This window comes from Sciurus vulgaris, assembly GCF_902686455.1.
Source record: "Sciurus vulgaris genome assembly, chromosome: 5".
NCBI lineage: Eukaryota > Metazoa > Chordata > Mammalia > Rodentia > Sciuridae > Sciurus > Sciurus vulgaris.
This window is the reverse complement of record NC_136465.1, coordinates 10845041-10989219: the sequence shown is the minus strand read 5'-3', so window position 1 is coordinate 10989219 and position 144179 is coordinate 10845041. Positions and strand designations below refer to the sequence as shown.

The following is a 144179-nucleotide window of genomic DNA, read 5'->3' as shown; positions in this document are numbered from 1 at the left end:
CCTGTTCTCTATGGATGGGCTTTGAATAATAGCAGTTGGTTCTTTCCCAAACTCCAAAAGCATGAGCAGCAGCTGCTCAGTGGGAATATAGCTCTTGTAAACCTTTTTTGAGTAGCACCCTGACTTTATAGTGGGTGATCTGTACTCAGGTATGTTCAACTCAGATGCCCTCCAGGTGCAGGATTCAGAGCCTGGCACGCACCCTTGATGGGGTGACTTTGTGACAGTCATGACACATGATACAGTCACTGTATCACATGATACAGTGACTGTATCATTAGGGAGGCAACACCGATGCTCATGTGACTTTGCAAACAAACCTGTACTTGTGCTCTGTAGTTCAGAGCCAATAAAAGAGGTATTAACAATTGGGTTTGGGGGATTTATGTGCTTTAGTTCTAGCGAGCTTCTTGGAATCCATTCTGAAATCTCACGACTAGAACCTTTGGAATGTGAATGGGATTGACAGTTTGCAGGCTTCCTCAAATGTCTGAAAACTCAATTGTGTGTTCATATCTAAACAGGAGGTAGTTGAAAAACTGTCCTGGAGCTTTGTAAGGGTGGATGTGACTGCTAGCTGGGCTGAGGCATCTGCCATTATCCAAGCGCCCTCAAAGTCTGTCATTGTCCTTGCTAGGCTGAAGATAAGACAGTGTGTTCAGTTTTTAAGAGTAGCTTCTTGTATCTGTTTTGTCCTTTGCCATGCAGTGTGTGTGGGCGGAGATCACGGACCCCATGTGACTCTCTTGCTTTGTGGTGGGGTGGTGACCTCTGGCATCCACATACAACATTCTGAGCCCCGTTCTCCTTGACTTCCCTGCAGTCTGAGCCCTAGCCTGCAGGCAGGCTGGTGGCTTCCATGGCTGAGTTCAGAGCATGCACACTCCTCTCCGTACCACTGACTACATATTACCTGTTGACCTTCTCCCGTTCTCTTCATTTAAGAATTTGGCTGTAAGCCTATAAGTAGCAGGATGGTGAGTTTCTAGGTAAGTTAAATGGGGGATTTATCATTTGCTGCATTTGGCTTTATGACTTCAAGGAATCCAGGCCAGCTATGCACTGCAAACATAGTGTCTTAGTCTGTTTTCTGTTTTATAACAAAATACATGAGACCAGGTAGTTTATAAAGAATAAAAGTGCATTTGGCTTACAGTACTGGAGGGCAGGAAGTCCAGGAGTGTGGTGCACTTGCAACTGTATGGCATCTAGAGGGAGCCTTCTTGCTGCATCGTGACATGGTGAAGGACATTGCATGGTGAGACAGAGCAACTGTGCTCACTCAAGTCTCTCCTTTTACATGGCTGTGGGTGCCATCATGGAGGCCCACCCTCATGGCCTAATCACCTCCCAAAGGCCCTGCCTCCAAATGCCATTAACATATGAATCTGGGGTTCCCAGTACATGAATTTCTGGAGAACACATTCAAAGGATAGCACAGTATTCATTCAAATCCATTAGCAACCTTGCCAAGGTTCAGGTGGAATGAAGAGGCTTGTGCACAGAGGTAACTCTTCCGGTGGGCATTTGTTTTGTTTCCGTGTCTTCCTGTGATAGCCTTCTGCTAGATGTGCGATGTAACGAAATCTTATTTTAAAAATTTCTATATGATATTGAGATGCTTCATGGGTGCTGTGTTTAAAAAAAAAAAGTAGATAGCCATTAGCAGAATTGGAAATTATGAAGTTCTTTGAAGAAAATGAATTACTGCCATCTGTTTGCTACGCTTAAAACCAATCTTTGAATTAATTACTATCACTGAATATGGGGGCCTAGCGGTTTAGAGATTTTGATTCTTTTTTTTTTTTTTAAATAAAAGTGGGTATCTGACCACCATTTCCTTTCATATGTTAAATTAACTTAAATATCTTTCAGTAAAGTCATAAGAAGGAACTGTAGATGGCTAAGAAACATGTTAAAATGTATTTAAGCTCATTAGTAGTAAAATGCATCTTAATAATAATGGGGTATTTTTTGTCTATGGAGTTAGCACTGATTTTACATATTAATAACACTGGCAAGGGAACAGACTGGGAGGAACAAAAACTGGGATGTGTCTATAGAGAAATTTGGCAATGAATGTCAAGAGACTTAATTATGCCTGTGACTTTATGAAACAATTTTGCTTTTAGAAGCTAATCCTAACCAAATAATTGTTTACCAAAAGTTGGGAGCAACCTAAATATCTAATGATAGGAAACTGATATAATCACTTACTATATATATAAATAGAAATCAATAAAACTAAAATAATGTAGAATATTTAGTAACTGGAAAATCCTCATAATATAGTTATAAAAAGATAAAATAATATTGATACTCTAATCCCATTTTATCCATTTAATCCTTCATTTATGCAAAAATATGGACAGTTATACTGGAAAAGACTATTGTCAGAAAGAAAACAATTTTTAATCAATAAACTTTTAAAAGAACAATTGTAGTGTATAGAAAGATGAGTTTCCATGTATGTCTGACTTAAGTGGTACTTTTGTTGTTACAACTGATGGGAAAATGTGGACTTTTTTAAAAAATATTTTTTAGTTGCAGATGGACACAATACCTTTATTTTATTTGTGTATTTTTATGTGGTGCTGGGGATGGAAACTAGTGCCTCAACCATGCTAGGCAACTGCTCTACCACTGAGCCACAACCCTAGCCCTGGATATGTTATTATTGAAGTCCTTAGTTTATGACAGGCTTTGTTCTTAGTGATGTACAGTCTGTGGGTTGGACAATATACAAGGACATGTATATAACCACAACAGTATCACGTGGAGTAGTTCACTGCCCTGGTAATACTCTGTGTGTTACCTATTTATCCTTCCCTTCATCTCTCAGAATCCCTGGCAACCTTGGATCTTTTGACTGTCCCAAAGTTCTGCCTTCTCCAGAATGTCATGAAGTTAAAATCAGGTGGTATATAACCTTTCAGACTGGTGTCTTTTTGCATTTAACAATACACACTTAAGTTTTCTTCATGTCTGCCCATGGCTTAATAGCTCATTTCTCTCAATTGCTGAACAACAGTTCAGCATTTAGATGGACGGCAGTTTGTTTATCCATTTACCTAGTGAAGGACATTTGGTTGCTTCCAAGTTTTGCAGTTTTGAGTGAAGCTGCTATAAACATTCGTGTACAGAGTTTCGTGTGGACATAAGTTTTCAACTCATTTGGGTAAATACCAACGGGTGCGATTGCTGGATCAGATGGTAAGAGTAGGTTTTGTAAGAAACTGCCAAACTGTCTTCCAAAGGGGCTGCACCATTTTTTATTTCCAATAGCAAAAAGTGAAATTTGTTGTTGCCCCACATCCTTGCCAGCATTGGGTGCGGTGGCATTTGGATTCGAGCCATTCTTGGGTGGGTAGTGCTCTCTGGTTTGCAGTTTCCCAGGGATGCATGGTGTTGAACATCTCTGCAAATGCTCATTTGCATGTGTATCTTCCTTGGCGAGGTATCTCTGCTTATATCTTTCTCCTATTTTAAAAATTTTGTGCTTGTTTACTTAGTGTTGAGTTTTAAGATTTGTCTCTTTAGGATACCAGTCCTTTATCACATGTGCATTTTGCGAGTGTTTTATCCAAGTCATTGGTTTGCATTTCATTCTCTGAAAATATCTTCTGTGGAGCAGAATTTTTAAATTTCAATAAAGTCTAATTTATCAATTTTTTTTCCTTTGTGGGTTATGTTTTTGTTGCTCTACCTAAAAAGTCATCACCATACCCCAAGGTCATCTAGACTTTTTTTCTGATCTTCTAGGATTTTTTTAGTTTTGCATTTTACATTTAGGTCTGCTATTCATCCTGAGGGATTTGTGTACGTGTGTGCAAAAGCATAAGGTCTATTTTTAGATTTATTTTGCTGCAGGTAGATGTCCAGCCATCCCAACACATTTTGTTGAAAAGACCACCTTTTCTCCATTGGATTCCTTTTGTTCCTTTGTCAAAGACAATCTAATGCCATCTGTGGGGTCTGCCTCTGCTCTTTGTTCTGCTCCTATGATCTGTTGTCCATTCTTCACCAATGCCACACTGTTTTGATTACTATAGCTTTAGAGTAAATCTTGAAGGTTAATGTCAGTTATTGTCAGTTGGTTCTCCTACTTTAGTATTGCATTGCCTAATCTGGGTCTTTTGTCCACACACAGAAATGCTAGAATTAGTTTGTTAATTAGTTAATTAATTAGTTTGTTAATTAATATCCACAAAATAGGGCTGGGCTTGCAGCTCAGTGGTGTCGTGCTTGCCTTGCATATATAAGCCACTGGGTTCAATCCTCAGCACCACATAAAAATAAATGAATTTAAAAATACAGATATTGTGTTCATCAACAACTAAAAACATTTTAAAAATCCACAAAATACCTTGCTGGGAATTTTGAGATTGTGTTAAATCTATAGATCAAATTGGGAAGAACCGACACCTTGGTAATGTTGAGTCTTCCTTTCCATGAACATGGGATATCTGTATCTCTGCATTTATTTAATCATTGATTGATTTTGCCAGAATTTTGTAGTTTCTTCTTATAGACCTTACTGTATAGTTAAAAAATTTGTATCTCATTAGTTTGTGCTAATGAAAATGTTATCATGTTTTTAATTTCAAATACCAATTGTTCATTGCTGGTAGTATGCTTACTTTTAACAGATTATAAGCATCTCAGAGGATAGGGTAAGATACCTTCTCTCTAACATATCAAGTTTTTGTTAAATACAAGTGTTTGACCATGTGTCAGAGCTATAATTTAGTCTTGCTGAAAAGGAAAATAATCAAACCCATCCTGGGAATTTACTTTTAGAAGACACAATTTATAGGCGAAGAGAATGGCCAGACAATCCTTGTTGAACTATATCCACTTGTCCCATGGATTTATTGTCTCGACTGGCACATGTTTGAGAGAGCAAGGGCACAGTGTTAATGATTACACACAGATGCACCTGCGCCTGTCCTCTGTACCCAGGGGTGTGTGCCCACTAACTAGACGCTTGACTGGCAGTCAATGTGGTGCATGGTTTCCCAGAACAAGTCTCTGTCCCATCAGAGTTTATCAGAAAGCTGCATCAGCACAGCATGAGAATACTATGTTCCTTTCACAGTGAGAGTTACATCATGCAGAAATGCTGTCCCAGGCTGGGCTTGGGACAGGTTTCCTTTTGCATTGCTTTTTGGTTCTTATGGAGTTGGCTGCCAACCTTTCCCTCCCTGGTGTCCCTTCTGTCCCCTCTTTCCTCTGTGTCTCTCTGCCTGCCTCCCACATTTCAGAGTCTTGAGGAGCCCATGGTTGTAACAGACATGATAACAGAGGATTCATGTAGAGAGACGAGCATATAACAGATGCGGTTCTGAATACACACATATATGAGCTGATTTAATTCCTACTAGAGCCCATTTGAAGTAGATTCTACACAAAATCGATTTACCTTAAAGAGACTGAGAGAGGTTAAGTAGCTTGTCTAATGTCACAGGGCTAAGGGGTGCCTTTGAACACCAAAAGCCCGGACGCCCTGCTATTACCACTCTGCTGTAGAGAGGAATGTCTGTCGGACAAATCTTTCTCTTCTTCGTATGGAACGCTTCTTACCTGGACAAGGTAAGTAAGAAAGATGGAAAATCATTGGCGCAGTTGAAACAATGCACCTGTATCATTCCACTTGGGTTGCTGTAAGAAAATACCAGGGACTGGGTGACTTGAACAACAAAAATTTATTTCCTATAATTCTAGAAACTGGAAATCCAAGCTCCAGGCCCGCTGATCAGGTCCCTGGTGGGGCTGCCTGCTCGCTGGCGGCTCACATCGCTCCTTCTGCTGAGGAAGGGGGAGGGCCCTCTGGTGTCTCCTTCTCCTCTTTAAGGGCACCAATCCCCTGTGAGGACTCCAATCTCCTCCTAAGGCCGCACAGCTAAGACCACCACACTGGGGCGCTGGGGACCACGGCGTTCAGTCGAGCACAGGTTCACGTAGAATGTTCCGGAGGAACATACAGGAACAAATTAACAGTGGTCATCTCTGCATCAGGGCAAGACGTGTAGGTTTGCCTATTTGTATTTTGTTTTCAGAAGAAATTTTACTTTTACATAAAGGAAGACCATTGAATAATTGCTTCCAAATGTGCTTCTCCTTCAGTTTTGTACCTAGGAATGAAACCTTCTCTGTGAATTCCCAGGCAAGGAATTCACAACGCCCAGCATCCTTTAAAATCGGTGACGTGACTCTGGTATTTAAACCCGGGCTGAGAGTCAGCTCTGGCCTTTATGGGAATTGCAAACCGTCGGAGCAGGAAGTCCCCTCTGCACGCAGGGAGGGTGATCAGCGATGCCCGTGCCATCTGTCATGTGCGGGTCCCTCCAGGGCGAAGCACAGATCATCCCCTGTCCTGTTAGGGAGCAAGCGGAAGGGCCATGGGGACTTGGCGACTGGGGGCAGCATAAATCAAACGGGAACTGCCCCAGCTTCAATCCTCCGCTCAGACATATTCCCACCTCCCATTTCCTCTGCCTTTTCTCGATTTCTCTTTTGTGTCGACTCAGGATCAGTTATGGAGGGATGCTTTAGCTTTCCTGTATGGATTCAATAAACTCAAAGAAAAAAGCCCTGGGTTCGGGGAGCCGTGGCGGAGTCCACACGGAGCCGGGGACACAGGAGCAGCGGGAGGCCCTCGCGGAGGGTCCTGGCACCAGGTGGCTCCAGCTGCGGCCCCACAGGTTCCCCAAGGGTGGCACCTGAGCGGCGGCGCCGCGGGCTACTGACTTTCCTAGGCCCTAGGACACGTGGCCGCGGAGCATGGACGGCGGAAGGGCCGCATTGGTGGTCCAGCCTGTCTGTGTCCAAGCGACCCTGTGACTCACTGGGAAAGAGAACTCAGCTCTGCGACCAAGCCCCGTGGAGCCAGTTCCGGGGTCTTCACCGCTTGTGTGGCGGGTTGAGCGGTTCCACGCGGGAACTCGGCTCCCAGGACACTGCGTGGAAATGAAGGCCCTGAGGACCGGACCCCAGGAGGACCGGTTCTGGCCTCCGCGACTCTGTTCAGGCCTCGGTAACAGCTGGTTTCTCCCTGCCCAACACCAAAACGGAGGGGGACTCCAATCTTTCACTTCCCTGCCAGCCGCTTGGGATGGGTGCGGACACGGAATCTGATGGAGTCACAGAGTGTCCTGCCTCCGCGAGGACGGGCACTGTCACCACGCCTGTCCCCAAGTGGGGTCTTCAGGCGAAGTCGACAAGATCAGGAAATAAGGCTCCCCTGCTCCACAGGCTTTGCTCTGGGACTTTCCCCCACTGTTCTGCAAGCCTTCCCTGTCCTTGTCCGTCTCCCTCGAGGTGACCGGAGGCCCGCCTGAGCTTCCCTACAGAAATCCTCTGTCCTTCGGAGCCAGCCCAGCCCCACCTTCTCCGGGACGTGTCCCTTCATGCGCCCTTATGACTCAGAACCACAGCAGAACGTCTTTGGAGGCTCATAGAAAAACATCCTTCATTTATTAACCAACTCCTTCATTCATTCCTAGGAAATCACTATTAGGCACCTACTGCATGCGGTCTGATCGAAAGTAGATGCAAGAACAAATGCCAGATCCTTGCCTGGAGGAGTGGAGGGTCTGGCTGAGGAAAGCCAGAAGGTCGATAGGTAGATGAGGGAAGGAGAATGCACCACGGGACTGTGAGAAGGAGACGGGAGCTTTCTGGATGGAGGAGGGGACGGCGGTTCAGTGGAAGAGGACGTGTTAATGGGGTCTGAGTCTTTTGTTGGGACCCCGGCTCTGTCTAGTGTGAGGTATGTCACTGAATATCACGTGTGAACTTCCCAGTGCTAGAAGGAAAACATTGATACGTGTATTATATTTTACAATAAAAGCAAAGAGTGCGTAGGTTTATGTGTGCAGATGTCCAAATCACTGAGCAAACATTTGCGGACTGACCACCAGGACAGGAAACGGAGCATTCCCAGCCGCCAGAGCTCCTGCATGGACTTCTAGATTGTGTGAGTCAGAGTTCTCCAGAGAGAACCAGAGTAGGACACACACACACACACACATACACACACACACATGCGCGCCCGCGTGCACACACGTGGAGTGAGAATTTTCAGAAATTGGCTGGCAAGTGTGAGTTGTGCAGGGCAGGTCTGTGGGCTGGAGGCCCAGGGAGGGCCTGAGGTTGCAGCTAGACTCTGAAGGCAGTGGAGGCAGAACTCTCTTTCTCCAGGGACCTCAGTCTTCTTCCTTTTGAGGCCTTCAACTGAGTAGATGAGGTCCACCCACACTGGAGGGTAAACTGCTTTACTCCAAAGTCTATTGATTTACATGTTAATCACATCTAAAAAATGCTTCCACAGTACTCCATGTTTGTATAAATATGTCACAATTGACTCTAGTGCCTGGGTACATAAAAAGCACAAATAAAAATATGTACACATTGCAGAAAAGTAGTTGGGACATCACATTTTTGTTATGTGTATCTTACCACATATAATACCACAAAGAATAACTTTTTTCATAAAATGGGAAAAATGCATTCACAGCAACATTTAGAGTCATATTTGACCAACTACCTGAGAAGTGTGGTCTAGGCAAGTTGTTACATAAAATTAACCATCATAAACATCAACTCCTTTGCTTCTTTCTTTGTTTTGCTTTGTGGTTTTGCCACTTATGCACGCATTCCTAATGTTAACTTAGTTTCTCCTGATTTTGAACGTTATATACATGAAACTGTTCAAAATGAATATTTCTGGGTCTGACCATTTTATGCAATGTTTTGTTTTTAAGATTCATCCATGTTGTTATGTGTACCTGCAATTCATTTCTTTTCATTGCTATATAGTATTCCATTGGATGACTATACCCCAACTTTTTTTTTTTTTCTGTTCTGGGCTATTACTGTGGTCAAACTGTGGGGGTACACAAGTGTGTATTTCTGTGGGGGTAAAGACTTAGTTATGGAATCGTTGGGTTGTTGGGTGTAGGCCTCTTACATTTTACTGGGTGATAAAAGCTTTCCTAGAGCAGTTGGATCAGTTGGCTTCTTCATCAGCAGTATGTGAGAGTTCCTCTTGCTCCCTCAAGCCAGGCTCCGTACTTCCTCATGTGGTTTGGATATCTCACATGTTGGAGATCGGTCCCTGGTGTGGTGGTGTGAGAGGCAGTGGGACTTCATCAGGCGGGCCAGGTAGGGGGTCTTCAGGTTACTGGGTGTGCTGGCATCAGTAGGGATTAAAGTAGCTTGCGTAGGCCCCGTGGTCAGTGTGAGAGGGTTGTTGTAAAAGGAGAAATCCTGGCTCTCCCCCTTACCTGTCTTACAAAGTGATGTCTTGCTTCCACACACTCCTGCCATGACACCATCTGCCCCTTCCAGAGGCTGAACCAACGGAGTTGCCTGATCTTGGACTTTCAGCGTCCAAAATAGAAGCTAAACAAACCTCGTTTCCTTATAAATTCATCCAGTCTCTAGTATTTTGTTATAATAACAACAAACAGACTCACACGATGCTTTACTTCATGTAATTGATAAGTGATGCTTTGATGGTAGATGGTCAGTAAATACAAGGCAAAACTGGTTCAGAGACTGAAACAGTGACTCAGCTGTTTCCGTCTCCATTAGGATGGTATTTTGAGGAAATGAGACATTGACATTGACATATCCAGTTTTCTGGGCGGATACAAACATTTTCAGACAGATTTTATCCAGCTTGAGGGTTGTCTAAGGGTATCACATGTGTGTGTCCGCGCTGCAGAGTGTGGCTCGTGTCTGCATATTGTGCCTGGGGCACCTAGGTGACAATGACAAGTGGCCGGTCCTGCCTCTTGCCTCCCAGCTCCACAGTTGCAGCAACCAGGCTTCTCTCTCCCCACCGGAGCCCGAATTCTTCCGTTTTCTAGAAAGGCCTGGACTCGCCTTTGCCCACTTAGGTCTCCTCCGTTCCTCCCGGAGCCTCCCCGCGGGAACTGATCTGCACTGATCCACGCGACGAGTGGTCAGGGTGGCGGGCGACCTCTCTTCAAACTCCTCGGCTTCGGACACGTGGCCGCAGGCGGGCCTCTGCGGGGGCGCTTGGTCTCCCCTTGTGAGGCTGCCTCCAGTCCGTTGCCCTGAGGAGCTGGCGCCGGGGCCTGGCCCCATCTCCTCCTGCGCTTGGGAAATCCTGGGAAGGGACAGAAACCGTGTGAGTCGGTGCCGCAGTCCCGGCCGCCGGGAGCTCCCTGGGGACCCCGAGGAGGGTGCCCCGCCGGGTTTCGGGAGGCGGCTCTGCCGCTCCGCAGGTGGGCAGGCGGCCGGTTCGGACCTGTGCGCAGTGCGGGCCCCGGGCGGGCCAGGCGCGCTGGCTGCAGGTGCGCCTCCTGCGAAGACCCCAGAGTCCCCGAGAAACGCTGCAGGAACGGCGACCTCCTGTGGCCGTGGATGGGGGCCTGTTAGTCGGCTGGTGGACTTGATCCCGGGCCTCCGCCGCTTTCCGCGTTTCTTCACTGTGTCAGGGCGGCGTCAGGATGGCGGGGGGACCTGGGTCTTGTGAGCCTCCTTTTTTTCTTCATAAGCAACCGAATAACAGAGGGCGGGAGCTGAGTGTCGGGGACCTTGCTCGGGAGGCCAGAGGGCTCCGCGCTCCATCCAGCCTGGTGCGACCCACTCTGCTTGCTTATTCCTGCTCTTCCGGCCTCTAGGCACACAGAATTGGGTTTATCATGATCCTGGATTCATGAATTTTATCACTGGTCTGTGGATGGTCGACTTTTATTTGTATAATTGGCTGTTTTTGCTTTTTGTTTTAATGTGATGAATACTCTAAACCTGTGACCCCAAACCAAGGCCAGGATCTGGTCGGTTCTTGACGGTTCTCACATCTCGTGGGATGGACTCTGCTTCAGTCTCTCTGGTTCCTCCCAACCAAGCCCCCATCCTCCTGGGGCCTGTTGTCCCTGACGGTCTTGTGTTCCTTTTGGCATCACGTTATTGCACCTGCATCTCTCCCTTCTCTCATTTTCACTTTATAAAAAAATACACAGTTATCTGTATCTCTTGAAACCCACTTTTTGCCTTGAATGTTATTTGGCTAAGCTTCATCCATCTCATTGTAGATTGCTGGAGATCACCCATTTTATCTGCTGTGTAATATTCCACAGCCTGACTTTATCATTTTATCTGTTCTCCAGTTGATGGACATTTGGGTGTTCTCCAGATCTGGTACGTGAGTAAATCTTTCCCTGTGTATCTTCCCAGGAGGGGAATTTCTGAGTGGGGTATGTAAGTAACACAGTTCTAGTGGATCATGCCAAACTGCATTTCAAAATGGTTGCACCAACTTTTATATCTGTGAACAGGCTATAGGAAATCTAATAGTTACACATGCTCCCCAACACCCGGTATTATATGACGTGTGCATTTTTTTTTTTTCCTCATCAAATAAGTGTAAAGTGGCAACACACTGTCCTCTTGATTCACAGTTGCCTGGACATCGTGAAGCTGAACATCCCCACGTGGTTATTGGCTCTGTGTATTTCTTCTTCTGTGAAGTGTGTCTTTAAAGGTGAGAAAACTTGGGCTCAAGAGGTGAAGTGCCTTGTCCGGGTTTCCCAGCCTCCTGTGCCCATCCCGACCTGGACTCCACCCTCGGCACTGCCCGAATAAGGCCCGTTGGTTTCCCCACCCCTGAAACGGCCTCCTTAGGGCACGTGCTGATTTTTAAAAATAAAAAAACATTTCAGAAATTATTCACCCAAGTGAGTGCTTCCTTCCAAGGACTCATTTTGGTGGTCTCTCTTTATTCCAAAAATGAGATCACTGAGCAATTTGTAGTTCCCCACGGTGGCTGCCATTTGAAACCATAATTCTTACAAGGAAAAAATAGCCTTAAGTTTTCTTGCCTTTTGATTTTTTTTTTTTTTTTTTTTGGTGAAATCTAAATGATGATCCCAGATTGTTCACTCACGTTAGGAAACAGACGCGTCAGGAAAAGAGTCGCTCGAAGTCACTTCATGAGCTGCCATTGGGTGCCCAAGCCCCTGGCCTCCTGGCCCTCGGCCTACTTGTGCACAGCAGTGTCCCTTAAGGAACTTGGCTGGCTGCTCCTTGGCTCTGTACCCCTCGCTGCCGCTCCAGGAGGGGACCTTGTTTTGCTCACCCCCAGGAAGAGGGACAAACAGCAAGCCTGCGTCTGTTCCTGCTGTTCTGCCTCTGCTCGCAGACGCCACAGGGAGAGGGCGGGGGCTGGGCTGGGTGCCAGGGCGCATCCATGGGGCCTGTACCACCCACCCCAGGCGCTCTGTGGGGGCCGTGGGGGGATGTAGTTCTGTGTGCTTCCTGTGCTCAGAGCAGCAGGGAGCCAGGTACTGGAAAAGAGTCCATCACGTCTTAGCTGAACACGATCTGTCGTGCTCAGGTGTCCTTGACACGGGCACCAGCCCAGCTGCATGTGTAGAAACGAAATTCAGCCGGTGCCCTTGGGGCGAGAACGCGGGCCAGGGCTCTGCGCACCTTGCGTGTCACCAGTGCTGAGTCTGGATGAGAGCTGCCCTTTGTGGACTGAGCCCGTGCAAAGCATCTCATCGTGGGGCTTATGAAATCCTTTTGCCAAAGAAAGGAAGGCTGAACCAAGCGGTGGCGGGGCTGGCAGACGCTTGAGGGGCCGTCTGCATCACAGCCTTCAGGAGGACATGGCCTCAAAGGGGCACCAGAGGCCTGCAGAGACACAGCCCAGGAGGCCCAGAGGTTGCTGGGCGAATAAGGGAGCCACTGCAGAGACACGGATGACGGCTGAGTCACACCCACACCGGGCGGCGAGCTGCAGGCCTGGTGGACCTGCTGAGGCGGGAGCACCGTGCCATCTCTCCTGAGCATGGGGATCTTCAACCAGGACCATGGGGGACTGGATGAGTGCCATCGAGGCTGGAATCGACCTCATATCCTCAAGGAGGAAGCGGAACAACTGAAAGGGGGTCAATGACCAGCCATCGACTGAACCAGCTCTCCGGGGTTGCTCCAAAGAGGACATAGTTATTACGCTCCAGGAAGAAGCAGTGACTTGTCCCCTCCCTCACCAGACTGCTCTCGTTCCTGGGGTGGTGGTTAAGAAGCAGCGTGAAGAAGTGAGGTCCATGTGCCGACCACCCTCCTGGAGCAGATGCATGAGAGACAAGAGGGGGACCCACCAGGTTCTCTCTGGGCTTCTAGAAAGGTTCAGGTCGGGGGCTTCTTGTTACCTTTGAAATGCTACAGCTTAGGCCTCTGCTTTGCTAGCGGCTGTGAATTGTCAGAAATCGGTCGAGGTGGTGGGGGGAGATGAGAGAGAGAAAGAGAAAGAGAGAGAGAAGAAGAGGAGGGGAGGGGAGGCCAAAGGAAAGAATTTATTATGGGGGACTGGTTCAAGCAGTTATGGAGGCCAGCAATCCCAAGGCCTGCAGGGCAAGCCTGCTTGCTGGGGGCCCAGGAGAAGTGTCCACTTGGCATCTGGAAGCAGGACAAAGCTGACGTCCCAGCTCTGACACAACCAGGTAGCTCCCTCTCCCTTCAGGCCTTCGACTCACATGGAGGAGGATACTGCTCTACTTAGCTGACTGCCTTAGTTGACTGCCTTGCTAGTTTCATAGGCACATCCAGAAGGACATTTGGGAGCCCCCGGTCCAGTGCAGTTGACACATCGAGGTGACCCTCACAGAACCTGTGCTCATTTCAATATGTGTTTTACCCTCTGTGGCAGGAGGTGGGGAACCAGAGTGATTCTGGAATAGTCCAGTGTCACGGTCTCTTCTGTGTCTCGCAGGACTATTTCTTGGCATGGGGCAGGGGCCCCAGAGACAGAAATCCACACTACCCCATGAGGAAAAGTGTCTTTCTGTCGAATCAAATGCCAAAATTGGCTCCGGCCCAGACAGTAGCAGGCGCATCCTGACTGACAGAATTTGCCTCTTGGAAATGGACCCTGAGCTGCTGACCAAATGACTTTCCATGTCAACTGTTATCCACTGGACTTGTATTTCTTAACCCACACTGTACCCTAGGAACCCTGGGGAGCTTCAAAAAGCAGGGCTGGCTCCCACCCAGGAATTCTGAATTAGCTAGACTAGATACAGCCTGGGCATCAGGATTTGCAATAAAATATACACAGAAGTGTTCCGTTTTATGAGTGAACATCTATGGATTTTAACACCTGCATGGATTATTGTTACATCACCACCAACAGGATACGGGATAATTCCAACGCCCCAGAGGTTCCGGGTGCTGAGCTTTGAGCATCTGTAGCATGTTCCCTCCACAAGCATGAGGGCTGCTGTCTTCACTGAACTAGAAGGGACCCAAGGACATCCCAATAGGAGATCCAGAAAGACAACCCCATGTGGAAAGAAGAGAAAAAAAATTTAAGGGAAAACAGGTGATGCAAATCATTGAAAATCCAGTCCAGATAGAAAATATCTTAAAATGAGATTGCTCTAAGAGCTTAAAAAATAGGGAACAGGACTTCCTTGGCAAAGAGCAGCCTCCGATGACATGCAAGGGCCTCTAATGCACCTAGAGAGGAAACAAGACACCATTCATTCAGTCCAGATGAGTTAGATTTTGATTGTTGCCAGATGTCCCCAGTCAAAAAACAGGGTTTCAAGCACACGAGGAAGGCTGTCTCTTTTTTGCAAGATCATTGGTCATTGCCTGCTAGCACTTGGAACAGTGAAATTCTAATAAGGTGTGGTCAACCACAGAGCCCATTCTCCACCGGGGAATCTCAGCAAGGGCTGAGGACACCACTTACAGGCCTTCCGAGCATTCCTCTGTGTCAGGGGATTAGGAAGAGTCCCTGAGGAAATGACGGCCTGGTCTCCTCTCAGGAGCTGATTTTGGAGGCAGGGTTTTCTTCCTTTCCTTGGATGTCTCCTGGCCTTCCTTGTCCTCAGTGGACAGTCCCCTCTTGCTAGCAAACCCCTGGGGCCACACAGGTGGAGAGCAGTGGTGAAGAAGGCCCGGGCTTGTCCCTGTCAAGGAGCCATAAACAAACGCATCTGGGGAAGAGGTTCAAAGTTGAGCATTTCCTAATGGCAGTAGAAGCCGCTCCGGGTAATGCTAGAAGGCCAGGAGTACAAAAAATAAGCTTCCTAATTTAATTTCACTGCCTCTTTGGGTTTGCAGAATCATCAGGAGATTCAGTGATATTACAGTTTTGGGTTCACCTAAAAATAGCCCGACTCCAGACCTGAGACTCCAGAAGTCTCCTTCCTGCAACCGAGACAGTGGTCTGTTGATGGGAAAGGCTGGGAACACTACTCCACTGAACTTTTGGGATGATTATTGTGGTTTTCACCAAGAGGCTTTGAGATCATGAGGCTGTTAACCCTGGAAAGGTCTTGGTTTCCTGTCCTGAGATTCTTCATCTGGGGTCAAAGGATTATGCTGTATTATTACTGCTCCATTAGGAAACACAATTTCTGCTCTCTGTGTGTCTCTTACTAGCCATGCTAAATAGTTCAGGTTGGATGATTTTGATTCATTTATCTTTCAGTTTTCATCATGGACAAGTGGTGGGCAAGGAGTCAGCGATTGGATTGGTTGGATCTTTTGTCCTGTTCTCACAAGAGCCAATCAAACGCTGCAGCAATGTCAGCAAGCTTCTCCGTGGCTTAGCCATTGAGGTCATCAGTATCAGGCTTGGCAGATGCAGATTCAGTTCAGCAGCCTGAGCCTTCAGTGTTGCTCCTGTCCTCTGAGATCTGTCTATTTGTATCAAAGAAGCATGTGGAGGCTGGGGTGGTGGCTCAGTGGTAGAGCACTTGCCTAGCATGTGTGAGGCACTGAGTTCTATCCTCATCACCACATAAAAATAAGTGAATAAAATAAAGGCATTGTGTCTATCTACAACTAAAAAAAAAAAAAAAAAAAAAAAAAGAAGAAGTATGTGATGTTACCAGCTATGATGTCCCAGCTTAGTAATAGTTTGGGACTAAGACAAAAAGCCTGAGCAGGAACGAATGGATCTGATGTTCTCAAACAGGCTTTGGAAACAAACTAACTAAAAAAAATAAAACAGGTTTTGGGTTTTCTTCATGCAAAGACTTTTGATGTCTTATGCTGGACTCTCCCAGGGATTGCAAGATACTAGAACATTTAGCTCCACCTGTGAAATGCCAGAAGCCCCTCCCAGTCATCTGACAGCTCAGATCTAACAAACCAAACACCTGTCTGGTCAATCCACCAGCCCATCAAAGCCTGCTCTCAGACATTCCCAAGATGCCTTGACGGAGATGTGCTCAGCAGTAGAGAGACTTTCTGGAAGGGATGACCCATAGGGAATGGCCAAAAGTGATCAAAGGCTCTGGAACTCTATCTTCTTATAAAGAGATTAGTCACTTTCCCAGATGAATGGATAAAGAAAATGTGGTGTAAATACACAATCGAGTTTTACTGAGTCATAGAGAAGAGTGATATTATGGCATTGGCTGGAGAGGGATGGAAATGGAGAACATCCTGCTAAGTGAGAAAAGCCAGACTCAGGAGAGCCAAGGTGGAAGGGTTTCTCTCTTATGTGAACGCTAGAGCAAAGTTAGGGGGAATGAGAGGGGGCGTCAGATGTCCTGAGGAAAGAGGAAAGATCAGTGGAGTAGGAGGAGATTGAGGGAGGGAGGAGGGACGGGAAAGGGGAGGCGACGCGGAATGAATCTGACAAAGCAGGCTAGGTGCATGTATGAGTATACCACAGTGAATTCCACCTTTATGCATATCTATGAAGCACCAAGTCAAGATACATAAGTAAATAGACACATAAATAAAAGGAAGACCAATAGAAGAAGGGGAGTAGAGGAGGGAGGAGGGGAGAGAAAGGGGTCCCTGGGGATTGAAGTGGAGCAAAGTCAATTCCATGCATGTATGATTATGTCAAAATGAACCCCACTGTGATGTATAATTATAATACACTAATAAAAAAGAAGTCGCAGAAGTTATATGTTCAGCATGAAAACTTAAGCAATGTAAGAGTGCAAAGAAGTAAAAAGAAAATATCCATGGTCCCCCTGATAAACTCGTTTGTGATTATAAAGTGTGTGTGTGTGTGTGTGTGTGTGTGTGTGTGTGTGTTTGCATACATTTTGGAGTCAGGAAAGAGAAGTAATGAATGGGAACTTTTTGGGTTTGAGATTGGATGGGGGAGCATGAAAGGCTGACTTCTGGACAGAAAAGCAGTAAAATTAATAATGACTTTCATTTTTTGCAATTAAAAATACATTTGGTGATACTGATTTTTGTTAAATAAATTTGGTCTTTTAAAATTATGTAATAACAGGAAAATGTATCTGCTATAAAGCAAAGTTGAACCTAAGTACTTAACAATAGATACCAATGACATTAATTAATTTAGAAACAATAGAACTTGATTCAATTAGAAACAATAAGCTGTGCATTTTTCCTGAGGTTCTTAAAAAAAGAAAATTTTTAAAAAGTTGAACTTTTTATTTTGAGATCATTGCAGATTCACTTTCCAGGGACACCTGAGCTGGTTTCCTCTGATGATCACTCTTGCAAGACTGTAGCACAATATTTCAACCAGAAAATTGATATTGATATGTGCGCTAATGTTATGCAGGTTCCCCAGGTTGTACTGTGCACCTTCGTATGGGTCTGATTCTTTGTGTAGATGTCTGCCTCCATTACCACAGTCAAGATGGAGGGTCCAGTCACTGCTAGGATCCCCTGTAGTCCTTGTATAACTGCACCACTAAAGCTCACAGCTGCTGGATTTGCAGAGGTCCTCCAATAGTGAATGGTTAAACAAACCCAGGTCCATCCATACAACGGAATACAGCTCAGCACCCACAAGCAACGAACTATTGCTGCTTGTCAAAGCTGGGATGAGCCTCTGGGCAATTAGGTGGAGTTACAAAAAAATACCAATCTCCAAAGTTTACATACCATGTCTTTCCATTTATATGACATTCTTTAAAAAAGCTTTTATTTATTTTTAATTGGAAAAATAATAATCAGACATATTTATGGAGTACAACGTGATATCTTATACATGAATACACTGTGCTATGTAACGCTCTTGAATGACAAAATGATAGCAGTGGAGAGAGATTCTGGATTGTCAGAGGTTAGCACCAGAGGAAGGAAGTGAGAAAAGAACTAAATGTAATGGAACTGTTTCTTAAGTATTTTTAAAATGAAAATTCATCATACATTATATAATACATTATAAGTATTTTATCATATTATATATATACAGCATCATATTATATATATATTCTCCTGTAGTTTTTTCCATTTTGTATGCATTGGATTCCTTTCATGACATTGGGATATTTCATTTTAAAAATTCTTTACACAGCATTTCATAGGATGGATGTATTATAATTTATTTTACCCATTCTCCAGTAGGTTATCCACGTTACTAAGTGCTGCCATGAGCATATTGGTAAATACAGTTTTGTGCATTAGTATGACTTTGTGCTTAGAATAAACGTGTAGAGGTGGAATTTGGAGGTCTGCAGGCTACAGCATTTTATTCTGGTATATATTTGCCAAATTGTTCTCCAAAGTAATTATACTCATTGCCATTCCAACCAATATTATAGACATGTCTGTTTCCTTGCATGGACAAGTTAATTTTAAAAGGATAATGCTGTGTTCATCGGCAGAAGTAGGAAAATCTGTTTAGAAGCAGGGGCACCAACAAGGTCATGTTCTGTTACACCAGCCCCATCCAGTCAGCAGGGCCTCCACCCAGCGTGATGGTCAAGGCCCATGAAGCTCACCTCCAACTTCAAGAATGATCCTATGTCTACACCTTCCTCTTCCTCTGCCTCCTCCTCCTCCTCCTCCTCTTCTTTTTCTTCGGACAAACTCAGGGAGTCTCACTCAACAGGAAGAAAGCAGTGCAGTGTGTCTCAGGACAACGGGTCTCGTCTCTAGGTCAACTAGACCCACACCTACTCTGCTTTTTGTCTGTTGCTCTTAGACTCAGCATGTCCACCTCCTTATCTCTAGGATCTTGATCTTGTCTCCACAGTGTTGCTTCATGAGATCAGTCCTTTTCTGGGAGCTGGTTTCTGTTGGTGACCACCATGGATGCCCCACACTTGGGTCATTAAAAGACAAAAAGCTCCCTCCATTTCCTACAGCCAGATTGTACCTGCACACAGTCTTGACCAAAGGCTGAGGGCTAATGGGAGTGTTGAGAAGAGTCTACAGTGTTGAACAGAGGCAGCTGCTCTCAGAACAAGGGGCAGACCCATGTCTTCAGCCTGTCCACAGCTCCAGCCCCAGGCTGCCACCTCCCTGACCCAGCGCCTCCTGAACTGCTACTGACCACCAGGGATCTGGGCCCTCAGAAGAACACCTTGCCCCTCACGCTCGTGGCTTGGACTAGGCAATGACACTAGAGATCCCTAAGCGTGGCTTGTGCAAGTTCCCAACAGTCCAGTTCAGTGTGCTCTGCACTGATTCCATTTGAGCCTTTTCATGATTTTCCCTCTGAAGAGACCAAGTCTACATTTTCTGCCTCCTCAGGAAGATGAGGCCTCAGATCCCCATGGCTGGTAAGGAAATGCCTAGACAAATCTCCCAGGAGCAAGTAAGCACCTCCAGGGACTGACAACTTGAAAGAAGAATTTGAGGAAAACCTTTTTGGATCTCACGGTTGCAATTAATTATGTTGCTGACTAGAAACTTAAGCAACAGCCGAAAACACCTGCAGATGATTTACTTCCTGAGGTTCAGAGCATCCACAGAAACATCTGCATGAGTGAACAGTCTCACCAGGCCTCTTCAAAGTCCACAAAGAGGAGCTTGCCTTGGAGATAACTTTATTTCTCACTGTGGAGTGCAGAAATGGCATGCACATTCCATGCCGGCTTTGGGGGCTTTAATAATTCAGAGTGTACTGTAGGAACCCATGATGACCAACTCTTTGGCTTCCTGTTGAAGCCAGAATTAAGGACAGGTAGTTAGTGTAGAAATAGGGGATCAGGTCAAATCGAGGAAATGAAGCCATGAAGCCATGAAGCCATCTGCCTCTGGAAGTTGGAGACCGTCCTGGGAGAATGGAATGTCAAGGATCTCCGGAGCCCATTGATTACCAGCTTTACCTGCCTTTATCAAGGACTGCAAGCCAGGAGCTGCTAATTAATGCCCCCTGGGCCCTTACCTGCCTGAATCACCTTGGCCCTCCCCCTGCCCATGGCTTTTCACTTAATGCAAAACCAGGCCTAGTCACGTAGGCAGGGAGGAGAGATAAGGGGGAGAGAGAACTGGAGAACAAAAGAGACTTTAACCTATAAAAGATGTAGGGTGCGCTCACTTCTGGGGACTTTAGAACATCAGCCATGGCCCCCTTCTTCCTGCCGGGAGAAGTCTGTATTATTACCTTTAAATAAAACCTGCTTCATATGCTTGCCTTGGCTGCTTCTCTAGTGTTCAATCTTCGACATTAGAAGGAGCAGAACTGGTAAACAGCGGTATCACCGTGAGGGAGGCAGGCTCAGGCAGTCATGTTGTTAGGGTCCCATTCCGACTAATCCCTGGAGAGTCAAAGCGAACACGCGGTAATGCAAATCACACAGCGAGGTTTTATTAAAGCAAGCTCCAGCCTGGACCACACCAGCCCCCAGACCCACACGATGGCTGGGGGAGGGAGCGGCGAGAAAGCGCTCTATTTAAGAGCTTTTTCCAGCATTCACACACAAGGACCTGTACATTATTGGTTAAAATTCACACAGCTAAATACTTGTCCTCTTTTGGTTTGGTCCCTCCACTTTCTTTGAATCTTATTGGGTCCCGCCAAAACTGAAAGGTCCTGGAGGGAGCAGGGAGGAGGGAAGGAGTGAATTATGAGGGAGAGGGGTCAGGGCTAGGTCCCCTGTCCTTGATAGATGGGGTCTCCGGACAGCTGCACATTCCTCAGGTAGATATCTCTGAACAGCCTTGATAAACCGTGGCTGCTGGCATCCTCCGTGCTTGCACGCCCTTTTCCTGGGGGTCTGGATCACAAAATAGCTTGTTTATAAAAGAGGGCTGCACGGATGGCACCCCGTTCTCAACAATGTCAGCTGTCCGGAGCCACCTGTACTTCCTGACCTCTCTAGCAATCCTGAAAGACGAGACAGTCAATAATTAGTTGCACTTCAAAGATGAGGAACTTGAAGTTGAAAGAAACTAAATGAAAGTGGCAAAGCAGCTTAGTGGGGGAATATGACTAGGTTCTAGACCTTCTGAGTCCCAATCTCAAAATTCACGTCAGATACTCTGACCCGGGCTAATGCTTGACCTCCAACGGGGTTTAGTAGGTACCATCTCTTTTTTGCCAGTCTGAATTCTGGATCAAAAAAAGGTAAGTCTAGGAATCTGTCAATCCCAAAGGGACTCATAGGTCAGTCCTAATTTAGCCAGGTTTGCTCTCATGGTCACAGGAGCATGGACAACAAGCCTCCACGTTGGGGCCCACTCTTGCAAACCAAAGGACATGAAAGACAAGGAGCAGCTGAACAGAAGCTCCAAAGAAGGGATAGAGAAAGGGGCTGAGCCTCAAATGCTCAGCTTCTTGGTCCAAGTTTACTAAATGCTCCTGTAGCCCATGGCTGGGAGCGGAGGAGGGAGGTGGCTGTGCTACTCTACGGGATATCCCCAAATGAGAGGAAAAAGGAGGTTCCTTCTGCCTGTCTCCCCCTAACAAAGACCTAATGACAGTGTCTCCCTTGCCCAGCTCATTTTGTCTATTAAGCTCAGATTAATCTTCCAGAAGCATCACTGTTTCTCAGTGGAGAATTTCTCTGAATACCCAAGGAACCTGCCTTTCACATCAAGCCCAAACCTCTGCTAGGCCTCCCCCCACCCCTCCAACAAGTTTGCTGTTGAATTCCATGGAAAGCACTCATTTTCTCTACCCCGCATGAACTGCCCCTCTCCCACCTGCCCTACCTAGCAGGGCCTTCTTATGTTCAGAGTCCTGAATGAGGACCAGGCTCGGCCATGAGACTGGCCAAGCTCGTACTAATCTCTCCCCCTTTCCATAATTTCTTTGGTCTTTTTACCTTGCTTTCTAGGACTAGGGACATAATTATTCCTTTTTTGTTCATGGGCACATGAGTTAAATTGATTTAGAGCAAGTTACATGTCATACTTAAAAAAAAAATCTATCTTCCCACAGAAACTCTTTGTCCTATTTGGCTATCCAGTGAGAAAATCAATGCCCTTCTTATTTGGGGGCAAACTCCATCGTGTGAGTCTTGGTGGAAGGTGGGGCCCCGCCAATGGAAGATGAAGGTCCAGAAATTGATTCTCCTTCCTTCCATGCCTGTCAGGTAGATATGGACACACAATCTAAGCTTAGCCGTCTTGGAACTTCGAGTTTGCAGAGTGCCCTGACAAATTGTTCAGTGGTGGAAGTGGTATTGCCAGTGTGGTCCAGGGATGGTTGACCACTGACAACGGCTGTTGGTGGCAGTGGAGAAATCAGAGTCCACAATGGGGGCCTCACTGAACTCTGTGGTGTGCTATGTTCCCCCCTGAATCCATTTGACGGACACTGCTTATTCTCGTAGCCTGGTTCTCCAGTCTTGCCAATTCTCGAGTTTTTGATAGCCTTTTAATACATTTCAAGCTAGCGAGAGTTGGTTTCTGTTGCTTGCAGTCAAAAATCACATCTGCTGCTCTTCACTTTGTCTGGCACATGCTGAGCTCAATTAGGACATATCGACTGTACTTGGACCTGCATCAGATGATCCGGCCCTCTAATGGGTTCTTGGATTGTCAGACTAAGTTGTCTGAACCACAGCTCGGAAATCATCTGAAAAGTGAGAGATTTAACCGATGAATTCACCCAAGTTTTCAATTGTTTGAGGTGTTTTTTTTCTAAAGCTGGTGGTGTGGCTGGGTGCGGTTAGATGTGCTATCAGGGTGAGCCCATGTACCAGCTTCCTCCCCGCACGAGAACAGGGTAATTGGGAATGAGAAAGTACAGTTTATTTAGCTTCAGAAAATGTCACTTCACGGTGGACTATGAAGATCATACGTGATGTGCTAGGGGGCCCTGTTGTTTAGGGCTGCCCAAGGTCAGGCCTGGAATTTGATTTTTGCCCTTCTATATTCTAAGAAGTTAGTCTGTTATTATTTCATGGAATCTGGCCTGAGAAGTTTATTTCGTGGAATCTGGTAGAAGACTCAAGACTCCTGGGCCAGAGACAAAGGACTCTATTACTCACGGCACACATTTAAAATTAAAAAAATTATTTATCTGAAATTAATATTTAGCTATGCATCCTGTACTTTTATTTGCTGACGCTGGCGAATTCAGGCACAGCGCTTTTGCAAGCACATCACATTTAGCTTAGTTGGTGGTCAGGGCTGTGTTTCCACCACACATCCAGACAGGCTGGTGGGAGGGTGGGAGAGCCGTGGGGCAGGGGCAGCAGCGTTGGCAGATGACTGGGGCACTGAAGGCAGCCAGAGGCTCCTGGTGATCTGCTCAGGGCCTGCAGTAGGTTCTTCTAGCAGCCGTGGTGGAACCAAGGGCAGCTTGGCATCTGGCATATGCTGATGGGTCCAGGTCAGGGATTAAAGCAACTTCCAGATAATAGGGCAATAATTCTGTTCTGCTTCCCTAGCCTCCTCCCTTGCCCTTCTTCCTTTTGTCCTTCCAGCTCCTGCAACACATTAAAAACCAATTCCCTGCATTATATTCTCCTTTGGTTATTTCGAGTGATGTCTATTTTCCTGGCTAGACATTGACAGATACAGGTACAATGGCAAATCCTTGATTTATAAGCCTATGAATTGTGGTGCACTGCTCAGCATGTAATGGATGAATAAGAAATGCTTACTTGAAATGAGCTAAATTGTCGCTGGAGGTTCATAGGTACAGGCACAGGATAAAATTATCCTAAAATAAGTGAGAATCAGAGGCACTGGGGAAGGTTACAGGAAAACTTCTCTGAGCCAAGGATAAAAAATGTGGTGTTAGATAAGACATTTTGTAGAGCTCAGAGGAGACGGCGGTGGAAGATGGATTACTGAGCTGAAAAAGTTTATTTTATCTTCAGTGCACTTCTGTTCATGGCATTAATCATAGTATCTAAGTATTATTCTCATCTATAAATCTCAGATGATGAAATGAAATATAATATCACACTCACGGGTATTTTAGCAGTGTGAGCATAAAAGTAAAAATGGATATTCCATGGGCATTCATTCAACAATATTTATTACGTGTTACGTGCAAAGCACAGCACCTAGGTCTGTGTCACTAGTTTCGCGGTGACCTTCCTGATCCAGGGTAGCAGTGTAAATGTAAAGTCTGAGTTCATTCCCTTTGGAATCTATGAGCTGTGTTTCTCAGTCTCTGAAGCTTAACTTGTCAGAGCCGCCTGCATCTGGGAAATGGGTTGAGAAGACAAGAAGCCAGCTGCTCTTTCCACTGTTACTCAGCTTGCTAATAAATACTGCTCCTGTCTCAGGAGCTGCCAGAGGAAGGGTAGCCATTCCTCAAAGAGGGATTCTGGGAAAAAGTCTCCCTGAAACTGTAGCTGGAGTGTAGCTTCTGGAATATTTGGTGGATCCAAGTTGCCCAGTCTCTGATTTTAGGAATTTGTGATGCTGAGAGAGTCAAACTGGCTTTTCTAAGACCCATTTGTGGATTAACAGGCCCAAGAGCTCATGGTTTATCTGCAGAGTGGGCCCCATAAAGGCCAGCTGGATTCTCTTCTGGGAGTTCCTCTTGCCATGTGATGGCCTGCATCCACCATAGGGAGGCCTCACCACATGTGCCCTTGACCTTTACCCTCCCAGCCTCTAGAACCATGAACTTTTTTTTTTTGAATATATATATTTTATAGCTGTAGGTGGACACAGTACCTTCATTTTTATGTGGTGCTAAGGATGGAACCCAGGGCCTCATGCATGCTAGGTGAGCACACTACCACTGAGCCACAACCCAGCCCTAGAACCAAACTTTTATTCTTTATCAACTACCCATTCTGTGGTATTCGGTCTTAGCAATGGAAACAGAATAAGACAAACCTATTGGTTGAAAAAGCTTGAAAACCTGTTCATGACTGTAGGGGTCAGGGAATAGTAGCAATCCATGCAGAAAATTTAAAAATTAAAACAAGGTAACCTAATAATTGCAAATGTGTTTCATTAAACTTAGCGTGACCATTTCTTTGAATGGATGAATCCTCAAGGACCCGCCCTGTACAATGGCTTTTCTGCTGCTCCCTCCTTGGTGGAACCCGAGCCCACAGTCCTTCTGGAGAACTTAACTGAGGGCTCCTGATGAGATAGGAGGCCCCTTGGAGAGGCAGGGGTTTGATTCTGTAAGTAGAGGTGGCCCCCGCCAATGAGATGCTATTGACATCCACAGCTGCTGCCTTTTGGAAGGCGAGTAGCGGCTACGCACCTGTAGACACCAGTTCATTCCACCCCCAGGGCCTGCTGCCTTCCTCTTGTGCAGGAAGACTCCTGGGCCTTGACAGATGGAGGACAAGTCAGGGTGACAGAGCTGGGAAAGGGACTTTCTTTTCGAACTCCAAATCCTTATCTAACTTTTAACCAACGTCCCCCTCTTTGCTCCTGTGTGTAATCACATAGTCACAGAATCGCAGAGCTCCGCGTTGGAGGTTGGCTAGAGACCACCTAGTTCAGGGGGAGGCTTGACTCTGCTCCGAGACCTGGCAGTGGGGTTTCACAGGGTCCAGGACTCAGCTTTCCTATGGAGACATTCTCTGTAGCGCTTAAGCTTTGCAAAGATGCTATGGTACAGGGAGGGTTTAATTGCTTTCATTTTTCTTTTAAGAGCAAAGAACTTTCTAGGAAACACAGCAGCCTTTCAAAGGTCAAGGCTGAAGGTTGGTGGGAAGAGCGGGAGAGACTGATTTATAGGCGGTGGAATGGAAAACATGGCAGCAGAATGACAACCGGAGAACTGAAGTGACGTGGCTTGGCCGACTGTGCTCAGGCCTCTGTGGGAGCCTGGCTGGGGCTTAGGGGGACGGTCCAGCCACTCAGGAGGATCAAGACTGGCATTTGCCAGAATAGAAAAATTTGAAACCCAAGAGCACAGGAAACTGAGGACCTACTTATTCACCCAGTAACAGACATCTTCCAGCTCTCCTTAGGTGCCAGGTGCTATGTTAGATGCACAGGATGTGCCACGGTCCCCACCAGGCCACATGGAGCTCACATGACAGACAGGGGACAGACTTGGTCCAACACAGCTGGCCCTCCATATCTGCAGGTTCTACACACTTGTAGATTGAAAATACTATTTAAAAAGTTGTGTGTGCCAGAAATTCTGGCATTTGCTGGTAAATGGATAGAGTTAGAGAATATCATGCTAAGTCAAATAAGCCAAACCCCAAAAACCAAAGGTTGAATGTTTTCTCTGATATGCAGAAACTAATTCACAGTAAGGCAGGGGCAGGGGATAGGGAAGAATAGAGTTACTTTATATTAGGTAGAGGGGAGTGAAGGGAGGGAAAGGGGTGTGGGGGAAGGGATGATTAAAGTGAAGCAGACATTATTACCTCCTGTATGTGTATGGCTGAATGACCCATGTGATCCCGCAATATGTACAATCAGAAAAATGAGGGATTGTGCTCTATTTATGCATGATCTATCAAAATGTATAAATGCATTCTACCGTCACGTACAATTAGAACAAATAAAATTTAAAAGAAGTTGTGTGTGCATTGAACATGTACAGACCTCTTTCTTGTCACTGTGTGCTAAACAATACGGTATAATGATGCTTTATATCACACTTACATTGCCTTGTATATCATAAGTAGTCTAGAAATGTTTTGAAGTCCGTGGGAGCAGGTGTGCAGGCTTTATACAGACGCTACACCATTCTATCGGAGGGACTTGGGCATGCAGTGTATCTGAGGGCTGGGGGTATCCTGGAGCCAGTCCCCTGTAGGGCTCAGGGGACTTGATTAGGTATTTAATTGTATTTTAATAAGCATGGTCAGGAAGCATAGGATGCTCCAGCCCTGTCTATAAAGAGGACGTGACCTGGCCTTGGGGTCTGAGAAGAGGCTGAGATGGGGAGGCTGGGTGGGAAGAGGCTGGGCTGGTGTGAAGAGGAGGCGCTTTCCAGGCAGAGGCAGAAGGAGGGCTGGGAGCAGAAGAAAAAGAGAGGGTAGGACAGGGGTTCTGGATTTCATCCTGAGAATAATGAGAAGTCTTTGAAGGGTTTTAAGCAGAGGACATGATTGACTTGGCGGGAGGCCAGGGAGGGATTTGGGCCAAATGTTCGTTAGTAATGATTTCCTGTCACTTTCTTGGGCTTGTCTGTTTTGCGTAAATGGCTTAGAAATTCAGCAGGGATGGCGGTGGACAGAACAGAAGGGCTTCTGGAGGCCGCCCTGCCTCTCCATCGGAATCAGTCGATACCCTCGCTGCTGGGCCTAGGGGCAGAGTTCCTCCGGCTCCTGACAGTGGGGCCCAGGTGCTCTTGTCTGTGGAGCGTTCCCTCCGGAAGAGAGTAAGCACCTGTGGCAGGCGGTGCTGCAGAGGCGCATCGGTCCTAGGATCAGGGATGAGGCGGTTGGGCAAATGGCTTACCCAAAGGCGCTTTGCCGGCGGAGTGGGCAAGAGCTGCTGGGTGGAACAGGCACCCAAGTCAAGGGTCACAATGGACTCAGCTCAAATAGCCCAGCAGTGGGAGGCTTTTAAGGTTGGAGATGGCTGGGCGCTTATCACCCTTGTCTCTTTGTTCCTTTTTATCCTGTTCCTTAGCCCCACTGACAGATGGTGCTCCCAAGAAATCCCTGTAGGTGGGCACGACTGTGGGAAGGAGAGCTAAAAAATAGATGTCTGTGTTTCCAACCAGTCAGTGAAGGCTAACCAAGGGCCTGAACTCCAAGAGCAGCGCGGCCTTCCTGGGCGGCAGGACACAGACGGAGATGCTGGGTGGCCCCTGGGCCAGCAGCCGTGCGGAGGCTTGAGGGAGCCTGGGACTGCTCCCTACTCAGGTGTAGCTCACAGTGCTTCTGGCGTGTCTAAGCCCCTTACCGCACCTCCCTACGCACTCGATCCTATCATCACATCTTCATTTTAGAGATGGGGACACTGAGGCCAAACTTGGATCCTTGACTGCTGGGAGGCGTCAGAGCTGGGACTTGTGCTGAGCCAGCCAAAGGCTACCAGGTAACCTGTGCCTCTCTGAGAACGGGGCGTGGGGTGGGGCAGCTGTGTTGGAGAGTGGCTTCCCGAAGATGCAGCCTGTGTCGTTAGACAGCACCTGTGCTGAGGCTGGCTTTCAGGTACCAGGGACACAGGATCAAGTGCAAGACAGAGACTGAAAGTCCCATATTTGGAAGAGACAAGATAAGACATTCTCAGAAATGACCTTTGAGCTAGAAGGGCCACCGTTAATATTACTGAAAAATCTAAGGAAGTGCCACTGTTTCAAATAACCCGTTTATGAGAAAGGAGTTAGTTTCTCTGTTGATAGATACGCTGCGCCATTCTCAAAAACAGCAGCAACAACAACAAACTGGGTTCAGATTAACCCTTTACTGCACAACATCCCAAGCAACTCCTTTAGATTTGCTGACGGTCTGGAAAAAGAGCAGCCACACATTCTTCTCTTTCTCCTTTCCGTCTTCCGTCTGTTTCCTTCTCAGAGCAGCACTTGTGGCCAACTCTGATCGATGTCTGGCCCTGGAGCCTGCAGTCCTGAGCTCCCCCTGAGTATGGGATCTCAGCCAAACAGGCGAGCCAGTGCTTGTTTGGGAAGCTGATGCAGGGGTCACATCTGGTTCTGAAATCGCCTCTGTTTTCCAAATTCTGAGACCGGAAGGGAAGATGGGACTTTGGAAAAGTGTGACTCATGGGTGGCTAGGGCTGGCTGACCTCAACTTTAGAGGCACAGTTCTGGCCATGACAACCTGGTGCTGGCTGTCCAGGAGCAGCCTCCAGACCCAGGCACCTGGACGGCAGCTTCCACAGAGCGTGGTGGCACTGCGAGCCCATGACTTGCATTAGGGGAGGTAGGGAGACTCGCTCGGTGGAGCCTTGATCTCCTTTTGGAAGCGAGGTATTGCACTGATGCAGAAGTGAGTGTAAAATGTGGAATTTTATATGGTGGCGAGCCATTTTATATCTGGAGCACTTTCAATTAGTTCATTGAGATGGATGAGACAACTGAACATAACTAGAAATGGAAAGAAGTGAAGTAGCTTCTTGACTTGGTATTTATTTTGGGATAAATTTAATTCCAAGATTTCCAGGAGTAATGGAAAAACCCTCTGTAGAAGTTCTGAAGGCTGAACATCCATATGGATTTATAGAAACAGTAGCAAGGACTGGAAGACAGTCATTGGAATTTGCTGGAATAATTAGATATTTATGAAAAAAGAAAGGAAGGGCTTTAACCTTATGTCATACATCAAACTAAATTCCAGGTTGTCCTAAAGCATTAAAAATAACTCAGAAATACTTAAAAGAATGAGAAAAGTATACAAGGGGAAGGACAGGTGGTACTGAGGGGCAAATTCCCTTAGAGGTAGGTACACCTTACCAGCCGGAGTTGAACGAGGTGACGCTCTGCCTTCTGTAAACATTTGTCCCTCAGAGGGAACATTGAAAGCCAGGCTTTCTGTTGGTGACTTTGCTGTTTACAGTGGCCTCACATGTGTGTCAAGGTGCAGAAATGTGGCGATGTTCCTTACTGAGGAAAGATGCGTGCTGGATCTGCGTCACTCGGGTGTAAGGGTGATGCTGTGGGCGGTAGGTTCATGTGAATGAATCAACAATCTGTGTCGCCTTAAGGCAGAAACACAGGAAACAAAGCTGTCGCCAAAGTGCAGCAGCGTTGAGGTGAGACCCTTAAGAGACGATTAGATTCCTCGGATGCAGGAGAGGGTTCAGGGTGGGGTTAAGGATAGATTCTGAGCCCATGCCCTCTCCTCCTTGCTCCTCCTTCCCTCCCCACCCTGTCCTCCTGCCCTCTGCCACAGGATGGTGCAGTAAGACGGTCCTCACTAGGTACCAGTTCCTTGACATGGGTGTTGGGCTTCCTAGCTTCCAGAATTGTGAGAAATAAATTCTTTTCTTTATAAATTACCCAGCTCATGGTATTCTATGATAGCAAAGAAAACAGAACAAGAGACTTATGCATTCACTGGTTGATGCAAATATTGTGACTAGCGATTGGCAGGAAATGAATCCTGTGTTCCCCTAGCAGCCATGACTTGGTATTTGTAATGACTTTATAGAACATAAGTAACAGCAATAATGAGACTCGACTGTATGTTCTTCCTCCTACTTGGACAAACATGCCTTCAGAATGACCTGGCGGGCAGGATGAACTGACCGATCTGTGCAGGAGAGCTGGCCCCTGGCCTGCAGTTCACTGGCCCCTTTCTGCCGTGGGCACATTGTGCGCCTGTCTGGGCCGCAGTTCCAGGCTCCGCCCACAGCCCTGCGCAGCTCCTCTTGGCCACTGGCTGGGCTTAAGGTGGAGGGATGAGGAAAGGGGCCTACGCAGGCCCCAGAAGCAATCTTGGGGCCCTCTAGGCAGGACATTTGGGTCTCTGGAGCCTGGGACATGGTCTCAAGTGTGGGGCGACTGTTGGATCTTGTGAAGTTCTTGCATAACCCAAATGAACTTCCAAAGGTTGCAGCCCTGGACGGGGCCTCCCCTCACTCCACCTGAGGATTCTACTGTCCAGATAGTTTAATTCTAAGCAGTCAAGACAGCGGTGCTTGTCCAACAGGGTAATGTTCTTTCATTTTCTACTGACACTTCTCAGACGATTGTCGTACCAAGAGGCACGCAGGGACCTTGTCTCCCAGACCTGGGGCTCCTGTCTTTCCTGCCCTGCTCTAGTTTCCTCCCTCTGGTTGACAGCTCAGGCCTGCTGTGGGGACGCGAGGCCGTCCCTTCTAAATATGGACGTGCATTCCTCCACGCCTCCATGTTCCCCACAGTCACGGAGCGCTGAGCCTGGGAGGAGAACCCCTTCCTTCTCTTAGCAGATATTATCATAATGTGAGAGGGTCCCGTCCACCCTTAGAGGGGATAAAGAAACAGGAACGAAATCAGCTACCCTCCAACCAGCTAGCTAGGAGCAAGGGTCATGATTCTGGTGCTCATTTTCAAGTAATTAAAAAGAGTGTCACTGAGCTGAATTCTGGGAAGAGATTTGTTTTTCTTTTTTCTGGAAGCAATATTTACCATATGGAGAATATCAGCTTCTGATTTCAACTCGTTCAAGTCCTAAAAGAGCCACCTCGCAGCAAGTATGGAAGAGGCTGCAAAAGGAAGTAGGAACTTCCAAGTCTGGATGCTGGGCTTCGTCTCTCAGCGGCTTCTGCATGAAAAAGCCAGGAAGTCAGATCATATCAGCTCACTCCTGGGGCCCTGGGAATTTGTTTAAGGGCTACTTAATATAGCCGAGCACAGAAGGTGTGAAACTGATGATGCTCGCTTTGGGATCAGGGGACCAGTAGTGACAGCAACCATATGTCCAGGGGTGCTCTGAATTTCAGTATCCCGCCAAGTTTTAAAATACGTGCCCCAAGTTTAGGATGCGAGAGTTTTGCCCACTGTGGGTGGTGAGGGTACTTTTTGGAGGAAAGCACATGGAACATTTTATTAAGAGAGTTATCATTTTATTAAGAGCAGTAGATACTTTAAAATTCATGCTCTGATTTAGGGCAGCTTGACTATTTTGCATTGCGGCAGTCTCTCCTTCTCTGACAAGGAGCGAGGGTATCGGAGGGGGAGAAGCAGCATGAGGCCGGCATTCAGCAGCTGGGAAACCGAGCAAGCGCTTCATGGTTCTATGCCTCAGTTTCCTCATCTGTAGAAGGAGCACATTCTGGAGTTTAAAACCTGGCTGTGAAGGGTGGTTAGACAGTGCTCTAGTTTGGACCTGAGATGTCTCCCAAAGGCCCATGTGTAAAGGCTTAGTTTGGCCTGTCCTTGAAGGTATATTGGAACCCTGGCCCCTTCCTGTTTTTCTGTCTGATTCCTGGCTGCTGTGGTTGAACAGGCCTCCTTGCCACATGCTCCCTTCATGATGTGCTGTCCTGCTATCAGTCCAAAGCAACATGGCCAAGTGCCCATGGACTGAAACCTCTGAAATCATAAGCTGAAATAAACCTTTTCACCTTTTAAGTTGATTATCTAAGGTGTTTTGTCACAGTAATGGAAAGCTGACTAATAGAGAATATAGGTAAAGTACCTATCACGGAAAGGTGTTTGTGCCACTTCATGAATGCCCTGGTTGCTGTCTCTGCCCAGCCCTTGGCTCCACCTTTGGGAACTTCTTTACTCCAGGACCCCTTCTGTTTTAGTGTTTTGGAGGAATTCAGCCTCTCCACTTTGTTTTATCACTAGCTCTTTGAACTGTCCTGAATTCTACTTCTTGCCTGACCTTGGGTCCCTCTGCTCCCCTGCCCTGGTATGGCTTCCTGTGTGCCCTGTGTTAAAGAGACTGGGTCCTCACTCCTCATCTTTTCCTCCCTTCATCCCATGAAGGAATAGCTTAATCCGATTGGTGAATTTGGAACAAAATGAACTGGAAGGTTGAGTCTAAGGACTCCTTTCCTCCTTGGAGACTGAGGGAGCAACAGTTCTCTGCTGTTCTAGGCTGTGTCATTCTGGAGCAGGCTGCCCCGGCCCTTCTCCTTCCCCTTGCGTCCTGGTACTACACTGCGTACAGGGCAGCCCCTCATAATGACCATTTGCCCACAGACATGAGCTGTGTCCTTCACACTGAGCCTTGATTGGAGGAAAGCTGAGTATCTTAATTTCTGGAAGCATCATGGTTGAAAAATTGGTCCTTTGAAACTGAAATGCCTGGGTTCCTGATCCAGCTCTGCCACTTACCCCTGTGTAAATTTTGAAAGTTTCTAAGCTTGCTGAGCTTCAGTGTCTTTTTTATAAAAGGGGGAAAGTCACAGAACCTGCTTCATAGTTCCGTATGGAGCATTGGATGAGTTAGCGAAACTAAACCACCTGGCACGCTGCCTGTCCCTGGCCAGCTAAGCTTATGTAATGGGATTTATCAGTTTATTCAGACTGTGCTGAGGGAAGGTGGATGGTGGATCCTCGGCCCCTCAGAGACCCATTTCTGGGTCCCGTTCTCTTCTGGTCCTTCCTCCGTGGCTCTGTCTTGACACCCCACTCTCTTGGCTGTACTTCTCATGAATACTGGCTTCATTCACGTGTGTTCTTTTCCTAGTTTTGAAGTAGATCATTCTTTCTGCTGGAGTAGAGGGAGGGAAATAGAAATTAAGTACCTGTCACCTCCTCTCATCAGTTATGTCCCCATCCCCCAGGCTGTGGGCAGCAGTATTTTTCTCTGCTTCTTCCAGTGATCTTCCTGAACATTGGGTGGCTCTGGATTTTGACCTTCAGGAAATCGTTCTTGCAGGGGCAATTATTGCAGGTGCTAATTATCTTTGGTCCTGGGCCCTCCTTTTACCTTTAGAAGGCTGAGCCCTTTCATAGAGAGACCACCGTCCAACCCCAAGGGGCAGGTACTTTCTGTCTCACTCCCTCACTTAGGAAAGCTTTGTTGACTGGTTGCCATGGGCTCACTGCCCTTGGGAAGGTTAAGATAGCCACTGCCCCAGAATGTGCAGTTCAGCTGTGTTTAAGCCCTGCTCCAGCAGGTCCTGTGGGGTCACCAGGAGAGGGTGTGTGTGTGTGAGGGTGTCTGAGTAGTTGGGGTTCCACTCAGGTCTCTACCTCATTCAAAAAATGCTCTGTTTTTCTGTTTTGCATGTTGGACTTTTGAGTAACATTTCATCTACTGAAAGAATTGCACTGTTTAAAAAAGTTTGAAATATCGTTGACCTAATTTTTTCCAGTGAATTTATTCAGAATGGCTTTTTATAGTGGTTTGACCTTCCTGACTTGCATTTGGCCAACAGGGTGACAGAGCTAGCTGGCCAATGCGTTGGCAATGGTCACCATGGAGTCCAACAGCAGGGGCCTCTGAAGTTGCCCCTCAGTCAATGAGGTTCACCTTTTGTGTTTGAGAAAAACCTTTTGTGGTCAAGGTTAACACTGTTTGCAGTAATCAGTAAATAAGAGATATTTTTTGGGGAAGTACCATACACAAATTGACTCTAGAGGCAATCTCAAAAGAGTTCCAAAAATATTTAGGCAGTGACAACACTGTTGAAATAAGTTTAAAACCCTTAAAAATGCTAGAAACTCTAAAATAAGATCTCAAATTCATTTCGTAGGACTTATAATATCAAACTATAGCTTTCCAAAGGACAGAGAGGGGACTTGGCTTTACTGCAGTGTGTTTGTTAAAGCCAAGCCTCTGGGATCCAAGATGATGAAAGACTGACCAAATTGCTCAATTGCTGACCTATAAAAATGCACCTGGGCTGACCATTCAGGACATCTGACTCACTTTGCTTTTCAAAATATTTAAAAGAACCCCATATTTGCACTTGCATAGACTATTTCTGGAAAAGGTCTAGAATGCAAACTCCATGGGGCTGGTCCTCCTCCCCCACTTGTTCCTGGATGTGTCTTGAGAGGACGCCTGGGGTGGAACCGGTGCCTGACAGGTATGCATGGAATTAACGAGCTGCCAAGGTATGCGACTCGTTCGTTAGGTTTCAATTTATGAATTCTGGAGGGGCACAAGGAGAGTCGAATGCATTCCTCAAACCTTGACACTTTAGATTCAGGCAAGTCAGGTAGATAAATCCCGGTGGGCAGAATAGCTGAGCAGAGAAGCCAGGGACTTGGGAACACAGCTCTCCTGGGGATTAAGAAAAGTCATACTTCATTTCCCAGTTGGTGCTTGCCCTTCTAGGCCTAGTTCTTATAGAAGGGAACTGCAGGGTGGTGTGCGGTAGTATTGAGGAACAGAGAACACCCCCAAAGTAGTGCTTTGACTTAGTTTACCATGTGCATTTATTATTTTTGAAATAAGCATATGGATTAGAAGATGATAACGAGTGAAGAGTGAGCAGAGAGAGTAGGTTTTTCCTCCACCTACACAACAGAATGATTAGTTCTCACATTTTCTGTGGGAGGCAATTTATATTTGTACTTATAAACAGGAGTGATAATAATAATTGGCTGGCAGAATCATTTGTCATTAAGAGGCTCTTTGAAAAAACTGGTTTGTAGAGCCATCAAACACTCTGGTTAAAATTGAAATGTAAAGGGGCAGAATGATCACTCAAAAGCCTTTGAGTCTGAAACAGAGACAAGAAATTCAGTGCAGTTGGAATAAGCAGCCAGGGCTATGTATAATCTGAAGCAGGAGGGTCATAATGCCACACATATCTCAGAAAAGTGGCCCCCTGAGGAGTGGAGGTGGTTGGAAACTTTGCTCTTCTAGATGGTTTGTGCTCACATAAGTCAGTATTCTATTAACAACAGCTAACATTCATCCAATGCTTACTGTGAACCAAACAGGAATTCTTCACATGTATCAGTCTAATGGGGAAGCTCCGACTACCGTCCCATCGTACATGAGGAAATGAACACAGGTAGGTTTAGGTCACGTGCTGCTAAGGGACAGGACGGGATCAGTGGTGCACTGAGTTGGCTCACAGAGGCTCTTGGGAGCCAACCAGGCACATCTCTTTCCAATACCATGTTCAATGAATCATGTTGACAGCTTGAAATTGCCCATTGTGGGAGGATTTATATACCACAGGGACTGACAAATGCTGCACAGGTAGTTAGTTATCACCAAACAGAATTCAAACCCAGATGGTTTGACTCAGAAGCATTTTGGCAAAGATGCGTGTTTCAGAACCTAGTATTGGTGGTTGTATTGAGATTGTTTTATTTTGGGTGGGGCACTTTTATTTAGCTATTCTGGTTACTTGCAGCCAAATGCACCCTAATTGATTTCTATCATTTCCTTAACGGATTGTTGAGAAAATTGATTGAGATGATGCATCTGAACGCTCAATGCAGGGTTTACTTGACATGGCCCTGATGTCATTGTGGTCATCTATCTCAAGTTATTTCTCTATCTTCATGAGAACTAATGAGTGGCAAAACTACCCCATCCCGGGGTAGTCTATATCCAAAAGATAGAGAGATGAGTCCAAAGGGGAAGTCGTTAGGATAATGCGGTGACGTTAGTCTATAGCCACTAATGACAGTTCCTAGCTCCTTGAAAATAAGTCCTGAGAAACTGAAACCTTTTTTATACCATCGGATGCCCTCCATTGGCATCTGCTCTCCACTCTCCATCCTTTCTGGAGCATTGAGAAGTGAGGCCAGCGGAGCCTGCATTGTGACCAGCAGGTCATAAGTAGATGTGACACCATTTGGTAAAAACTAAATCAAAAAAGAGTGGAGGCGCTATCATTTGGCTTAGATGCTAAGGATGTAATGCTCCTTCCTCACCAGGAAGGAGATGCTCATTTTCATGGGTAGCTGAAATGAGATCCAGAAGAAAGCCTGCAAAATCAACAAGAAAAAGAAGCGACAACTGCCAAGTGCCCAGGGTATGTCAGGGGTTGCCCTGAACCTTTTACATGCATTGTCTTAGTTCATTGTCCCACCCACTCTCTGAGGGATGCACAGTGGTTGTTCCCATCATTGAAAAGATGAAATGAAGATTTTGAGATCTTGAAGAACTGACTTGAGATCCCACAGGAGGCAAATGGGTGAGTCTGGCGCCTGTCACAGCTCCCAGACAGTCTGACTCCAGGGTTCATGTTCCCAGCAGGACACCTGAATGCTGAGGAGTCCCTCTGAAGAAGTGGAGCTGAAGGAGTAGCCCTGGGGCTTCTGGGTTCTGAGACCACAGTCAGTCAAGAAGCGCTCTCTAGGAGCATGTTACCCATGACCTTTCTGACCATCGGCCCCTCTGACCTGCTGCCTTGGTGGGTCGTTTAATACAATCCTCCCTGAAAATATTCAACATTGCCATGTATCTGACTTTCGCTCCCGCCTTCTCCTGCTACCAGCCTCTAACCCTGATGACCAATTGTGTTCTGGTTCTTGGCTGTCTTGAATGCGGCCAACCTGTAGTCCACCTGCCCTATTTAACTGACCGAAGATGGCAACTCTCTTTGTCTCAAATGCTGGGTCCCTTTCTCAGCAGACACAGTAACGGCACGTCATGGCTGAAGCATGAGGATATTGCATGTCTGAAGAAAGAGCTTTAAAATATTTTATTAGAGAACATACATCAACATCAAACAACATTTAAATACAGGGCATCCATACGAATAAGGACAATATAAATGCTTATAATTTGAACAGTCACTTTATTAAACAAATAAAATAAATTCACTTTTAACTGTGGGCATGATCTGTATAGTTTTTCAATAACTTATTCAGTTGCTTTGGAATATGTACATTCGTTTTCTTCAAAAAGAAAAAAAAAAAAAAAAAGAACAGAAAGCCAACATGACCACCATGTCACATTATAAACAAATGAATCTGTAAAAATAGTGTGTAGAAAATTCCGGAACACTTAGCACATTCCAAGCATATCTGAGTCCTTTTAAAAGACATAAAATGTTTCAAAGCCATTTCGGACAGCCTGGGTGTAAGATATATGCCTTAATACAATTGGTGCAGTTAATTCAAGTAAAACAATTCACACATATGAACATATTAATCAGATGCAGGAGAGAATTCTCCCTTGTAAAGCACAGAGCACATACCAAACTCTCAGCATGATTCGGATTAATTCTTTTTTTTTTTTTTGTTCGTTTTTTGTTTTTTGTAATATAGAAGGAAAGGTAATGAGATTGTCAGCTGAACTGACCGAACACCAAGCCTGGAGCGGGTGGACATGGCTTACAAACACTGTGCAGCTAGACACTGTACCTCACAGGGATCTCACTTGTTACAGCAGTTGCAAAGGTTACGGGAAAACCATAGCATCTAAAATCAGCCAGCCAGCCCACAATTACTTCTCTGGCAAGGAGGAAAAGCGGTGTTTGCATTTTGAGCTCCTAAGGAGGATACAAGCAGAAAAACTGTTGCAGACCAGGAAGTGTTGCAGGGTCTGTGTTTAAATGGCATCAGCCTTATTTACTAAAATACGGTTTTAATTTCACAGGGAAAATGAACCTCCAATTTTGTCTTCCTTAGCCCCAGTAAATCAAGTCCTTCCTAATTGCTGTTGATGGCAGAGCACAGCTCTGAGTCTTCTGTGGCTGTGCCTCCCGCCCTCGGCTGCATTTGCATTGCAGTGAGCTGCCTGGCACCTCTGCTAATCATGAGCCCTGACTTAGCGTGAGCTGCTGACCTTGACCTTGGGAGGGCAGTGTGGAAGCCAGCCAGGGGGTACTTTGGGGATGCAATTTTCCTCTGCATTTTTTTGGTAGGACAAAACTCTTTATTTTGAAACACATTGCACAATGTTTTCTTGCTGCAAATCATTCCTTCACTTTTAATAATGCAGAATTGCCTGGTATTCAATTTTCTTGTTAAGACATCTGAATGGTGTGGTTGCTCTTACGGATTAATATGCTTGAGCAAATGTTTATTTGCATGAAGAGAAAGAAGTAGCTTTTCTTCTTTTCTTTTCTCATTCAGTCACCCACTGCAGTGCTGCGCTAAACCTTAGGAACAGAGAATCAGCCAACTGGAAAACCAAGGCCTTTCCATTTTCAGCCAGGCCAAACATGGTGGCTCTGTCAGGAAAGTCCTGTGCTCACCACGTACAGGCTCACCCAGTGAGCTCTCCCTCAGCTTCAAAGGAGTGCTAAGGAAAGCTGGCGAATCTGCCTGCAAGTATCAGGGACTGGCCGCCATGATCAGCAAGGCTGATTTCTTCACGCGTGGTGAACAGAGGGAGGGGCAACCCCAGCAAGTGCCTGAGATTCACCAGCCCCAGGGCCTTGACATGGATGTGTTCCTTCTGTGCTAGGAACAACTTCTGCTCCCCACTCAGTTTTGTCCTTCAGGAGGCCACTAAAGTGTACCGTTTGTAAGAAGCCTAACTCTGAGGCTGGGGGGTGCCTTCCTCCAGGCCCCGTAACTCTGCATGGATATGGACCCACATGCTTGCGATGCTCTCCTGCACTTGTTGGCTTACCTGTGCTCACCATGGACTGCACGGGCTTTGACGCAAGGACTGTGTCTCCACCCTTGTTAATCTCCAGGCCCTGGCACATGGCAGGTCTGCACTGAGGGTTACAGGCTGGGTAAGTGACTGAGAGAGCATCCATATGCAATGGCAGCTACTTTGGGAGAAGGTGGTTTTGTTTTGTGGTGTGGCTTCTACTTCTAAGGATGTGCGAGTATCTGAGAAACACTAAGGATACTGGAGCATCTAAATCCTAAGAATATAGCAGGGGGAGTTCTGCTAAGCTGCTTCCCCCAACGAGGCCATTGTCCCAGCACGGACATCAGTCATTGATTTGATCTAGAGTCCCATGAAAACTCGACAGAGCATTTGTAGATCAAGACCCAGCAGCTCCTGGGGAGCATTCTAAAGCCCAGAGGGAGCAGAATGAAGGCAGGGTTGCACCCCTGTCGTGAGGGAGGAAGGACGGAATTCAGGGACAGGAGCTGACTTCGCGTCATGGGGGTATGCCCTCTTACAAAACGACGTGGGCTGACCCTCAAACGATCATATTCTACTTTTAATATACCAAGCATCATGCATCAATTATGGTCAAAATTTTAACCATGTTTTAGAATGAGAATTCTTATTCCAAACCCGAAGTACCCGGCTCTACATGTTCAGACCTGGAAGAGGTGGCTCCTCTAGATTGAAGCTGTGCCCCTGTCCCCTTAGGCAGGCTGCTCACGTGCTGTTCCCTGTGACATATTGCTCTAGCCTTTTTTCCTCCAGCACCGAAAAAACTGCACTCTTCATTTTAATTTAGGCCAACACTGATCCCTTCGCTCTTGCCACAACTTAGCAGCTGCTTCTTAAAACCCAGAGGACCAAAATAGCCACGGACTGTGTTTATCCAAAGCAGGGCTGGGCCAAGAACCCCACCCTGAAAGTGACTTTCCTTTCTGTTTAAAGCAAGTTTGAAGATCTGAGTCACAAGAGACCATCTGGCAGGGAGATGCTGGCAAGTCCCTGCTGAAGACAGCCTCTGGGTGCAGGGGACTGCCCCATCAGACCTGGTGGTGCTGGGCTGAGCTCACAGCGTGGACTTTGCTGCTAAACCACCTGCAGATCTTTCAAGGTTCCACAGCGATGCCTGGACCTGAGCGGCGGGTCTGAAATCAGAACTGAGATTGCTCCCGCGCTCCCCGGACAGGGGCCCAATTCCCATAAAATCTCAACTCCCTCTGTTCATGACTGGGGAACAACTGTTTTGTCTTGTAAACATTCACTTCTGACAGTTGCCAGGAAATGCTCAGCCCTGTCTCCTTAGACAATTCTAAACCCAAGCTTTGTGTCAAATCCTGTCCCTTCTTCCAGAGGTCAAAATGACTCCCCTTTCCCATAAGGTCAGTTATATAAACTCACACCCTCACCTTTTATAGAATGCTGCGTTTTATGCAGCATCTTTCACAGGACAGCCACGCTCACATAAAACACTTCCTAATGCCAAGTAAGTGGCAGGTGGGAGAAAGATTATAAATGCCAGGCCTGGTCCCTTGTTCTGGTGTCTGTAATCCTGAGTTTGGTGGAAAGCTTCAAAGTAGTGCCAGGAGTCTGATTTAAAAAAAAATAAAAAATCCAAGGAGGACTATTTCCAACTCAAAGAAAATAGCATGGGAGGAGGCGGTGGGTAACTGAGAATCCGGTGCTTAGTACCCTGAGCTGGGCACGTAGCATCCCAGCTTGGCACATGGTTGCTTAGTGACTTCCCACCTAGTTGAAGAGGAATGAGTGTCTTCAGTGAGCGAGAATCAAGCTGAAGTGGAAGAGCCGAGGAAGCGGGAGAGAGAGACTCAGCTTCTCTGTTCCTGCACCTAGTTTTTCAGCACTTGGAGATACAGGGAAGCTGTACGGTAATCATCTTGGGTAGACAGCAACCAGGAAGGGGAATGCGGACCCCGAGAGAGTGCTTCGGGTGTGTGTTGGGGGCCTGCTGCAATTTCACAGGTTTTATGGGTGCATGAGTCACCTCCCTGCAAGCCACTTCACCTGCATCCCCATTTCACAGATGAGAACACAGGGCCACAGGCATCGAATGACTTGTTCAGAGTCACTCAGAGATGCAGACTGCACTGAAGGCAGGTCTGGGACCCCCTGGGTCCGCAGCCCTTCCCACAGCGCTGCTCTCAAGATCCTTCTAGTTCCCCTCCTGTGATGGGCTCTGGGGTGGGCAGGACGGTCAGCTTCCACAGTGGAGAGATCACACAAGGAGAGCCCGGGGGAGGGGCAGGCAAGTGCCACTTCTCCCAGTCTGCTCTGTCTGACTCCCTACAGATTTCCCTGCCTTCCTCGCCTCATGCCCGCGTCATGGAGCTGGGTCTCTGGGGGCATACTCCTTTGGTAACCGGGCTGTAAGATCTGGCACCTCACCATCTCAAAGTGTTCTAAGGGCTTGGCACACAGCAGGTGCTCCAAGAAGATAGTTTCTATGATCCGAACCTTATCTCTGCACGATCCCTCGGAGGCGCATGTGAGGGAGTAAAGGATTTCCACTGTTGGCAGCGTGGGTTACGTCTGTGTGGAAATGCTAAGAAAGTGGACTGTTGGGACTGGCCACCCCCAGAGACAAGGAAAATGGCTTTCCTTCCCATCTGATGAAGAAAGCAAGTGCTTTCGTCTGGGCCCCCAGGGCTGAAGCGAAACTCCTGTGGCCCTCGTCAGTTCTCAGCCGAAGTTTAGGAATTGGGATTGTGAGACATGTTTGGTATGTCAACTGCTGCAAGTGGAGGGGACAGCATGCAAGGGACTTCCCTTTTTAATTCAATTATTTCCTAATCGATGTTTCCCTCTTAAAAAAAAGTCTGTAGAAAACTGGCAATAAATTGTTACTCAAATACTTGTAATGCTTGCATGTTTTGCTCATAAAAATACTGTCTAGCATATTTTTTAAAATAGCTTTCTCGTTGGTTGGAATTTGGGCATCCTTATTCGTGAATCGAAGCTGCTCCTTCCCCTACCATTCGTCAATGTCACCTCGGCCTCTGCTCTTTACCACCACTGTCATCTCGGGTATGACACAGGCCCCCGGGGGAGGGAAGACATGTGGGGGAAAGCCCCCGCCCCGATGTTCAGCGTTTGACGACCGGGCCCCCCAGCTGTGCAGCCTTCAATGACTGAATTTCACAGCGAAAGCTAAGGCCAGATTGGGCAAAAGGAATGCAGACCCCGGTGGGGAGGAAGACCATTTGTTAAGAAGTGGATCCATCAATGAGCTGTCGCTACAGGCATGCCATTCTGCGTCTGGATGGCGTCTGGCTTGAATGCACAGAATTCTTCCGCGGGCCCTGCCTTTCCATGTGACTTTCCGCTCCCTAATGTGTAGATTGAGCCGAAGCTGATGAATGGCGTTGCTCTGGCAACAAGGGTGCCTCATTGTCGTTGATATTGTGGGACGAGGATCACTTGCAATCTGAGAGTCCCCTGGGACGGGATGGGGGAGGGGAATCAAAGCAGCCCCGGTGGTCCCTTGGGCAGACCGCGTGCCAGGAGGTGCCATGTGTCAGCGTCCTGAGTCTTCCTAATGAGGATAAATGCTCTGTGCTGCTCAGCGGGAACCAGGGCAGAGGAGAAAATCTCCTTCTACGGCTGTCATGGTGCAGCCCTGCGGGTGACAGATTTGTCTACAGCAGGGCTCAGCTGGCTTGACCAAACAGGAATAAGAATTTCACAAGAGAGGCCAGGTGCTACGGGACCCTGCGTTCAAAACCAATGGAGGCTGAGGCAGTAGGGTGGGAGGTGGTCTCCAGAAGGTCTCAGTTAGACTGAGTTTCACCAGGAGAGCTGCCCCCAGCCTCCATCCCAGGGTGGCACAGCCTCCTGTCCTCTTGGGTTATGACACTGAGCAGAGGAAATTGCCTGAAAGCTGCCTGCAGGTTCTTGGGGACCCATTTTCCAAGCCAATTCTGAAGTAGGGCAGGTGCCATTGACAAACCCTCAATCCCCCTGTGACTGGGAAGGGCCTGGGGTCACCACAGGGCTCCGGAACGTCCTCACTGATCCAGATCCCAGGACTGGGACTGCTGTTGGTCCTTGACTCCACTTGCTCTGCCTCCCCTTGCCCTCAGGGTCTGGGGTCTGCACATTCAGAGATGGGGCTCTGCTTTCCTGGGTGCAGATATCCCTGGGGTGACCACAGGTCCCCCTGACTTGAGGTGGCTGTTGGCCTGTGAGTCTCCATTGCTGTGCCCTTCCCCTTAATTAGGATCACACTGTAACTTTTCTTTCTTATTTTTTTGGTACCAGGGATTGAGAGTGGCTTCACCACTGAGCCACACCCCCAGCCCTTTTTATATATTTTATTTAGAGACAGGGTCTCACTAAGTTGCTGAGACTGGCTTTGAACTTAGGATCCTCCTGCCTCAGCCTCTCAAGCCACAGGGATTAAAGGTGTGTGCCACTATGACCGCCTTCACTGTAACTTTTCAGAAACTCCAGGATCTTCAGTCTTTTTCCTGAGCTTTCCTAGGCATTTCCAAGTCCCTGTGGTCCTGGTCTCCAGCCCTGGTCAACCCTTCTCTCTCCTTGCCTACCTGGGACTTGGGTCTCAGGCCTATTAAATGACGTGACTGTTCACGCTACTAGGAGTTTTCATCAAGTTGAATAGACAGAACCTATATAAGCACAGTGTATACAATTTATATTTTAAAGTACTTTAAATAGATGTGGATTTTAAAAATAAAGTGCACAATTAGTTGCCAAATACATTATATAGAGAATTTGGTATAAGAACTTGGGGAGGGGGTTCAGAAAGGGCTGTATTTGACCTTTTGATTTGGGAAAAGAATTATGGATACTTTTTGTTGTTGTTGTTATGGGAAGAAAGCAGAGCACAGAGGGTTCAGACGGGCTGAATTTAATGCTTCCCAAATTCCTATTGAAATCCTAACCCCTCACCCCCATTACCTCACACTGGAACTGTGTTTGAAAACAGGGTCTTTAAAGAGGTCATGAAGGTGCATCCTAATGTAATGTGCCTGGGCTTCTGATAAGAAGAGGAAGTTAGGACACAGACGTGTACATGCACAGACCACATAAGACAGGAGCAGAGACCACCTTCGATGCCTTGACCTTGGACTTTGATGCCTTGACCTTGGACTTCCAGCCCCCGCCCCCCCAGCAGTAGGACAGGGGATATGTGGTTGAAGCCAGATAATGACAACCTGGTGCTGTGTAATGACACCCTGGGCAGGGTGGGAGGGGACTGCAGAAGCATGGAGCAGAGGCAGCAAAAGCCAGAGCAAGTTGGTAGGAGGAGAACTTTTTCTTCAAGCGGAAAGGTTCTCAGTGCAAGGAGAGGGTGAGTGAAGAAATCTCAGTCACAGATGGGCTGGTGGGGGCAGGGTCAAGGAGCAGAGCCCAGAAGAGAACACCCTCTGCCCAGCTGACCGTTTTGCCGAGGGTGTGCCTCCCGAAGGGTTCGTCATTGCCCAGGGCTAACAGGGAGCCAGGTGTACTTTATGGGATTAATTCAGGCCTGCAGGCCCCAGGGAAAGTCAAACAGAAAAGAAACAACACAGGCAAGAGACCAAAGATGAAGAGCAAGAGGACAGAAAGTGACTTTGCAAGACAGAAGGTGACTTTGCAAGGCTCAGTAAAGTCGTCTGAACCGTCAGAGTGAGAGGCGACCACTGGCAAAGGAAGAGATGCCCATCTTGGGAGTGTGGTTGGAAATGCCAGGAACCACTCTGAGCGCCAGCTCTTTTCTAAAACGTGGCTGCACAGTGTTGGCACTCTTCACTTGGAACGAGCAGTGTAAGGACAGAGAGACTGCGACGTAAGGAGAGGGTGGAAGTCTTTGAGGACCGGGGCCTTGAGAACATCCTCACCTTTGTGGCCAGGCCCCCTGCCCGGGGCAGGGAGGCTGCAGGGGCCAGAGTTCACTGAGTCAAGGCTGTTGCTCAGGGAAGCCCCACACTGTCACCCAGTATAAGATGCCATAGAAATGGTACCCATTGCAGCGAGGGTACCTACCCCAGCATCTTACATTGCTTGTAAGGTTAGCAAGAAGTAGGGAGTGGAGTTATGGAGATGGAGGACGGGACCAGGAAAGGAGATTGAAAAAGGCAAGGATCAAGAGCAGGGGACGGGGGAAGAGGGACATGGCCAGTGGTGTCCACCCAGACATTCCTTTTTGTGCTCAAGGTAGGCAGTGGTGTCATTATTAAAAGGGCCTCAATATTTCCAGGTCCTTCTCCAGCAGCTCTGCACCCACTGCCAGTCCACGCCTCACCCCAGAGCCCATCCGAGGAGTCTCCTCTCTCAACTCTGGGGACACCTTGCCCGGGGCCATGAGTACCCAGCCTTATTTCCAGTCGGGAATGTCTTTCTGCCCCTCAGCACCCACCAGGCCTGGAGAGGGAGCAGGAGGGGCAGGGAGTCCCTGCGGCACAGACCTCGCTCAGAACTGTGGCTTTGGTGCCTGGGAAGGTCAACTACATTTCCCTGTGGCAGCACCATGTCCATTCTAGTTAGGGAACCCCGCGCTGACAGGAAGAGGAAAACTGGGAAGAGAGAGGAGGAGAGGAAACCCTCCTCCTGCTTGTCCCTTGGGAGATGCCCTCTGTTCATGCCCCATGACTCTTAGTGAGCTCCAGGCAGGGCTTGCAAATGCCTGGTACAGGAGGCTCTCCAAGGAGCCAAGTGTGGCCCCAAAAGACTTCTGGGGACCCCTCCCTCAGCAGGGCCCAAGGGCATGGGTGGAATTTGAGGTCAGCCTTGCCGCGTGGCCTGGAGCTGTCTGAGTCAGGCCACGCGGGGAGGGCTGAGCCGGCCACGGACTCCCCGGGCTCCTGCTCACCTGCCCGTTCTGCGGCTGCAGGGATGGAGTGCAGCGAGTTTCACCTCTGCTTCTGACCCCTGCTCAGAAAGCCACCCTGGGACATGAACTTGTCACTTTGTCTAGCAACTCATGCAGGTTGGGAACACTGATTTAGCTAAGTGGAGATATGTTGATGACATGTTTAAAACGCTGACACCCCAAACCATTGTTTCTCATTGTTTGCACTGAGCTGTACCCTATGATGGTCATAGGCACAAATCATGCCCCATGGGCTAAATCTGGCCCACACCTTTCTTTTTTCCAAGCTAAGAATGGTTCTAAATTTGTGTGTGTGTGTGGTGCCGGGGATTGAACCCACGGCCTTGGGCGTGCGAGGCAAGCACTTGGTTCTACATTTTTAAAGGATGATCTCCCTTCTCCACCAAAAGTCCCAAACAGAGAAATATGTGTGATAGAGAACATAAAGCCCGTAATGCCTAAACCATTTACTGTCTAGCCATTTACAGAAAAAGCTTGCCAAGTCTTGGTGAACATTAAATAGTTTTTTATTTTGGTTCATCTGGAAACAGCCCTCCCCTCCCCCATGTAGAACAATGCCTCTTGGAAAAACATTCTTGACTTCTAAGCAGGTGAACTTGGACCCACCCAGATCATAAGCTGGGAACGGTTTGTGCCTCTCTGTGGTTTTCATGCCAAGTGCAGTGCCTGGCACAGGGAGGTAGCTTGCTGCTGACGATCAGTGTCCACAGTGACTGGCAGTAGGAGTGTTCCCACAACTCCCTTTGGGACTTTTGTGTTCCTGAGGACCTTACGGTGATAGTCACTGCTGACTGTGCCTTACTTGCCACCCCACTGAGCAAACTAAGAGCCTCCTGCCTCCCTATTTCCTTAGCCCCGTGGTGTCCTATCTAGGGAGAAGGAACAGGATTACACGTGCCTGTCTGTTAGCCACGGAGAGAAACATGGACAGACCTGCACTTGAGCCCTGGGATGATTCCGTGCCGCCCAATGCTGGCAGGAGAGAAGGTGTGACACAACTGGAAGTACCGGTGAGAGACGAAGGAGCAAAACATGGAAGTTAGAGGGTGGCAGACCTCGGGGACATTGAGGATGGAAAAAGGAGTTGGAGGCTGAATATGCGGGTATTGGAAGAAATCCCTCGACTCACTGCCCCATTTCTTCATGCGCCACGTGAAGCCCTGGCTTCTCTTTCTGCCACGGGAATGTCCTGAGATGAGAGAATCCACTTGGACAAACATAAAGCAAAGTCGTGGATGGAGATGTGAAACTCACATCGGGATTTTTGGTCTTCACTTCTTCTCTTTAACATTCAAATGTGCCTGCTGTATTCAGGTTGTTTCATAGGCCTGGGCCCGCATCATATTTTTCTCTAAATACAGTGTAAATCTGCTTTCAGATTTTTTACCCTAATGAAGTCTGTAGTTTTCATAGTCTGGCAAAAATTATTTCTAGCTTCTAATGTGGCCACATTGAATATGATATGGAAGTGAGATAATGTAGTAACTCCTGAGCCACATGAAAAGGAAAGGGAATTATTTTGCTTTTGAAATGAATAAGCTTCCAGCCTTCGGGCAACTCCTTGCTTCTCAGTTGCAGCAAAGCATTGCTAAACCCCTTCCCCCTCCGCCTTCCCACCAGCCCACAGCCTTTCCTGTGGGCGGCAGAACCCATAATCCAAGCTGCGGTAGCAAAGAAGAAATGACATTTTCCTGCCTACAGCCAATGGGGCCGTTCCCAGCCCACTCACAGGACATTTGGGTCTGGGGGCAAGAATAAGACTGTGCCAATGGCAATCTTGGCAAGGGGCCAGCATCCTCTGCTGCCATCCTAACTGGCTTTCCTGACCCAGCTCCGTAATGGTCATCTCCACTCACTCATCTCGCAGGGACTTGGAAGGGCCAGAGGCCACTGCTGCCATTGCTTTTGGAAGATGGTGGACTCAGCCCTGCTCCACAGCTTAGATTGTAGACACGGAGCAGGTGCAAACAGTGTTCCAACTGGGTTCGACGGGAGCTGTGTACAGGTGGTCTCATGGTTAAAAGTCCTAGTAGTGTAAAAGAGATCACAGTGACCAGTGAGTATAGCTCGGATGTCTCCAATATGCCACTCTGTCTTTCTTCTAGTCACCCTGGCTTTTTCTAGGAGAGTTTGCCTTCCACCTGCTCGACTTCCCCTGTTGGCCACATTCCCCTGCTTTGTTGATGAACAGAGCTCTTGTCCTTAACTATGTCAACTAATGTTCACCTAAAGAGCTGGTGTCTTTCTGGCAGGAGGACCTGAGCAGATCTAGCCTCAGAAGCAACTGAGACTGTTTGTCCAGCTGTGACTAAGTAGCTGTGATTAAAGGATGAACAATTACCTGCCCAAGCAAACAGTTCCTGAAATGTTCTCACCCCCAGGCCAAGACAAGAAACGGACTGAGCTAGAAGATCTACGTGATGGTTCACGTGGCAGGAAGGAGGGCCCAAGATGCTTGGAGTGTACAGCTTTCACGTGGGAAAGAAAATCCAGAAGCACGGGCTGCCGTCTCGTAAGGAGCATTGCTGCCGACTGTGCCTCCAAGATGGCCTGGGACTCTGGCTACCACTCTGAACCCTGCTCTCACAGTGGCATCCACGAATGTCACATGTTCAACACACTCTGCCAATCCTGGTGGAAAACCTATCATCCCTTCCCTTTTTTCCAACTCAAAAGTAAATAAATAAATAAATCAAGTTGAAATACGCATGAGTGAGCGATGGATTGGTTTGCATTCATTTTTCAAAAAGATCTACTTTCTGAGTGTTCATATGAATCATGACTGGTAACCAATAACTCAGACACACCTCCCAGTGGGTGTCCTGGCTACCACTGTGTTTTCTGTTCTTGGCCAAAGCAGCCTCTTTTGAATTCTCTCGTGTGCACATCTTCTTCCAGTTTGGTATAATTTCCCCTTCTTGCAAGGCCTTAACAACATTCTAGGTCAATAACCCTAAAAATGTGCTGGGGTCTGATAGAATTGTAGATACCAATCTTCTGATGATCTGCTCTTAGCTGCATTGGAGATTTTGTAGCATACTTGGCAAGATTAATATGTAGTCAATCCCAAGGAAACACAACATTTTAAAGTGTGAGGATGGTTTGGTACCCTCAGCATACCCTCACGGCGAATGAAGCAGGGATGCTACGGGAAAAGTGTGTGCTTAGAGTCAGGGACACCCAGCTTCAAAAGTCATGGTTCCTCCTCGGGCTGGGGCAAGTCCTTAACCTCCCTCAACCAATGGAGTTTCATCTCTAAAATAAGAACTGCAGAGTTGCTAGTGGCTTAGAGCCAATGATTCCCGACACATAGTAGGACCTAAGAGGAATCTTTGAGAGAACAGTTATTTACCCAGATACTACTGTCTTCCATGAATGGACCAATCCAAGTAGGTGGTGAGAGAGTTAGAAGACTTAATATTTTGGAGAGTGGGGGATACACCAAGTGATCACGGGCAGAAGCAGTCCCCGGTGAGACATGAGAGAGACGGAAGGAAGAAAATCAGGGTGAGTAAGATGCTCTTTTGAAACCCTTGCAATAGTCTGGGGACATTTCTGAACAAGGAACTTCAAGGACCCTTTCAACACATGCAATTCGATTTGCAGAATCAAGGCCGATCTCGCCTCTCCCGTGCCACATGGATTTTTGCGATGGGACGATCCCAGAGCAGCTGCTTTTTATAACACATTGGAGAAAACATTGTAACCACTGTTGCTCTGGGTAAATTCTTCCCACTCCAAATAGAAACAGTAAACATGTGAGTATAAATATGACAATCATTTGTTTAGCTGTAACAATTTTAGATAATTTTTGGCATGCTTGAAAGTACAGATATTTTTGTGGATGAGTAAAACATAACTCAATTTGTGTATTGTTTAGCCCAGTTGTTACTAAGTTTTGGGTGACATTACCAATTTCTTGTAAAATTGGCATGTTTATACCAGATATCATGCTACGGGGAAAGAAAAAAAATAAAACAAGGGAAAAGTTTGCCTCTTCAGAGAGAGGTGTGCTGGAGAACAGTGTAGCAGACAATTATTTATGGATGACTTTTCATGGATATGATTGTCATGGTTACTATCTGATGGTCAAAAGATTTCCTAGTTGTTTATTTTGATTAGAAGTGACATTCAGCTGACTTTTTGGTACGCTTCATGTTCTCATTCCTAAAATTGAGATTTGTGTGTAAAGGTGTTTAAAGATCATCTCTAACATGGAATCACATTGTGCTGAAGAAAAATGATTGCCTTTCTTTCCATGAGGCTACCCTTCCTGCAGGGAAAACCAGGGCAAAGCATGACATGTTTTTTTTTTTTTTTTTCCATTCTTAAATTCAGAATCTGAAAGAAGCTCTCTGAACAATGAAGCTTATTTTTCCTATCAAGGCAGAAGAGGAGTGAGGCCCGCATATTCCAGTTCTCCCTAAAGCCTGCCTTAGGAATAAAAAGGACACATCTGGAAGAACCATTATGGTACATGCAGAGAGAGAAGGAGAACCTAAAAATCCAGCCAACTTCTAAGTGCCAGAATCCAAGTTCTGAACACAAGGCCAAATATCCATTCCTCTGGCCAGTAAGAAGACTCTATCCAGAATAACACCAAGGAAGCAGTCTTATTCAAAGTCTAAACACAACTCACCACAAAACCCAAGCCCACGTGTGTGTACATGGCAGTGCCGGAAGAGATTTGCCTTCAATAATGATTTAAAGAAATAAGCACCTTGCAGCAAGGGAAGAGGAGGAAGATAATGGGCCATAGACTTGCCGGGAAGTTTATGTGTCAGCTGCAAACTGCTTTGAAATTCTTAAATCCTACTTTAAGTTCTTGATGTGGAATGACAGGCATATTTTAATTTTTACATAGAGTTACCACCTCTAGCAGTAATCTGAATTACTGAGGTTTATCAAAATTTGGTATTTATATAAATTGAGAAATAGCCTGTTCCCCAGGTGCCTGCAAAAAGTAGGAATAGCTGAAATTGAGTGGGCTACTGAATCTTTTGCCAGGATAAATCAGTTTCTGTCAAAAATGTTTGCAAACTCCTGCTCTGGGCAGCTCTTTGGACATCAGTCATTTCATGTTCAAGGCTGAGCATTAGTATGTTTCAAAGTTCAGGAAGGATATAGCTGGATCTTAGGCTCATTCTAACACAACACAGGTAAATCTCACCCAGGTATGTGGTATGGGATCAGATAAGAGGAAATGGAAGTCAACATAGGATCAGCTCTGTATTTTCAAAATGGAGTTCTGGAAAAGATGAGTGATTTGTTAGGAAAGGGTCTTTTTAGGCCACAGCAAAAATGCTGTGGAGTAATTTGGCAGCCTTTACTTTAGAATGAAATGAGCACCACTCCAACTTCTGCATCATTAAATGTTACAGAGGGAGCCTCTTTCATCTGATCTGGGAGCTGCTGGAAGGATTTCTGTCCCTAGTAGTTAATTTGCAAAACTGAGCCTCCCGTCTCTTGGGAAAAACGTGCTTTCCCTGTCTGGTTCTTTGCATGCTCTCCAAACCCAATGGCAGAGAATGTGTCTCTATCTCATTCTAAGACATGAATGTCCCAGTAGGGGACAAGGAGTAAGAGCCAAAGTGCAGCCAAAGGTAAATCTCACTGTCCAGTTGCACCCAAGTTGAAAAACTGGTTGTCTTAGAAATGATGAAGTTTTGAAACTTGCTCTAAAAGAAATGTGCCCGGGTATTGGCCGCCATCTTCTAGTTCTTCCTCTCTGGGCCCTCTCTCCATAAATGTCAAATGTGGCTGTCAGTAGGTTTAGCCTGAAAATAAAATCCCCTCACTTTCATCAAGAAATAGCTCCAAACTTAGAGTGTGTGCTCAAAATATTCATGATGAAATCATAATCCTATATTTATAGTCTTTTGGATTGTGTATGAAATTCTGTTTCCCATGGTGTTTTTTGTTGAAAGGGCCGGTTGTGGAAAGCAGGCTCAGAAAATGGCTGGGAGAGGATCAGCTCTGGGGAAATGCCGTCTAGCTCACTTCGAACCAAGAGATGGTGAGACAGCCTCCCTCTTCCGTGGGCCCCACCTGCTGCCTGCTCAGTTAGGTCTCCTCCCCCACCCCATTCCCAGATGGTCCCTGGTTGGATGGTGCCCTCTTGTCCTGCAGGAAGGGTGAGCGGCCTTCTGTGTGGGAGTGGAGAGGGCACCTAGGGTCACCCCTTTCCTTCTGACCTTTCCTCCTCTAGACCTCCTCCCCGTTCTCACTGAGCGAGATGGTGTGGATCTTAATGGTTGGAACTTGGTGGTTTTCTCCAAGGCTGGGAGCCGAGGGCCCCACACAGCAGCAGACCTGCAAAAAGCTTTTACTTCTCACCCGAGCTGTGCTGCAGGCCGATTGGTCCTTGGGCACTGTAATCCTGGCGGATCCATGGGGCATGGAAGAGAAATATTTCCATTCACAGACCCCATCCGTCTTGGAGATCTTATAGAAGGTCTCTCCGGATCCCACAGGGATGCGTACCATGTCCTTGTGCTGCCCCTCCAGGGCCTGGCTGGGGGCATGCAGGGTGTAGCCCAGGGCGTGCTTAGAGGACTGCTTTCTGCGGAGACACTGGATTCTCAAGACATTCTGGAAGGCCTTTTTGAACTCTTGACTGGAGCATGGGTAGATGATAGGGTTGATGCAGCTGTTCAGGTATCCGAGCCAAAATACTATTTTAAAAACTGTTTCAGAAGGTTTGAAATCAGGAAAGAAAGACCCTGGAAGAAAACACACAGAGAAGAACATATTATTGGCGATTCAATAGGCCAAGCTGCTAGGAAAACAAAACTATAGGCATCTTTTCATGGCTTTAAAATGGTTTGAAGATTCCAGATGCATTTGAGTGTCTCACATTTGCCAGAAATCCCTTGGTCACATCCTCAAAGACCATTCTGACTCGGCCCATGTGTGGCCATCAATATGGCAGCAGGCCCAAAGGACAGGGTGGCATCCACACTATCAGTGATGGAGTATCACTGGTGGTTCCTGTGAAGACTTAAAGCATGAAACATAAAATTTTGGTTAAGACTAGATAATGAATTATATTGTCTGAATTTTAAAACAAGTTGGAATCCACTTGAATAATCCATATTAAAGTCTGGTTCTTGGGGAGTGCCTAATAATAACTATCACCAAGGACTCTAGAACCACAAATTTTTCCTGAGTCAATTTGAGCCAGCCTGATCTCATAGACCTACAAATCTTCCAACCTCCTACATGGACAAACTCGATCTGTTTTTCACTGGTATGATGACCTAGCCCTGACATTTCTCCCTCAAATTGGTCTAAATGATGCAATATAGCACACAAAAACCCTAACTAGCTTTACCAAGAGAGCCCCAAATGACACAGTTAAAGAGATCTCGCTACTTACACAGAGGTAATGCTCATGAGCAAGCTAGTTTACAGAAATCGGATGACATTAGATATTTTAACTACAACTCAAGGGGACACCTGTGCCATTATAAAAACTAAATATTATGTATGTTTCTAACAACTCTGCTAATGTTCCAAAAGCCTTGAGTGACCTCTGCTCACAAAAACCAAGGCATGTTGGATCCCACCTTAAACTTTAAGGAATTATTGTCTTTTGGTTTTCAGAGACTGGCTGAAATAGTAATTGCTTTTGTGCTACTCGTTTGCAAAAAAAGTAATATTTTGCTGTCCCGTTTACTGTGGTCCTAGCATGAGCCCCGCCCTATGTATGCCTTGTCCAGTCACCTGCCAAGAGCCACCATGGACTCTGGACTGCCCTGATACTGAATACTCTTAACTGTCCATGCCCCACCTGACGGAGCAAGGACTTTAGGTCATTTCCCCACAACGTCACCCTCTCTCAGTAGGAAGCAGCTTGGAGATATCAGTGCCCATTTGTCATGGAAATGTAAGGTAGAAATTGACAGTGGGTAAATGTAACAGTCCCCTTTATGCTTTGAAAATAGCCCTTGCTGCTCTGCTGCTGGGACTTATTTTTAAAATGGACATGTTTCTTTCTCCTTCTCTCTGTCTCCCTCTCCCTAACTCACCTCCCTAGTCGATCTGGGGGGAGTGGGAGAGAAATAGGATTACCCTTCTTCCCCATCCTTGACTGAGTTATCTGTCCTTGAGCACATACCCACCATAGGAATGAAGTAATTCAAATATCAGGGATGGTACCAGAAGATCTAAGAAGTCTCCCAAATTAGAAAGTGGATTATGACCCGCCAGGGCACCCCTGGAATGTAGCCTTTGAATCACCTCTTTTAAATCCCTATATTCCCCCTGATGGGCAGGATCGTAGCCCCTGGAACAGGAGTCCCCCGTGTTTCTCCTTTGTTTGCAAAGCAATAAAACATCTTTTTTCTTTTTCTCAAAAACAAAACAATAAAAAAAAATTGATTCCTTGGAACCACCCGTTATTCTCCCATGCAGTGCTATGCAGATGTGGCCTAGATGGTTCCGAATCCCTTCCCATCTGAATGCTGGAGTTGCATGATTGATGAAATTGCATGCCTGTTATCCCAGCAGCTCCCAGGAGGATTGTGAGTTCAAAGCCAGCCCTCAGCAACTTAGTGAGGCCCTAAGCAACTCAGTGAGACCCTGTCTCTAAATAAAATACAAAAAAGGGCTGGGAATGTGGCTCAGTGGTTAAACACCCCAGAGTTCAATCCCTGGTTCCAAAAAAAAAAGAAGGAAAGGAAAGAAAAAGAAAACCCTAGTAATCTTCAGCCATTCTTCCTCTTGATGCCTTTTGTTGCTACAGTCTGCTTGTCTTCTCAAGTGACTCCCAAATGTTTGTTAATTGCTTGATGGTCAGGGTCCCTCTAGTCCTTGGCTTAAACAGCTTTAAAGCATCATTGCTTATTATTGTTATTATTTTTATTTTTTTCTAGCCTCACTCCCTACCATTCCCCCCTTTTCTTTTGTCCTCTTAAGTTGGGTCATTGTGTTTTAAATGCACTTTTCTCTCCAATTCCTACAAAACCTTACCCTTTGATCTACACCACAGGAATCAGGCCTCTGGTCCTTTACATCTTGCAGTGACCACCACAGAGCCCTTCCCAGCACAGTGACAAAACCCTGGGGCCCTGAGGTGGAAACAGCCTCCGAGCTTCTCATCCAGTGAATCTGGTTCCTGAAGCGCTGGCCGCACAGCCGGCAGTTGCACTCCCAGCCCAGGGGGCCGTGCCTGCCGCTGCCCAGACCCCAGGAGTTCCCAGCAAAGGGAACTCACAGACCCTCTCCATTCCTCTGGGACGGGCTGTGGAGCCCCGTGGCTCTCCCTGCGCCTCCTCCGCTCCCCTCTGCACTTCAAGGCCTGTTCCTTCTGCCACCAACCTTGAGTTTCGATTCTGTGCGCACCTGGCTGAGTGGCTTTGGGACAGTCTTAACATACCTGGAGCCTTCAAGTTTTCTTCTCTGAATAAAGGTTGAGGGATAGTTTCTTTTTAAAAAATATTTTTTAGTTGTAGATGGACATAATATCTTTATTTTTATGGGGCGCTGAGCCTCACACCCGGTGCCTCGCGGTAGAGTGCTCACGAGTGCTCCACCACTGAGCCACAACCCAGCCCCTGAGGATGATGTCTAATGGACCCACACCGCTTGTTTCTTACGGTCCTGATTTTATGGCTGTCTTTCCCCCTCTGTGACGTGAACCCTTCAGAGTCATGACAAAATGCTGGGCACACTTACGAACTCCTCTGGCAAACAGTGCTCTGGAATCTAGTGGGACAGCAAACTTCCATACTGTGGAGCCACAAAACCCAGAACGGTTCTGGGGTTGATAAGAGCGCTTACCACTAGTGCATGCTCCCTGCCAAGTGTCAAGCGTCTGGAGGGCACACACACACACACACACACACACACACACCCACATGCACGCACACACACATACGCAGATGATGGGTGCTAACTTAAAAAGCCCCGTGAGCAAGTTTTGTCCGGTAGCTCCAAAGCTGTTTACGGCTGGGGTGTGTCTCAAGCCAGGTGGTGTGCTCGACACTTGATGTCCAACTCAATCATCCTCAGTGACACAAGAGAGGTGGGACTCCCATCAAGATTCCTACCTTGCAAGGGAAGAAGCTGCTATTTAGAGTTTGAATAACTCAACTAAGGTCATTCAGATAGTATGGTAGGGCCGGGATTTGAAATGAGACAGTCTGATTTTAGGGACTCTCTCTTCATGGAGTCTCAAAATATGTTAGAACCATGATTTCTGGGGAAAGAGGATGTGGAGACTACGGCGTGATGAAGACCACGGTGGGGAAGCTGAATGGTAAATATGCTCCTTCAAACTTCATCTGAGAGGCCAAGAAAGCGTCGGTGTGAACAGGCCCTGTATGACTGCGGTCAGTTCCAGGAGGAATTCATCCTGCACTAAGATGTCTATGTATCTCCTATAATTCTTCCAAATAATGACAGCAATGTGATTAAGGGAACCTGTTTCACAAATGCCCACCTTTTCCTGTGCTTAAGGATGGCTGGTGTCACAAAAACCACCTCATCTGGAAATCCCACTACTCTGCATCCCAGCTAGACAGCTACTTCCCTTATTTGAAGAATTTCAGTTAACAGAAAAAGGAAAAAATATATGAACTCTGAATCTGAATGCTCCTGAAGTGATCTGGGAGCTTTGGAGTCTCCCACAATCCTCCGAGGACCTCTGCTTATGGAGTCCTGCTTTGCACACATGAGCAACACCATTTCCTTCTGGTGGCCTCCTTTCCACCCCCTTTCCTTCCTTGCTGCCTGTGTCCCCAACTCCAAGTCTGACTGACCCAGAGGTGAGTATGGGGCCTCCCTTCCACACCCTGTGGAGAGCAGGCTAGGCCCTGCTCTGAGCTACTCCAAGATGCACAGAGCAGCAGTTTCTGGGCTGTGCCTAAACCTGTGTCACTCATCCAGTAAAGCAGCTGCTTGCCATGAGCTACTCCATTTTAAGTGCTGATGTAGAATGACTCTACAACTTGTTTGTACAAGTAAACAACCACCCCCTGCCTGGCACAAACTGATAAATAAATTAATCATGCAAATAAAAAAGACCACCTGTGATTCATCAAACTAATCAGAAGCACCTGGATGCATGTATCAAACTCACTGGGAAAACCAGGCCCATGAGCTCATCAAACACTCCAGACCATGGAATGAAGCAATCCTCAAGGCGCATGGAAGGAGGAGCACCCTGAGACTGGACACAGCAGCACCCCGACTCTGTCACCTGTCACCTGTCATGGGCCTTGCCCAGGAAAATGGCTACAGAGGCAAACCTCCGAATCTCCGTCCTCAGGCTTCAGCAGAGCATGTTTTCTCCTGCCTGTGACAATCACACGCGGCCCACTCTGAACGGATGCTCTGAAACTGCCATCTTCTTGTCCTTGGCCTAGAATAAATCCCAGCACTTTGCCAGCACTTTGATAGCTCTGTGCCTTGAACAAGTTCTTTGGCCGGTTCATAATCTTACGATACCACCTACAGAGCTCCTTGGCATTCCGAGCTCCTCTCTGCCTTTGCTCTGAACCCTGCAGCTGTCTTCAGCCTTTCTTAGCCTTTCTGTCACCCACGTATGTATAATTGTGTAAAGTGTGTTGTGTGACTTGGATGTTACAGAGACTAGAAATCAAGTCTGGAATAAAAGAACCTGTGATTGCCCTAATACAATTGCCAGGTGACCTTCAAGTGTGCAGCGGGCTGTCACTGATGAGAGTGGTGTAGCCTGTGAGTTTAGGATTATTCAGTAAATTCTGACACTGTGGAAAGACACAAACCTGTTTGGTCTACGTTAAAGACAGCGCTCGCTCACGAAGCTGTCACCCTGAAAACACCCGTGTTCTTCATTACCGCTGAGGTATAGGGCGAGATAAGAAGTTGGTTGAAAAACTAACTTACGTTGAAACCAGGATGTATAGGAGTCCCCAGCCTAAATCCTTTAGGGATATTTTTCTGCTAATCCAAGAACTCTCTGGATGACTTTTCAGACATCAAGTTGGAAATGCTTCAGGCTCACAGCTTCCCATAGTTGGTACCACCTGGTTTATTCCATCAAGCCCAGGGGCTGACTTGCCCTTCAGCAACTTCCCGAAGGGTGAAAGAAGAAAGCAAAGAGTTGTTGCCCTCCTTTTGGACCTTATTCCCATCCTCAGATTTCTTCATTTCCCTTGATTAGGAAGGGGAGCTGGCCCTGGAATCCAGCTTGGAAAAGAGCTGCTGCCACCTGGTCCCCACCAACATCCCTCCTCCTGCAGCCTCCTCCTCTGCCCACTCCTTCCCACTCTGGACCCCCACCACTTCTGGCCCCAGTTTCTGTTGCTTCTCAGATTCCTTTCTTCTTCTTCCTTTATTTGTTTGTTTGTTTATTTTGGGGGGTGTACAAAGGGTTGAACACAGGGGCACTCGACCCCTGAGCCACAGCCCCAGCTCTATTTTGTATTTTATTTAGAGACAGGGTCTCACTGAGTTGCTTATGGCCTCGCCATTGCTGAGGCTGGCTTTGAACTGGCGATCCTCCTGCCTCAGCCTCCTGAGCTGCTGGGATTACAGGCTTGTGCCACTGAGCCTGGCAATTTCTTTCTTCTTGATGACTGATGATGCTTTTTTTAGAAGGGAAGGTGACTGAACACTGCTGTTTGCATCAAGGAAAGGAGCACCAGGGTGGAACCAGCCCATCCAGAATGGGTGCTTCTGACCCCGTCACTAGCTGTAACCTCTGTGTGAGAAGGCCCAGGTCCCTTTTGCTCAGCGACAGAGCTGCAGAATACAGCACAAGGCAGGGCCTTGAAGGCCCAGTGCTTATTGAGAGTGTCCAGCCTCCTGCCTGCCTGTCTACTGGGCTGCTTGTCCACCCATGTTTCTGCCTCAGTGAGGCCTGAGCCTTCTTCTCTGCCCGACAGCCCTGCTTCTTGTTTCTGTCCTTGTTTCTCTTGCCTTCTTTCTGCTGACTTGGTCCTTTTTCTTGTGCACTCTTTCTGTCCAGTCCTCTGGTTTTCTCCGCTATGTCACTATCTCTTTTTCCCCTGGCTGCACACTTTGGTGTCTAACATGCTAGTTTTTCGCATCAGACTTCGTAGGAAGAGCTAGACTTCCAAAGTACCCACATGAGAACAGGGCCCCTGTTACTCTTCTCACCAGAAAGAGCTATGATTTCTCCTCAGCAACCTCTGCAGAGTCTGCCTCAAGGGGAGCCAGCCGCTCCCGGCTAATTCCTGAATACCTCGCCCTACGGGTCGGGTCAGCCTCTGCACCTGAAGCTGCCTAATATGATTCTTGGGCTTTGGAAAATCCCCAAGCCCCAGGAACGCTTCCCTTCACTAAGTTCCCTTCGGCTGTTTAATTGCTATGGAGTTGAGGACTGTTTTCTAACCCCGAGAACACCCTGGCCAACTTAAGATTGGCCAGATCAAGATGGGTACAGCTGGTGGCTTATGGCTAAATACCATCTTGGCCAGTCTCCTCACCTTTGGAGATTCAGAATCCTCAAATCACTGTAGAAGCTTCTAGATTCCCCAAAAGAAGTTGAAACCGATGATTTCAAATGATGCCTTTACATCTTGTCATTCTATGTTCTATCCACTGGAATATTTGACTTCTCAGTTTTGATCTGGGGCTCATCTGGTGGGCTTATGGGAGTCAGGGGACACTGGGACTTATCCCAGTAAAGGCTTAGCAACTAGAGTCATATTTTAGCTCTAAAGTGAGCTACGTTTTGGCTTAATGCTTCCAACAAAAGAGAAACTTATTTTTCTTCCTATATTGGTCTCCTACGTGAGGTTGCTATGCCGGTTGCTTCAGTTTACTCCAAGTCTCAGAGAATAGAAGTGTTCTCCGATTTTAACACAGCACTGATAATTAGAGGGTTGGTTTTAGCTGGGCGGTTCTTTCAGAATTGCGGGGACGTGGTGCTGAAGCAGAGAGCTGAGTCAGCCTTCTTGGTTCCAGTCCGGCAGCCTCTGGGCTTCACCGTACCCACCTGTAAATGTGACAACCTCGAGAGACACGGTTACGCAGAACCCTAATCAGCGGGAGTCAGAGAATGCTAGACTGTGCAGGTAGGTGGGCAGGGACTTAGGGATCAGTGATCTCGCTTTTACCCAGGAAGACAGTGATTTCCCAAAGCCATATGGCTCTTTGGTGGCCAAGTCAGGACTAGACCCAGAACCCGGTCACTTCTGTAGCTACCCCCCATCTCTGTGCCCTTTAGCAGCCCTATGATGGCATGGGAAGTATGAATGGCGATGTGTGCAGCTTTCGCTGGATGATGGCAGGCTTCGCAGGTACGATGGGAAAGAAGGAAGAAAGAGGCATCATCAGTAAGTACGTTGTGTAAGAACGTGGGACGTAATGTTCAGAAGACATGTTGGCAGCCTGTCAGATGCTGAAAATTGGAGTTTAAATGACTTTTGTCAAAAAAAATGTGGCCTCCAAAGGAGGAGCTGATGCTCTGTGGTCATGGGGAAAGTCACCCTTAATTGCTTCTCTTTGTCCAACCCGTGGTCTCTCCCAGGGGACCGGCGTATATCCAATGAGCAGAGGAGAGAAACAATGGTCACACAGGTAGGTGTCAGTTCCCAGGCTAAGGAGCTCCAGTGTTGGCAGCATTCGGACCAGCCCAGTTGATACTGGGGAGAAAACTCTACCTTGTCCACGTGAACCTCAGAGAAAAGCTGTAGGAATCAGGGTGTAGGAGCTGGTCCACGCTCCGCACTCCTGGGGTCTGCCAGATGCCGCCAACTGAGCTGCTACTTGGTTGTTGTGTTGCAGTGACCTGACTGAGCCCTCCTGGGGTTCACGCAGGGCCACCTTTGTATAGTTATCAGACAACCAGATGTTTTTAGGGTATCTGCCTGGAATGGCGGTGTTATGGTTTGGACATGAGGGATCCCCCAAAATCTCCTGTGTTAATACAGGAATATTCAGAGGTGAAATAATTAGATTGTGAGAGCTGAGACTGAATCCGTCCATCCTAATTTGAATGGACTGACTGGGTGGTAACTGTAGATGGGTGGGGTGTGACTGGAGGGTCCTGCCCTGGAAGGGTGAATCATGGGTCTTGCCCTGGAAGGGCGCATCTTCCCTGAGTCCCCTTCCCCCTTTCCTCTCTCTCTGCTTCCTGACCCTGCCGTGAGCTGAGAAGCTTGCCTCTGTTGTGCCCTTCCACCATGTGTTCTGCCTCACCTCAGGCCCAGAGCATCAGCCATCTATGAACTGAGACCTTGGAACCAGGAGCCTCAAACAAACTTTCCCTCCTCTAATTTGTTTCTGTCAGGTATTTAGGTCATGGTGACACAAAAGCTGACTAAAATAGGTAGCCAGGAATCTCTGAGAATGCTGGCAGGATTAGCAGGGGACTGGGACCCTAGGCTCACAACCCAGGATTCACAGACCTCCTGTGAAACAGAATACAAGTCTTTGAGTGCACAGAAATACATTTTCCTGGGGAGAAGACTTCAGTCTCTTTAGCTTCTTTTAGGGGTGTGTGGTGATGGACCAGATGCCAATCCTGGATCCCAGCTAGTGAGGACAGGCTGTCCCTCTGGCTCTGCACTCACTTAGCCCGTGTGTCCCCACGAGCACGTGCCTGTTTGGAAGGGCCTCCCCTGTTCTGTTCCTTTCTTCCTGTTCGAAGTTCCACAGCTCTCATCTCGTGCCTCTGAGTAGAGACATGTGGTTGCTCTCTCGAGGGAGTCAGCATGTCAGGTCCTTCCTGAACTTTCTGGCAGAAGCAGGGAGAGTGGGTGAGCTGAGGGGAGTGGAGGCATGAGCAGGTGCGGTGAGAAAGGGACAGTGCACAGTGCATTCTGGGTAGACAAGCCTGGCACTGGAGGGCTGCCCACTCTCCAGGGACTGAGGAACACTGGCCTATGATTCCTGTGGTGAATCACTGCTTGTCCCAGGCCAGGCAAGGAAGGAGGCCACTTGGAGAGATGTCCTGTCATTCCTTATACTTCTGCGAGTGACAAAGCACTCTTCACAGGATCCTCGGGCCAGTCAAGGAAAGCTCTGCAGAGTCAGGAATCCCAGCCCAGAGGCATCCAAGTCCCTCCGGCTAACGATCTTCAAAAGGTTCTTCTCATCCACCAATGGGGCCCCGAGCAGCGTTTCTCTAGGAAGAGGGGAGCAGGTGTGCATGTGTTGGGATTGAACCCCATAGTAACTCAGGAGGGAGCATCATGGGACGTGGCTGCATAGACCCCATGAGCATCTTTCCTAGAAAACGTCCTTGTGTGGAACAGCTCATTCAGGACGCTCTCCAAAGAAAGCAAGATGTTCCCCTTTATTTAACAAAGGTCTCTTTAGGTCAGGAAGAAGTTAGCAATGAAGGGGTCCCCCTGTTCTACCTCGGGCTGCTTCCTGAAAGGTGGGCCTCCTTGGCCAACCAGCTGTTTTCCAAACTGTGCCGTGTTTGAGGTCACCATTGTTGCATGAGTCTCCACGGCAGACGTCCTGTCATTTCCACGTGGAAGGTGTCCTCCCTCACATAGCCCACAGAGGAGCCGGCTTGAGAAGGTGTCCTTTCCTGTTTCCTGTCCCCTCCTCCTGGGCGTAGATGAGGAGGACACCCAGGGCTGAGGCCCAGGGTGCTGCTCTGCAGTGGGAGCTCTAGGCCTGGCCGGAGACCCAGCTCACAGCTGGAGAAGAGTGTGTAGCTGTCCCCTCCTCTGTCACCTGCGTTCCAGCCAGTCACCAAGTCCCACTGGGGCGTTCCTGTGAGACACCTTCCGACCGTGCCTTTCCTCCCACTTCCGTTCCCACCACCCTGCACGGTGGGCTGGTTGTTCGAAGCTGGTGAGTCGCTTCCCCTTCTCGAACCGTTTCCTCCTCTGTAAAAACTGGCCAATGTTTGAGAAGGCGATCCTGACGAGCTGGTCCTTTCTGTGACAGCACCTGCACTCAGGTGCGCCGGAAGTCGGGGTGGGGGAAACAGGCCCGCACGGAGCCGACGCCAGGTTTGGATGTGTTCCTTACCCCGGGGTTCCTGTGTTCACCATGCGGGGAGGCGGCGGGTCCTTTAAGAAGTGGGGCTCGGTGTGAGGTGCTGGGGGCACTGCCCTTGGACTCATGTGGTTCCTGTAGGATTCCTGTCACTTCCCGAGAGAGTTGGGCATTATAAAAGAGAGGGCTGGTCCCTCCCTCCTCGCTGGTTTCCTGTCTTGCAAAGTGATCTTCCCTTCTTGCATGTTCCTGCCATGGTGCCTTCTGCCAGGATGGGGCGGCCGGAGGGGCTCTCCCCAGAGCTGGCGCCCTGCCACCTGGACCCTCAGCTGCCAACACTGTCAGCTAAATGGCGTAACAACTGCTTCTCCTAGTAAAGCACCCGAGCTCAGCCTTTCTTTTCTTAGTGGTGCTGGGAGTCAAACCCCAGGCCTCACGCGGGCTAACCGCAGGCTCGACCACTGAGCTACGCTCCAGCCCAGCTCTACTGTTGTAGCCATGGAAAAGGGACTCAGACACAGGAGGACGGGAGAGCACAGCGGGCATGACCAGAGGGAAGAGGGCAGGCTTTAGAAGAGAGGGGACTCAGTACTGCGGAGCACTTAAGGGAGACACTTCATTTTTGTCCTGGAGGTTTGTGTCTAAGCTCATGGAAAGAAGGGGGGTAGGGAGAAATCCAGGGGCGCCTGCACAGGGGCACAGTAGCTCTCGGAAGCTCATTGGCGGTGCGTTACTCTGGGAAAGAATGGAGCTTGCTCTTCTTGGGCCTGGGGCTCAGAACGGTTGGGGATGCTGGTGGCTCCAGAGCCCGAATACTCCTTGATAATAAGTGGGCTCTGCACATGCCCTTCTGGGGTGGTCGTCAGGTAAGTGTGTGGCACAGAAAGGGAGGGAAGTGGGAGAAGGCATGAGGGACCATTCCCAGAAATAATCAAAGGGAGAGGAGGTTTTGCAAGGGCTCGGGGTAGAGCTGAAGGAAAAGCACAACGCTGTGTTGGCCAAGGCACATGCTGGGCTTCGTGTTTTTGTTGCTGATAAGGTCAGGTTCAAGCTCTTCAAATAAAGCCCTGTCAGTCAAGACCCTCACAACCCTCCCTCCAGTTATTCATTCACTTAACACATCATTTGCCTAGCACCTTCTCTGGGCCAGCTGCTGTTGCAGATACTGGAAAAAGAATCCAGAAACACACACGCGGCTCCTGACACTGGAGTTCACGCTCTGTGACTACATCCAACACATGCCTGTTACACGGAATTAAGAATTTCCAACTCCAAAGCTTACTTTCTGATGTGATGGACATTTCACTATAACTTTGCTGATCCACCACAGGGACCATGGCCTCAAGCGTGTGTGGTTGTGGTCTTTGCCCCCACTCCTCCCTTGGTGACCTGTCTGGTTTGACTACAGCTATTCAACTTGAAACTGTTCAAATTTTACCTGCCAGGCTGTGGTCAAAATCCAGCTCATCCCTGAGCCCCTCTCCCTCTATGGTCTGACTTGTTTTCTGGCCATTTCCTCTGCGTATTTAGCACTAGTAACTCTTCCTCTACGGCATTTGTGACCATCTTTCATTTTCGACTTATTTTTTTTTTTTTTAAAGTCCATTTTCTTGATTATAAATTTGAGGGCAGAACTTTTTGTGTTTTTATTTTGCTGCTATATCTTCAACACCCACAATAGCATATAGAGGCCTCCTGACAATATTATCGAATGAATGTCACTCGCTCTTTAGGTTTTAAACACACTACTCGTGATCCTTTACATCCCCCTTGGTGATGAGCACGATTCTCAATATTTATTGAGTCAACGGGTGACATTTGTTGATGGAAGAAAATGGCATTCGCATAAAACTCCTGCTTCAACCACTCACAGCTGGAAATACACTCTTAAATGGAGAGTCTGTCTTCATTCACATTCCAAAACTTTATCTTCCCGATCTTCAACAGGTTCATATTTGCATGACAACAAAACCATTCTCCAAATAATTTTATATGGCTAAGTTGCAGGCACATCATAAAATTATTACTTCCAGTACTTATAAAGCTATTTTATAGGGTCCCCTAGGAGGAGTTGAGGCCTGTAATGAAGATGTGATAGCTGTCACCTCCTCTCATATTTGTGGGGCGCGAGTCCAAGGCCAGACACCATCAATTCAAAGCAGTGACACAAACAACCAAAATCGGTCTCCCAGTGAGGAATGGCAAGGCCTTTCGGGACCACATCCCTTTACACTCAACTAAGGGCTAGGGCGAGTCCAAGTCCTGACGTTGCCAGCACGCTTGTGGGGAGTCGGCTGGTGCGGTGTAAGGAGGGAGCCGGCCTCTGGCCGCTTGGTTCCAGACTGCGTTTGATACCTAACCTGAGTGCTCAGGACAGTCCCACTTGGAGATGACATGCTGGGCCCTCTCAGTGGCCACCGTCTTACCCAGGGACGTGTGTCCTGAGTTGGTAGACATTCCTCAGCATCACTGTCTGGCTCTGTTTAAAGTAGGACTATGAATAACTTGCCTGCCACTCCCTGCTCCGGTTGGCTCCCTCCCCAGCCGGGGGTAAGCCAGGCCTGGAGACCGGCTGCATCTCTGCTACTTCCCTCCAGCCACATAGGTAACCAGCCCTAGGCTCAGAATGGACCAGACCCCCCACCGCCCCTGACCTCCAGGAAACGTGGGTAGTATTCAAATGGACTTAATAGATACATGCAGGAATTTCAATAGCTCATTTTACAATAAATACGGCTTTTAAGAATGTATAATATGGCTTCTAAGTACAGCTGTGCTAGTCAAATTTAAAATACTAAAAGGAATTGGGGCAATTTCATCTTTAATCTTAAAAAGCAATAGAGTATTGTACTGTTTTGATTATAGGCATCTTTGAAAACATGAATTGGCTGTGTCTCCATTTTTCATAATAAATGCAGAATTTAGGTAGCTCAGCTTTGCTTGAAGGAGACATTCTCATTCTTCAAACTTAATGAAGCCTCCTGCTGCCTCATCTGAGGCTGTCTGGTACTTTCAGGGGGAAGAGGAAGTTTCAGGCAGCTCATCATATCTGGCGCCTGAGCCCTAGTTCTGCACAAACTACCATTACCAGACATGTTCCTGATGTTCACAAACATCTCGCCCTGAAAACCAAAGTGAATTCATGGTCTCCCACAAACCTTCCCTTTCTCCTCTGCTCCCTCCTCAGTTGATGGCAGCCATTCCCGTTAGTTGTCCAAGCCAGAAACCCATTGTCACCCCCAGCTCCTCGTCTCCTGACTCTTCCGTGATAGCCATGTTCCCAGTCCTGGCCACAGGAGCTTCCATCTGCTTGTCACGGCCCATCCTCCTTCAGGCCACCATGGCCTCTGGCTAGACCCCCCATATCTAACTGGCTCCCTGGTGCTGTTCTGGTCTCCTTCCAATCTCCTTCCCACACCTCAGCCTGAGGGATTCTGAGAAAACAAACCTGATTACATCCCTCTCTGGATTAATCATCTCAGTGCCTCTTCACTGGATTCGAGATGAAGTACCAAGTCTGTGTTATGACTTGTGAGGCCCAAGGGTCTGGGAGACTGAAAATCCACTTTGTGTAACTAATTAGTTGAGCATGGAGATCCCAGGGCCCATCCAAAGTCTTTAGTTCGTATCATAGAAGACGGAGGATTTCAACTGGCAGGATGTGAACGTCTCTCTAATTGTTAACCCAAAGGAGCGATTCAGCATCTTTTGTTGCTGGGATGTGATTTAGGGTTGAGGTATCAGAGTTTATTTCCAAGCCATATATAAATGGCTTCCAGGTAGCAGCACCTGTACTCAAGAAATCTTCCCAAGGCCAAAGGACGGAAATCGCTCATGAACTTCCAACTCTTCCGGTGGTAGCGACGCAATGGCTCTGGGAGTTTAGTGAACCTGGAAGACCCAAGACAGGACTGAAGATGCCTGAAGGATAAACTGGAAGGTGGCGAAGGCAAATCAGAGACAGAGCCAGGGCCCCCAAGGCTGTGTCAGACCGAATCCCTGGTGCAGGGCGTGGCTTTCTAACAAGATTCTACAGTCTGGTTTCCAAGGGACAGGCGATTACCACTGAAGGTGTGGATCTGGAATGTCCCCTGAAAGGCTCATGTGTTGAAGGCGTGGTCCCCAGTGCAGCGATGTTCAGAGGCAGGGATTTTAAGGAGCGATTGAATCATGGGTGCTTGTAGCTTATCAATGGATTAATCCACCAATGGATTCAGAGATGAAGGGACAGTTGAGAGGTGGTGGAGACTGTAGGAGGTGGTGCCCAGTTGGAGGGAGTGGGCCCTTGGGGACATGCCCTTGGGGACTGTATCATGTCCCTGGTACCTTTCTCTCTGCTACCGGTCTGCTGTGAGGTGAGAGCTTTGCTCTGCCACACGCTTCCTGATGTTCTGCCTGAAACAATGGAGCCAGCCCACCATGGACTGAACTTTCTGAGGCCATGAGCAAAGTAAATTCTTCCTTCTCCAAGATGATTTTCTTAGGTATTTTGTTACAATGATGAAAAGTTGACTGATACACTCACGTTGATTCACCTCTGAAACATCCACCCTGTGTCTGCTCCTGTTGAGTGATTCGTTAAGAACATACCAGATAACCACACATAGCACTTTCTGGATGTACTGCCAGGGAGCGGCAGGATTCCAGACCCACTCCAGCACCTACCCTGATTCTTCAGGCAAGCATGGAAGCAGAGCTTACACCTGGCTGTAGTTGTGAATTTCTATCTTACAGAAAAATGTCCACCAGAAGAGAAAAAAGCCAGAAGAGTTGGTCAACATGAAGATAATGATACTTTTTGTGTTTATTACTTTAGATCTGATTTTTTTAATTGTAAACAAATGGGATACATGTTGTTTCTGTTTGTACATGGAGGAACAGCATACCATTTGCGTAATCATACATTTACATAGGGTAATGATTTTTTTTCATTCCATTATTTTTTCCTCCCCCCCCACCCCTCCCACCTCTCTTTTCCCTCTATACAGTCCCTCCTTCCTCCATTCTTGCTCCCCTCCCACCCCCCATTATGTGTCACCATCCGCTTATCAGTGAGATCATTCGTCTTTTGGATTTTTGAGACTGGCTTATCTCACTTAGCATGATATTCTCCAGTTTCATCCATTTGCCTGCAAATGCCATAATTTTATCATTCTTTATAGCTGAGTAATATTCCATTGTATATATATACCACAGTTTCTTTATCCATTCATCAATTGAAGGGCATCTAGGTTGGTTCCATAATCTGGCTTCTGTGAATTGAGCAGCTATGAACATTGATGTGGCTGTATCCCTGTAGTATGCTGATTTTAAGTCCTTTGGGTATAGACCGAGGAGTGGGATAGCTGGGTCAAATGGTGGTTCCATTCCAAGTTTTCTAAGGAATCTCCACACTGCTTTCCAGAGTGGCTGCACTAATTTGCAGCCCCACCAGCAATGTATGAGTGTACCTTTTTCCCCACATCCTCTCCAACACCTATTGTTGCTTGTATTCTTGATAATCGCCATTCTAATTGGGGTGAGATGGAATCTTAGTGTAGTTTGGATTTGCATTTTTCTTATTACTAAAGATGGTGAGCATTTTTTCATATGTTTGTTGATTGCTTGTAGATCTTCTTCTGTGAAGCATCTGTTCATATCCTTAGCCCATTTGTTGATTGAGTTATTTGTACTTTGTGTAGAGTTCTTTATATATTCTGGAAATTAGTGCTCTATCTGAAGTATGAGTGGCAAAGATGTTCTCCCACTCTGTAGGCTCTCTCTTTGCATTGCTGATAGCTTCCTTTGCTGAGAGAAAGCTATTTAGTTTGAATCTATCCCAGTTATTGATTCTTGCTTTTATTTCCTGTGCTATGGGAGTCCTGTTAAGGAAGTCTGATCCTAAGCCAACAAGGTGAAGATTTGGACCTACTTTTTCTTCTATAAGATGCAGGGTCTCTGGTCTGATTTCAAGGTCCTTGATCCATTGCGAGTTGATTTTTGTTCTGGGTGAGAGATAGGGGTTAGTTTCATTCTGTTGCATATGGATTTCCAGTTTTCCCAGCACCATTTGTTGAAGATAGATCTGATTTTGATGAATTAGAAATTACATCTGCTTTATGTTTCAAGATTGGTGTTAGGGTTAGCAGGTTGCTGGCTTTCTAATATTTTACATTTTAATAAAACTTAGGTTTATCTTGTAACTAATGAGGGAGACTTCTAGGATCAGGGAGACCACCCAGCAGGCAGTGTATGGGTCCTATGTCAGAATTCTGATCAATGGCTAAAAACTGCAGGAAGAGAGATTTGGGCCACCACAGAATTTGGCCTTCTTGGGATACATCAGATAACCTCTCTCTGAGGCAACCTAAGAGGGATTCAGGCATTATGAAACATCTTATTAAACTTCTCTTGAGGGGGCATTCTAACCCTGACATTTTAGATGTTTTAAAGATGCAAACTCTATTGGAGGAGGAGAAGTTGGTTGTTTTGGATGTCTTTGCTTCTTTTCAAAAACAGTGCAATGGAGAAACTGTATAGCAGAAGCATTTAAAGAAGACTGCATATGTAAGAATATGGATATACTGTTAGATATGACAAATTACTTAGCATGGCTTACTTGTTTCTGAGCATGGGGCTAGTCTATGTGTATTTCCATAATTCCTAAATTTTCCTGGTAGTCTATTTGGAATCCTTGTACACATTTTGATCTAAATTGTTGTTGAAAGTATTTATCATCCTCTAAAATTCCTTGAGGCACCAACCGCGAAACTGACTGGGCTACCAATGGGCAAGAATGTGACTTCTTGGAGTGGGGAAGCCCCAGGCTGGGGGCTGCACACTGGCAGCCGGACCAGATGAAAATCTCTGGTCTTCAGATTCCAGGTTTAGAAAGTGGCCCCTAATGAATACACTGAAGGTTGCCAATGCAAGAGGGAAAATGTCCTCCAATTAATTGGGAGGTCTCAGAAAACCTACTTGAAAAAACATGGACACCTTCAAGATTAATACCTGTAGCTGGCACTTAGCCATTGAACGTGTGGCTTCAGTCCTCACTGTTGTTTGAGCTCATGACCTACACAAGCATTTCCACCAAGGTGTCGCACGGGAATCTCATTAAATCTGAAATGATGACTGATCTGTTTGCCTGCTAGGGTTTCCGTCTTCATAAGTGATCTTTAAAATTCATTCACTTGTTTGCTATAAAAACATGCAGATCGATCCTGACATCTCTTCCCTGACATTGCCAATTGACTATTGCTCAGGTCTCTCGCGTCCCTCCGTCTCCATTGTCCTTCCAACTGCAAGCCACCTGACTTGTTGCCTGCAGGAACCTTCCCACTGGTCGCATGTCTGCCTCACCCTCCCTTTCCCCCAGATGATCTCTGTCAACTGTAATTCCAATTCGGCGACATCTGTGCTTACATGCTTGGAACACCTTGCAGTGCTCTTACATGAAATCCAAAATCCAAAATCCCTAACAAGGCCATCAGTCTATGTGATCTGGTCTTCTCCAGCCCTCCCTGGACACCCTGACCTGTTAGGTTGTGGGTGCTCCTTTGCCTCTGGACCTCACCCCTGCTGCTCTCCTTGTGTGGAGCATTCTCTTCACCCGTCTGCTTCATGCTGTCAGCTCCTAACCATCAATGCCTCCCACGCTTCTCACAAGCACCTACTCCACTGTTCTTATGTGATTATGTGCGTGGTGATTTCTTATTGAATCCCTGAATGACTTTCATGAACAGGGAAATTGTGCCTGGCATACTTAGGTGTTTCATAAGCATTTATTCAGGATTAAAGCATTAATTGAGCACTGATTATGTGCTAGACATCATGTAAAATATTTCACAAACACCCCATTTAACTCTCCTGACAACCCTATGTGATTAGCGTAGCAACCCCATTTTACTAAGAGGAACCTGGGATCTCAATTCTTTATTCACAATAAAGAAAGTAGCTGAGCTCAGATCCATATCCAGTTGGATACCCACACTATGTATTTAATCTCCTCCTTATGTAATCTGTCCCTGCTCTGCTGACTTTATGGTGACAATGGTGCATAGTGTTACAGTACTTGGAGTCCAAAGCAAAGACAATTATCCAAGTGGCCAAAAAAATTAATCACATGTCCCAAGGACTTTTTTTTTTCAGGAAGCAGAGACATGCATAATTCAAATCATTAAAACAAGAATAAAATTCTTGAACATTAATAATTATGTGTGTTCTGGAAAGATATGTTTGGGCGTAGGATAAGCTTTGTGCACTATATTCTGTCAAAAAACCTCTGATGGAACTCTATTAATAAAGCATGCCTACGCACAGGGATTTTAGGGGAGAAAGTATCATCTGCCATTTGTAATACAATACTGTACCAAATCCAGGCCCACCAGGAGAACTGTGATCCACAGTTCTCAAGTGTGGGGAATAAGGGAAAATCGAAGGAGAGATGGTAACAGCAATAGTCACCACCTAGGATGTGGCATGAAAGTGTGAATTCCCAACACAGACTTCCCAGTTCTTAGTCCCAGCTGCCAGGGAAGGCAATTGGGGAAAGTCGCTCCATAGTCTGCGACAGAGGCATGCCTGCTTTCTCTGGGTCTCCGTTGGCAGCATGTGGAAGCAGGGGGCCTGTGTGAGCCTGACTACCTCCAGGGGGTCACTGCGTTCTTCTTCACGTCCGCCAGCTCTGCGCCTGCACTCGGGTGCACTTGTTCTTTACTGCCCATCCTATTTCCTTCAGGAATACCTTCTGAGGTCAGAATCTAGACCTTCAGATCATCTGTACGCCACTAGTCTCCCTTACCTTTCAGGAATTTATCGCAAGACCACAGCAGATGCCTGAATCTACAGACAGTTCTGAATGCTCCTTTTCTTCCTGCACATAATACACACATTTAGTAATACCTTTCCCATCTCATCTGAGCACTTATCCTGCACCCTGGCTGTAATTTTTGCGGTGTGAAGTGTGACAGGAAAATTAGCAAGAATTTCTTTTCCTTCTGGACAATTTCTTGGATAAAAGATTCATTTTTAGCGTAGAGTTTAGCAACCTCAGCCTGCGAGCGTCTTCCTTCCTTATTAAGTCAAGAACTTCCACTACTTGAAGCACTTTACAGCTTTTCTTTGGCATATCCAGACTGCCAGCAACACTACTCTTGTGCTCTAGGGCTCTTACAAATCTAAAGTGTCTCCTAAAGTCCAGGTGCTAGACTTGGCCATCAGCCTGTGGTGCTATTGGGAGATGGTGGTCTTTAGGAGGTGGGGCCAGATGGGAGGACGTTAGGGCATTGGAGGAGGGCCCCTCAAGGAGACATTGGCAAACTGGCTTCTCTGCCTCTCTTTGCTTCTTAACCTCGATGAAGCAAGCACTTGGCTCCTCCACGTGCTTCTCACCACGATGTCCTACCTTTCCACAGACTGAAGAGCAATGGAGTCAATCAACCAGGGGCCAAAATTTCTGATACTGTAAGGCAAAGTAAATCTTTCCTCCTTTTAAGTTGATTATCTCAGGTATTTGTCACAGTGACAGAAAGCTGACTAACACAAGGGCCATGATTCAATAAAATAAGGGTCCCTTGAACACAAACCCTATGATATCATGACAATTGACCTGATAACCAGGACACTACTAAGTGACTACTGGGTGGGTAGCATGTGCAGCATGAATAACCTAGACAAGGGGATGATTCACAACCCAGCAAGCTGGAATGGACCGGCATGAGATTTCATCACGTTACACACAATGGTATGCATTAACCTTCATTGAAAACCAATGAATTGTTTATTTCCAGAATTTTCCATTTGATGCTTTTAGACTGTGTTTGACCACGGGCAGATGAAACCATGGAAAGGAAAATGGCTGATGAGGGGTGGCTACTTTACTTTGAGAAAACCTCCCTTACTCAGAGCGTTGGGGAGAGGCCCATTCACATCAACACGCTCACACTTCCTGAGTAGCTTGCTATCTGGTGATACCTAGCTGCACCTATAAAAAGGTCATGTATAATTTTATCCATTTGAGAATTTTTCTAGACTACGTTGAGTCCAGTTAGGTGAAGAATAGGCCTTTTTTCTGAGTTGGGTTGTTTTTGGTCTAGCATTAAGGCCACATATTTATTGAAGGGACAGCTGGGCTTTCTAGCCCATCAAGAACTTGGTTCTTATTTTTGTCTTCTTAAGATGAAAGCTTCCAGAAGTCAGACATACTTTATTTTAGGTTTGCAAAGTGAAATTTCATGCTCTCAAAACACCTAAAGGAGTTCCTCAGAGCACAGTCAGGGCAGTGATGGTGGCTCCAGCGACTGTGACCACAGCAGTGGATGTGGCTTACCAAGCTCTCAGTGCAGCTGGTCACTCTTTACTGCATTACCCTGTTTCCACCTCAGAAGTTGTGCACCGTGCATCTCCACTTTACAGATGTGCAGAATGAGACTCAAAGAATAGTCAGCCTGCAAGAGTGAGGCTGGGTTCAAGCCCACACCCGCCTGGCTCCAGATGCTGCCCCCTAGCCCAACACTGCACTTGCCAAGAATCTACACAGCTGTCTCCTGCTCTCTCCACTGTGGAGCAGTAGTTTAACAGTGCTGAGTGCTTGCGGTTAAGTTTTCACCAGTAAAAATTGGGTCCCGATTTAGGCAACAAAAGTGAAGCCACTTCAATCGATTATTAAGAAATTGCTAGCCAGGCATGGTGGTGCACACCTTTGATCCCAGTGACTCGGGAGGCTGAGGCAGGAGGATCACCAGTTCAAAGCCAGCCTCAGCAACTTAGGCCCTAAGCAACTTTGTGATACCCTGTCTCAAAATTTAAAAAAATTGCTAGGGATGTGGGGATGTGACTCAGTGGTTAAGCACCTCTGAGTTTAATCCCTGATACAAAAGAAGAAAGAAAGAGAGAGAGAGAGAGAGAGAGAGGAAGAAAGAAAGAAAGAAAGAAATTGCTGAAACTTTCTCATATAATAATTTATAGTGGATTTCTTTTGGGAATGAATTTATCTGTATCCAGGCACCAGTTTGAAAAAGATCATTGCAACTAAGTTTAAAAAATTATTATGTTTAAATTACAAATTAATACATGCCAAATTTCTAAAATCTGTAATCTCTTCAATTGGTGTGACCCTCTGTGTGCATGGGAACACGTGTGTGCATGCACAAATACACATGCTAAGCCACAATCAATCACGATGTTATAATCCACAAATAAGGACACACTGTAAACAACTGGCATCGCGTTGACAGCTTGCTTTTGTGACCAGCTTTTTTCATTTACTACATTGTGAACATTCTTCTATTTGAGTTTTATTTCAGAGCCCAATTTTTTCATGATATCTTAGCATTTTGTCATATGAATGTAAAAATTTTTTTTTCTGCTCTTGCTAATTTGAACATTTTGGTTCTTTCCAAGTTTTCTTTATTATAAATAACTATGAAATAAACATTCGTGTGGCTAGATTTGGAGGTAACTTTTAGAACATTTTTTCAGGTTAAATTCTAGAAAAAGGATTCTGAGTGGTAAGATATAAGTTTTTGGATCCACAGTTCCAAAGTTGTCTTTGGAGAGGACACATTGCTTGCATTTGTGCCAGCAACGAAAAATAATGACAGAATGGTCACAATGGCAGCAGAGACTGGCAGCGAGTGCTCACTAGGCACTAAGCTCCTAGGTCTTTGCCCGCAGCAACCTGTTATTTTATACTGATAAATGGCGCACCTGCCAATAGGAACTATAGTTGTTGAATTTTTATGTACCAGATGATAACAAATATATGTATATGTGTATGTTTATTTTAAAGGTTCTTAAAAAAATTGATGAACTATTCTCAAAAACAATGACTAAGATGTACACAAAAATATCTATTAATAATTTGTCAGTAGAAGAGCAAATCAGAATTGCAATGACAGGCAACTTGGAAAGACTGGAAAGGACAGCCCCCTGCCTGAAGCCACAGCTGGCTGTCTGCTGAGCCTAAACGTATTTGTGGTTAGACAGGGAAGACAGGGATCGTTGAACAGGATGTTATATCAAACAAGCTGGACAAGAACAACAACATTTAAACAAAGAAAGCAGAAATCAAGGAATTAGAAAGCAGAAAATCTCTAGATGAATAGGCACATTTAAGTTGATTCATGGAAAAGACCCCAAGTTGGACATGCCTTGGACAAGCCCCATCAGAGTTGTAGGAGAAAAAGCACAACTGTCCACCAGGAATGAGAAAGGAGGTCCTTTCAAGTGGTGAGAAGAGTAAAGGCAACGTCAGGGACAAACTGCAGATAATCGGTGACACCGAAGACATTTGTCAAGTTCTATTCAAAAACAGGGAGAGTATCTGCCTGCCATAATGATTATAGGAGACATAAAAATGGACAAAATTTACCCTTACAAATTGCTGGATCCAGACAGATTACAGTCAGGCTGTGGAAGGATTTCCAGAGTCCTTGATCATGCCCAGTTCACCTCCCAGGCCAGCACCATCCCGAGGCCAGACTGAGAAACAGCACCCAGCCCAAGCAGAGCAAATCACTGCACCCAGCCCAAGAGAGCAAAATACCCCAAACCACCACAAAACGAAACTCCAGAGGCTGGGACCACTTAGAAACAGAGAGGAAAAACAGTAAAACTGACCTCAGTAGGGTCTTCCAGTGTGCTACCCATCAAGAGGGGCCGCAATGGAAACCATGTTAGGGCCAGACAACCAAGATCCCAGGCTCTGCAAGCCCCGGGGTCTCCTATACTATGCAGCTTGAAAGCAGGCACAGACATCCACAAACGATAGTGTGTGGCTGTGTTCCAGTAAAACTTCACCTGTGGACAGGGAAACTCAGATTCCATGTCATTTCTATATGTCATGAAAGTTATTTTTCTTCAGATTGTTTTTCAATTATTTAAAATGTAAAAAATCATTATTAATCCATGGTCCATCTGAAAAAGGATGCAGGTTGGATATGACACATGGGTTAGTTTGCTAACATTCAGAGAAGAATTTACCTCTTACTTTAAGGGGAATTTGAGAGCACATGAGTTTCTTCCATACCTTGATTATTAAGAATGTTATTGACAATACCATGCTGTTTTTGGTACTACAGCTCTGTAGTATAGTTTTTTAAAAAGTTAAAAAAATTTTTTAGTTGTAGATGGACACATTATCTTTATTTTATTTATTTATTTTTATATGGTGCTGAAGATCAAACTCAGTGCCTCACACATGCAAGGCAAGCCCTCTACCACTGAGCCTCAGCCCCAGCTCCTCTGTAGTACAAGTTGAGGTCTGGTATTGTGATATCTCCAGCATCACTCTTTTTGCTCAGGATTACTTTGCCTATTCTAGGTCTCTTATTTTTCCAAATAAATTTTAGAATTGCTTTTCCTAGTTCTGTGAAGGATGTCATTGATAATTTGATGGGAATTGTATTGATCTGTATAATGTTTTTGGTAGTATGACAATTTTAATAATATCCATTCTGCCTATCCAAGAACATGGGAGGTCTTTCCATCTATAAACAGTGGAGTATTACTCTGCCATTAAGAAGAATGAAATTACGGTATTTTCTGGTAAACAGGCAGAACCAGAGAAGATCATGCTATGTGAAATAAGCCAGACTCAGAAAGTCCAAGGTTGAATGCTTTCTCTGATTTGAAGAAGCTAGTCTAAAATAAAAAGGAGAGAGAGAGAGAGAAAGGGGGGGTTTTCCATCAAAAAAGGAGGAAGACTGGTGAGCTAGATGAAGGAGACTAAGCAGGAAGGAGAAGAGACAGAATAAGGGAAGAACAGGGGCATGAATCTGCCCTCGCTTTCCTGTGTACATACATGAACAGACCACAGCGAATCTTGCTTCATGTACCTCCACAAGACTCTAACCAGAATGAAAAAATTAAATCTAAAAGTAAATAGAAAGATCAGTAAAGTGTAGGGAAGGGAACGGGAAAGAGAGGAGGGAGGGCAAGGGGAAGTACTGGGGACTGAATTTGAGAAAATTGTATTCCATGCTCTCCTGATTACGTCATAATGAATCCTAACGTCATGTATAACTGAAAAGAAACAATAAAAATAAAAAATAAATAAATAAAAAGAATGTTAACGACAGGAAGCATGTTTAAAAGTACAATTAATGAACAATGTTCTAGAAGATTAAGTCGATGCAGTAAGAGAAGAAAAGGAGATATAAACAATGGCAAAAACTTGTTATTTGTGTACTTGTATACTAATGCTTTGTCATCTGGAAAACAAAAGGGGTATTTTGTCTTTTAAAAAAATCTCATTTTCTACATCTGACTTTTAAAAAGAGCTAGAAACAAGTATCAATGCAGTTGCAATGAACACCTCATTAGATTGTGTCCCCTGAATTCTGTCTCCCACTAAGAAGGACCAAGACTCCTTGAAGGAGTGTCTGACTCCAGGTTGGGTCAGGAAATGTTCAAGAACAGACTCTCCAGTGCCACAGGCAAGGCAGCCAGGGGGACCAAGGGCTGCATGGAAAGCACTCAAAACCACCTTGGGAAAGCTACCCTGCGAAGGAGGTGGGCGAGTCGGGTGAGGAATCACCAGGACGAATAGCGGGGTAAGGGGCAGCAATGTGTTGCCATCCGTCAGATCTTAGGATGCCTGGGGAAAAAGAAAGCCTCACTGATTATCTTCGAAGGAGCTTAAATAGCCAGCTAATTATTTTGAAAATTAGTAAGTAAAGCCTCAAGCATTAATCCTGTTTTTCTTAGAAAATCTATACTTCCAAGCTCTTCATAGATTTTTTTAGATAAGAAATGAAGATAGAATGGCAGTTACAACCCTAATAACCAAACATGTTAATGATCCTCGCAATGATTATCATAATTAATATCTTAAAGCAGTAACTCCTATGTGCTTCTGGATGGCAGATATGCAGCTAACCCTGGCTTCAGAACAAATGGGGTAAAGGCTTCTGAAGCCAACGACCAATTTCCAGGAAACACAGAGAAGAAAATATTAAACAATACCAAGAGGTGAGGGCAGCAAAATCCAGACTAGGAGACACTTCTCATTCAAATATAAACAAAAACCCCAAGGAAAAGAAAAAAGAGGTCGCTGAAGGGGAACTTAATAATAATAAAAAAAAAAATCCTTGAGGCCAGACCCGGTGGTGCACACCTGTAATCCCAGAGGCTTGGGAGGCTGAGGCAGGAGGATTGTGAGTTCAAAGCCAAACTCAGCAAAAGTGAGGTGCTAAGCAGCTCAGTGAGACCCTGTCTCTAAATAAAATACAAAATAGGGCTGGGGATGTGGCTCAGTGGTCAAGTAGCCCTGAGTTCAATCCCCAGTACAAAAAAAAAAAAAAAAAAAAAAAAAAAAAAAATCTGAGACATAGCAATCATTGCGTATGGACTTTATTTGGATCTCAGTGAAAACAAAAACTTCTAAAAGCATCATAAAGAAATTGGGGAAATGTGAATGCTGACTGGAAATTTGATGGGGAGTGATGGCTGCCTGTCGGTCAGATCAGATAATCGTGTGGCCGTTACCCTTTCCTAAGAAGAGGGTTGTGCAGAGGCCCCAGGTCTGCAGTGAAACGTCCACAGATGGAGTTGTATTTCATCCGGAATTTGCTTCAAAAGAACCTGGGTAGAGTGAGGAGTCTGAAGAAGACAAGGACCCTGGAGCCTTCCACTGTGAGCCGAGACGGGCAGAAGCCCCACAGTCACTCAGAGCACACCGTGCCACAGGAGGCTGTCCTGCAGGCAGGGCGGCTTCACGGAGGCAAGATTCAGGGACAGATTCCCCCCACACCTGCATGAGTGGCGGGGGTGTTTGAAGCGCAGGGAGTCATGCAGAAGGAGGCTCACCAGGAACCTGGGCAGAAATGTTCTTGAGTTGGAAGGGAGGATGGAGGAGGCCCGGAGTCAGGCAGAGGCCTTCAGCCCGGGTGCAGCGATGACCAGGGGCTTCTGCCACGGGTGATGGCAGAGAGCCAGACATGGCCTTGTTTGAAAGGCAGGCCTGTTCAGGACCGACTGGAGAGGTTTATTCACTCAGGAGCAAATATTTACAGAGACCAGAACAGAGTCAAGTGCGAAATGAAGAGAATCTGAGCACCGGCTCTCAGTGTCCTCCACAAGGTCTGAGGGTGGAGAACACGTTCGTAATCAAGCTAAGGTGCTGTTTGCCTTTCTGGCTCTTGATCTCTCGCAGAGTGTGGTGGAATGCTCCAGAGAGGACCTGCTGCCTCCTAGGGTCACGCCTTGGGCATGGAGGCAGACAGGAGAATTTAGCCATCTCAGGGAGCCAGACATTCAAGAGATTCACAAAAGTGAAAATGGGTTCAGTTTCAATTATTTTTCCAACTCAGATAAAAGCACGATTTCCTTAGCCCAGGCAGAGAGAGCATGTTTTAAAAGGGACTCCCAATCCGTCAAGCAGATCTAAACGTTTACCCCTTTGCTTCCACTGGGCCTGCGCGGCGCTGTGCGCTCTCACCTGCCTCCCGCCTGTTCTCATTTACTTTGTGTTCTAAGGACATTTTTCATTCCCTAATTATTTTCCCAGGCAGAAATAATAGCTCGGTTATCTCCACAGGTCATTTAATGTGTGTGGAGGGAAAGTCAACTCATTTATTTGTCTCTTGGGATTCTAGTGAAAAATAAAACTGAGATGGGTCTGCCTGTAAAAAGAGACACAGTTAATAAAATATTTTAAAGTTTACTATATTGGCACATTGCGGGGAGTGGGGGGGATGTATGCACTTTACCAGTCTCCCATACCCAGATAAAAAGTTCCTTCTTTAAGAGACTTTCCGGAACGCTACTCACCTGCCTCCCATACCATGTCAACATCAAATTTTCTCCCTGTGTTCCTGTGTCACCCTGATCTTCCTCTGTGGCATTCATCAGCCTGTCACAGTGGCTGCACTTCCTTCCGCTTTACCTCCTGTCCAGGGAGATCTTCCATAGAAGATATTTTGCTTTTTTCATATGCTTCCCAACTCCCCCTGACATGGAGACTTCTATGGGCCAAATTTCAATCATGGACATGGAATTTAATTAGTTAAAAAATGTCAGAGTCAACTACCTGAACTAGCTTATCTAATGTAAGGAGCTGCTTAAAAGTTCAGCACTGGGTTCCAGCCACGACGCCGTAACGCACACACCCAGACACATCTCGTGACAATAGAACTGGGTATTATGCAAAGTTCCTTCTTGAAAGCCCGTGGGGTTTTGATCTCTAGAGGAAGGAGCACAGAGGAGGAGCTCAGTGCTGCCCTAGCTTTCTCCCCAGGAGCGCTTCCTAACTGTGGTGCAGGGAAGTGGAACCTGAGCAGAAAACATACTCTGGGTAGAGGAGACAAAGGCCGGCACGCAGGGATACTGAGATGGATGAGATTTGTAAGGCAAGGTGCCAGAGAGGAGAAGGCGGTGCCGAGAAGTCCCAGCAATCTGAAGATAGGCACCCTTGAACTTGGCCAGATATTTAGCTGTGCAAGCACAGGGCCAGTGCCTGCAAGAATAGCTCGTGGGTGGATTTGATTCTGTTGAGGCCTGGCTTTAGGCTTTGCCTAGGGCAGCCCTGCTCCTAAGACTGTGGTTATCTGGGGCGTCAGCAGAGCCCGGATTATGGGGGACTAAGTCTCCAGTCTGGCTGGTTGCACCTTCAGTGTGTCCTCGCATGTGTGACCTCTGGCATCTCTTCTGGGACAGGGAAAATAAGTGAGTGTTTTGGATCAGTTGCCAATTCATTCAATAATGTAGATGAAATGGGCAAATTCTTTGAAATATGCAAATTTTCAAAATTGAGTTAAGAAGACAGTGGACACTTGAATAAATCAGTTCATATGGAAATACAAATAATGTAGAATCGCCAGGCAATTTGGAAAAGAACAAAGTTGGAGAAGTTATGCTGACTGTGATTTATTAAAGCGGTACAGTAATCAAAGAAACTCTGTAATAATGTAAGGATAGACTAACAAATGAATAGAAGAGAACAGACTCCAGAAACTGATCCCACCTGTGCAGTGAATTAATTTACCAACAAAGGTACAAAAGAAATCAGCTGGGGGAGAGGGAAGTCTTTTCAACAAATGGTGTGAGAATAATTGAATATCCATACAGAAAAAGATGATTCCTGACTTGTACCTGATGTCATACACTGAAAATTAATTTGATATGTATTAATATAAACACAAAAGTTTCAAATATAAAGCTGTTAGAAGAAAACATAGAAAAATCCCTTTGTGATCTTACAGTAGGGAGATATAGGACTCAGAAAGTAATAAACAGAGATGTAGGTAAATAAATTTGATCAAAATTAAAACCTCTTCTCATCAGAAGATAGCATTAAGGAAGTGGATAAACAAAATAGTCTGTGAGACAAAACGGGCAATATAAATATCTAAAAAAGTACTTGTATTCAGAATGTATGCAGAGATGTTACATCTTAGTAATGAAAAATCCAGTTCAAGGAATAGATAAAATACTTGAATGGACACTTGAAAGAGGAAGATGAACAAATGACATTAAGTACACAAAAAGATGCTCAACTTCTATTAGTCAGCTTTCCATTACTGTAACAAAATACCTGAGAAAATGTCTAATCAACCTAAAAGGACGAAAGGTTTATTTTGGTTCTCAGTTTTGGAGGTTTCAGTCAATGACCAATTGCCTCCATTGCTTTGAGCTTATGGCAGAACAGTACTTCATAGTGGATATTATTTGTCATGAATGAGGCCCATTCACAAGGTAGGGTTACGAGGGGTGGAGACCAGAGTCCCATGATTCCCTTGAAGACATACCTCCAATGACCTAAAATCTCCCAGTAGCTGCCACCTTTTGAAAGTCTCCACCACCATCTAACAGCACCAAACTGGGACCAAGCCTTGAACACAGGGTACTCTGGGGGAACCTTACCATCAAACTACAGCAGCACCAGGAGTCATCAGGAACATGCGAAGCATAGTAAGAAACTACCACGAGCCCACTGTAGTCAATTTGCAGAAGAACTCTTGGAGTTTCTCAAAAAGTTAAACATAGCTGGGTGCGGTGGCACATGCCAATAATCCCAGGAGCTCAGGAGGCTGAGGCAGAAGGATTGTGAGATCAAAGCCAGCCTCAGCAAAAGCCAGGCGCTAAGCAACCCAGTGAGACCCTATCTCTAAACAAAATACAAAATAGGGCTAGGGGCATGGCTCAGTGGTCACATGCCTCTGAGTTCAATCCCCAGAAAGGCTCCACCCCCATAAAATGTTAAGCACAGCCAGACCTATCATAAGACCCAGCTGGTTTTCTGCTTGATGCTTGCCCAAGAGAAATGAAAACACATTCCCTCAGAGGCTTGGATACGAATGTTCACAGAAACCGTACTTGTAATGGTCCCAAAATGGAAATGGTCCAATGTTCATTGATAGGTGAACATATAAAAAATTAGAGTACATATGTCATGCTCTAGAATAAAAAAAGAACAGAACAAATTACTTAGGTATACAACATAGATAAGTCCCTAAACCATTACAGGGGATGAAAGCAAGGAGGTGCACAGTTCCATCCATGTGTGATTCTGGAAGTTACAAGCTGAAATGCGTTGACAGACAAAAGATCAGTGTTTGCCTGGGGACAGAAGTCCACCCCTCCGTGGGTTCCCTGGGCCTCAGAGTTGAGTTCTGAATCACTGCGACAGATACCAGTTTGCTTAAGGAACAAATTGATCATATAAAGTGGAAACTCTCCAAACTGAAAGTTTGGGGTCTAGTTCCAGAATGTGCTGGTAATCTCTGTGTCTCTCCAGCAGAACTTTGGGTGCGCCAGAGGATGGCAGCCATAGAGATCAGTGACGTGATGTGTGAAAAGAACTGCAGTGATAAGATCTGATAGAAGTTTAATTTATTCTTATGGCTTGATATTAACAACTAGAGAGAAGCCGTGAAATTGGAATTTCATAGCTTGCCAGTGAGAGCAACCACAGCTCTGTACTGAAATTGGCTTTGAAGTCTCACACACACACTCACCACTCACGTTCAACGGAGGTTGATTCTACAAGTTTGGGGCAAGGCTGTGGAATCTTTTCTAATGCCACTGGTGATCCAAATGCTCATTCTAGGCTAGGAGTCCAATCCTAACAGGTCAGTTAGGAGCCCATTATGATCACTCAACTAGCTTTTCCATTTACAGTCATCTTTCTAGTTTGCTGTCAGCAGTCTCAACTTGTGGTGGTCATCTTGGTATAATTATTAATAGTGCTTTCTTTTGTCTTTGGAGCGTCATGAACTGGACAATAAATTAACACTGAATTAATATTTTCTCACTAGAATGGATAACATGGGAATTATATCCACTTTAAAGATAAGATAAATCTCCTTTAGATTGGGCTATCATACTGCTGGAGAGAATGGAGAACACAATTCTAAGTAAGCCTGGCAAGAGGGCACATGCCAGTAATTCCAGCAGCTCAGGAGGCTGAGGCAGGAGGATCGTGAGATCAAAGCCAGCCTCAGCAAAAGCGAGGCACTAAACAACTCAGTGAGACCCAGTCTCTAAATAAAATATAAAATAGGGCTGGGCAGGTGGCTCAGTGGTTGAGTGTCTCTGAGTTCAATCCCTGGTACCCCCAATACCTCAAAAAAGTTCTAAGTAGAACAAGACTTGGCACTTCTTTTGTGTTCACTGTGTGACCAGAACTTTCTAAAATGTTGTCCATACACTATCTCCTCTAATTTTCCCAAAGTGTTAGGAGGCTACTAACGCCTTTGTGTTGTTGCAGCCTGGGAAACAGGTCAGAAACTTGCTGAGGCCAAGCAAGTAAGCCAAAGTAGACGTGTCCCCTGACACCTGGAGTCCCCTCCTCTGCCCCCAGTGCCTTATGGTGATCACCATGTCCTCTCTGTTCAAAGAACGAGATGGCAAGTCCATCAAAAGGTTTTCTTTCTCTGAAGGAAGGAAGACCACGCCTCTCATGATGTGTTCCACCCCACTCCAAACAAGCCCCGTGTGGGGAACTGTCGCTGCCCTGATCATGACTGGCTCCTGTCACAGTCCTTCAGCCCGTGACTGTGCGTGCGTGGAGACGGGTCCCCTCCAGCCTTCTGACAAGGTGGAGGGGCCCCAGGGCTGGGTAAGCCCAAGAGTCGCACTTTACTAACGGAAAGCCGCCTTCCTTTGCTCTTGCCTCGTGGTGTAACAGACAAGGATGGAGCAACGGCCCCCTGTCCGGTTCATATCGGCGGTAGGTGGGGAAAAAGCACAATTCAAGTTTTCTGTGACTTCTGGCTCAGTTTTAATGGAATGTCAACGCAATGCCAGAGCCTGATAAAAATAGGAACTCTCCAGTGTCCGGCTCCTCTCCAGATGGTCTATGGGAATCCAGATAGGAACTCATCACCAAGAAGGGTCGCCGGCCATCAGTGGGAAGATGTCATGCCTCACGCGGGCTCTGAGTGAAATGGTGGACGACTGGGGCTGAGCCCCTGACAGTCCCTGGTCGCCCCCTACGCTCTTTACTGGGGCTTCCTTAAGAGCTCAGCCGTTAGGTGAAGCTGCCACGCGACTGAAGGACGGAGCGGGAGCCCAAGTGCATGGGTTCTGTGGGAAGCCACCCCAGGGGAAGCCCTGGAAAGGGAAGTGCCAGCCAAGGACCTTCAGGAAGGACAGTGACATTCTAGACTGCCCCAGAGGAGATCCGGGAAACAGGAAGAGAGGTCGCCTGGCTACCAGCGTGGTGACGGGGACCAGTGTCCGTGAGCCACGGCAGAGGAGGACGGACAGGGAGGACCTGCCGACTGGGGCTGCCCGCTTGCTTGGCTTTGCCGACACTGCCCGGCTCGAGGGAGAAGGCCGCAGACACAAACCCGGCCGCGGTCGGCCGCCCAGAAACCAGAGTCCTGTGGCTTATGCAGGTCCCGTTACAGGGACAGAGAGCTCGCAGTACTGTCCACCGTAAGTCCTGGACCTGGGTGGCCACGGCTCGCCCCTTCCCAGGGAGCCTCTCCAAGGAGGGGCTCTGGCCTTGGCTGCCCGGCAGGCTCCAGGGCGCCCCTTCCTGATCCACTCACGTGACGCTGCAGGGGCAGGAACGGAGGAGGGCGATGAGGTGCAGGGCCAGAAATAGAGTGGGGACGAGGGCACCGTGGAGCCGGAGGTGGTCACTCTGCTTGCGGCCGAGTAGTCTGGAGGCAGCCCCGAGAGGGATTTTGTCTAGCGTGGACGTCCCGATCTGCGAAGCTGTTCTGGCAGCTGGGCTGCAGCCCTAATCCAGTCCACCTCTCTGCATAGGCAGGACCCTTCCAGGGAGGGACGGGGGCTGGTTCAGGCAGGGGCTGCGGTGAGCGAGGACTCCTGTGGCTGGGAAACCCTAGAAGGGCACGTCCCTTGCTAGGACGGTAGCATGAGCCGAAGTAGGAACACACTTAGAATGTTCTGGAAAAGACTGGGAAGGGATTGAGGAGGACTGGGGAGAGAGAGAGACACAGAGACAGAGATGCACAGAGAAAGGCAGGCCAAAGGGCAGGCCTCAGTTGCTTTTGCTCCTCCTCCTCTCCAAGGTAAGAGCCTCACAGGCTGCCTCTCCGGCCCTGGCGCGGGCTCCTCTTTGGAAACAGAACCAAGCTCTCCAGCCACACACAGGGCTAAGCACGCGCACGCCCTTATCTTCCCAAGTTCACATTTTGAGTAGCCAGTACATTCACTTGGTTAAAAACGTCCACAGATGAGTGGATAAAGAAAATGTGAATACACACAGTGGGGTTTTACTCAGCCCCAGGAAGAAAGCAGCGAGGGCATTTGCTGGTACCGGGTGGAGCTGGGGAGCATCAGGCTAAGTGGAGACCCAGAAGCCAGGGGTCACGTATGTTCTCCCGTGTGGAGGCTAGAGCACACTAAAGGGAAGGAAGGCGGGGGAACCCCACGAAAAGAGAGGAGAGATCAGCGGAGCAGAGGAAGGAGGGGGAGGGAGGAAGGGCAGGAAGAGGAGGAACTGCCGGATGAAATGGACCAATTTATGCAATGCACATATATGGATATACCACAGTGAATTTCACCTAGATGTGTGTCTGTAAAGCACCAATTTAAAAAAATAAATAAATGGCAGACCAGTGGAGTAGAGGAAGGGGAAGGCGGGAGGGAGGTGGGGAGGGAAAGATCCAGAAGCACTAGGGCTTGAAGTGGAGTGATGTCCATGCGTGGAGTATGATGACGTATGACTCTGTCAAAATGAGCTCCAATGTCATGAACAACTAATGCATTAATAAAGAGATTGAACGATTAGAGACACGTAACTACATGCACTCGGCTGTTCTACACTTGACTCCATTTCTCCTCTTCCTCTTCAGTCCCTGCAGATAATTCCATTTTTAGTTTCTTGTTGATTCTACTGTTTTATTTTATAGAAATACAAGAATATATGAAATGTAATGTTTATATATTCTCACTTGCTTACATTTCCAATGCAAAAGCCATATCTGTGTATAATCTGCATCTTTTTTTTTTTTTTTTTCTTTTTAACTGACACAGCCTGCCCTCTTTCCCCTGGCAATGTGTGAAGATCTTCAACCTTGATGCTAACTGGGTGTAGTCTCCTCTTGTGTGCACTTAGCACAGTTCATTTAACCAGCCCCGACTGCTGGATAACGAGGTTACTCCCTATTTTTCCTGATAGATGCTCTGTGGAAGTGGAAAAAAAGTAATTCTGAGGAGGTTTTGAACTTGACTTTTAAATGTTTTTGCTGTTGTCTTTTTTTCCTTGTTGGCTCAGGTGCTCTGGGGACCTCACTGGTCACTTCTGTGTGGAAGACCGAGTCCCTTTTGTGGACTTCTCTCCTGCCCTGCCTGGTGTCATGATGCTGTCCTCCAGCAAACATCCCATCTGTCCCTAATAGTGACTTTCCTTTTCCTTCCTGTTCTCTGTTTTTTGTGCTTGCTTAATAAAAAGGCGCACACTGAGAGGTCATGCTTGCTCTTCCACCAAGATGAGAGACTCCAGATGCCTGTGATTTCTTCCCGTCCTTGACCTTCACCTCTGTGGGGCAATAAACTTTTTTTTTTTGCACAGCATTTTAGCATGCTTTGTATTAATATTGCCACTGTGGCTAGTTCACACCTGCACATTTTTAAAAACAACAATAATTTATTTAATTTTTTTACCTTTCACTTACAAGGGTCCTACAACTACCTAGAAAGCTCTAGGAAGAAAAGCTTCATGACTTCGGGGGTCATTTTTCTGACATCAGGGGTATCCCACTGTAAATGAAGAGAGTTTATGTCGCTGTTTGCAATCAGACAAGGATACCTCCCTGCTGACGTGTGAGCTCCGGAAGAGCCGAAGAAGCCCTCTCTTCATTATCCCCTCAGCTCCTGCAAGACACAGAGCATAAGGCAGGTGCCCATGAGAGAAGGCTGGATGACCTCTGGGTTATGATTCCAGCGGGCATCCAATCTTACTACTCCCCCAGGTGAACTTTACACCAGCCAATTTGCACGACAGTTCAAATACGCCGTTTAGCTTTCACGACTTGGGTTACGCCATTCTCTGCCTGGAGTGTTCTCCCTCTTCTTCACATGCTACTTTGACCACACGCTGGAAACCCACCATCTCCAGGCCAGCACCTCTGAGAAGTGTTATCTGATCATCCTAAAATCACTGAGGTCCCAAAGAATGCCACTTTCTCCATGGAGGAAATGGAATCAGACTCTGTTGGCTCAACTTCCATGAGCCTCGATGTCGTCTTCCATGAGACTCAAGGTGGGGAACCTCCCTTTCCATGTGCAGTAGCCATGCCATCCTGCCAAGGAGGCCACACCTTTACTGATGCATAGGGAGGACCCCACAGAATAACAGATATTGTAGCCATTTATGAGCACAAAATCATGTGCACTTTGGTGGAGTAGACAGATAGTGCATGTTAAATAAATGTGTATCAAGCTCCTACTTCCGTTATACCCTGGGCAATGTGCTATAAGTGGATGGTCTCTTCCCCTGAAGCAGGGGTGGGGGGACTATAGAGTGTTATTGGTTTAGTCTCAAAAATGCAAAACAATATCACCTGCTCCCAGGAAGACAACAGTGACAATCCTGGACATTGCTTACCTCTCCAAATGGCTTGCTGTGTAATTGTGGCACAGTACCTCAAGCAATTCAGGCCTCAGATGCCCTAGACTGTTAATGGGTTAAATTGTCACACCCTGTTCTTTCTCTCAGCTTGCAGTCTTTAGCACAGTGGTAGAACTCCGCTTCCAAGGGGGAGGTCTTCCCTTGAAAACTGGCTGCCCATTGCTCCCTACCCGCCCTTAATGGAGTTCCAATGGCTTGAACAAGTCTTTTTCACTAACTAATAGTACTTTAATAGGTTCAAAGGTCAAAGCAGTAATGCCAAGATCTTCATGAATTATGGTCATCACAAGTGTCATAGCAACTTTTACAAAAGGGTCATCATGCAAGTTCTGGTAATCCAGGCACATTCTACTTTGGGTTAATTTCATGCTGCATTTCTGAATTCCCACTGCAGTTTCTACTGAGCACAGTCATGATTGTAGGGTTTTCCCCTTGCTCCATCCAAGGAGCTGGTGACAGGCAACAAGCCCAAGACAGCTGTTCTCTTTCACCCAGGAGAGAGGCTGCATGTGGATCCTGAATGAAACCATCTGCTGGAACCTTCCAGCAGTGTGCTAAGGAATGAAACGGTTTCGGGTGGGGGTTCAAGAAGCTCAGTTAAAGGTAATGGATTACTCACATAATAATCTGAAACAACTCAAGTAAGAAGAAAACTCTTAATTACCTCCCATTACTATATTACTCTAGGGAGCTAACTCTAAATGTTCCAGCTTAAAGTATACAGTGATTTTGCTTATAGAAAATTAACCAGTTGCTAATGAAATGACACTAGAGACTCTAGAGGAAACCAGAGCCATTTCTTCAGCCATCTTCCAGCCCCCACAGGCCTACTCCAATGGAATTGTGTACGGAAATGTATCTTGGTTCCCTGGATGGCAGGTTTTGCAACTATTTTTGACAAGTATGTATCCTACTGGGTCCCAGATATTTAAAAGTAAATAAATCACATAATAATGACATTACTTTGCTGGGGAAGCATGCATATTTATAGGAAACAAAGGGATCTATTTTTGGTGGAGAAATTTTGGAAGTAAGTAAGACTCAGGAGAGTTTCTGAGGGAAGGGAACTTTTCAGTACCAGCAAAAGATACAATAAACATTTTTCTTGTGAGGTCGGCTCTTCATACCTTGAAAAGGGGGTTGCCTTTTTAGAGTCCATTTGATTTTAAAGATACCAGTAGCATTAGTTATACCTGTGATTCCTGAGGTCTGCTATGGTTTATGTGCTATCGTCTTCTGAGCATTAACTGGAACCACACCCTTCTTGCCAACTGCTAGCTAAAGGACAGGATAAAAGAGTGTACTTGCTTAAATAGTAAAATATACTAAAACTTTTTCAGTTAGTGTTCAGAGTAGTGAAATCTTCTCAGTTTCTCTGAAGGGGCACAAAGTGACAACTATTTGCTTCCTTCTGTTATTTCCATGGTAGGCAACAGAACCCTGGTCACCAAGGAGCAGGTAAAATTATTTTAGATGACATCATGGGGCCAATCTTTTAAAACAAGATTCAAAAGAAGACAAAGCAAATAATTGGCCTTTTTTGTCTTTCCTTTGTCAAATCCTGCCCCAAACGTTTTACCTCACTGAATTGCTTCTTTACAAAGAAGTGAATTTATGAAGACCCCACTTGAAGGGAACCCCGTGGCTGAAAGGGAACTTAACTACCCTTGCATCCATTCATGCCTCAGACCAACTGTCATTCACCTGTCCATCCATCCATCCATCTATCCATCCATCCAACCAACCATGCCTCAGATCCTTGGCTTGGAGCCTAGGCTAGTAGTTCACTCTGGGAAACCTGTGATCCTTTCCAGTGGTCTGCAACTGACACAAGCCACACAGCCAGCTCCTTTCTGACAGGTAACAATGTTTCCTTGGAAAGGAACCAGCAAGTGATTCTGATAAGTTGGCATTCTTTTATTCGTCTTGTTATTTTATTCTCTATTGCTATCAAAGCTTGGCAACCATTAGGAAAATGGGATCTTGAAAAAAAAAAAAAAAAAAAAGAAGACAACTTCATCAGTAAAAGTAGAACACTGAACTCAAAACCTGGATACAATGAACACCACGTCCAGAGCTTATTTATTTATTTATTTTTCTCTCTCTCTGACTTGGAGCACGAGAAAGATTTCTCTATAAGTGACACGGTCCCCCAACGCAAGTCCAGTGAGCCTCAGGTTAGAGCCCACAGATGTGCTTTGTTTGACCCGCACATTTTTAAAACAATGAATTACTTTCCAAAATTTAAAATTAGACTATCAACCAAAAACATGTGAATCTGGCTTATCCTAATAAAATGAGGGTGCTTAATGATTATCATGATCTTTTTTTTCTTTGCTTTAAAAAAGCATTTTTAAAAATTACTATCTCCCATGCTGCAAAAACAAACAATGCCCCCCAAACCACTTCCTGATCAAATGATTCCTTTCTGTTAAATACTCTAAATTTAATACTTCTTTTTAAATAATATATATAACTCTGCAATTTTTTTCTTACTTTCTAGCTGTTCATTCATGCATCTCTCCTTCCTTCTAGAGATGTTTAGGCTTGTGTGGTCAAATGATATTCATCGTTATCCTGGATGATAAGATTTGTAAGACATTCACTTTCTTCTGTATATTTTTCAGAGATGCTTATATTTTTAATATTTAATACATATCATTTTTATATAACAGCGTCCTTATCATTTAAAAAAAATCTTCTGAAGTTAAAAAACGTCCCTATTCTTTTCTCTTTTGACTGAATTTTTAATGGACATGATGAAGTGAAATCTAAATTAACGGTGAATTTCATCCTCCAGATTATAAGAAAAAAATTTAAAATCTGAATTCCCTGTTGGGCAGCCTCCTTCGTTAATTTTAATCTTTCTGTATTTAACACATTTTACTAATTTAGAAAGACACGCATTTCATTCCTTTTATTGGTCAAAATTATCTAGACAGTTGGGCCAAAATGTCAAAAATTTCCACTACCAAATTCTCACCGATGTATACTGGACTGAATCATGTGGTAAAAGAGTAAAATAATACCTTATATAGACACTTAAAGATTACATGCAGAGTTCTGTTTTTGGAAATAGGGGCCATTTTACTGAAAAACCGGCAACAGGACACATAGATGTAATGGACAAGCTTCAGCAAGCTCCTTATGCATGACAGAAACTTGCAAAATAGAAAAATAATTCTCCAGGGCCTGGCAATAAGAGGTAGTTGACCACCTAGGTATTACGGTAACACTAAGCCCAAGCTGCCTTGTGGGCGTTTGTTGATCTTGAACAACAGCTGTGGGCTGCCTGAGCCACACGGGGACAAAGGATGAAGCCTCGGGCTTGGGTAAGACGGGGGGGATATAAATGGAGACCCCTGCATGCCGGCTGGAGCCCTTGCAGGGTCAGGCTTCCAGGACTGGCAACCTGGTCCATCTCAGCCTGGACGCTGCTTGTGGAGGAGGACGCCCTCTCTGGAGAATGGCGCATGGCAAAAATAAGATGGCAAAACTTGCAGAGAGAGAGAAGCCAAAGCAGCACTTGAAAACTGACAGCCTGAAATACTCCTATAAGAAAAGAGCTGAAAAAGAATGAGCGGAGTATCTGTTTCTGTTCCCTATGAGACAGAGACTAAGGCAAGGATCAGGTGCCAGTGCTGCACTGAGAGGTCCACTGACTGAGCAGAAGGAGTAGAGGACAGGGAGACAGGACAGGGACAGCGGAGAAGTGAACTGAAAGGCCCACTCATTACCAGAGGGCGCTGCTCCAAGGCCCTGTGAGACCAGCTGGCTCGAGGCAGGTGGACTAGTTGGTACCCCTCTGTATCTCCAGGGAGGCTAAACAGAGAGACAGCGCCTCAAGACAGAACCCTGGGAAGCACCTTCATATAGGCTGGCGGGGAGAGCAGCCCCCACAGAACGTCACACATGCCTGTGCCTGTCTTTGCTCTAATTCCCAGGGATGGGGGCAGGGGTCTAAGCTGCTGTGGGAAGGGCCACAACCCTGTCATCTTTAAGGACTTGGGGAAACCCATGGAAGCTGGGGAAGGGAACGAGGAGAGGCTCAGACCTAAACTCGGGGGTCAAGGCAGGATCATTGCGAATCCCTCCCTGAGACCCAAGGATGCAGTGCTGCCAAAGGCGGAGGCTTCCTCAGAACACAGAGAACGCCGCAGCCTGCTCCCCAGGCACCTAGATCCAACCACAAGCAAAGGCGACAGTAGGCGTCTTAGCTGGTTTTGTGCTGAGGTAGCAAAACGCTCTATACTGGGATATTTTTTACTCCAGAGATTTATTTATTATAGTCTGGAGGTTGGGAAATCAAGGCCACAGGGTCCACACCAGGCAAAGGCCTTGGGGCCGGCAATCACTCCACAGAGGCACAGAAGGAGATGGCAAGAAAGTGCGAGAGCAAATCACAGCCCCTCAGCCCCATGTGCGCTGACCCTGGCATTAATCCTGTCAGGGTGGACCCTCCATGCCCTAAACGCCTCACATCGGGCCCCAGAAAAACTTGAACTAGAAGTAAGATAGAAAGACTCAACTTTCTAAATATCAAGACATTTTAAAGCTTTCACACAACAAGCTGGTGCAAAATAAGAAAGTAAACGACCTGACCTAAAAATGGACCATACAGACACACAGATGGAAAATAAGTCGCACTGTTGGTAATAGCCCAACAACAGGAAACACCACGAACGTCCATCACCTGTCAAACAGAGAGGTGAACCGTGGTCTAGCCCTACCGAGGGTGAGGACCCCGAACAATAAAAAGTCTCAGTCATCCTGGTGGGGTTGCAAAATGGTGCAGCCCCCCCGGAAGATGGCTTGGCGATTTTGACACAAATGACATGCTCTTCCCACTACGTCCAGCATTTGTGCTCCTGTGGTTCACTCGAAGGAGTGGAGTACTTATGTTCACACAAAAACCTGCACACAAATAGTTTTAGCAGCTTTACTCATAATTGCCAAAGCAGAAGCGAACAAAAGGTCCTTCGGTGTGTGACTTGACAAATATTAAACTGTGTTACATTCAGGCAAAAGGATGCCATTCAGTGCTAAAAAGAAGTGAGATAACGGGCCATGGAAAGACACGGAGGAATCTTACATGCATATTACGAAGTAAAAGAGTGCAACTTCAGAAGGCTAAATAAGGTATGATCCCAGCGAACATTCTGGAAAAGAGAACACTAAGAAGACAGTGAAAAGATAAATAGTTGCCTGCAGTTAGTGGAGAGGGAGGGACAAATACTTGGAACGCAGGGTTTTAAAGGCAGTGAAACTTCTCTGTATGATACTACAGTGGTGAGTCCCTGTCATCAGGCATTGGTCCAAACCAACGGACTGTCCAATAGCAATGAGAAACCACATATAAACTATGAACTTTGGTGGGAATGACGTATCACTGTAGGCTCATCAGTCACAACAAATGCACTACTCTGGTCGAGGAGGCTGAAAATGGGGAAAGATACGCAGCTACATGCATGTGTACTGGCACGAGGTGTCTTTGTACTTTCTGTTTAATTTTTTCATGGACATAAAGCAGTTCTAAACATATTTTTAAAATGATCCACAAAACAATATAAAAGATAAAAAGAAGCTGATGTTATATCGACTTAGGAATGGACAAATAGATCAAGAGAAAAGAATGGAGAACCCAGAAACAGTTCCATGTATGGAATATTCATGACAGAGGTTCCGTCACGGATTAACCGGGAAAGAGGGACACTTCAATAAATGGTATCAGTAAACTTGTTATCTGAATGGGATAAAAGGTGAATTGGGCTCCAATCTCATATGACACATTAGAATAAATTCCAGGTAGACTCAATATCTTGTTTTATACTGATTCATGCAAAAAAAAAATTTAGTGGATTCCAAAACTGCTGTGCTAAGTGAAAGCAGACAGATCCAAGAGGGAACATAATATATGATTCTACTTACGATATTCTTGAAATGGCAACTCTGTACAGTTGGAAAATAGATCTGTGGTTGCAGGGATGAGGGGTGAGGAGAGAGGTTAACTATAGAGGTACATGAAGAAAGTGATGGAGCTTTTCTCTACCTTGAGGGTGGCATGGTTACATGACTCTATATGTTTGTCAAAATTTATAGAGCTGAATAACAAAAAATAAATCTCACTGTAACTAAATTATACCTCAATAGAATGCCCAAGGGAGCTTGTTATTAACCATTATTAATCTCTTACCATGTGCCAAGCACTGGTTTGGCTTGACTATAAATATTCTGTTTTAAAATTTCCACAATTATCTTTTGAAATGGGTATTATTATTATTTAAGTAAAAAAGATTAGGAGAGACAATCAATTTGCTCATCTGTTTTATTCTCTAAAGTTCTTAAGTTCTTTAAAAAGCTCTCAAATGGAACCAGGGAGTATTTTGATAGGTAGTGGAACAGAAGTTGCACAGAATCACCAGTTATGATGCTGCCCACAGAGGAACGTGGCTTTGTGGGAGCCTCAGGGCCCAGTAGAGGGAATTCCGTCACCCTGTTCCCATTGGAGCAAAAAAATCTGAGAATAGAAACATTGCAGAGGGTAAGAAGGGCAGTTTCACGTTACCCACGTTAGCTCAGGGCCAAGAAAGACCTCCCCGGCTGGAGGAGAGCAAGAGAGTGATGGGCAGCTGGCTTCCTCAACCCTGCAGGACACTGCCCAGGAGAACTACTCCTCACCCAGCCTGATCACTGAGGAGATCGGCCCAGCTGAGCAATCTGGTGGCAGCTAGGAGCAGAGAAAAGGGCAGGGACTCACAGCAACTGGAGTCGAGGATTGAACAAAGGGTCAGAGTTTCAACTAACTGCCTTGTGAACTTGACCTTGAGACCTACCAGCAAATCTCATTAGATGCATCACCGGTTTTCCTCCCCAACTACCAGTCTGAACCCCTGCTACTCCGGTTGCTCCTTCCCTCATAGTTGGCAGCCATGCACAGAGAGGGCAGGCAAGCCTCTGCAGATTGTGCAGGAGCCAAGCTGACAGCTGACTCAGCTCAGCAGGACTGAGAGGAAGGAACTTAACCTTCAACACCTCAGGGCACTGCCCTGGGGAAAATAAGCTGAAGGCTCTCAGAACCCATTTGAGAGGTTCAGAGGTTCTCCAAAGGGATGAACCCAAAGATGATTACACAGAAAGAGAGACACGTTATAATCAAATTACCAAAAGTCAAAGACGAAAAGAATTTTAAAAGCAGAAGGAGAAAATCACCTCGTTACATACTAGGGAAATCCCAGAAGGCTATCAGCACATTTCTCAGCAAAAACCTTGCAGGCCAGGAGAGAGTGGGATGATTGGTTAATAGTGTTAAAAGTAAACAAACAAGCAAACAAATAATAACAAAAACAACTGCCAAATAAGAATAGAGATTTTTTTCCCAGGCAAACACAAAGTGTAGGAGTTCAGCACCAGACTTGCCTTATAAGAAGTGTCAAAGGAGTTCTTCAGGTTGGAATGAAAGGATGCTAATTAGTAATAGGAAAACATATGAAAGTACAAACATCTCTTGTAAGTAAGCATATCATCAAATTCAGAATACTGTTATGGAGTATTATGAAGTCATGAAAAAGAGGGCAAGAGTGGCTATACTTATCACACCTGTCAAATTAGACCTTCTCTGGAGCTCATCCAGACATCAATAGCTCATTCCTTTGTATTGCTGATAGGAATGTATCACAGTTTGCTTCATCATCCATTCACTGAAGAATATCTGGGTAGTTTTCCTGGTTTGGGACTGTTAGAAATAAAGCTGCTGTAAATATTCCTGTATAGATTGTTGTATGAACATAATTTTTCACTTCTCTGGGATATACGCCCAGGAGTAATTACTGTGTCTTATGGTAGCTACATGTAGGGATTTTTAAGAAATTAACAAACTTTTGCAAAGCACCTGCATCATTTTACACTGCCAACAAGTGATTCAGTTTTTTTGCATCTTTGCCAGCATCTGGTTTGTTATTTTTTTATTTTAACCTTCTAATAGTTGTGCAGTGATATCTAATTGTGGTTTTAATTTGCGTTTTCCTAAATGCTAATGATGCTGAACATATTTTTGGGTGCTTATTTGCCATCTGTTTATCATCTTCAGTGAAATGGTCGTGCATGTCTTTTGGTCATGTTCTAATTGGCTTGTTTGATTTTTTAATGTTGAGTTTTAAAGTTTTGTATACATTCTAGCAACAGTCCTCTATTGAATATATAACTTGCAAATATTTTCTCCCAGTCAGTAGCTTACTTTCCATCCTCTTTAGCTGGCTCTTTTAAAAAATTATTCTAATTAGTTACACATGACAGTAATTCAGCATTTTTTGCATTTTGATAAATCATACATAAAGGGAGTATAATTTCTCATTTTTCTGATTGTACATATTGTAGGATCACATCAGTCATAAAGTCATACATGTACATGAGGTAATGTCTGTTTCACTCTACTATCCTTCCTACCCCCACACCCCTTCCCCTCCTTTCATCTCCCTCTACCTAATCTAAAGTAACTCTATTCTTCCCTAGCACCCTCCCATTGTGAATTTGCATCTGTAAATCAGAGAAAACGTTTGGCCTTTGGCTTATTGGGTTTGGCATATTTCACTTAGCATGATCTCTAACTCCATACATTTACCAGCAAATGCCACAATTTCATTCCTCTTTAGAGCTGAGCAATATTCCATTGTGTATATATACCACATCTTCCTTATCCCTTCATCTTTTGAAAGACACCTACATTGGTTCCATAGTTGTGCTATTGTGGGTTGAGCGGCTATAAACATTGATGTGGGTATGTCACTGTAGTATGCTGATCTGAAGTCCTTTGGGTATAAACTGAGGAGAGGGATACCACTGACAGGCTCTTTTGAGGACCAAAAATATGCTTTTCATTTTCATAATGCCCACCGTACTAATTTTTCTTTTGTGGATAGTAGTTTGCTATCAGTTCTTGCTTAGCCCTAGATACCAAAGGTTTTTCTCCTTTTCTTTTAAAACAAGAGCTTTGTGGTTTCATGTTTTGAGTTTAAATCTATGATCTGTTGTGAGTTCATTTCTGTGTTCAGCATGAGGTTTAGATCAAGGTTCAATTTCTGCTTGTGGATGTTCAATTGGTCTTGTACCATCTGTTGGAAAAATTATCTTCCCTTCATTGAGTTGCTTTTGCACCTTGTGTCAAAAATCAGTTGGACATATTTGCTTGGGTCTATGATTGGGTTTCTATTTGTTCCATCCAGCTGTGTGTCTGTCCTGAACATCCACAAGTCTTGACTGCTGTCACCGTATGACCAGTCTTGAAATTGAGTAATGAGTCCTCCTACTTCGAGCTTCTTTTCCAAATTGTTTCAGCTATTCTACTTCCTTCGTCTTTCCATATACATTTTAGAATAATCAAATCTATAACTATGAAAATACTGCTAGAATTTTGGTGAGGATTGTTTGTTCTACCTGCATTTCAATTTGGGGAGAACGGATATCTTTACCACGTTGTGCCCATGAACAGTAAGTGTCTCTCCATCTGTTTAGATCTTTGATTTCTGTCATCAGCATCTTGCAGTGTTCAGTACACAAATTCTGTACAAGGATTATTAGATTTAGACCTATTTCATTTGGGAGAGGCAATTAGCAGTGGTCTTATATTTAAAATTCTGCTCTACAGGCATCCATTCCCAGTATATAAATATACAATTGAATGCTTGGTTTATCTTGTATCCTGAGATCTTGCCAAACTCACTTCTCAGTTCCAGAAGTTTTTAAAAAATATATATATTCCTTGGAACTTTCAACACAGATCTCATGTCATCTACAAAGTAACACTTTTATTTCTTCCTTTCTGATCTGTTTGCCTTTTCTTTTCTTTTTTTTTTTTTTTTCTCACCTTACTGTATTGGTTAAAACTCCCAACAATATCCTAAGTAAAGGTAGTGAGAGGGTACCTGCCTGAATTGTTTCTGATATTGGGGACAAGAATTTATTCTTTCACCATTACATCTAATGTTCTGTAGTTTGTGGTATCAAGCTGAGGACGTTCCCCATCTATTCCTAGTTTCTGAGAGTTTTCATGACTCCGTTGAATTTTGTTGCTATGGTTTGGATGTGAGGTGTCCCACAAAGGCTCACGTGTGAGATGATGCGAGAAGGTTCAGAGGAGAAATGATCGGGTTGTGAGAGTCTTAACCTAATCAGTGAATTGATCCCTGATGGGATTAACCGAGTGGTAACTGGAGGCAGGTGGGGTGTGGCTGGAGGGAGTGGTTCATTGGGGTGTGGCCATGGGGTATATTGTGGGAAGCCATCCTTATTCAGCAGAATCAGACTAGGTTGATTCATGGGACACAGATGTCTGGCTTCTAGGAACTGCCTGGAAGCATGTGGCACTGCATGGAGTGGTTCCCTGTCTTCTTCTGGAATATTCCCCCTAAGAGAATGGCTCCCCTAACTCCACCCAATCCTCTCCATCACAGAAGTCGCTCCTCTGGTCTTGGCCCCCTTTACTTGTGTGTTATAAATAAAAGAGAGTTGGGCAACTCCATGTTGTTAGAGGTCAGAGCTGGTGTGGCCAGACCTGTCACACTCCCTCTCATTTAAAAATAGTATTGGCTCTTGTGTGTTTATTAAGTAGATAAGTTTATGGGTAATTGATGGATAAACAGCCATCATCCTCCTCTGGCAGTTAGCCCTTTTCTCAATCACACGGGATGTGGCTGAGAGACCCCCACAGTATATATTTTGTATCTGGAGAGTGGAGTCTCTCTGTGTTTCCTGAACACCATGTGAGCTGCTTCCCTCTGCCACACTCTTCTGCCATGAGATTTAGCCTCACCTGGAGCCCCGAGGAGTGGAGCTGGCCTTCTAGGGAGTGAGACCTCTGAAACTGTGAGCCCTCAAATAAACCTTTCTTCTTCTACAATTGTGCGGGTCAGGTCCTTTAGTCATAGCAGCAAAAAAAGCCGACTGAAATATCTGTCAATTGACAGATACAGTTGATACAATCATGTGATTTTTCTCTTTAGCTCATGATTAATGATACTGATTTTTGAATATTAAATAAGCCTTGCATCCTTCAAATAGACCCCTCTGGTAATGATAAATAAGTCTTTTTATGTATAGTTGAATTCTATTTGCTATTATTTTCTTAAGGGGTTTTGTCTTAAATTCTTGTGGTAATATTAGACTGTTATTTTTGTTTTCTAATCACCTCTGATTATAGTGTAACCATAACACTGTCACAATAAATTAGAAGGTATTCTATCCTAATTTCTTAAAGATATTGTATAGAATTGTTGTTAATCCTTCCTCTGATTGAGCTGAAAAGTGAAGCCATCTGTGCCTAGAGATTTCTTTATTTAATTTTTAAGTTATGAATTCAAGTTCCTTAAACGTTAGTTATAGAGCTATTTAAATTATCTATTTGAGTGAGTTGTGGTAGTTAGCATTTTCCAAGAAATCAGTCCATTTCATTTAAGTTGTCAAATTGATATGCACAGAGTTGCTGGTGGTATTCCCTTGCCTTTTGATGTCGGCAGTCTGTCATAATATCCTATTCCATTTCTGGTATTTGAAATGTACATCTTCTCTCTTTTTCTAAGATTGACTAGATGTTCGTCAATTTTATGGATCTTTTCAAAGAACCAGTCCTTTCTGTCACTGAACTTCTCTTCAATTTTAATTATTTCTGCTTTCATTTTTTTTCTATTTTTTTCCTTATTAACTTTGGCTTATTTTACTCTTCTTTTTCTAGCTTCTGGAAGTGGGAACTCAGGTAATTTATTTGAAGCTTTTCCTTTTGGAAAATGTAAGCACTTAGTGTGAAAAATTTCTATTGTAGTATTGTTGGCTGTTCTGCAGATTTTGATATGTTGCATTTTCATTCAGTTTGATACACATTTTTTATTTCTGTTGAGATTTCCTCACTGACCCATGGATTATTTAGAAATGTGTTGGTTATTTTCAAAGTATCTGAAGTTTTTTCTGCTATCTTTATGTTACTAATTTCTTGTTGGATTCTATTTTGGCCAGAGGTCACATAGAAACTTTAAAAAAAATTTAAATTTGTTTATATGAATTTCATAGTCCAAAGTGAGGTTCATGATGAAACATATTCTATGGGTGTTTGAGAAGAGTGTATATCCTACTGTTTTTCTGTAGTATGTTCTTTAAATGTCAATTCGATCTTGTCAGTTGACAGTGTGCTTGAGTTCTGTATGTTTCCTGATTTGGTGTGCAAATGTTGTATTAATTGTTGAGAAAGGAGGCTGTTGAAATCTTAATGTATAACTATGGATTTTTCTGTTTTTCCATTCAGTTCTGTCCATGTTTGCTTCACAAATATTTAGGATCACAATGTCTTCTTGTGGACCTTTCACCAGAATAAATTCCTTATCATCAAGTCTATTTTATTTGATATTGATAGAGTATTCTTGTTTTGTTTTCATTAATGTTTGCCTGGTATATTTTCCTGTTGTTTACTTTCAATTCACATATATCACTACAGTAAGTTTAATTTCTTGTGGACAGCTTATAAAGTTTTTTAATGTTTTAAAAATTCACTCTGTCCATTTCCATCTTTTCATTAATGTATCTAGACCATCTACATTTATTGTAATTATTGATATGTGAGGGCTTAAGTCTGCTATTTTGATTTTGTTTTCTATTTCTCTTTTGTTACTCTGTGTTTCTCTTGCCTTCCTATGACTTTTTGAACCTTTTTTCCTAATTACATGTTCATTAATCTGCAGAATTTGAGAGTGCATCTCTTTATGTACTTTTTGGTGGTTGGTTATAGGTACTACATCATATATTCATAACTTATCAACAAATACTGGTATTGACATTTACCAGTTTGAGTGAAGTATAAAGGACAAAGTATAAATCATAGAGTATGAAGAATAAGGCATAAAGTACCTCTCTTTACCTTGTCTTAAATACTTCCTCTATATACACTGAAAACTACACCACACAGCATTATAATTTTTGCTTCAACCAGAATACTCAGGAGGGGAAATGTCTATGGTATCTAGTCATATTCCTATAGATTGTGTTCTTTCTCTCTGATGCTCCATTGTCATTCTTTTTCCTGTTTAGGAAGCTCCCTTTGGCCATGCTTGTAGGGTCGGTCTACAGGTGACAAATTCCCTTTGCTTTCCTTGGTCTGACAACATCTTGACTTTGATTATTCAAGGACAGTTTCACTGGGTATAGAATTCTAGGTTGACGGTTCTTTTCTTTCAGAACTTGAAAAATGTTGCACCATTTTTTCGGGCCTCTTTGGTTCCGTCAGACATGCTCTGACATCAGAGTGGCGATCCTCATAGGCAAGGTATCGTTTATCTCTGGCTTATGTCAAGATTCTTTTCCTGTGTCTTTCGTTCTCAGCAGTCTGACTGTGATGTGTTTGGGGGCAGCGGGTTTCTTTGTGTTTATCCCACTTGAGATTTCCTCAGCTTTTTGAATCAGTATGTTTATGTCTTTTGCCAAATTTGGGAAAACGTCAGTCATTATTTCTTTGAGTGCTTTTTCAGACCAGCCTTCTTTCTTCTCTCATTCCGGAACTGTGGGGATGCAATGTCAGATATTTCGTTATGGTTCTACAGGTCCCTGAAGCTGGGTTCACTTGTTTTAAATCTGGTTTTTCTCTCCTGTTCAGTTGGACCATTGCACTTGTTCTGTCGCCCAGCTCACTAATTCTTTCCTGTTTCCTCCATTCTGCCACAAGTCCATCCACTGAGGGGTTTGTGTTTGCTTGTTTCATTTACTGTATTTTGCAGTGTTAACATTTTCATTTTGTTACTTGGTAGCTTTTATCTTTTGACTGAGACTTTTTTCCCCTGAGACTTTTAATTTTTTCATTTGTTTTGAGTATGCGATTGCTCATTGAGGCATCTTTCTGATGGATTATTTAAAATCTTTATTATTATCTTAGTATAGTAGTCTTTGGATATCTGTGGGTGTGGGGCTATATTTTGGTTTAAATATTAGGTGTCTCCCAAAAGCTCATGTGTGGGACAATGCAAGATGGTTTAGAGGTGGTATGATTGTGTTATGAGAGCTTTAACCCAACTAATGTGCTAATTCCCTGGTAGGGATTAACTGAGTGGTAAGTTTAGGCAGGCAGGGTGTGGCTGAGGAGGTGGGTTGATGGGGGGTGTTTCCTTAGGGTTTGTATTTTGTGCTTGTTGAGCAAAGCTCACTCTCTGCCTCCTGGTGTGGTGTCTTGAGCTGCTTCCCTCCATCATACCCTTCAGTCATGATGTTCTGCTTCACCTTAAACCCCCAGGAATAGAGCCAGCGGTCTGTGGACTGAGACCTCTGAAACCATAAGTCCCCAAACAAACTTTTCCTTCTCTAATGTTCTTGTTAGGGTTTTTGGTGGCAGCAATTGCGGGGGGGGGGGGGGGGGGGGGGGGGGGGCTGACTACAACAGGCTAGTTCCAGGACTCAAATTCACAGACAATCAGGATACCAAATCCAAGATACCAAAATCTGTGGATGCTAAACACTCCTTAGATGGAGTGTTGCAGTATTTGCACGTAACATATGCCCTTTCCCCTGCTTACTTTAAACCACCTCTGGGTAACTTATAACACCTAATACAATGTAAATGCTATGTAGATTGTTGTTTCACTGTATTGTTTTAAGAGTAATGATAAGAATAATGCTACCATCCTAAGCCTAGCTGCACAGTTCACATCAGCAGCAATGTGACTTTCTTCTGAATATTTCTCATCTGGTTGCATCCATGGACATGAGGGCCTGACTGTATTGGCATCATTTGACTGTTTTTTATTTTATTTGAGCGCTTCCTGGCTTTGGTATGAAGAGTGAATTTCAATTAAAACACAGACATTTTGAATATTAGGTTATGAGCTTCTTGATCCTAAGATTTCTGTCCTAGCTGGATTGCTTGGACATCATCCCAGCAGGGAAGGAGAAGGATGCTGTCTCATTTGTGCAGGGAGGTGTAGAAACAGATTCCCACTTGACTTTCATTCTACCAGAGGGGTGGGCAGGGGCTCGTCATTGCTGCGGGTGGGGTGGGAATCCCACCTCCCGCCTCCCCCCGTCTTCCACTGGTATCTCCCTGGCTGGGAATGGGGAGGGTGCCGTGATATTGCTGGAAAGGCTTGGAAGTCCAGGCTCCCAGGTGGTCTCCTCAGGCTCATGGTGTATGCCTGTGTGTTGGTGGCCAGGGTCGGGGGACTCTCTGTTACCACCTGGTGGGGATGGACGTCCCTCCCTACTCTACTTCTCTGACTGCCTTTGGTGGAAGGGACTCCACCAAAATTTTAGGCTGGCAAGGTTTAAGGTCTAGATTCCCCACTTGGCCTTTATTGACATGGTGGGGGCGGGCCACAGTCTTTTAATGGTGTTTCACTGAAGTAGAGAAGTTGTTGTCCAAAGGTTTCCAGTCTTGCTCTCTCTGTCCCTTTTGAGGTCCTCAGGGCTGAAGAAAGCAGGCTTTGGTTGGCAGTATATTTGCCACACCTGAGTGTTTACATTGCTGGCTTTGTCACCTCCAGTCATGTGCCATAGGAGGGAAAAAGACACCCCAGGAGTTAGGGTTTGGATGTGGGATGTCCCCAAATCCCTGTGTTAATGCAGGAATGCTCACAGGTAAAGCGACTGGACCCAGAGCTGTCACCTAACCAGTCCCTCCTGGTTTGGATGCGCTGATTGTGTGGTAACTGTAGGCAGGTGGGGCGTGGCTGGAGGAGGTGGGTCACTGGGGGTGTCCCCTGGAAGGGTGTGTCTTCCCTGTGACCCCTTTCCCCTCAGCTCTGCTTCCTAATTCCACCATGAGTGGAGCTGATTTCCTCTGCTGGGCCCTTGCCGCATGGTGTTCTGCCTCACCTGGGGCCCAGAGCAGTGCAGTCCAGACCCTGAGCTCCAAATAGACCTCTGGTCCTCTAAGTCGTCTCCAGCAGATATGTTGGTCACAGCGATGTGAAAGCTGACTAAAACCTAGGCCTGACTGAATTGTCCCTCAGGTGCCGAGGTTCCTAGCCAGTCTGCCTTCTCTCCACCTTTCAGAATGTCTTCAGTTTACTGTGTGAACAACGCCCAGTGCTCTTCATCCTGTTAGTGGGAGAGATAGGTAAGAGTGCATCTTCCTGGAAGATGAATTTGTTCAGCACATTTTTGTCACCATCTTTGGTTGCTATCTCTCCATCAGGAATCTGGTAGGATACCGGAGTTTATAAAGAAGATTTGGAGCCAGACTAATGCGCACCCAACACTGCTCAGCTGTATGATCTCAGCTCCAAGACTCAGGGTCTTCCTCTGTGAAGTGACACGCTCCACAGAGCGCTCTGCTAAGCCGTGTGAGGGCCAGGTGAGATTCCTCACATGCATCGCGAGCGTAGCATGTGGCTTTTGAGAACTGGACTATGATTGAGAAAGTGAAGCTTTTAATTTACCCGATTTCAAGCCTTGTTAATTTAAATAGCTATGCATGGCTAGTGGCCACTCTACTGGACAGCACGGATTTCTATGCTGCATACGAAGATTCCAAAACTGCTCACGGGACTGAAGCAAAGTGAAAAATCAAAACCAGGAAACCTGCTTTGAAGACATTGTAGTATACAACCTAAGGCAATATTTGCAACTGTAAAAGTTAATTTGAATTGTCAACTTGATTGGATTAAGAGATGCCTAAGATTGAGAGGTTTCTGGGTGTGCCAAGGACAATGCCTCTAGGAATGACTGGTCCATAGGACAGTGGACTGAAGTGGAGACCCTCCCTCAAGGTGGGCAGCACCATCCGATAGGCCGGAGGCTTGGATGGAATAGAAGTTGGAAGAACAAGGAAGCCACAGCAGATGCAAGCTCGGGTCTTTTTGAGTGAGTTCTCGACTGCTGCTGCCATTGTCTGAGGACATCAGGCTCCAGCTCCTACACGCCTCCAAAGCAGACTCTGCCGGTGATTCTCCAGGGAGTTTCCAGAAGCCTTCAGTGGGGAGCATTGTTGATCCCTCTTGTTGTGAGACTTCAGCATCTTGGATTGTGCAGCTACTGGTTCTTCCAGCTCTGCAGCCTGCATTGTGGACTATCCAGCGTGTCTGGTTGTGTAAGCCAATCTTACAAATGCCCTTTTAATAATCTTTTAATAATCCTACATAGATAATAATATATATATATATCTCCTGTTGGTTCTGTTCCTCTAGAGAACCCTGACTAATACAATAACCAATAAGAAACCTCAAGGATGTTTGGGGTACAGGCTGCAAAACTACCCCAGCACACACCAATTGTGAATTATGATTTTTTCTTATAGGTATGAATAGAAAAAACAATGCTAACAAGAAATGAATGTGACATGGGAGGCAAACTGTGGCTGGCCAAGTCCACCCCTTGCTGTGACGCATACTCAAGGTGCCTGCCTTCCACATTGTCACCCCCAGAGCTCAGACACAGGACGGGGTGGCCAGGGCTGGGCAAGGTGGCGAGCCTCACCTCACGGAATTCATTATGCAGCTAGATCACCTGTGGGGTGTGCTCGGGCATGAGACCTGGTCCCTGGTGAGCCCCGCCTCTGCTTCCCCTCAACTGCCAGGGGAGGTGGGGGAGTTTCATTAGTTCCCTCTGAAGAGTGTGAATTCCATGAGGAAAAAACCTTCCCTCCATCCCAGAAGTGGGGGACTTGGAGTGGCACCTTAGCACTGGGATTGGAGTCAGGCTGCCTGACTGATTCCTGCCCCCAACTTCTCTGTGGCCCCAGGAAGCTCGCCTCCCTTCTCCCTATAAAGTGGGGGATTAGGACTATAATTCCATCACAGACACCTTGACATTTGTCTGTTTGTGTGTCTTCAAGGGACCAACCCCTCTGGTACACATTATAGTTGGAGAAAAAGACTGGCTTAGTCGAAGTGCCACCATAAATTGAGACGGTGGCAGAAGTGAGCCTCTTGTCCCGTTCCACATGGCTCAGAGCTCACGTAGAAGAAAGCATCGCCCAGAACTAGCAAACGGTACCTCATGAGCCGCCCCTGCACTCCCTGCTCCACCTGGGCTCCTGCCTTGGTTGGGATGTGGGAAGGAGGAGAAGAAGCACTGAACAAGAGCCGGGAAAAGGGAAGTAGACCGGACGCTCAGTCGTTTCCCTCTGCTCCAAAGGAAAGGCACTCAGAGGCTCAGGAGAGCAGCCAGCACCTGTACAGAATCGTGAACAGAGGTGAGGTGGCGTGGTCCAGGCAGCACAGGTGTGTCGAGCAGGTGGAAGCTCGTGATGGACAGTAGAACCTCAGATTAGGGCCAGTGAGCTCCCTGTGCTGTCCAGCTGGAAACGGCTGAGCAGCCTCTCTGAAATTTATTTTCTCATCCATGAAAAGAGGGTCCTGATCCCAGCGTATTGGGGAGGATTAAATGAGATAATGTATGCAGCACAGCCGTCCAAAATCAGACCCTACTAGAAGAGGAAATTCAGCAGTTTGAACCAGAACCCAGCTATTCCACTTCAATCAGCTGCTCCTCCTGTTTTAATGGGCCGTCCCTCCCGTTGCATCCCTCCTTCCTCCAGGGCCAGTCGCTCCCTCAAGTCCTCCAATTAGCTAAATAAAGAGTGCAGACAGGGCCTATGTGAGAAAATGATTTCAGAGCCAAGCGAAGTCCCCAGGGAAGCGACAAGAGCCACATGGCCAATTACCATAGCATCATTTCATTTCCTTGGAGTGACTAATACCCAGAGACGGTCACTTAAACACTAATGGCGGGAGAACAGGTAGAAATCATGTTAAATGAGCCCATCTCTCTTCCTGGTGGAAAAGGCAGGAGGCTCTCCAGTCCAGGAGTGCTTGCTGCTTCGTCACACACAGGGTGAGGGTGGCTGCCATCTCCCGTCCAGCATGGAGTTCAGCCACATCAGTACCAGCACCTCGTGTGGACTGAGTCACCCCTGGGACAGGGCCAGCTCCACCCGGGCAGCATCTCATGCAGGCCGCGAGGAGCCTCACACCCGCACACCCAACCTGAGTGCGATGGACCTTCGGGAGCCACACCCACGGCTGGCTGGGCTGGGAGAGGGACAGGCGAGAGCGCCCTCTTCACGTGTTTACTGGGGCTTCTTCCCTGAGGGTTGCTGCAGAGCGTTGCTCCTCACTCCCTAGACGGTTTTCTGCTTTCCAACTGGAGCTTTCCCCCTCTCTTCTTCTCCTTCCTGCCTTCAACCATTCTTTCATCAAAGGGAGTAGTAGTTCTATAAAATGGGGAGGAGGAGGAGGAGGAGGAGGAGGAGGAAGACGGGGTCCCTACACATCCTAATCAGCCTCCTTCCTTTCCTACAAAGTGACCATGAATGTGTCCACTGGTAATCTTGGGGTCCCTCATCCCTACAAAGCACATCAACCACTCTTGTTGAAATTGCCCAATGCCTCCTGCTGACATCCTCCTCCTTCCCTAAGTCCCAGGTCAAAGGGCCCCCAAGCCCTTCCTTAGCTACTTCAGCCTCACAGAGCGCCTGCTGCTTCTTTCAAATGCACCAAAGTTTGGCTCATAATTCATACAAGTTATACCTATCATGCAGGTTAATTTAAACTTCCCAACCTGATTTAATGATTTTGAGGGAGGGGAGCAAATCTTCCATCTCTCGGGTATTCAGCACGGGTGCCTTGGTACAAGGCTGGGCACAAAGTTAGTGACCTATTCCACATGCACTTAAAAAAGAAAACCCACTCTCCAGTGCTGCTTGCTGGGGTTCACACATGGGCAAGTCCTTCATCTGAATTCCTCCAGGGCCCTGGGCACTGAGCTGGGCCCTGGCCATGCCAGGGGTGCGCAATGGCCCCAGAGTGCTTCCCTCCTCTCCCTGGCCAGCTGTCAGGGCATGCTCTGGCTGAGCTAGCGCTTTCTGCCTATCAACGCTCAGTGCAGGTTGAATTTCCTTCTGTGATCTTCCTCAGAATGTGTAAACCTGCCTTTCCTTTTTCCTAAGAAAATGACGTGAGCTTGCTAGAGCAATTGACTGGTCTCATGCATGATCTCTTGAATCAATTTCCATTTTGTAGTTGGGTTTCTGATTAGTAGGCGGTTCTCCGTGTGCTGCTTCCAGCGACCCAGCCTCCTTCCTCTCTGCCCCCCACAAAGACCCTGGGCTGACCTACATCCAGGAGACCATGGCAGGGTCACATGTGACTTCTGTGGCTCCAGCTGCTTTTGTCTGCGTGGGCCCTTCCTCCCATGCAGAATAGGAAGACTCACATGTTACAACTTGGTTGGTTTTAAGATGACTGTATTGTGTAGTAGTACATTTTTCCTTGATCTGAAAAATTTATTTTTATTCTGATCTTAAAGAAATAAAAGCATTTCCATGAGGTTTTAAAGCACTGGGGTCTGAAGGTGTCTGCTCACATGACGGTGGCCCTCTCCCCCTGGTCTAACCAGCCCCATGACCTCCTGCCACTCCTGTGGTCTTGCTTTGCCGTCTTGTATGTGCACATCGGCCTCCCGAGACAGACGCCAGGTGGTGGCCTTCCGCCACTCTCCAGCACATTGCACCAAGCCCAGCTCAGCAGTGAGGACTCTACACACAATGCTGGTGCAGCTGTGCCTGACTGGACAAGTTCGTAACTGGCCAGACCTCAGTTTCCTCATCTGGAAAGCAGAGTGCAAGTACCCAATGTCCCTCACGGTGCTGCATGCAGGTGAGAGGTGATGACTCACGACAGGGCTTAACACGGCATCGGCACATGGCAAGCGCTAAATAAATGCTAATCTTTTTACTTCTGTGATTGAATACAATGACTCGTGCTTGTGGAACACTTGGGTTTCTAAGAAGGGCTGGGGGACGATGCCATGCTAGGATGCTCAGGTCTCACTGCAGCCGAAACTTGTTTGTGGAAAGTGCTGAGGTTTAATAGAAATGCTCAGGAGTAAGGCAGATGTGGATTCCAGCCACAGCTCTGTCACTCACCTCTGGTGACAACAGGTTCATCTCTCGGTTGTCAGCGCATTCAGGTGCCCTAGCAGCATAACAGACTGGGACCTAGTCACCTTCCAAGACCCCACCTGCTAACCCCATCACTTTGGTGATGAGGCTTCAACCTGTGGATTTTGGGGGGACACAGATGTTGAGACCACAGCAAGGAGACTCTGCTTTCTCATCTAAAATCAAATCCAAGGCCTAGCGCTTACTTGGTGAGTATGAAAAGCTGCCCTGGGTGTGCCTGTCCCCCGCTGTCTCTTTTCTGTTTTGACTTTTGGGAGTTGGGGTGGAACTCAGGGCCTCCTTGCAGGACCGGCAAGTGATCTCCGGGAGCTGTGTCTCTAGTCCCAGGCTGCCTCCTTCCTCCTGAGGAAGAAGGTCGTGTCTAAACAAGTACCCGCCGCTCCCAGGTGGTGCTGGAGTGCTCAGAAACAGATTTGGTGCCAAGCTCAAGAACGCCCCCTTCCCGTGCTCCTAACCTGGTTAAATCAGAGCAGGACTGCCTGGACGGGGTGGCACGCAAGTCCCTCACCGGGCGTTAACACTTGGCCCCAGCGTGCTGCTTGTCTCCAGGGCAGGCTGTCAACTGGGTGCAGAGGGAGGAGCTTGGGGCCAAGGCCTGGGGTCCTGAAGATCAACTGTTGTTTCTGTTGTTGTGTTTTTTTTTTTTTTTTTTTTAATTTTTCCCGTGACACTGGCATCGCCATAATAGGACAAAACCCTCTAGACTCCAGAGGCCCACACCTCCTGCAGAGCTCCGCTAGCGTCCAGATGTCAACTCTTTCAAGGCTTTGTGGTCCATGGTCAGACCGCTGAAAACAATCACTCCTATGGCCATCTCGGGGCCCTTGATAGCCACACGCAGGGCATCCTGGGTAAGAGCCCGGGGCCTGGGTCCAATCCTGCCTTTCTCAGCCGCCAGCTCCCTGAGCCCAGCCACTCAGCCTTGGATTTGCTCTGTCTCCTTTCATCGTGTGAATGCTAACGGTACTGAGCACGCGGGGAGTCAGGGCTGGCACGTAATGCTGCAAAAGTGCCCCATCTCAATATGGCGGAGCCAAGCTACAGGAGCGATCACAGGAGGGACAGCGGTGTCCTGCAGCTGTCACCTGAGCAGGGATGGAACCATCCTCTGCAGTGGCTGGTACCATCTCGGGCAGCCTGCTGGCACTGCAGAGCCAGGGCCCGGATAAATCCCGCTGGATGCAGGATGCACAGAGAGGGGACATGCTGGGCTCATTAAAAAACGAGCACTAACAGGGCCAACTCCAGGGCCTCCTGGTAGGATCTCAAACACAGAACCACCCTGGGAAATGAGCCACCAGAAAACACGAAAATTCCTGAGGAACTTACTAACCAGTGAGAAGGAGACGTGAGTGCTCCTTGAGGAGGATTGCCAAGCTGCCCATTTATCCCATATTTTTAATAAAAATCTACATCATTCTAATGAAAATTTATTTTGCACTTAAAATTGTAATATGATTTATCCATGAGAAAAAAATGATCAAGAACAAGCGAGGTGATCGGATACGTGGAAAAAGGAAAAACGGTCAACAAACAAGAGATGATGTGACCAGGTGCTTCAGCATGCAACCTAGAAATGCAGCTGGAAGGGGCACAACCCTGTTCCACATCTGAAAAGGCACAGTCCTCCCGGCACTGGAGTTCATTATAAAGACAAGCAGAGAGGCAGCGAGGAGGCTCAGAAGAACCTAACAGAAAGCCCCACCCTGGGAAAAGAGCCACAGTTCCTTAGCACGTCACTTACAGCCTCACTTGCCTCCAGTTAGTTTCTGCAAAGAAAACACAGAAAGCCCTGGGCTAAGGAGCAGACAAGCCAAGTCGGGGCGGGCTCAGTTGGGTGACGTGGCTCCCCATTTTGCACAGAGCGTGTGAGGTGTGAGGATTGGCTATTTCTGGGAGAAGGAGCATGGGATGTTTGAAGACAGCAACCAAGCATACCTGAGAGTGACCACTGTTCTGAGCCTCCAACAGACTCAGGTCTGCGACCAGTACGACAGCCAGCCAGGACCCGCCTGACCCAGCCCAAGTCAGGTTGTGGGGTGGGGGCTGGGAATCTGCACATTATACGCTTCCCAGGGGATTCTTATGCTCATGGAGCTGCCTCTCCGCACCTCCAAGAGCTGTCCCTGCCAGACACGGAGAGTCTGCTCCTGAGCAGGTCCCCTGCAGAGAGAGCGGAGGTCTGGGTGGACACACAAGATGCATATCGGCAAAAGATGCTTACCAACTGCTCCATCCACACCCGCCCTTGAACCCTGGATGCTCCGGATGCTCTCACGTGGAAGAAGGGGAGAAACGTGACTGTGGAATGATATTCCCCAAGAGCTCGCTCTCAGCAAACCGGCTTGAAGCCCTGTTCACTTTTGTAGTCTCTAGAACTCAGCCTCAGTCCTCAGGACTCCCTTGTCCTTGTGAGGATGACACATATTTGGACCAAAGCAAAACCATCTGAAAGGATGACACCCTGGAGCCAGGCCACATTCTCTAACACAAGAAAGTGTTCACACAAACTAGGCCCAAAGAGGATTTGGCCAAGGAGACTAGCTGGACCTTCTCATCAGCTGTGGCTACGACAAGAGTAGAGAGATATGATGTTTTACTTGTAGAATTAACCAAGAAATAAGCTGTTCTGCCCACAGTCATCCCTACTGCCAAGACCCACGTTGCTTTCCTACCCTGAGGTGACCCCAGGAAAAAAGGGTCTGAGTTACATCTGTGTGTCCAGTGTTCCACTGGACTTTGGGTCAACTCCTTCAGAATACGCCCCCTGCCTCTGCACCTCTCAGAGCAGGCTGGGTTGTTGCAGTAGCTGCCCAGATGAGGCCAAGGTGGCAGGGGTCTCTCTCTTTCATCTCTTTCTCTTTATCTACTGATTTACACAAGGTTAAACCACTGGTGACGCCCAGGGATTGTCTGAATTGTCTGCGTGGATTCACTTCAGGAGAACAGGGTCTTTCATAGTCAAAATAATATGCATGGGTAACAGTGTGTGATGGCGCACACCTGTAATCTCAGTGGCTCGGGAGGCTGAGGCAGGAGGATCTCGAGTTCAAAGCCAGCCTCAGCATCTTAGTGAGGCCCTAAGCAACTTAGAGAAACCCTGTCTCTAAACAAAATATACAGAAGGGCTGGATGTGGCTCAGTGGTTAAGCGCCCCTTGGATCAATCCAAAAAAAAAAAAAAAAGAAAGAAGTATGCTCGTGAGCTGAGTGGGGGCAGGGGCTCAGGGCTGGAGCCTCTGGAGCTGTGGCCTAATCGTGCGGAGAAGGCAGGTGCCCCGGTGACCTGTCAAACTCTCACATGGATGTTAAGAAGATTAAGATCATAGCCTGCCTGATGAAGCTAATGAGAGAGATTTAAAACAACTGGCAGAAATAGATCGAGTTGTGAAATGCTTATTACAGATAATGATTCTGTGCCAGAAAAGCAACCTATAGGGTCAGTTTCATTTCACACACCAAGGGGACAGGAACTGCCAATGACACTGAAGCAGAGAAGCCTGTCACAGCATGCCCAGGACCCGCAGACAAGCTGGTAGTGAGCCCTTCTGGGCCTGCCCCAAGACCAGCCTCCAGCACCTCCCAGCACCGAGGATGACCAGCGTGAGAAGAAACGGGAAGTGCCAGGTCACTCTTGACGTCCTGGACGTTGGAGGGGGTGCGACTGCACTCGAGTTTCCTAAATGGATTTTCCTAAATTCAACGACCCCCGTTTTCCTCCCCTCCAGCCTGGGCAAGTGAGCGACATGGCGGTTTTCTTTTTCTTTTTCCCAGAGACAAGAAGAGAGGGGATTCACGCAAGGGAAGCGAGGCCCCCGTGAGTCCTGTTGCATGTGGCTCCCGGCGTCCCTGCTCCTCCCTCCATCTCTGCCCTCTGCTGCCCCTCTTCAGCAACCGCCACAGTCCCCGAGCTGTGGAGCCCCTGCCTGGGGAGCCTCATGCTCCAGGCTGGCTAGGCCTGAGCTTGGGAGAGGCTGCAGTTATGTGGCCTCCATCCCATTTCTCATCCATTTAGAGGAAGAAGCCACCAAGAGCCGAGGGACTTTCCTCAAGCCCATCAGCTTTCTCTGCCTCACCGACCCCCTTTCATTTCCTAAGTGATGCAGTTGGGAGTCTTTGGCCTGCATTGCCCTTTGACCTCCGGGTGGGCGCTGCAGGTGGATTAGCATCAGCTGGCTCGGACAGTGCCGGTGGAATGGGCTCACAGACCCTGAGCCGGCGAGCTGGTGTCCCTGTCTTAGGGGTCTCGTCCATGGAAGTAAAGGCCCAACGAACATCAGGACGTCAGGTTGTGTCAGGACAAGCGATGGGGAGGAGCTGGGGAAAAGGAAAATGACGACACTTCAAAAACTCAAGCAGAGGGCTTAGATGAGCGACGCGGACGGAGCCAAACCCGAAGCAGCCTCCGTGGAGCTGAGCTTGCAGAAGGCTCATCTGCACTGCCCAGCATCACACCTGCGGGGCAGCGGGAGCAGCCCAGAGTCACACCTGGGCTGTATGAAGACAGGACAAAAGCCTTAGACCGAGTTGATGGAGTGCCCGGCACGAGGATGTGGGCCCGTCCTCGTACTTCCTGCCCTCGGGAAGGAGGCAGCTCCCATCAGCCGACAGCAGTCACCAGGGGGTGACACTCAGCTGTGAGCTGCCAGTCATCAGCACTCCCGGCACTGCGGGGGGCGGGCAGGTGCCACCTCACAGCAGACACTGCATGGGAGCCTGCCACCTGTGCACACTGGCAGAGTCGCAGGGGTGCACACAGGTGTGTGTGTGTGTGTGTGTGTGTGTGTGTGTGTGTGTGTGTGTGTGTAACTATAAAAAGAAAACAATAAGCAGAAGAAGAGAGGGGTAAACTTTCCTCCCAACACTGACGGTTCCTAAGCTAAGCAGACTCCATTCCAATGGGAAACAGGCAAATCCCAGCCTGAGCAGGGCGGGTGGTAACACAGGCCTGTGGCTCCTGACCTTGTCACAGGGAGACCAGGCGCCCAGGCTCCCATCTGAACACGTGTCAGTCTCTGAGAACTCTGACTGCTGGCTATTTTTGAATGAGTTGGAAATAGAACTGAGGGATAAATTTTGTCTCCCTTCTGCCTGTCAGGGATAACCTGAACATGGGTTCAGAGAGGAACCAAGAATAAAATACAAAGTCAGGACCTCAGAAAGGACACCCCACTCTGCCTCCCGAGGCAGGGCTATGCCCAGGGTGCTGTAAAATTAAGGTCATTGCTCTGTCCCAGGCCTCAGCAAGAAGCCCCAGTGCTGACACCTCCTCCTGACACCAATTACGATGCCACAAAAATATAAAACCTCATCGTTAGACATGTAATCAGTGCCCACGTCCCACCTTCTCCTTGCACTATGTTAACCAAGGCAGGGCAGAAACGCTACGCTCACCTGAATGTCTCTCCAAGACCATCTTTCAGAATGAGTGGGATTTTATTCCTATTGGGAAGTGTGTGAGGAACGAGGGAGAGGAAGAAGAGGTGGGTGAATGGGAGTGGCTTCCGGTAACATACTCCCGTTGATACAGCAAGAGTGGTCCAGCCGCCTGTCACAGTCCAGCTGGACATTGTAATCTCTTCAGAGTTGTTCTGGAAATAACAGCTACAGTCATTAGCCAAGACAAAGGTGAGTTCTACATATGGAAAGAAGAGGGGTTAGAAAATGTAGATGAGTTTTTGGGGGGGGTATGTTGGGGACTGAACTCAGGGGCCTCAACCACTGAGCTACATCCCCAGCCCTATTTTGTATTTTATTTAGAGACAGGGTCTCATTGAGTTGCTTAGTGCCTCACTTTTGCTGAGGCTGGCTTTGAACTGGTGATCCTCCTGCCTCAGCCTCCTGAGCTGCTGGGATTACAGGCATGCGCTACCGCGTCTGGCTTGTAGAAGATTGTTATAAACTTGGATAACCCAGAACAACTAGTTGGAAAGATGATCAATAATATAAGAAGAAAGCATGAAGGCATTCATATGAACATTAAATATACTAAAATATATTTCATATATTTCTTATATGCCAGCAATAATTAGAATTTGAATGTAATGGAGAACAGAATTCCATTCACAGTAGTGATAAAAAAATAAAATACCTAGAGATCCATTTAACGAGAGATGTATGGAATGAATAGAAAAAGCTACAAAAACTGATTTAAATAGCGTGATACATTCTTGGATGGGAGTCTTTATGTTGTGAGGGCTTCCGTTTTATCTATCTTAATGAATAAGGTAACAGAATTCCAACCAAGAATTTATTTAAAACTAGACAGAAGTATTCTTCATCTCATCTAGAGGAATAAATATGGATAGAAAGAGAGGTGGAGTGGGTGAGAAAGGGACCACTGGCTGATGAGTTTTAAGGTGTATTTTAAAGCAGAATGAATTCATACGTATTGCTATCAAAATACAAAATCAGGGTTTCTGCTGACTCTTCAGTCACTGCTGACATTTCTGAACATGGACATTAGCCTTCTTTTCTCTCAGCTGACCATGGCCTTTCGTGGATGCTATTTGGTCCTAGACTGTCTCGTCCCCTGCCGGTCATCTCAGAAGAGCCAGCCTCCCCCTGGTGGTCGGGCATCATCTTAGGAAGAGCAGAGGAGCCCAAGGCCTTGGTCCTGCACTCCTTCGGACCATACTGAGTCTCCAAGACATGGATTCCAAGCAGATCCTCTGACTGGGTCTCCAGGACACCAAACATCTGGGAACAGTGGCCCATCCACTTGGAACACTGGATGCGTCCCACTTCCTGTCAGCCTTTCCCTGGACAGCCAAAACGTGCAGACTCCAATTTTCATTTTTCACTTGTCCCCTGGACTCTTGATGCCTCACATATGGGAGCTGCTCACACCACCTGTATGAAGAGCTGTGTTTTCAAATTCACAGGTGCTTATTTTAAATGTAAGTAAAGTAAATTGTAGAAAAGAAATAAAAAAGGAAAAACAACTGTCAAGTAAACACAAGCTCCAACTGTTATTATATCCAACAGACAGAAGGTCACTCCATCCTGTCGCATAAACGTCTCTAAACACTTAGGTTCTTTGGTGGCTCCTGTCTTCTGACTGCACTGTTCTGGCTTCTGCGCCCTGTGGAACAAGACAATCTTACATTTTTACAGCACTTCACTTCGTATGGTACTCAAATCATTTTTCTCTGAGGTACTGGTGGCTTGTTACAAATGAGGTTTCTCAGGTACGAAATGCAGGTCTTTGCTCTGATGCTCAGGGACATCTCCACCCTTCCCCATGATGTTCTGAGGCACGATCCCTGGTTCTCTCCATCTGTAATGGAGACACGCACATGGGGATGGACCAGAGTTGCTATCTATCCACGACGCAGTGTGTCTAACCCGTGCTGGGTGGCAAGCAGCATGGTACGTGCTCCAGAGCCCATTCCTCCTTTCCTTATCCCGCATCCTTGAAGAGAAAACTCACCACGTTGCCCAGACCCCTGTGCTAACGATGTTATTCTTATACTCATGACTGATTCATCACTTAGAAAGCACCGATATTTCTCAAGGACAACAGCAAATATTGCACTGAAGCCAAGTCACTAAAAACTTTCCTTCGACTCTTTGAGAAGAGAGATGTAGCGAATCTTTTAGGTTGCCCAGCAGCAACCAAAGTGCTTTCTTTGATCTGGTGGCTGTTTTCCCATAATGCAGGTCACATGTATAAGAGCAAACTGGTAGCCTCTGGTAAGCCGTGTTTGCAAATCCAAACTACAAACGGATCTCCAGACTTTCCAGCAAAGCCTCGTGTCATTGTTCAGAAGGGGATGCTCTTCCCTGTGTTCTGCGGCAGGGGCCAGCAGTGGTGTTCAAGTGGGTGGTGAGTGCTCAGGTCACCTCAGGCTGGGTGGCAGCTGAATGCAGTTCCAAAGAGCCAGGAGGGGGGCCAAGGAGCAGCCCGGGGAAGGGGCATAGTGTGAGCACGGGGAGGTAAGGGCCCTGGTTGGAATCCCAGCCTGCCACTTGCACCCACGCAGGATAGTGGTCCTGCACCCGCCCATGCCGAACAAACTGCTCTTTAGTAAACACAGATGCAAATGGCTGGCACTTAAGCACTCAGAAACAGTTGTCCATTTGACTAGAAAACCAAAATGTAGATAGAGTTCACCTTCTTCTGCCGGGATCTCATCCCTACCTGTCCAGCTCCTTAAAAGATTTTTAATTTATTTTCGATGCATGTTATTATATGGAATGAAAATAGCTTCAGGCACAGTGCAGAATTTACATGAAAAAACACAGATAACAGGTGAAGTGGGAGGAGTCACATTAAAGCCACACCAGCCACAGTAGGCGACAGCCTGAGGTCTGACCATCGCTCTCATGGGGGATGGGGGCGGGCGGCAAAAGAAGCCGTGGTTACTCCGATGGTACTTGGCAAGCTAACGGTACAGAGAGGACTTGGGCTCCCCGTGGGGCTCAGAATCGTCCCATCTTTAGTGGCTTCCTACCTCCATACGCTATTTCATCCCTGCAGAACACTGAAGAAGACAGGGAAACAGTTGTCTGTAAGTGACTGTAAGCAGGACAACACACAATCGATTCAGTTTCTTTTTCTTTTTTTCCTCTTGGCCTGAGTTGTTCCAGTTGGCTGTCTACACTGATCACAAGACTCTCGTTTCTCCAAGCTGCATAAAGTTAAGCCAAGTAATTGAGTACAAACCAGAGCAGGCATTTAATCACACAGATGTTTCACACCATGTTTTTTTTTAGGCACCCAATAGCTGCTTGGATACTTTCTTTAGTTTGTAAGACTTCATTTAAGGACTCTGGAGAATGTTTATTTTCCCTTTTAATTTTCAGATACTTAACAAAGCCCAGTTCTAGGACTGGTCTGAATCAACATCCAAAGATGTCGCTTGGACTCCCATCCAAGTTGCCAAAACCACCTTCCGAGTCTCAGCCACAGGGAGAAAACGCAAGTCCTTGGTCTGCTGCTTTTACTAAACAAAGCACGGCTGGCTCTTCAGTGATGCACAACTGGACTTTGATTCTTTCTAATTTAACTCAACAAATATTTATTCAATTCTCAGGACTGCGCTTAGGCCTTGAGGATTCAAAGTTGATGGAGAGCCACGCAAGTCAGTCCTGAGGAATGTGATTTGGACCTGAAGTGCGGGTGGCCTAAGCCAGCCCCATCATTCTGCTGAGGAAGAACTGAGACCTGGACTTCTAGAAGGAAGCTTCCCAAGGGCACAGAGGGAGGGAGACCAGGGCAGCTCAACGGTTCGGAGGGGTGGTTGAAAGTGGAGGCTACTGCTGCCCACGGATGGGAGGCAGACGGAAGTGCTCGTGAAAGCCTCCTGTCGCCTTGGCTTGCGTGTCAACTCGTCCCTTGCCTGGACACACGGGAGACGTCCTCCCCGCTGTCTGCACAGGGCCACCGCCCTCGGTTCTGGCAGGAGGCAGCTCTGCTGTGCGCGAGTCAGACTCTGAACCAGGGTAATGAAGACCAGATCTGCGCTCTCGCACTCTTTCCTGAAGCAGTATGGACACAGACTTGTGCTTATCGAAAGCTTATGCGGAGTGCGGAGCCATGCCTGCAGATGCTACGGTGGGGTATGGACCACGCCGGCAAAGTCAAGCTCTTGGACGGCTGACACCCTGACTCCCGAGTTGGAAAGCAACCTCCTTTGACAGGAGCCCTGCGGCCATCGCTGACCTCGGTTGGGCTTGACCTTGAAGCCTGTTGATGTCTGACCCCCATTGAGCGCTCAATATGTTTCTCCAGTTAAAAGTATTTTGAGATCCAAGCCCACGTGGGGTGGCTTCACCGAAGCAGCAGGCTGGGATTCATTTTACGAAATGGACATGGTTTGTTGGAAGGGGCGGGTGTCTTCCTCAGTGCCCTCACTGAGACCGGAACATAGCATCAGGGCTGGGTGAGGCACGGCGGGAAGGATGTGGGCAGGAGAGGCCACACTGGGAGAGGCCTGTGCTGGGGAGGCTATCGCAGGCAGGCCAACTCGGCCTCCGTCAAGGGCAGAACACCATGGCCCTCACGCCATGTTTTCTATAGGAGATGCCTTTGCACCAAGCTTTGCACAGACCTTGAAGATCACTTCCATCCGGAAGCCTCTGTGGATCACAGAAAGGCAGACTGCATCTCTCAAGTGGGATTTGGCTTCGCTGTCCAATCTACCTCCTGACCGTTGTGAAACACGATTGCCCAAGAACTCGGGATGGATGCAACGTTCATAAATCAAAGGCCTGCAGCTCTAGTTCCCTTCCAATGGACACAGAGGGACATATAGAGAAGTCACGGCCGGATGCAGCCCGGGGGTTGACTTTGAGAGGGTGGCCAACTCCGGGAAGCTCTGGGCACTTGGTCAGCACCGCGGCAGCGTGCTAGGGTCTGGGGAGCTAGTGGGTGGGTGGGGGCATCGTGTGCACTGTAGTTCTTTCTGGTATTTGTCCCAGATGATCCATTTGATATTGACACCTGAACTTTGTGACACAGCCGAGTCTTGCCAATGGCTGCTGTACAAAGAACAGGATACAAATCAGCTGGGGGTAAAGAAGTTACCATGGAAACCCCAGATGGGTTGGAAAGTAAAAGTGGTATTTACAGCTGACTACGGAAATGGTTTATAAGAATGAACTTCTTGGGAAGTTTCCTTTCTTTTCTGAACTTTTGTATTCCTTTTTCCCCTTTGCCTTACAGAATTTGGCAAAAGAAAAAAAAAATTTAAATCGGACTGGAAATATTACCTTCCTAGTTAAATAGCTAAAACAGGAGGACTGATTTATTCAAACCATATTTGTTGGAGACAAATTTAACTCTAAATGGAGAAAGTGCTTAGAGGTCAAGTTTTGTCTTGGTTACTTTGAAAAGAGTTGCTAAGCATTTTGTCCCCCATGGAGGCCGGTTTGACACCAGGAGGTGTTATTTGTGCTGTTTCCCCTTAACCGTTTTTCCACCTCTCAGGAACGAGGAGAGAGTCATGGCTGTAGAGAGCAAACGCATCCTTATGTGGGCATGATCAGAGTTGTGGCCAAGCTCCTCATGATAGCAGGAATAGACTGGCTGCCTTGGCATGCTGGTCACCGAGCACAGAGGACAGTAAGGGCATGGGATCTGGTGCTGGAGAGAACTGGATTCAGTTCCGACTCTGCCACTTACTGGTGGCATGACCCTGGGCAAGTTCCTTCACAAGCCTCTGCCATAGTTTCTACATTTTTGAAATGACAGGTGAGAAAAAAAAAAGAAAACCTTGCTCCAAATGTCCTCCAGGATTAAATGAATGAATGCACACAAAAAAATGAATATCTGCCCATAATAAACTAACACCCGAAGCAAATCCATCAAAAGGAAGAATCCAGGGGAAGGAGTGTGGGGAACCGGGAGCAAGAGCCAGCAGATGGGCTGAGACAAGGTCTTGCTTCAAGCGACCACTCCAGTCTCAGACAACGACAGCCCGAGTTCGCGGGCTGCTCCTTCCACTGCAAGGACCAGAAGCCCACCGTCTCCTCCTGCCCCCTCCTCCTCCACCCCAACAGGAAGGCAGCTGTTTCCACAAATACCCTCTGCAGTCCATCCTCTCGACCAGCGCCTGGAAGGCTCCTTCTTCTGTGTCCATCTTCCCTATCTTGGAGAAAATCTAAATTTGAATGCGAAGCCCTCATCACTTCCTTCTCTCCTGTCACAGCAGCTGGCTGGGCTCCCCCCCTCTCCTCGCCTCTCCACATCCTCTGGGACCAGCCTGTGTCCCTAACACTTCACTTAAACTCTTCCCAGGTCCCAGAGTCCTACCTAGGAGTAAGCTGGGGCATGGCATCAGGGACTGGTGGTCACAAATGACCTAAAGTCACCAAACACGATGGTTTCTCCAGTTCTCTTTCTGACGTCCCAGCTGCATCTGGTAACAGCACCACTTCCTCCTCCCTGTAATGTTCTCGTTTCATTGACAGGATTGTCTAACAGAACATCTTGAGATGATGGACATCTCTGGGCCTGTGTTTTCCAAGATGGTAGCACCAGTCCAGCATACTTGGAATAGGGTTAGCCTGACCGAAGAACTGAATTTTAAAAATATTTTCTAGTTTAAATTCCAGTTTAATTATTTGCCACACATGGCTAGAGACTACCCTATTTTACACCACTGTTCTAGATAACTTCACTTAAGCACCATAATTTCAGGCTGAGTATGATAAAGACAAAAGGCCTCTGGAAGGAGTTCCTCACCCAGCATCTCTGCCTGTGGCATTAGTGCCCCGTGCCACACTCCACACTCCAATACTGTCCTTAATTAATTCCCCTCTGATTCCCCAGATGTGGCCTCTGATGCCACTGACCTATATCGAAATGTTTCCACTCTCTCACTTCCTCCTGCATCTCACTGCCACACCTGTGTTCAGGTTCTCCTTCAAACCTGAACCATCCATCTGAATCTCTCATTCCCTCACTTCTTGCCATTGCTGCTGATCTAATCTCATTCGAACATGGCTCCACTTTAACACTCACCCCAAACCCTGAGTCCGACCCACTTCCATAGGCCAAAATCATTGTCTGATTTTCAAAAAAACATTAAGGATAATGTTCTGCCAAATTCAGTCAATATTTTCTTCCATGACTATCTCTATACACCTCTCTACCACACGCACATGTGCACACACACACACACGCGTACACACACACATGTACATGCACACACGGATGATTCCACCAGCCCAGGAACATGAACATGCTGTGTTCACGCTTGCCTTGGATGTACCACTGGCCCTCAGAACCTGCCTGCTAAGACCCAGCTGCAGCTTCACTCCCTCCATGGAGACTTACATGATGATCCAAGCCCTGCCTGACACACCACACCTCTCAATTTCCAGGGCATGTATAATGAACGTAACTGTGCCCGGTGACTACTGTCTCCGTTAACATCTGCGTTCAGATTAGACAGGAAGGCAGTGGGTCTTCTTCAGTATCCTGCAGAGACTTGGTCAGGTGCTCAGTGAATCAAAAACACATCTTGATCAAAGATTGGGACAAGAACTGGACAGGAAGATGCCCGAGAACTCAGTGAACATTAGACTCACGTGGTTAATCATTTACTCCCTACTCTCTCGAGTTCCTGGCTCATCCTGACTTTTCCCAACTTTAATTCTGTTCATGTGTCCACTTTTTCCCTTCTTCCTAGAAACTGTATGAGCTAATCAGGACAGGCTTGGAGTAGAACAAGTAGGATTTTCTGTTTTCTCCAGGAAATGGTGGCCATGGCTGATGTATTGTTTGTCAAAAAAGTTGACATCATGTAGAGAAAAATTACGAACAGAAATTCTGTCACTTACTAGCTTGGTGGCATTGGATAAACTACGTAAACTCTGAGCCTCATTTTTGGTAACAGGGAAAGTGAGGATTAAAAATATCACTTTTAAATCTTATAGGGGATCTTTAGAGTTAAATGATAACTCTCGAGTAATAGGCTTGACCTAGGGTGGGATGGACCAGGCAGAGGCAGGCCTCCTGAACAGCATGGATTTTTTTATTTTGAAGGATAATCCGGAAGGGCAATGTTTAAACCAAAGGAACCGACTGAAGTGCAACATTTCACATGGCGTAGACTAAGCAGAGGAGGAGCATATCTGGAGTCACAAACAGTTCAGGACGGATGCTCTAGCGCATTGGCTAACGCAGGTCAGTTGTGCCAGAAATGTTAGTTACATAAAAAATTGTGCTTATTGTTTGTCTTTGCAATTTTCTAATCAAAGGTAGGAAAACGGTCAGGAGTTTTGAGCATCATGAGATAACCGTCCAACCATTTCTTTTCCAAAGCCTCTGGAGTCAAAAGTGTTTTGGAATTCAGGACTTTTCAGATTTTATAAAGGTAATGTGGGTCATATCCTGTAGGACACAATAAATGAGGTGCCTCCATGATTAAAAATATGATGAATGAATTTAAAATCTACTAAGAGACCCATGAATTTGGATTCACTTCCAGATAAGTTTTCATCCATTCTGGTTTTGACCCCAAATTATTATTATACTTTAAATTAATTATTGTTATTTTAATTGTATGTGTTTATGGGGCATACTGTGATAATTTGATACATATATACAATGTGTAATAATCAAATCAGAGTGGTTAGCATTTTCATTTCCTTAAATAGTTTTAAATGATGCACACAATAAATCATTAATGTAGAACTTTCTATCTTCAAATGTTTTGATATTAGGAATTCAAAGGAATTGTGTTCTTGTACTAGTGTACAGAGTTTTCTACAAAAAAGGGGTAGTCACTTTGAAAGCTTCCTTTCAGCTTTTAGAGATGTAAAAAAAAAAAAAAATAGTGGGTGGCAATTTCAAAGCTTACTACAAAACTACAACAGTCAGACTGTGTGGTACTGACCTGAGGATAATGTATGGAATATGCAACGGAATTCCATGTGATGTAATAAAATTGAAAGTCCAGAAATGAACTCCTGTACTTATGGTCAACTGAATTTTGACACAGATGCTCAGATCATTCAAAGGGCGAATGAAGAGTTTTTTTCAATAGATGGGTGCTTTGGCGACTGGAGTTCCACATACTAAACAATGAGGTTGGGCCTTACCTCACACCATACATAAAAATGAACTCAAAATGGATCAAAGACCTACTTGCAGGAGCTAAAACTATAAGACTCTTAGAACAAAGCATAGGAAGAAGTCTTTCTGACCTTGATTAGGCAGTGATTTCTCAGCTATGATCAAAATAAAAGCAACAAATGAAAAAGTAGATAAATTGAATCTCATGAAAATTAAGAGGTGTGCATTGAATGGAAGTATCAAGAAAGTGAAAGGATGACTGGGTAAAGAAAATGCAGTATGTATACTCAATGGCGTTGTATTCAGACATAAAGAAAAATGAAATTATGCCATTTGCAGGAAAATGAATGGAACTAGAGACCATTATGTTAAGTGAAATAAGGCAAACTCAGAAGGTGAAGGATCTTATGTTTTCTTTCACGTGCAGTAAAGTTAGAGAGGAAAGAGGAAAAGAGAGGTGTGTGGGGGAATCTCAGGAAAATCAAAGGGAGATCAGTAGAGGAAAGGGAGGGAGAGGGGACATGCTGGGGAGTGATACTGGCCAAACCATGAACCCTCACACATCCCTGGTGGGCAAGTAATGGGGGCAGCTGCTGTGGCAAACAGCTGGGTAGTTCCTCAAGAAGTTCCACAGAGAAGTACCAAACGCCTCAGCAATTCCCTGCTAGGTGGATACAGAAAAGAAGTGAAAACCGGTGTTAAAAAATTTGTACATGAATATTCATAGAAGCACTCTTCATAATTAACCAGAAGATAAAAACAACCCCAAACTCCATCCACTGATGGAGAAATAAAATGCAGTATTATCCGCACAATGAGGAATTATTATTCAGCCACAAAGAAAAACCAAGTACTGATACATGTCAGGACACGGATGACTCCAGAAAGTCAAAGACATGCGCCCAAGGCCACATACGTACGATCCCCCTTACATGCAGCAAAGGCAGCTCCCCACGATAGAGGCAGGTGGATGGCTGCCAGACTCGGGAGGGAATGACTGCTAAGGGGGACAGGGTGATGGAAATGTTTCGTAGCTATTTAGGGGTGACAGTTGCACAACATTGTCAGTGTACTAAGTGCTGCTGAGCTGGGCAATTTAAAATGGCTAAAACTGAGAACTTCATGTCATATACATCTCAAGAAAACAGTGGAAAGAAATCATGGCTTCACTAGGGACCCTCTGGCATCTGGAGACTTCAGGTTTTTTTTTTTTTCCTTTCCCTTGAACACTAGCCAAGATGTTGGAAACAGTCAAAAACTTAGAATGATAGTAAAAATGTATGTTCTTCTTTAAAATGGTGTTTATAAGGTATTTTCATGACTTTTACAAATCTGCATAACATAAACTAGAGTTTATCGGTCTTGGCACTATTTCCTCTTGGGGACGGTTAGTTCTGAGCTTTGGGGGTGACCTGTGCCCTGGAGGGTGTTGAGCAGCATTCCCAGTGCAGCCTCCCAGAAGCCAGGGGCGTCTCCCACCCCAATGGTGACATTGCCAAGTGTCCCCCAGGGTCAAAATCGCCCCTGGTTGAGAGCTACTGCTCGAACCTCTTTAGGAATGGTTTGTTATTCCGGGATTGCATCCTCTTCTACAGTGTCCTTTAAAACATTTATTTGAGATCCTCCATTAGTCATTTTCTAATAACAGAAACTGAGGGGGGGGGGACTGCATTGTAGAGTGCAGGTAAACTTCAAGAACATTTCTCATACAAGGGGCCGAAGTCCACAATCAACTTGTAAATGCAGGTTTCTAAGTGGTAACCAAATGTCCTGGCAATAGGCTAAATGTGGAGAGCGCATTAAAAAAAAAAAAAAAGAGTGTGCAAAATGTTCCCTTTTCAAACCCTTTTTGGGCAAAGACTACTTGCTCTGCCGGCATTCCAGAACAATGACAGCCCATGTGCCCTTGGTCAACTTTGCCTCCTTCTTATTTGAAAATGCGAACCCCGCTCCTTGCGAAACTTCGGATACCACACACGGAGTCTGGAATCAGATGTCCTGAGCACAGACGGCAACCTGTGCTCCAGTCCCCTTTGGTGGCAGCTGTTAGCAGGAGAAGAGACCTGAGTGTGCAGGACTTGGGGTTCCCGGCTGCTGCCCCTGGTGTGGCGCTACTTTTATCCATTTTCTGTCTTGGGTTTTGCGTGGAGATTTCCTTTGCACAAAGGGTTACAAAGCTAAGTTTGAAAGCCCCAGACCCCAGGCAAGGCCCTCTTCCCTTCAGGGGAGGAGACAGCGGTGCAGAGGAAGGAGCAGAGGAGGGGAGACCCCAGGCTTTGAACTTGTGGCCAGTTCCCTGTCCCTGCTCCAGTGGCTCCAGCAGGATGTCAGGTCATGGCTGGCCAGCCTCAGCTTCCTCATGGCCACGGCAGCACTGCTGCTTCACCCTACAGGCCTGCTCGGGGAGTCGCACTAGATGAATTCAGCGGCAGGCTAGCACGACCCCTGTGGATGTTTGTGCCCACGAATTCACAGCAGATGCCCTAAGTGAGAGGTGGGGCCTCTGAGAAGTAACTAGGGTTAGACAAGGGAGGTCATGAGGATGGAGCCCCCCATCTGCTCTCTCTGTCCCAGCCAGGTGAGGACAGAGCGGGAAGGTAGTCACCCGAGAACCAAGAAAGGGATGACACTGGCACTCTGCTCTTGATTCTCTGATCTTGCGTGCTTGAGACCCCCAGCCTCTGGGTGTTACAGCAGCCCAGGCTAAGACACCCACCCTCCCAGTGCCTGTCCCAGATCCAGTTCTCCCGTTCTTCCCAGGAAGACACTGGGTAAGCTGTTCACATGGTTTCCCCTAACCTTCTAGGGAATCTACAGAACAAAGCTGGGACTCTGCTCCCGACTGACCCCATGGTGTCCTCTAAACAGGTCAACAGGCCAAGGGTAGCGGGGGACAGGCATGCTTTGTCTTGAACCCCAAACTGTCACGTTTAGCCACACCCACTTCCACAGGGGTGCAGGTGAAAGGAGCCTGGGGGTGGGCAGTGACCTGAGGGCAAGCTGAACTTCTAGGTTCCCATTTTCATCTCTTAATATACCTGAGAATGAATATGTATGTGTGTGTGTATATATTCATTCATATATTTGAGGTCACAGCTAAAATCCTAGGAAAACCAATCTCCATAAGCCAGAATCTCTGAGAAGTTTCTGGATGTGAGTTTAGCTAGGACCCTACCCCTACAAGGACAGGGATGAGTCCAGGGTTCCTTCGGGGAAAGGGGGTAAAGGTGAGATGGCTCCCAGTTGCTTCTTGGTAACATGCCCAGGGCTTGGAGTGACAGACCTGGAGACTGGTGGCTGAGGCAGCTTTCCAAAGACAGCTCTCAAGGACGCGCAGGGTCTGGGAGGGCACTCTGCTTTCCCAGGCAAGGTCAGCAGACAAGGGAGGCTGGCTGGGGCATGGCTCCCGGGGGCAGAGTGTTCCTGGAGGAGAGGTCGCTGCGCCCGCCAGGCCAGGCAAACCAGGAGAAGAGAAAACCCTTTACCTCCCGTGCCTGTGGGTGCCCTGCACTGCACCCCAGCACGTTCCAACTGCAGCCTAGAGAATCTTCTTCCTTCTCCCCTTTGCCTGGGTCTGAAAGACTTGAACAGATACACAGGCAGTTTTTTTTAAAAAAAGCTCATTTCAAATTTTAATACTGGGTCATCCTCTCTGAGGTGGAACAAAAAGAGGAGAATTACCATTTCCATGAAAAGGTTCAGCTACTCAGTGGAGGAGACCAATCTGCTGAATCAGAGCAAGGGTCCAGCCTGAAAGGTGTGATAGCTTAGAGGCACTTGAGGCTGGACTGAAGCAAGATTTAAGGAGCACTTGGACTCAAGGATGGGGTGCAGGTAACACCCAGAAGAGAGCAATACGCCCCCCAAACGGGAGGGGTGGAGGGAATGTGGAGGAGATTGAATGCTACTAACCCCAAGAGACAAACTAGAACGTGAACTTGAGAAACTGGAAAGGAGGCCAGAAGAAAACAGTGCAAAGGGGATGAAAAGGGGAGAAAAGCAAGAGAAAGAGGGGTAGAGCCAGGTAAAGGCGATCGGAAACAGCTGATGCCAAGTCTGAAGGGAAGAGCCCGCGGAGCACGTGACATCAACAGCGCTACCATTGGCTTCGGGGCAAAAAGCTGCCCTGGGTTTCAGGCAACGGCAGTGAATGGTGACCCCAGACCAGTGACTTTTTTTTTTTTTTTTTTTAATATGGAAAATTCTATGAGTATCTTGTCTGAAAAATGAATAAGTAAAGCAAATTCCTGACAAGAACAAAAACCAGGTTGTCCCCGTTCGTTTGCGAAGCCCTAGGTGCCTCCGGTCAGGGAAGCACAGACTTGGGACACGGAGATGTAACACGCACCCATTTTGACTTCCATGCCAGCTAAGTTTTCTTTCACGTGCTAAGGCTCGGACAGGTGGGGCTGAGAAAATGTGTTTTGCTTATGTCTTCATTGGTACAATTTTTTTCGGTGCCATACTGGCCTTTAATACAATAACAGCTATTTTAAACTATGTGGGTGCACCGTTTCTAGCGATACCAGGGCGGCACCCACAGAACCCACGTGAACCTAAGCACCACCCTGTTCCAAGAAAACTTCATTTACAAAAACAGGCCTCTCCTTGCTGACCCCTGTTCCATGTGGCAGATGAAGTGCCATCCAGATCACAATAGTGAGTCAATTACAGGATATAATAGGAGGGCGACTATCATCACCAAACCAAACCAAGAAGGGTACAAATGCACCCCAGGCTACACTGAGATCTCACAGAAATAACCTAGCTTGACCATGAGAAGTTTGACTTATCAAAAGACGTGGGTTTCAGGGTGAAGAGGAAATAGAAGTGTGATAAACCTCTCATCTCACAAGTGCAGAGCAGGTGAGGGTGGTGGCAAGGGGAACGAAGGCCCAAACTGATTTTTGAAACCTCAGAGGTAACACCCCTCCTGCCCCCGACCAGAACCCAAAACAGGAGACAAGCTTTCCAAAACACTGCAGAATTAAAAAGTCAGGGAAAAAATGTTCTGCTATAAAAAAGACACAAAACAAAAAACCAACCAACAACAACAAAAAACAAAAAAAAAAAAAACACAAAAAAAAAACAAAAAAAAGAAAGAAGCATAAAGCCAAAAACGTAACACGAAAAACCAAAGCAAATGATATGTCACAGTAAGTGAAAATTAGTTAAGTCTTCAATAAGAGACAGACACCCAGGTCTGGGATATGGAAAATGAAAATCCAGTTGGTACAAGATAGGCAAGCTGAAATGTGTGAAGGGGTGGGTGAAGGGATGTTGGAAAACACAGAAAAATATATTAAAGACGGCAGCATCCGTGTCTTTAAAAATGTGTGTGTCATAGGAAAATAATAGGACAAACAATGATCTTTAAAAAAGAAGATTTTATTGATTGAATTTTATCAAGCAACAGCAAGATTCATACATCTAATCTGCTGAAAATCCAGAAATAATTGGAAGAAACTCAGTAGCAATGAGAAAGTTTTTCATAGCTCTCTAAATAGTTTACTAATAAAGTAGATGATGGATAGAGATAAAAATAAGAAAAATGGATAGAGAAGATCTGAAAAAGACTACTATTAAAATGATTAATATATGGCTATTAAACATAAATCTGTTAAACCTCTAAATTATTGATTGTATGTTAAGTCCTAAAGAAAACCTCTGTTATTTCCAGAGCTAGAAATTATTTAGTTCATACTCTCTGATGATAATGAAGTAAATTAGAAATTTTATGAAAGTAGGAGATAAAAATACCAATTATTTTCAAATTAACAACCAACAACAACACACAAGGGCTCCTTGCCTGTCTATACAGGACAAAGGAAATATTAAAAGTGGAAACAAAGACCCACTATATACAAACACTGCCTAGCAAAACAGAGGAAGGAACTAAAGTTTGCTTAGAGGAAAGTATACAGCTTTGGCCAAGTTTAAACTTGGATAGGAAAGTATTAAAATACAGAAACTAAACATTCCATTCAAGCTAATATTGAAAAACAAGGCATAATCAGAAAATAAGAGAGAAATTTCTAGAGATAAATTAGTGTGTTGGCAAGTAGATTAAAACAATTCATAAATCTAGAATTTGAATTTTTTGAAAAAAGAAAAAAAACTAACAAAATTGACGGTCTTCCAGGAAGCCTCAGTGAACACTAAATGAAAGAAATTACAATGTGGGAAATGAGATAGCAAGAAAATGAAAAAATGCAGAATTTTATGTATAAATCCAAGCTAAAATGTTGAGCCCCCAAGGAAAAGGAAAATAAGAGAATAAAAATGATCTAATCTGACAATCAAAATAGATCACTATCCACGGAAGAAATAGAAACTAGTCTCAAAGAATTGCATCCATAAAAGGAGCTGTGCCCCATGTTTTATAGGCAAGTTTTTCAAACCTTCCAGGAACACATAATTCTTACACTATTTACACTGTTACATATTGTAGAAAAAAATGAAAAATTTTTTTTCATATTTCAAAACAATTTACTTTCTGAAATGAACATAAACCTGGTACCACAATGTGACAAACACAGCCCTGCAAAACAACGTTGACTCACTTCACATAGAAATGTAAGTGCAAACCAGAAAGAAAAGACTCGGTGTTGTACAGTAACTTCAAAAAGAATAAAGCCACCTGATTGGGTGGAATTTAATCCAGGAATACACATGTTAATGGTATGAAGTAAAATTGATCCAATCAAAAGCATCAAAAGCAGCATTTGATAAGATGAAAAATTTGCATGTTACAAAATTACATTCTAAACTGCAAATAGATTAGAGGGCATTTTAGATCTGGATCTGAATAGTCTATAGATTACAGAAAGATACTCCCCTGATGTGATGAAGTATATTGATCTAAAAACAATAGCGGGCAGCGTCTCTGATGTTCTCCAGGTCATTGTAATGATCAGTAATGATCAGTTTTTAGCTTAGATGTTAGCTAAGTGCGAAGGACAGTAGTTTGGGGGTACTGGGGTTGTGGCTCAGTGGTGGAGCGCTTGCCTAGCATGTGTGAGGCACTGGGTTTGATTCTCAACACCACATATAAATAAATACATAAAAGGTCCATTGACAACTAAAAAAATATTTAAAGAAAGTAGTGTGGTAAGCAAACAGGGTGACACGATGAGTCCTGAGATTTCCTGAGAGACAGATGTGAAGAACACAAAGGCAAGACAGTTTCGAAAAAGCATATTCATCCAGGAGTCTAAAACCCGAAAGTACTAAAAGGCATTATGAAATCATAGTCATTAAATAATATGGCATCAGTGCTACAGCAGAGAAACAGATAGATGGAAGAGAAAATAGACTCGATGTTCTCTTTAACATAACAAATGTAGTTTTCCCAAATAAGACAGGGAATGATGGACTTTTCCATAAGTCTTTTCAGACTATCTGGCTAACCATTTCAAAATGAATACGGTAAGACATCCACCACACGGATACAAACAAAAACTTCAGGTAGAACACAGATAATGGTCTAGAAGAAGCAGGAGGAGATGCGGGTGTCTGACCTCCACCAGGGAAGGTCTCCCGAGCACCCCTAAGAGGGCACTTCCATGAAGCAGCAGATTAAAACGTTCTACTACATAAAACTGTATATGCCTGTGTATTTGCAAGCACTATGAAAATAATCACGTGCCAATGGAGAAAAAGTAGTAGCTAAATGTGTACAAGGATCAGAATATTTTAAGAATTCCTCATCTCCATTCGCTTTTGCAAACCTCTTTATCTTCCAGCCCGCAATTCACTGCCATTGTTAGTCCACAGAAGGTGGGTGCCACCCAGGAAGGAGGGGGCATGATTGAGAGGAGTGTACCATTTAGAAAAAAAAAAAAAAGAGAAGTGGGGGCAAGTCATTCTGTCTGCCCTGGGAGATGAGGGGGGAAAGGAGGGAGCAGTAGTAGAAAGAGTCCATGGGACGTTTTTTCTGATTCCCCTCTCAACAAGGGTGGTAGAAGGACTACAAGGAAGTCTGAAAACCAGGTGTTTTTCCGCACCTGGTAAATGACAGCAGGGTGGGCAGAGGGCAGGATGGGCAGAGGGCAAGATGGGGCTCAGCATCCTGAGACCAGGATGGCCAAAAACTGGCTCAGCAGGTGGCCACAGGTGGTGATGGGGGTGGTAGGGGCAAAGTTACTCTGACCACGGGCCAAAGAGCAAGTCACTCAAGCCAGGAACCAATGGAGTCATAGCCAAGCTTGGAGGTCTGTCCTTTCAGTGAAGACTGGGTGGGCTAGGCCACCAGGCGAATGGTCCATAGGTCAGTAACCTCAGGTTCATCAGGGACCAAGGGCTGGAGACTAGCATTGGACAAAACCAACCTCTCCAGTGTAAGACACTAAAACGAAAAACAAGCAAACAAACAACACCCCCCACAAATCAATAAGATATAATTAAGGCCAAGGGCCCAGCTATAGTTTGAATGTTGAATGTCCCCTAAAGGTTCATGTGTTCAAGCTTGGTTCCCTGCGTGGCACTATCAAGAGGTGCTGCAGATCTTCGGGAGGTGGTGCTTCATGGGAGGTACTTTGGTCTCTGAGGGGGCTCTTTGAAGGAGACTGTGGGGCCTGGCTTCTCAGTAGCTCCCTTGGTTTCCTGGCTCGTGAAGTGAGAGCTTGGCTCTGCTACCCACTGCAGCAGAGATGCTCCTCCCTGGCCAGAGGCCCAAAGCAATGAGGCCACACGACCTTGGGCTGTAACCTCCAGAACCATGGGCCAAAGGAAACCTTTTCTCATTACATTATGTGCCTCAGGCATTTTGTTATAGTGACAGAAATCTAACTACTACAGATCCTAACTTCCTATCTCTGACTGCCCAGAATTTATTTAAGCCCTTGGACCTGGTCAACATTTTAGAGGGCTGTTCTGAAAGTCTTTGGTCTGACTGTGTGTCCCTTCAAATGTATATGAGGACAATTCCACTGTCAATGTGGTGGTATCAGGAGGTGGGCCTTTGGGAAGGGATTAGGAAAAAGGCCCCAGAGAGTTGCCTTGACTGTGGGGACAGAGCTAGTGGTATTCTATTACAGCAGCCTGAGTGGGCTAGAACGTCAAGTCATTCAAAGGAGACTGAGAATGTAAGATGATGCATAAATGATCGGATCTGACCGCTCGCTGGATTTCACTGAGTGTGTGTGTGTGTGTGTGTGTGTGTGTGTGTGTGTGTGTTTCTGTGGAAATTTATAAGAAGAGTCATGGGTTTTTGGAAAATAAAGAAGCTATATTTCCTCAGCCTATCTGAACAGAGCATGAGAAAATGGGCAACTCAGCATTTCTGCTAAGTAATCAATATCTTCAATGAATAAAATGAACTTACAGTTAAAAAACAAAAAGAAAAGAAAAACCACTATAAAGAAAAGTGGCCCGAAAGCACAGGTAGGCAATTCCACAAAAGGAGAAATAAAAATGACTAAAGAAAACATAGAAAGAAATGTTCAAAGCAACACCTGTCGAAAGCGAAAACCTGCGATACAAGTGTCAGATTGGCAAGGAAACAGTAAGGCTAAAACAGAGGGAGCTCACCAGAGGGAACGACTTAGGAAAGTGTCCTCCTGCCTGCCATGGAACCAAGAGGCCACAGAACACAGCGGCCACTTGACAGGTTACTAAGTGACTAAGGAGTGGTCGCTGCTCAACTTAAGGACTTCCCTGGCTACGGCCTGCTTTGAAAGGCGGCTATTGTCCAAAGCTTTGCTAGAACTCATTGCTAGCATCTTCTGCAGCGCATTCCTTGGAATATGGGGGTGAATCTTCATGGCGGATTTTTCTGGGCGAGAGCCCAGATTAATTCAAAGCCAAGTCCGGTTACAATATCTGTGATCACGAGAAATGTTTTCTGGTGAATCTAAGCCCTGAAGGACGGAGAAGGGAGGCGTGCCAGGGCTCTGCGGCAGCTCAGGGAAATAAGCATTTTAACCGGATCACACTTGGCAGGAGACATCTCACCCGGGCCCAGGCTGAGGTCTCCCGGCTGGTCTAGCCATAATCTTTTCACTAAGCCTTTGATATTTTGAAATATAAACTTGATCATGTCATCTCTGCTGGCTGGTCATCTTTGGATAAAACAACTTGTAGAATGGCTAGTGCATCTTGTTTAGTCTGGTCTCTCTTTCCAGCTTTTTTTTTGATATTCCTTATCTCCTGGTCACTGAGCCGTGGCCACCGTGGCCTTCTAGAAGACCCTCATGGGCCTCGGGTCACCTCTGCCAGAGTCTTGGCACGTTCTGTCCCCTTCTCGGCCTTGGAACCGACACACACCTGCTCATTTTTACAGACCTTGGCCTAGAGGTCAAGCCCTTCTTCCCAGCAAGACTTTTTAGCCCCCTGCCCTGGACTGTGCTTAGCCACGGTGTAGGGTTTCGAGGCACCATGTTGATCCCCTTTACGGCACTGTACACAATCTGAGACTGCTTTATGTGGTCCTCTTCTTCCCTCTAGAGATGAGAAACCCTCAGGAAGGCAAGGACCCTGTCTGATGTTGGTCAGGGCACAAAGCCGGTCGGGGAATGTCTTAACATAATTAACAGATGAAAGCAAAAGAGGAGGAAGTATTCTGCATAAGGACCATGACAGCCCCGTGCTTGTACGTTCCTGTTGCTCCGCCTTCAAGAGGTGGGTCTGCATCTCTTCCCCCTGAACCGACGCTGATCTCATGACTTGCTCTGACCGCAGGATGAGGCGGCTATGACACTGGGCTAGATGTGGGCCCAGCTCTTCAGAGGTCTGGCAGTCTCTGGAGAGAACTGTCACCCTATAAGAAAGCTGGTTGAGACCACTGGAGGAAGAGAGGCACCCTGAGTGTCAGCCAGTCCTGACTGCAGGTGAACTGGGAGCTGACCTACTCCTGGCTCACAGAATCATAAGCCTCAGGATCCTTTTGGCCACTCCATTTTGGGATGCTTTGTGATATAGGAAGAGTAACAGAAAAATTGATTTCTTTATCTTAAATTAAATCCTAGTGGCTATTAGATTCTCTTCACATCATTCCCTCTCCGAGGTCAAGCTTTGCTGTAAGATTTAGAAGGTGGATCCCAGGGTCCCTACAGTGAAGCAACACTTACCTCTTGATGATCCTGAGCATCCACCAAAGAATTAGCAACATTATAGGAAATTTATGTGTCATTATAGGTACCAGCTCTTTTTCCTTGTCATGATTCATTGCTCGCCATCTGAAACTGCTAGGAATTTAACTGTTCAGATTTTGAGCACCATTAGGGCTCAAAATAATTGTTATCATCCCCAGGTATTCTCTAGCTGTTTGGCACATAGTAGATGCTCGATGAAATTTTGCTGAGTCATGCTCTGCCCTTGTGGTTTCTTCTGCAGGATAAACACCTTGCGGGCTCTACCTTCCCCACACCTCCCTCCCTAGAGCACATTCTCCCTCTCTACCACTGCACTGCCTCCTGCCTGTTTTAAAAGCAGAATTCTCAAGTGCTGTCTGTCCACAGAGGCCTCGTTGCAACCTGACACTGCTCTCTTTGGTTTAGAGCAATTTCTTAGGTTCAAGAATAACGCTGGCTTTTGTGTTTACATCGGATAACTCGACCAGAATGCAGACTCCTGACCACGTCATCAATGAATGGGGCTCCTCATTCCTTCCTTTCTCATGTTCTTTCTTTCTCTCACCCCCAAGAACAATCACTTCTCATGGAAACATCTGCCCCTGATAAGACTGACCCTCGCTGCAGTGGCTCAGTGCTGGGCGCTATGGGAGGCAGCCGGCCTGTGTTGCATACCCCGTTTTATGGGAAAGAAAGCCCAGGTTTAAGTCTCAGGACCCCACTTTTTCCACTTGGGACACTGCCTCCGGAACTGGGGGCTCTAGACAAGGGGATGAAAGAGGCGGAGACGATGCAGGCTGCAGCGTGGAGCTCTGCTGGGGGGCGCGGTCTCTGTCCTTCCTCCTCGTCCACAGCTGAAGGCTAACCCCTTCCTGTTCTCCCTGGTCATCACACTCTGAGCAAAGCTGCTTTTCCCAAGCATTCCCCCCAAGGTATAAATGACCAATAACAATCTCAAATGCGGCATTCCTCTGCTGCAGGGGGTCTGAATTTCAACCAAACATCCGGGATGCAGAAAGGAAGCAAGATTAGCAAGACTGGAACTCAGAGCTGCCGGGCTGTTAGCCCAGCAAGGCGACTCTCACCTGGTTTCCCAGGTCAGTTCCCATTGCGCACACGCGCCTTGCCCCTCAGCCTGGACGCCACGCTCGTCCCTGCCCTGGGTTACTTTCGGATCCCTGTGCTCTCTGGCAGCCTCGTGCAGACTGATAACCTCTTTTTCCCAAGAGGGCATTTGTCATCCTTAAGAGCTCACGTCCCTCGGGTATGATAACATAATGGCCTATTTATTTTTCTGTTCATATTTTGCATGAAAAATGTGCTTAAGGTTGTTAATAAAAACAAATAACATCTTGCTGATGGCCAGCAGAAGTAGTACTGTCTTTAAGGATATGTTCAGTCAACAGCAGTACTTCTGGAAACTTCTACAGTGACCTCCGGATGCAGATAACTGCTCTCTTCCTCACCTCCTGGTAATACCACTGCTGGGAGCACCCATCTCCCAGACCTGTGCTGACTGTTCTCAGTGAGTCTCCTTAACTGGGCTGCGAGGCCCTCAAGGGGCAGAGGGCGCTCTATTCATCTTTTTATTTGAACCCACTGCCCACCTACCCCTGTGGGACATCAGAAGCCAGGCCATGGTGCATCAGTTCCCTTTAGAGCCCAGTTACCAACACAACCACGAGCACCAGGTCACCAGGTCACCAGGTCACCAGGTCACCCCTGGATTCCTTCTGCCATCTGACTGCATGTTCCCTAATCTGACCCAGCCTGTGTCCATGAAGGGACCTGGCTCTTCACTTGCTCCCTACAACTCATTGTCCATCCTAGCTGTGTCCTCTACCCAGGGCTACTTCACCGGGAGAGAGCAGTCTCTTGAATGTTCTACTTTAAATTCATGACATAAATCCCACGCTGGCCCTCGGACCTCCTGGGTTTGCCATTACGTTTCTATAATACATTTTCTCTCCTACTGTGAAAGATGAGTAGTCCACATCTTCTTTTTGCTCCTCAAACTCTCGCTGCCTCACTCAGAGTTGATGATCCTGCTTATTTTGTGGAGGCTATGAAAACACTTGGGAGAGACCTTTCTCTCCCTCCATGTCCACCTGATGCTCATACCATGGCCTTCCTGTCACTTCCCAGCCCTCCCGCCGGCACAGAATCCTACCATTGGCCTGTGCCACCAGAGAGTCTCTTATTCCATCATTTCATTGGAATATGACTACGATGCCGTATCTCCCACCTTCAAAACGCTCTCCTTCCAGTTGCTCACCCTGTTCCTGGATCGACTCCAGCAAAACCTCAAAAGAACTGTCGAGTTTTCCTGCTGCACTTCACCTCTCATTCCTTCTAGAAAGCACAGTTGGGTTTGTTGCTATCACTCCATGGAAGCTGTTAGCCTCCCATGACCACCTTCCATCGCTGAGGACCTGCTTACTGCCAAGCCCCTCCTGGGTCTCAGGCCCCCTCTCGCTTGGCCCTGCAGCTGTGCGACAGAGCTGTACCTCTGCCGCTGTGAGACATTTCATTCTGCTGCAGATCTGCCACACTTGATTCTCCTGCTACCTCCCAGGTCTCTAGATCTCCACCTCTTTGCGGGTTGGTCCTCCTCCTACTGACTCCCAAGGCTCACCTCTGACCTTTCCTTCTCTCTTGCAGAGCTCTCCCCGTTTCTTTGCGTCAGCCATGCCTCCCAGTTTTTAATCACACCTTCTCCTGTAAGCTCCAAATTAATATATCTGTCACCTCGTTGGTCTCTCCACTCAGATGTTTAACAGGTATTTCCCAGTAGTGTACATAAAATAAGTGCTCTGAATTCCCTCTTCCACCAGCTCCTTGTAACCCTTTTTTTCCCTAGTCTCAATAAAATGCACCCCTTTAACCATTTATTCAGGACACAGTCATGAATAATTCATTTCTTTATTTCATACTCTGTGTCCAAATCTGTTAGCTTGACTTCTGAAATAAGTCCTGGACACCATCACTTCTGGCCACCACCACCTGCCCCAGCTGAGTCCAAGGCATCAGGACCTGTCTCCCCCCCATCTCTCTAACAGCCTCCAGACGGGTCTCCCTGATTCCACTCTGGCCCCCCTGCTAATCTCGTCCTCCATCCTAAACCACAATGATATAAAAATATAAAATGAGACTAGCCGCTCACCCTCTAAAGACCCTCCAATCGCTTCCCACCAAATTAGAATAATATGCAAATTTTACTCTGGGCTAGAAGACCCCACTGGCCTTTGCGCTCACCTCTCCCGCCCCCTTTTTGAACTTGCCTTCCCCTTGCTGCCTGCAGCCCAGCTGCACTGACCCTCCTGCTCTTCCTCCACAGGTCCAGCTCTTCCCCGTTCTTGTATTTGGGGTTCCCTCTCCCTGGGAGCTCTTTTCTCCCAGATATTGAGAGGCTTGCTGTTCACATCAGCCGGGACTCTGCTCAAATGTCACCTCTTCAGGAGAACTTTCCTGACCACCTTCTCCTTCATCCTTGTCACTCACTGTCCTCTTATGCTCTTAACTTTTTGATAGTGTTTGTTAATCCTTGACTTTTAAAGGTATGTTTGTTTCTGTCTCCTCGAAAAGAATCTCCCCGGCAAGGATTTTTCTGTCATGTTCATCCTAAGTATCCAAAACAAGTGCTCAATAAATACTTGTTGACTGAGCAAATACATGAATAATGTGCAAAAATCTAGGACTCAGTAAGAGGTAGGATGTGGGAAGGTAGGTAAACTGGCAGTGGCCAGGGATGGGGTGTTATTTCCATAAATTCAAAGCTGAGGTGCGCTCCCAGGAGGAGTAAATAATAATGACAGGTGGGCAGAATGGAAAGCCAGGTGGTGAACTGAGAAAGGCCTCCCCAGCAGATCTGTCTGGTAAAATTTTTGCAACAATAGAAATAATTTCTATCTCTCTCATCAAAAACAGTAGCCACTGGCCACATGTAGCTATTTGTACTTGAAAAATGCTAGTGGGACTGAAGAACTTAACCTTGATATTTTTAAATATTAACTCACATTTAAGTAGCTACATGTGGCTGGCGGCTTGGGCTTTAGAACCAGAAGAATCTCTGCCCCCATTTGGGATTTCAGGATAATAGTTGTGGAAAGGACTAGTGAAAGAGAAAGTCTGGTAAGTTATCTGGAACATAGCTGGCATTCAAAAAATAATAGCTGCTGCTTTTACACAGGGTTGCAAATTAAAGAACTTTTAAGTATATGCCATCTAAAGTACCTGAAACAAATTTTAATTAATTTTTAGCATGACTTTTTGTTTGTTAGGGTTAGTAGATAAGCAAAGTGCAGATCTATATTTGAGCTCGCCAACTAAAAATAGCAAACAACCATTTTGGGATGTCACTGAAGGCCTTTCAGAGATAGATGACTATTCCAAGCTTGCTGATACTTGCAATGAGCTAAATCGTTTTGACAACAGCTAATTTATCATCTGCAAAAACTGGGTTTGTATTATTATGATGTTATATTCAAACAACGTCATCTCCAACTCTCAGAATGATTTTGGATAAGAGTGGTGTCCGGTTTAATACTTACTATTAAAATAGAGGTATGAGTATTTACTCTTTAACAATATTATCATGAATTCTTTAAGGTTTAAGTTGTTTGGACATAAAATTGTTTTTGTTGTTAGAAGTTTCCCACACTTCCTTCGATACTTAATCCAGAAAATAAAATTAACACATACATACAACATAATAAGCAGACTATTATAACCCCTATGAACAAGCTAATGCAATAATGAAATCACACATTTGTCTAAAATCAGCATGGTGCTTATTTTCAGGCCGAGACGATTTGCATTCCCTATCTTAAGAGTGAGCCTAAGTACTCGGTGGATACTCTGAGACACCAAAGAGGGCGGATAGATTTAAATTAAACACATACTTAAAGGCATTAAGGAAGCTGACATTCTTATTATGGAGACCAATTAATCTGCATCAGTTGGAAGCCACTTTACAGGAGTTGAAAAGCGCCCTGGGACCCGGTGTAAATGAGATAGGAGTAGAAAGAATGAACATTCGCGCTTCTAACAGAAAGCCTTTCTTAAATGCCCGGTGCTGAGATGCAGACCCTAGGACTGCAGGTCACACGGACCAGTGATCGTGGGTCACAGAAGAGGAAGAGGGTGAGGCCCCTGAACCCCAGGACTGGGGGTCCTAAACACTTACCAATGGGCATCACTAGGAAGAAGGGCAGCCAGCAGAGCACGAAGCAGCCGACCACGATGCCCAGGGTTTTGGCCGCTTTCTTCTCCCGGGAAAACTTGAGGAGCCTCACCGAAAAGTGCGTCTTGTTCTTGGCGCTGCTCATTCCGCCGCCTCCTGCCGCGACATTTTTCCGGTGAATGCGAAGCGTCACTTGCTCGGAGTCAGACTTGTCGGTCTTGAGGCCGGACTTGAGGCCCCGGCTCTCCCTCTTGGCCACCACGTAGACTCGGCAGTACATGACCAGGATGATGGCCAGCGGCACGTAGAAGGAACCCAGCGCCGAGAAGAGCACGTAGCCGGGCTCCTCGTTGATCTGACAGATCGTCTCGTCCTCCGGGGCCGGCTGCCTCCAGCCGAACAGAGGCCCTATGGAGATGACCAGGGAAAGCGCCCAGACGCAGAGCAGAGCCCTGAGACCCCTCCTCTGGGTGACGATGGTCGGGTAGCGCAGCGGGTAGCTCACGCCGATGTAGCGGTCAATGGAGATGATGCAGAGGCCCATGATGGACGCAGTGCAGCACAGGACGTCCACTGCCGCCCAGATATTGCAGAAGACCCTGCCAAAGGCCCAGTAGCCCAAAATCTCGAAGATGGCGGAGAAGGGCAGCACCGTGGAGGTGAGGAGGAGGTCGGCCACCGCCAGGTTGACGATGTAGTAGTGAGTGACCGAGTGCAGATGCCGGTGACAGGCCACGGAGAGGATCACTAGGATATTCCCCAGCACCCCGAAAATGATGAGTCCCCCTAAGATCACCCCGAGCAGAATGGCCTTGGAAATGTTCACTGGTGCCGGCGGGTGGGTGCAGTTGGAGCTGTCGGAAGCATTTCCGGAGAGAAACACCATGGTCCCAGCCGCGCCGGCGAGATCCGGCTCTCTAGGGCCACCCTCGGGCGGGGGGCGGAGGCGGGAGTGAGGCAGCAGGAGTCAAAAGGTCTCACCTCCTCGGAGCCGGGCCAGTTGGGTTTGGCTGGGGGCGAGAGAGAACGCGCGGGTGGGCAGCAACCGCGGCCAGCCCTGGGAACCCTTGGAGGGCCACTCTAAGGCACAGGGCATTAAAGGCAACATGGCCAGGGGCGCGCGAGGCTGTCAGAGAACCTCTCCTCTCACTGCGCTGACCAGGACCCCAACTGCCTCCCTAACCGACCTTTGACGTGCAGCTGGAGAAGTAATGTTGCAAAACGCAGAACCAGAATTATCGGAATCCTCTTTTCTGTACTGTCCGATCCGCCCTAGTGGGGAGAAGACTGGGCATTGTGCACATAATTTGGAATTCAAAATTCCAGCACCAGTCTTGCGCCAAACCACAGGTAAGTATGGATCAGCCGTCGACGTTCAAAGACGGGGACCGTTTGCACCTGGTGCGTTGCTCAAGGCCTTCAGTTATCCATGCGTTGACTGCCCCACCGCAGGCTCCTGCTAGCTCCAGCTTCTAGGCACACCGCCGCGAGAAAAGGGTGTGAAATGTTCGCTGAAACCCTGGCCGCGCCCGTGCTTCTTTTCCTGCGCCCTCCTGAAAGATCAAAGGCGGACCGTGATTCAGGCGAGGCAGTGAGGAGCCTGACCAGCAGTGGGACTCCAGCTGGGAGCCCCGCCAGAAGCGGCCTTGCCCGGCCAAGACAGAGGCGACACTGGAGGGGACCGCACGCCGCTCCTCCTACGCCCCCTCCCCCGCCGGGAACCTGACCTCTCGCCTTGCTTGGCTGCCTGTGGCCAAGTTCAATATCCAAAGTGGGAGGAGGAAGCAAACAAAACAACTCCCCCAAAACCCCCTCCCCAGCAACAACAATCCAAGCGGTGGTGCCCGGAACTGGACAGAGAGCGCCACTACAGCGAAAATAAAATCCCCAAGCCGGGTAGGCGCGACTGTGGCTAGCTTGCGTAGCGCTCAGCCAAAGCCGGTGGAATGCAGAGGATCTACCCGGTTGTCTTTTGAACAGGTTGCATCTCAGTCACCTGGAGGGGGCGACCTGGGAGAGAGAACCTCTGCTACCCGGGAAGCGCAGGGCCGGAGCCACGAGCACGCTCACACTCACGTCCCAGGAATTCGCACTCCGGGATGCGGGATGCGCGCGGGTTTACCAAGCAAACCCGCCTGGGAGCCCGGTCCGGAGCAAAGCTGGCGGATCCCGAGCGGATCCCGAGGGCTGAAAGGGACCCAGGTCAGGTCGGTCCAGACTGGGTTTCCAAGCCGCAGGATTGCCTGCCCCAGGGGCTCCAGTCGCGAGCCACACCCGGACTGCTGGGGATCGGGGTGGGGAGCGCCACACTCTGCAGAGGGGGCTTTGCAAGTGGCAGTCAATGCGGATTTTTGTAGGCGTAAAAATCAAGCCCGCGTGCCAGAGGACAGAGGACGCCCCAGATTTCCTGGGATGGGGACCATAATCTACTTGAGAAAACTGGGTTTCCATGACTGCGAACCGTGGGGACGTGCCCAGTTCGCCTTAAGGGGTTGGGTTCGAGGCAGGAATCCCGGGCACAGGCCACTGTGAAAATCACGAGTTCGAGCCGTCACAGGTGACAGGAAACGCTCGCCACTGCAGAAGCCCGTTTTTATCTACTTCGGGGCGATAAAGAGAGGGTTAGAGACACTTGTTAACTAGAAGATAACTTCCCAGAAGGCAGGAGGGAAGCCGGGTGGGGTAGCGGTGCTGGTATGAAAGCGGGCGAAAAAAGCGGGAGGCTTTTGGGGTGTGGGGTTCCGTCTCACCTGCAGGCCAGGGAGGTCTGCCTTCGCCCACCGGCCCTGCTGCATGCCTGCACCGGCGGCCGCGGCGCACTCACCTGAAGAGCGGATGCCCAGCTCCCGCTCCCGCGCTGGGGAGGAGCGGGCGGGCTTCAGTTCCAGGATCCGCCTGCCGCCGCTTCTCTGGTGGGGGGAGAGGGACCGTCTCTCCGAGGAACCAAATCCTAGTCCTTTTACACCCGCTGACTCACCCCGCTACCACCGATGCCTTCAAATTCCTGGCTCGTGATCGCTATACCTGGATATTTTAAAATAGTGAAAATGGGGGGGGGGGAACAGCAAACCAAAAACTCCACAATCACCCTTTTAAATTCAGCCCCTCGACACCAGAAAAGAACGGGCAAGGAACTTTGCAGCTCTTGCTGACGTAACACAGGCTGTAGCCCAGCTAGTACCGTAATCTCTGGCAGTTACCGTATTGCTCTGACGCAGCGGGCACAAGTGCGGTTGGCGATAGTTTTTAGTTTTTTCTTTCCTGCCTAGAGAGTGGGTTCAGCTCTGTGTGTCTGTGCGCGTGCGCGCGTGCGTACGTGTGTGTGTGTGTGTGTGTGTGTGTGTGTGAGAGAGAGAGAGAGAGAGAGAGAGAGAGAGAGAGAGAGAGAGAGAGAGAGAGAGAGAGAGAGAGAGAGAGAGAGAGAAGGGGAAGTTATTTGAAATTAAAAAAAAAATTGACACTCTTGCTAGATATCACTGTGTATATGATGTGGTTACAGAAATCCCTGCAAGTTACTTTGAACAGCTTAACAACATGGGGCCTATGTTTGTTAAAATCAACAAGCGTGTTGTTATGCCAAATACGCAAGTAAATTGTATTATTTGTAGATCTTTAAAAAGCAAGTAAAATCAGATAAAATTGCATAAATTTGATTGTGATAAAATGATATTTCTAGGATAATGCCAAGAGTTAGTGAATGGGATGGTATTGAATTAAAAAGCTTCTGCACAGTCAAGGAAACGATTAAGAATATGAAGAAAGAACCTACAGAATGGGACAAAATCTTTGCTAGCTACTTTTCTGACAGAGGATTAATATCTAGACTATATAAAGAACTCAAAAAACTTAAGACCAAAAAGAAAAAAATAACCCAATTAATAAATGGGCAAATGAACTAAACAGACACAGAAGAAATACAAATAGCTAATAAATATATGAAAAGATATCCAACATCTTTAGCAATTAGAGAGATGCAAATTAAAAACTACACTGAGATTTCATCTCCAGTCAGTATGACAGTCATCTCTCAACATCATATATATCCACAAGACTGGGTTTCTAATTAGAATAAGACATTCTATGCTTGCATAAATAGATCAAGATAGATTCTACTGTCATGCATAACTAAAAAGAAAAAGTAAAAATAAAAAAGAATACAAACAATAGTAAATGCCAGAAAGGATGTAGAGAAAAAGAAACACTTGTACACGGTTGATGGGATTGTAAATTAGTTAACCACTGTGGAAATCAGTATGAACTTTTCTCAAAAGACTAGGCATGAAACCACCATATGACCCAGCTATACCACTCCTCTATATTTATCCTAAAGAGTTAAAGTCATCATACTACAGTGATAAGTGCATACCCATGTTTATAGCAGCATAATTAATAGTAGCCAAACTATGGAACCAGCCTAGGTGTCTGTCAATGGATGAATGGATAAAGAGAATGTGGTATTATATAAAGCAGAATGGAATTACATCATTTGCAGGAGAATGGATAGAACTTGAGAACATTATGTTCAGCAAAATGAGCCAAACTCAGAAAGTCAGGGCTGTATGTTTTCTCTCTGAAGCTAGAGACGATAAAGGAAAAGGAATGTGGGGAGCATCTCATGAAAATCAAAGGGAGATCAGTAGAGTAGAGTAAAGGAACCAGAGGAGGCAGAAGATTTGAGAAATGGAAAATACTGTGGAACAATATTGGCCAACTATATTGTTATAT

General features: G+C 46.4%; 1 protein-coding gene across 5 annotated transcripts; it reads right to left on the bottom strand.

The window, feature by feature from the left end:
* Positions 1 to 23161: 23161 nt before the first annotated feature.
* Positions 23162 to 142834, bottom strand: ADRA1A (adrenoceptor alpha 1A). Of its 5 annotated transcripts, none has more exons than XM_079143129.1 (4): positions 142279 to 142834; positions 139458 to 141007; positions 52150 to 52535; positions 23162 to 23603 (listed from the first exon to the last, which is right to left on the bottom strand). In XM_079143129.1, exons 2-4 carry the CDS (start codon positions 140338 to 140340, stop codon positions 23508 to 23510), a joined length of 1365 nt encoding a protein of 454 aa, XP_078999255.1. In that variant the 5' UTR covers positions 140341 to 141007; positions 142279 to 142834; the 3' UTR covers positions 23162 to 23507. The 5 variants fall into 5 exon arrangements, with proteins under 5 accessions (XP_078999255.1, XP_078999254.1, XP_078999256.1 ...); XM_079143128.1 differs by lacking the exon at positions 23162 to 23603 and adding an exon at positions 41234 to 47839 and having other exon boundaries at positions 52008 to 52535; positions 142279 to 142833; XM_079143130.1 differs by lacking the exon at positions 23162 to 23603 and adding an exon at positions 41234 to 47839 and having other exon boundaries at positions 142279 to 142833.
* Between the last annotated feature and the right edge of the window lie 1345 nt (positions 142835 to 144179).

Bases quoted from the DNA above. Each gene is read 5' to 3' on its own strand.
- ADRA1A (XM_079143128.1), bottom strand. From the start codon at position 140,340: ATGGTGTTTCTCTCCGGAAATGCTTCCGACAGCTCCAACTGCACCCAC. The intron at 52,536-139,457 runs GTAAGTGTTTAG...GTTTTCTTCCAG, and splicing joins CTTCCTAGTGATGCCCATTG to GGTCTTTCTTTCCTGATTTC.